Source organism: Scyliorhinus torazame, chromosome 5, assembly GCF_047496885.1.
Source record: "Scyliorhinus torazame isolate Kashiwa2021f chromosome 5, sScyTor2.1, whole genome shotgun sequence".
In the NCBI taxonomy this organism is placed as follows: domain Eukaryota; kingdom Metazoa; phylum Chordata; class Chondrichthyes; order Carcharhiniformes; family Scyliorhinidae; genus Scyliorhinus; species Scyliorhinus torazame.
Genome location: NC_092711.1, coordinates 175359675 through 175503853, shown reverse-complemented (window position 1 = coordinate 175503853; position 144179 = coordinate 175359675). Strand labels below are relative to the sequence as shown.

Genomic DNA, 144179 nt, shown 5'->3' with positions numbered 1-144179 from the left:
CTGTTCTCATAATGTCAGCCCTCGGCTACCAAAGGAAACTATCCCACCTGCCTTCCTAAGCACTGAAGAGAGTGAGAGGCAGCTGAGAGAGACAGAGAGGAAGCAGAGGGAGTGAGAGGCACCAGAGAGAGAGAGGAACACCAGAGACTGAGAGAGGCAGGAGAGAGAGAGGAGAGAAGAGAGAGACAGTCTAGTCAGTAACAAAAATAAGTAATGGAATTGAGATCAGATACGAATCTGCATGAACTGACGCCAGTTTATTGACAGATTGACAAGGTAGTCACTGTACTTGAATCAATGTTATTCACTTTTGAAATTGAATGAACAAAGGGTCAGATTAACTATATCACAATCACCCAGTATCAACTAGGTCTGTTTAATACAGAACAGGATTAAACCCAGTGTCCAATATTACAGGTGTCTGTGGCTGTTTGATGCCTGGTTTCATTGTACAGCTGACAAGCCCACAGCTTCAGTGAACTTGTCTATCCAGGGTCTCTTTCTAAACCCTCATCACAACATAATACCTGGTTAGCTATTTATATATGGTCAGTCTGGTTGGACAGCTAACACAAAGCTCAACCAGAAACTATGGTTCTTCTTTCGACTGATTCCAGCTCTGACAAGGGGTCACAGCAACTCCAGCCTTCAGCTCTGTTACTGGGCTGTCATTGACATGAGCAGGAGAGAGAGAGCATGTTGCCTGAGGCTTAAATGGGAAGTTGAAACTTGTGACTCAAAACCAACTGTGTAAGATCTCTGAAAAGATCAGGAATTTTAAAAGATAAATTCTAAACCCAGTGAACAAATTAATGAGTCATAAGACAAAAACTTCAGGTTTTATGACTTTACTGCAACAAACTAGAAGCAACAATGCCTAAACACTATTTTTATAGGGAACGTATCCCTTAAACTACAAATAGAGTGTAGCCCTTTTACTTTTAAGACAATCAAAAATCACACTCCATGGTTACGTCGCTGAAGTTATCACTCAATTCTCCTGGAACCAGCCCAATGTGATTCTTCGTTCCTGTGTTTACTTCCATTCTGTTCCTTTGCCTGACTGGCAATCCTTAACCCCAGAAGTGTCTTTTGCAGTGATGGTTCTCCTGATGATATTCAGGTCCCGATAAACCAAGTGACTCTTCCAAATCCTGAAGTGGCGTTAGGTTTTTTTCTGCAAATCTTCATCTAATATCCAGTAAAAGGAATGTACAAATGGAAATTGAGAACAGGCAATTCTAGTTTCCATCCAACACTCTGCTGTAATATTCATCCTCCTAATTCTCTAAAGGTGCTGATTCAGGCTGACTGACAGATCCCTGCTCCCCGTCTTGGAGAGGCCTGAAAATCTCCATGCAGACTGCCAGACAGAAATATGTCTATGTTACTGAACTCAAAACGTGTGGAACATACAGACTGGATTCACTTCCTTTCTCTTCAGCTGCTGCAAGTCACCACTGTCCCCTCAGAATGAGAAAAGAAATGGAAAGATAAAGTAGACTTGGAGCGGCTGCTACCTCTTGTGGGGCATTCCAGAACGAGAGGTAATAGTCTTACGATAAGCGGTAGCAAATTCAAAAGTTTAAATTAAAAAATATTTTTTTTAAGAGTACCCAATTTTTTTTTTCCAATTAAGGGGCAATTTAGTGTGACCAATCCACCTACTCTGCACATCTTTGGGTTGTGGGGGTGAAACCTACACAGACACGGGGAGAAAGTGCAAATTCCACACAGACAGTGACCCGGGGCCGGGATCGAACCCAGATCCTCAGCGCCGTAGGCAGCAGTGCTAACCATTGGGCCACAGTGCTGCCCTATTCAAAGCAGAGTTGAAGAGAAGCTGCTTCTCCCAAGGGCTGTGAATCTGTGGAATTCACGATCCCAGAGTGTGGAGGAGCTGGGACAGTGAGTAAATTTAGGGAGAAGTTAGACAGATTTTTAATTGGGTTGAAGGATTCTGAAGAACTCTCAGGACGGTGGAGATAAGGCCAGGATGAGATCAGCGATGATCAAATGGCGGAGCAGACTCGATGGGCCAAATGGCCTAACTGTTCTTATATCATATGAACTTCTGAAAGGGGGAGACATTGATTTGCTCCCAGATGTTTCCCAGAGGAGGACGTTTTAGTCTGAAACCAATTGTTCAACCTCCACATTGTGACATCACAAAGGTGCTCATCCTCTAAATCAGCCAATAGGAATCCACTCGCTCCGCGGTGACGTCACTGCATTAGTGCGCACACGCTGGCGCGCGGACACGCGAGCACCGCCCCCACCCTCTGTTCCGTCTCCCCCAACACATCCTCGAGACGGTTTCCAGCAACCGGCTGACAGTTCCGGCCTTCGGTGATCTCCCCCTTCCCTGATCCGGGACTGCGCACGTCTCAGGGAGAGGGACTGCTGCGCATGCGTAGGGGAGCTCACTTCCGCTGACCTTACCTCTCAGGTGTTGACCAATGGGAAGAGTTGGAGGACCGGAAAGACACTGCCCCTCCGCCAATCAAAGCTCCCCCATTGTCTCGATGCGAAAGCTGCACATGGTGGTTTCTGCCGAGCAAAGCTGTTGTTCTCCCAACCCTGAATAAGTTTGAGCTGCACACAGACTCCTGTCTCCAACATCTGTGAGTAAAACACTTTATTTCCTCCTCCTTTCCATTTCTTTTCTCATTCTGACCTTCAATTGGTGACTTGCAGCAACTGAAGGGAAAGGAAGTGAATCCAGGGAGGGTGCAGACTCTGCAAAGCTTGGCCCAGGTCTCTCTCTCTCTCTCTCTCAAAGACAGTGACATCCTTTGCTCCCTCAGCTTGACACATTTATTTGTCTGGCTAAAAGGACGATCTCTTTCCTAATGTTCACAATTAAAGGGCTGGTTTCCCCAGGAAATGGCTAACATTTAAGGGGTCAGTAAACAGGCTAAATCCAACTCAGCCAATTACTTCTCAGTAGGAATACTCTCCATCATCAGCAAAGTAATGGAAGGGGTCATCAAAGGTCCTATTAAGTGGCACTTATTCTGCAATAACCTGCTCCTGGACGCTCAGTTTGGGTTCCGCCAGGGCCACTCAGCTCCTGACCTCATTACAGCCTTGGTTCAAACTTGGACAAAAGAGCTGAATGCCAGAAATGAGGTGAGAGTGACTCCCCTTGACATCAAGGCAGCATTTGACTGAGTATGGCATCAAGGAGCCCCAGCTAAACTGGAGTCAATGGGAATCAGGGGATAACTCTCCACTGGTTGGATTTATACCTGGTACAAAGGAAGATGGTTGTGGTGATTGGAGGTCAGTCATCTCAGCTCCAGGACATCACTGCAGGAGTTCCTCAGGGCAGTATCCTCGGCCCAACCATCTTCAGCTGCTTCATCAATGATCACCCTTCCATCATAAGGTGAGAAATGGTGATGTTTCTGGATCCGCGGGAGAAAGCTCACACTGTCCACCCTATCTAACCCCCTGATCATTTTGTATGCCTCTATTAAGACTCCTCTTAACCTTCTTCGCTCTTAACGAAAACAACCTCAAGTCCATCAGCCTTTCCTCATAAGATTTTCCCTCCATACCAGGCAACATCCTGGTAAATCTCCTCTGCACCCGCTCCAAAGCTTCCACGTCCTTCCTATAATGAGGTGACCAGAACTGTACGCAATACTCCCCCCCCCCCCCCAGAGAGAGTTCGGAATCTTCTTGGGCTACAAACTCAACCTGGGCAAGAACAAAGATTTCCCGGTGAGGCAGAGAGGGGGAGGGGCAGAGCTGGAGGGCCTCCCAGTTAAAATAGCCCGAAACAAATTCCGCTACCTGGAGATCCAGATTTCCCACGAGTGGACACGGATCCACAAGTGGAAGCTGACCAGAACGACCCACAGAGATGGGATGGATTCCTGCTTTCCCTGGCGGGGAGGATGCAGATGGTCAAGATGAACGTACTGCCCAGGTTCCTCTTCCTGTTTCGATCCTGACCGATCTACATCCCCAAGGCCTTTTTCCATTCAATAGATAAGGTGATTATGGCGTTTGTGCGGAGGGGCAAGAATTCAAAAATCCCTAAAACAGTACTACAATGGAGAAGAAACATGGGAGGCCTGGCCCTCCCGAACTTGCAATACTATCACTGGGCAGCCACGGCCGAAAGAGTGAGGAGATGGGTAAAGGACCCTGACATGGAATGGTTGATGATGGACGAGTCCTCGCGTACAGGAATGATCCTCCGGGCCCTTGTCACGGCAACACTCCCATCCCCGCCAGCACCAGTCCAGTGGTGGCAGCTACCCCAAAAACCTGGAACCAGATGTGGCAGCATTTCAGTCTGACCGATGTGTCCATCATGGCCCCCATCTGCGGCAACCATAGGTTTGCACCAGCCATTCTCGACACCACCTTCAAGAGGTGGAGACAGGACGGGGGAACACTGATGGTTAGGGACTTTTACACGGGAAATAGACTAGCGACCTTAGAGGAGCTGATGGAGAGACTGGACCGACCAAACAGGGATGAGCTCCAGGTCAAAAACTTTCTCCGCAAGGAGACACCAGCATACCCAGGAACCCTGAGAAGCACAATGCAAGAGGAGCTACTGGACGCAGACAGACTGGGGAAGGGAAACTGTGGGGACCTGCACGGACAACTCTTCATCAGGATGCGCTCTTTACTTGACGAAACCCAGGAAAAATGGGCGGAAGAGCGAGGGACGTAAATAGGGTGAGGACTCTGGAGCGAAGCATTGGACCAACTCCACCTTCTCCTATGCAAGGCTAAGCTTCATGCAGCTGAATGTTGTGCACAGAACATACCTGACAAGAACCCGAATGAGCAGGTTCTTCTCGGAGATGGAGGACAAATGTGAATGGTGCCAGCGGGGCCCGGCAAACCATGCCCACATGTTCTGAGTATGCCCCAGACCTGTCGAATTCTGGACAGCCTATTTAGAGGCAATGTCCATGGTTATGAGGGTGGAGCCGTGCCCACAAATGGCAGTCTTCAGGGTATTGGACCAGCCAGAACTATTCATGGGGAAGAGGCTGGACGCCCTTGCCTTTGGTTCTCTAATCGGCCAATGGAGAATCCTGCTCGGCTGGCGATCAGCAGCACCACCCACAGCTCAGACTGGCTGGCAGACCTATCGGAATTTCTCCACCTGGAGAAGATCAAGTTCACCGTCCGAGGGTCAGAGGACGGTTCCCACAAAGTGTGGAGGCCGTTCACCAACTTGTTCCAGGACCTGTTTGAAGCCAGCGGCCAATGGAACACTGGGGAGGGAGGTGGGCGTATGAGGGCCAACGGGATCACAGGGAGCAGGCTGGAAAATGGGGTGGGGGGGCTACTGGGACAAGGAGGGAGAACCAGAAACCAACTGACACAGAGAGCCTAGAACAAAAACACAAGAAGAGGAACCCCCAAGGGAAGGTTTAAAACAGGACAGGGAGTGCGCGGGGTGGAAGGGGGGAGGCCCATCAATGGGGGGGGGGGGGGAGGGCACCGTCCACTTGTAAATAATAGATAACTCCCATTGTACAGTGAAGGGTCCAGGAAAAGACGAGTGAAGGGGGCGGAGGGGAGGGACGGGAAATAGGGGACTGGCACAAAGGAAATTGAACATGCACATTGTAATCGGCAGAGTTACCCTGACTGCTTGGATAGTATAATAAGCATTGCCACAAGTCTGTTACTGGATGAAAAAGAGGCGAAAAAAACTGCCCCATCCAATCCCACCTCAATTTAAAGTGTTCCTCATAATCCAGATGAGTTTCCTGTAATAAAGCTATGTCGACTTTCTCCTTTAGAAAGGAGAGGATATTTTTCCTTCTGATAGGGTGATGGATACCCCGTACATTCCCTGAGAAAATTTGCAGATTAACTGCCGCCATTAGTTAGGCGACAGAGAGAACAGGAACAGATTTTCACACCACAATCGGGCGTGCGTCATTACCCCCTCCTCCAACTCACTTTACCAAAGTTTCCCCAAACTGCTCCTTTCACAGATAAAAGCCCCGTCTGTACCAGAGTAGGATAAAGTCAACAACACATAAACCCTCCCATAATAACAAAAATACAAAAGAATCACCACCACAATAGATCCAAGGGGACATTCCTCAATAAGACTGAGGACCCGGAGGATTAACCCCACGGCCAGACTGTCGTTACCCTCAGGATACCTTCTCCAAAATGAGGGGAAGAAAAGTAACTTTTGTAAATTGTTTTTACAGGATATTAGAAGAGGAGGAATTACAGACAGAAATCTCAAATGTCACGTCTCGATCTGACGGAGTATCACCGGACTTTGAATCGAGAAGGAGACATTTTTTTCTTTTCAGTCAGCTTCAAAACATCATTCTGACTGGAAAAGCCCCGAGACACACACACCCGAGTGAGAGTGTTCCAGAGAACTGACTGTGGAAAGAGTTTGAAACAGTTACGCAGCCTGAAAAAACATCACACCATTCACAGCGGGAGAGACGTTACACGTGTTCTGTGTGTGGACGAGGCTTCAACTGATCGACAAACCTGGAGGGGCACGAGGAGACCCAAAATATGGAGAAACCGTGGAAATGTGGGGACTGTGGGAAGGGATTCAGGGCCCCATCTCAGCTGGAAGCTCATCGGCGCATTCACACTGGGGAGAGGCCGTTCATCTGCTCTGTGTGTGGCAAGGGATTCGTTGCTTCATCCATCCTGCGAATACATCAGCGAGTTCACACTGGGGAGAGGCCGTTCACCTGCTCTCAGTGTGAGAAGGGATTCACTACTTCATCGAGGCTGTGGAGACACCAGCTAGTTCACACTGGGGAGAGGCTGTTCACCTGCTCCCAGTGTGAAACGGGATTCACTGAGTTATCCAGCCTGCGGAGACATCAGCGAGTTCACACTGGGGAGAGGCCGTTCACCTGCTCTCAGTGTCAGAAAGGATTCACTCAGTTATCCGGCTTGCGGAGACACCAGCAGGTTCACACTGGGGAGAGGCCGTTCACCTGCTCTCAGTGTGAGAAGGGATTCACTGACTTATCCAGCCTGCGGAGACATCAGCGAGTTCACACTGGGGAGAGGCCGTTCACCTGCTCTCAGTGTGAGAAGGGATTCACTGAGTTATCCAGCCTGCGGAGACATCAGCGTGTTCACACTGGGGAGAGGCCGTTCACCTGCTCTCAGTGTGAAAAGAGATTCATCCTATCATCCGACCTGCGGAGACATCAGCGTGTTCACACTGGGGAGAGGCCGTTCACCTGCTCTCAGTGTGAAAAGAGATTCATCCTATCATCCGACCTGCGGAGACACCAGCGAGTTCACACTGGGGAGAGGCCGTTCACCTGCTCTCAGTGTGAGAAGGGATTCATCCTATCATCCGACCTGCGGAGACACCAGCGAGTTCACACTGGGGAGAGGCCGTTCACCTGCTCTCAGTGTGAGAAGGGATTCACTACTTCATCGAGCCTGCTGGCACACCAGCGGGTTCACACTGGGGAGAGGCCGTTCACCTGCTCTCAGTGTGAGAAGGGATTCACTCGGTTATCCAACCTGCGGAGCCACCAGCGAGTTCACACTGGGGAGAAGGCATTAACTTGCTCTTAGTGAGAGAAGGGATTCAGATATCTATACGCCCTGCAGGAACACTAGCGAGTTCACACCTGGAAGAAGCCATTCACCTGCTCTGAGCAGGGGAGACATTCAATGATCCATCCCAACTCCGGAGACACTCGCGAGTTAATTCTGGGGAGAGACCATTCATCTGCTCTCAATGTGGGGAGGGGGTTTGTGATTCATCACACCTGTTGTGACTCCAACAAGTTCACAATAAATTACAGATGTTGGCTCCGTTGTGATTGTTTCTGCTCTCACTGACATCCAGGACTGCATTTTGTTCATTCTGACATCTGGTGAATGGTGATGATTGGAGGGTTTCTTTCTGCCGGACTGGCCGGTCTAACATCTCTGCCTCCGGTGGGCTGACCATTTTTGAGGCTAGTTGCGATTACCTGGTTTCAAGTTTGACGAGGGGCTCAGAATGAAAAGGTGTTTGCACGTTGGAAGATATTTAGTTCCCAAAGCAGCTATGTTGCCATGAAGATGGGCTATGGTGGTTACAGGGTTCTTTTGTCTAGTTTATCTGGGTGTTTCTCGCAGAAGGAAACTGTCAGGGTATGAGGAGCAAGTTGTCTGTGGTAGATTGGGAAATTACAATAAGCATATCACTGAAAGTGGCAACGCAGGTGGATAAGGAGCTAAGAAGGCAGACGGCATGCTTGTCTTCATTGATCGGGGCATGGAGTATAAAAATTGGCAAGTCATGCTGCAGCTGTACAGAACCTTAGTTAGGCCACACGTGGAATATTGCCGACAATTCTGGTCACCACATTACCTAAAGGATGTGGAGGCTTTGGAGAGAGTACAGAGGAGGTTTACCAGGATGTTTCCTGGCCTGGAGGGTATTAGCTGTCAGGAGAGGTTGGATAAACTCGGATTGTTTTCACTAGAGCGACGGAGGTTGAGGGACGACCTGATAAAAGTTTACAAAATTATGAGTGGCACAGACAGAGTTGATAGTCAGAAGCTTTTTCCTAGGTTGGAAAAGTGAATTACCAGGCGACATAGGTTTAAGGTGCGAGGGGCAAAAATCAATTACTAGGTGACATATGGGCAAAGATTAGCCGTGATGTGCAAGGGACGTTTTTTACACAGAGAGTGGTGAGTGCCTGGAACTCGCTGCCGGAGGAGGTGGTGGAAGCAGGTACGATAGTGACGTTTAAGAGGCATCTTGATGAATACATGAATAGGATGGGAATAGACGGATACAGACCCTGGAAGCACTGAAGGTTTTAGTTTAGTCAGACATCATGATCCGAGCAGGCTTGGTGGGCCGAAGGGCCTGTTCCTGTGCTGTACTGTCCTTTGTTCTTTGTTGTTCTTTGTATGACGATAGACAATAGACAGGCAACCACTCACATTTTATTTACATAAAATATAGATTCCTTTTAGAAGCAAAAGCGAAGGTATCGTGGCGAACAAGAAAAGTTGAAGATTCAATTAGGTCAACAGAGGAGACTCATAACGTGGCCCAAATAGTCGTGAGCCTGAGGATTGGGAACTTGGTTCAGAATTCAGCAAAGGAGGAACAAGAAACTGATGCAGAGAAAATAGAATATGAGAGCAAACAGGGGAGAACTGGAAAAACTCCTATAGGAATGTGAAAAGGAAAAGATTAGCAAAGACCAATGTGGGTCCATTCCAGGCAGAGACAGGAGAGTTTATAATGGGGAATAAGGAAATGGCAGGGAAACTAAACAGTGTGTGTGTTTGTCTTCATGGAGAAAGATACAGAAATTGTCCTAAAACACGAGAGAACCAAGGGAGTAGTGAGCACGAGGAACTGCAAGAGATTAGTATTAGTGAAAAGGCAGTACTGGAGAAATTAATGGGATTGAAAGTTAATAAATCCTCAAAAGCTGCTGCTCTACATCCCAGAGTGTTGAAAGAGGCGGCTGTAGAGATAGTGGATACATTGGTGATCATCTTTCACAATTCTATAGATTCTGGAATGGTTCCTGCAGATTGGAAGGTGGTAAATGTAACCCCAATATTTAAGTACGAAGTCTTACAACACCAGGTTAAAGTCCAACAGGTTTGTTTCGATGTCATTAGCTTTCGGAGCGCTGCTCCTTCCTCAGATGAATGAAGAGGTCTGTTCCAGAAACATATATATAGACAAATTCAAAGATGCCAAACAGTGCTTGGAATGCGACCATCTGTAAAGATCTGTAAAGATTTAATCACCTGCTAATGCTCGCATTCCAAGCATTGTCTGGCATCTTTGAATTTGTCTATATATAAGTTTCTGGAACATACCTCTTCATTCACCTGAGGAAGGAGCAGCGCTCCGAAAGCTAGTGACATCGAAACAAACCTGTTGGACTTTAACCTGGTGATGTAAGACTTCGTACTGTGCTCACCCCAGTCCAACGCCGGCATCTCCACACCAATATTTAAGGAGAGAGAGAGAAAATGGGGAACCATAGACCCATTAACCTCACATCAGCAGGATGGAAAATGCTACAATCTATTATAAAGGATGTGATAACATACAAATTAGCAGCAGGAGTAGGCCACTCGGCCCCTCGAGCCTGCTCCTCCATTCAATAAGTTCATGGCTGATCTGATTGCAACCTCAACTCCACAGAGGCCCCTTAGAAAATAAATGTTGGGAGATGGTAATATTCTTTATTATAATAATAATCTTATTATTATTGCCACAAGTAGGCTTACAATAACACTGCAATGAAGTTACTTGGAAAATCCCCTTGTTGCCACATACTGGCACCTGTTCGGGTACACTGAGGGAGAATTCAAAATGTCCAATTCACCTAACAGCACATCTTTCGGGACTTGTGGGAGGAAACCGGAGCACCCGGAGGAAACCCACGCAGACACAGCGAGAATGTGCAGATTACTCACAGACAATGACCCAAGTCGTGAATCAAACGTCGGTTCCTCGTGATGTGAGCAACGGTGCTAACCATTGTGCTACTGTGCTGCTTGTAGTTTCTACACACTGCTGCCACTGGGTATTAATGGTGGAGATGGTGAATGGGGTGCTGATCATGTGCCTACTTTATCTTGTATAAAACAAACTCTCCGATTTGAATAAGACTGTCTGATAATTAAGCACTTTAAAGAATTGATTAAAACCACAAATTTAAATAATCCAGTCCATTTGAAAAAAAGATCTGCTCTTCAAAGATATGCTCCTTCTCCCGGCATACAAGCAGAAACTTAAGCGGGAGAATCCGGTTAAGAAGGTTGTGCAAATGCTGGTCCGAGGCAACTGAAGAGCTCCCACGTGACTGGTCCATATTTAAGAACTCAGCAGCCAACCTAAATGAGTATGCCAGCACCATCACAGAGTTCATCAGCAAGTGTGTAGAAGATTGTGTGTCAAAGAAGGTAGTACGTACGTTACCCAGCCAGAAACCATGGTTTAATCGGGAGATTCACTCCTGACTGAAGGCCACGTCTGAGGCGTTCAAGTCAGGCAACCCTGACCTATACAAAAAAATCTAGGTACGGCCTCATCAAAGCCAACAGGGATGCCAAGAGACAACAGAAGAGTTGTCCAGACTAAGCGAGAATCATGGACTCTCATCGATTGTGGCAAGGCTTAAACTACATAATGCGCTAAAAAGCAAAGCTGAGTAGAATCTTTAGCAACAGCGCACCCCTTCCTGACATACTCAATGCATTCTATGCTTATTTCGAGCAGGAAACCAACAAACCTTTGTCATCTGCCCCAGCAGCCTTGGGCACACCCATGCCCACCGTCACAGCGTCCAAAGTCAGATTGGCCTTCTTGAAAGTGAACCCTTGGAAAGCGACAGGTCCTGACGGGAGTCCCTGCCATGCACTCAGATCCTGCGCGGCCAACTGGCAGGTGTGTTCGCGGACATCCTCAACCTCTCCCTACTCTGTTCTGAGATTCCCACCTGCTTCAAGAAGACCACCATCATACCGGTGCCAAAGAAGAACCAGGCAATGTGCCTCAGTGAATACCATCCAGTGGCCTTGACATTGATCATTATGAAATGCTTAGACCACAGCTGGAGTAATGTGTGCAGTTTTACTCCCCTTACCTTAGGAAATGTATTTCCACAGAGGAACAGCAACAAAGTTTCACCAGACTTGTTCAGGGTTTGGCAGGACTGTCCCAGGAAGAGAGATTGGGGAAACTAGGCCTCTTTTCTCTAGAGTTTCAAGGAATGAGAGGGGATTTCATTGCAACTTACAAAATCCATAAAGGAATAGACAGGGTGGGTGCAAGTGAGAGGTTTCCCCTGATTGGAGAGTCTGGAACCAGGGGACACAATTTCAAACTAAGGGGGAAGTCACTTAGGACCGGTCTCAGAGGAGACATTTCTTTACTCAGGGGGTTGTGAATCTTTGGAATTCTCTACCCCAGAGGGCTGTGGAAGCTCAGTCACGGAGTGTGTTTAAAGCAGAAACTGACAGATTTCTGTTTCTTTGTTTAATAAATTAGTTTATTCTTATTAAGGGGCAGTGTGGCGAGGTCAATTCACCAATGCTGCACAACAAGTTCGGATCTGAGACCCACAAGGCACTAGGAGAATGTGCAAACTCCACATGGACAGTGACCCGGGGCCAGGATCGAACTCAGGTTCTTGGTGCCGTGAGGCAACAGTGCTAACCAGTGGGCAACCGTGCCACCCAACTGACAGATTTCTAAATATCAATAACACAAATGGATATGGAGATAGTGTGGGGAAAAAGACATTGAATCATAGAATCATAGAATTTACAGTGCAGAAGGAGGCCATTCGGCCCATTGAGTCTGCACCGGCCCTTGGAAACAGCACCCAACCTAAGTCCACAACCCCACCCTATCCCAGTAACCCCACCCAACCTTTTTGGACACTGAGGGCATTTTAGCATGGCCAATTCACCTAACCTGCACATCTTTGGACTGTGGGAGGAAACCGGAGCACCCGGAGGAAACCCACGCAGACACAGGGAGAAAGTGCAAACTCCGCACAGACAGTGACCCAAGCCGGGAATCGAACCTGGGACCCTGGAGCTGTGAAGCAACTGTGCTACCGTGAAGTGGATGATCAGCCATGATCGTATTGAATGGTGTTGCAGGCTCGATGGGCTGAATGGCCAACTCCTGCTCCGATGGTATAAAGATAGGTAGGAAAGTAAACTGTGAAGAGGACATAAGGAGACAACAATGGATAGAGATAGGTTACGTGAGTGGGAAAAGATCTGCCAAATGGAGAATAATGTGAGAAAATGTGAAATTGTCCATGTTGCCAGAAGAATAAAAAAGTTTCTGATCTGAATAGTGAGAGATTGTAGAGCTCTGAGACTCAGAGGGATCTGGGTGTCCAAGAGCATGACTCACAAAAAGGGAATTGAATACAAAAGTAGGGATGTTAGGCTTCAGTTATACAAGACATTGACGAGTCCACATCTGGAGCACTGTGTACAGTATTGTTGGAAGCAGTTCAGAGAATGTTTACTGGACTCCTACCTGGAATTGGAGGCTGGTCTTGTGAGGAATGATTGGACAGGCTGGGCTTGTGTCCGATGGAGTTTAGGTGACATGATTGAACCGTATCAGATCCTGAGGGGCCTTGACAGGGTGGATGTGGCAAGGATGTTTCCTCTTGTGGGAGAATCTAGAAATTGGGGTCACTTTAAAAGTAATACTTGCCCATTTATGGCAGAGGGGAACTTTTTTCTGTCAGAGTTGGGAGTCTTTGGAACTCTCTTCCTCAAAGGGCAGTGGAAGCAGAGTCTTTGAATATTTTGAAGATGGAGCTGAATAGATTCTTTATAAGCAAACTTATCGGGGGGTGGTGGGAGTTGCGGTTGCAATCAGATCAGCCGGGAACTTATTGAATGGTGGAGCAGGCTCGAGGGGCCGAGTGGCCTACTCCTGCTCCTAATTCGTATGTTATCACATCCTTTATAATAGATTGTAGCATTTTCCCTCCTACTGATGTCAGGCTAATGGGTCTGTGGTTCCCCGTTTTCTCTCTCCCTCCTTCAATATTGGGGTTACATTTACCACCTTCCAATCTGCAGGAACCATTCCAGAATCTATAGAATTGTGAAAGATGATCACCAATGTATCCACTATCTCTACAGCCGCCTCTTTCAACACTCTGGGATGGCGAGCAGCGGCTTTTGGGGATTTATTAACTTTCAACCACATTAATTTCTCCAATACTACTTTTTCACGAATACTAATCTCTTTCAGTTCCTCGTGCTCACTGGTCCCTTGGTTCTCTGTTTTTGGGACGATTTCTGTATCCTCCTCCATGAAGACAGACACTCATTGTTTAGTTTCTCTGTCATTTCCTTATTCTCCATTATAAACTCTCCTGTCTCTGCCTGCAATGAACCCACATTGGTCTTTGCGAATCTTTTCCTTTTCACATTTTGCAGGAACTTTTCCAGTCGTTTTTTTATGTTTCTCGCCAGTTTGCTCTCATATTCTATTTTCTCTTTATGAGTTTCTTGATCCTCCTTTGCTGAATTCTAGAACAAGTTTCCAATCCTCGGTGTTACACTTATTTTGGCAACTATATGAGTGATAAGATCTTTTATTTTATCATCAAAAATGAGCCCAAGATCTGGTTGATTGGAGGTGTCCAAAAATGCAACTTTATTGCTAATTATCCACCTTGATCCTCTTACATAAAAATAAATCAAAATTCAGATCAAATAATACATCAAAACATAATAAAGAGAGTTAAACAAAAACATAAGAAAATATTAGGAAATGAATAGATGGTTCAGAATTTCTTAAAGCATGAATACAGAATAAACTTTAGTCATGAAACTTTAGTCTTAAATAAATTCTTATCAATGGTCTAACCCCTTATTGGTTTCAAATTCTCAGCTGAGGCTTCCTGATTTATTCAAAAAACTCTTGTCACTTGGAGCATGATTTGTTATCCAGGCATTGGTCATTACTTAAAATTCATTAATGTCTATCAAATTAATTAAATGTCTACATGCTCCCGCTACGTGTACCAATCCTCTGAAGGTAAGGTGTTCTGCATTAACCTTGCTTGTTGCTGAGGTTTTGCTACATTTTGTAAATGTTTCTGTTGCTAAGGCTGCAATACTTTTTCACTACTACATGTATTTGTAGAACAATGGTTTATTCATTACGAGAGCTTTTATGCAACTTTTCTAGAAACCGTGTTAGATTCTGACACACAAAGTTGCTGTACAGCAATTCTCATATTTTTATCTGAAACAATGACTTTGCCTTGTGGATATTCCTTTTTCTGTCTGTATGTATACTGAATTTAAGAATTATACTGCATTGATTCTTCAAGGTACCAATAAATTAGTGAAGCAATAAATCTGTAATCGATTAATGAGCCTCTTCCTTTGACCTGATGGAATCTTTAATTTTTCTTGTTAGTCACGATTGCGTCACTTTTCCTGTTGGATTTTGTTTCTTAAAGGAATCTATATTTTATGTAAATATGTGATAATTCCTTAAATGCGACTGCCTGTGTATCATTACACATTTTATTGTAAGTTCCCAATCAACTTGGCCCTCATGGCTTGACCGTTTCCTTCTGAGACAGAACCATGTAACCACCATAGCCTATCTTCATCTAAACCTGCATTCTTTGGGGTTCCAAACAGAAACAGGAACTATCTGTCATCTACCTTCCAAACACCCTTTCAATCTGTGATCCTGGTGAAATTTGAAGCCAAGTATTTGCCACAAGGCTCAAGAGCATCAGCCCACTGGAGGCAAAGTCGTGAGACCGGCCAGTCCAGCAGAACGAAATCCCTCCGACCCTCCCCATTGACCAACTGACAGAATGAACACAATGCTGTTCTGGGTGTAATTGAGAGTAGCAACAATAACAGCAGAATCCAACCCCTGTAATCACTTGTGACCTTGTTGGCGTCTCAGCAGGTCTAAGGAAACACAGAATCCCTTCCCACATTGAGTGCAGGTGAATGTTCACTCCCCGGGGTGAACTGGCTGATGTCTCCGCAGGGTGGATAAATGTCTGAATCCCTTCCCACACTGAGAGCAGGTGAACGGCTTCTCCTCCGTGCGAACTCGCCGGTGGGACGTCAGGCTGGCTGATTGATTGAATCTCTTCCCACACTGAGAGCAGTTCAATGGCCTCTCCCCAGTGTGAATCCTCTGGTGTGTTTGCAGGGTGAATGACTGACTGAATCCTTTCTCACACTGAGAGCAGCTGAATGGCCTCTCCCAGTGTGAATGCGCCGATCAGCTTCCAGTGCAGATGGGGCTTTGAATCCCTTCCCACGGTTCCGGCATTTCCACTGTTTCTCCATGTTTTGGTCTCCTTGTGTCTCTCCAGGTTAGACAATTGAAGCCTTACTCGTACAGAGAACACGTGTACAGTCCCTCCCCGCTGTGAAGCTCTAACTGGTTAAAGCTCTTTTCACAGTCCGTGCTCTGGAACACTCTCACTCGGGTGTGTGTGACCCAAAGAATCAAGTGACTGTCAGATCAAGATGTGATGTTTGGGATTTCTGTCTGTAATTCCTCCTTTTCTAATATCCTGGAAAAACAATTTACAAAATACATCACTGTCAGTACAGGATAGAAACTCGGAACAGGCAGTTCTAGTTTCTATGGAACATTCTTCCCTCTCTCATTCCCCAAAAGCTGTAAATCTCCATCCCACACACTCTCCCTCCATTCACTCTATCTAATATTCACCCTCCCAATTCTCCTTAAGGTGCTGATTCAGGCTGATTGACAGATCCCTGCTCACTGCTTCGTGTCCTGGACACAGAGATCAAAACAAATAGGAGCTGCAGTCGGCCATTTGGCCCATTAAACTTGCTCAACCCTTTATTTGTCGTATGAGGAACGGTTGAGGACTCTGGGTCTGTACTCGCTGGAGTTTAGAAGGATCGGGGGGGGATCTTATTGAAACTTACAGGATACTGCGAGGCCTGGATAGAGTGGACATGGAGAGGGTGTTTCCACTTGTAGGAAAAATGAGAACCAGAGGAGACAATCTCAGACTAAAGGGACGATCCTTTAAAACAAATGTGAGGAGGAATTTCTTCAGCCAGAGGGTGGTGAATCTGTGGAATTCTTTGCCGCATTTGAGTTTTCCTCATTTGGGAAGGCCCATGTGCCTCGGACACCAACGACATGGCCGGTAGGGACAAGCCCCGCCATCAAGGTAGCGGATTTTGTTGGACATTATCGATCAAGGCCAAATCACGGAGTGTCTTTAAGACAGAGATAGATAGGTTGTTGATTATTAAGGGGATCAGGGATTATGGGGAGAAGGCAGGAGGATGGGGATGAGAAAATATCAGCCATGATTGAATGGCGGAGCAGACTCGATGGGCCGAGTGGCCTAATTCGGCTCTTATGTCTTATTAGTGTCACAAGTAGGCAGACATTAACGCTGCAATGAAGTTTCTGTGACAAGGCTGAACCTATCCAACCTTGGCTCCCTTACACAATTGAAATCCACACCACCCATTCCCATAATCAGCTGGTGAGAATCCAAATCCTAGATTTGACTATTTTGAAGGCAGTGCTGGATAGATTCTTGATAAGCAAGGGAGTGAAAGGTTATCGGGGGAGCCGGTGGGAATGTGGAGTTGAGGTTACAATCAGATCAGCTGTGAACTTATTGAGGGGAGCCTGCTCCACAGTTTGGTTGTGGGATGCAGAATGTATTTATCCCAAAACCCGACTCATTCCACTTCCCTTTCTTTTTCCTCTTTTTGGAGGTCATGTTTGGCTGATCCCACATGCTATTTACACGTATGAACCTTTTGGTGTTTGCTGCTACACAAAATCGGGCTGCCCTAAAATTCGGCCCCTTAAGTGAACGTCTGAGCACCCGGGACAAAACTGAATAGAACCGACCCCCCTAAAATTCGGCCGGTTAAGAAAGCCTCAATCACTGTATGGTTGTGTTAAAAGATGGCAGTGTTCGAAGACAGTTTCCGACCACTCCAAGCCTCAGTCATTATCAGGCTTTTTGTTTTCTTTGAAATAAGAACAAAAAGAAAGGGGGGTTTACACATAGTGACACTATAAAATGCAGAGATTAAGCATCAGATAATAACAGAAATGATGCTTGATCTCCCCAGGGCACCAACAGACGACGACACAGGATGAAACCTGGTATTCTCATCATTCTCATCATCTGACTCAAAACGCAGGACATTGTGAACCTTTTATACCCCAGCTATCTGTGGTTTTCTCCACCTGACGCAGGGGAATGTGAGGATGGTGGGCAATAGATACACCCGAATAAGAGTATTATGTTCGGGTGTTTAGCACATGGCTAAATCGCTGGCTTTTAAAGCAGGCCAGCTGCATGGTTCAATTCCCGTACCAGCCTCCCCGAACAGGCGCCGGAATGTGGCGACTAGGGGCTTTTCACAGTAACTTCATTGAAGCCTACTTGTGACAATAAGCGATTTTCATTTCAATAATCAGAGGCTTATTTACCAAAAGCCAAAGAGGACCTCGAATGAATGCTGTCTGAGTGTCACCACAAAAGGGGATTGGTGGGGATTTTCAAATAATGGGTGTCCTGAAGTTGGATGTCTTGCTTATAGCCTCGAAAAAGGATTAGAACTTGGACAAAAGTGCCCCGGGACACTCCTCGAGGGTCATTTCACTCTAGGTGAGATCAGGACAGGACTAAAGCCAGCACGAGACAATAAATTAAACCCCCGACCTGAGGAAGTGCACTAGATTCGGTTAAAATTGGCTTTTACACAAAAACTTCACTAAAGTGATCCGATTAACCCAGGAGGTAACAAGGCAGATTAAGACAAGTGGAGCCACCATGTGGTGGGATGAGGTTTTGGACTCGGATGTACAGTTACACTCGAGCATTCACCTCATTTTACCCCTGGCTGCAATCCTGATCCTGTTCACACTAATGTACCTCATCATCCTCACAGTCCAATTCCGTAGGTGGGAAGCCAAAATAGCCACACATCGGGACTTGGGACCCATGTTTGTGACACGGGCCCCCCAAATAGCACCAAATTAGAGGACCCTCTGGTACTCCTACTTGTTAGCACCAGTAACTGGAATTACTGTATTTACTTGAATATGTATTCGTGTACTTGTTTTTTCGTTTTCCCTCTGTTTGTATTTTGTACGGGCATTTTTCATGTTTCTATAACTTGTTTTGTATGTCATTTCATTATCATTTTACCTGCATATAGAACATACAGTGCAGAAGGAGACCATTCAGCCCATCGAGTGTGCACCGACCCACTTAAGCCCTCACTTCCACCCTATCCCCGTAACCCAGTAACCCCTCCTAACCTTTCTGGTCACTAAGGGCAATTTATCATGGCCAATCCACCCAACCTGTACGTCTTTGGACTGTGGGAGGAAACCAGAACACCCGGAGGAACACCACGCGCATGGGGAGAATGTGCAGACGACGCACATTCAGCGACCCAACAGGGAATCGAACCTGGGACAGTGCTCAACACAGTTTCAAAAACAAGTAGCAGGGTGGTCTGGACTGGGTACCAAATGTACCGGTTATAAAGTTTACAGGAGGGACAGAGAATATGGCAGAGGGGGTGGAGTAGCCTTACTGTTTAGAAATACGATCACCTCAATGGTGAGGATTGGATTTGTTTATTGTCACGTGTACCGAGATACAGTGAAAAGTATTGATCTGTGTACAGTTCAGACAGATCATTCCATACATGAGAATACACAGGGCAAACATCAATACACAATGAAAATACATAGACACAGGCATCGGGTGAAGCATACAGGAGTGTAGCACTACTCAGTGGAGGAGATGTGTGAAGAGATCAGGTCAGTCCATAAGAGGGTCGATTAGGAGTCTGGTAACAGCGGAGAAGAAGATGTTTTTGAATCTGTTAGAACATAGAACATACAGTGCAGAATGAGGCCATTCGCCCAAACGAGTCTGCACCAAACCACTTGAGCCCTCACTTCCACACCATCCCCGTAACCAATAACTCCTCCTAACCTTTTTGGTCACTTAAGAGCAATTTATCATGGCCAATCCACCTAACCTGCACGTCTTTGGACATGTTAGTGCGTGTTCTCAGACTTTTGTATCTCCTGCCCGATGGAAGAAGTTGGAAGTGTGAATAAGCCGGGTGGGAGGGGTCTTTGATTATGCTGTCGTTATCCCAAAGCAGTGGGAGGTGTAGACAGAGTCAATGGATGGGAGGTAGGTTCGTGTGATGGACTGGGCAGTGTTCACGACTCTCTAGTTTCTTACGGTCTTGGACCGAGCAGTTGCCAGGCCAGGCTGTGATGCAGCCAGATAGGATGCTTTCTATGGTGCATCTGTAAAAGTTGGTAAGAGTTAATATGGACATGCTGAATTTCCTTAGTTTCCTGAGAAAGTATAGGCACTGTTGTGCTTTCTTGGTCGTAGCGTCGACGTTGGTGGACCAGGACAGATTGTTGGTGACGAGCACACCTAGGAATTTGAAGCTGTAGTCTCTCTTTCCCACATTTTCCATGATGCCTCCGATGCTGCCCACCGAGTCTGAAATATATAACGGGTCGAAGGGGAATGGCAATGGAGAGCGCGTACACCCCTGCCTCGTCCCATCACCCCCGGTACACAGTCCTCAATTTGTGAGGCCAACATCTTCGGCAATACCTTGGCATCTACATTCAATAATGATATCGGGCGGTATGACCCGCACTGCTCCGGGTCCTTGTCCCTCTTTAAAATCAGAGAGCTGGAAACCTGCGAAAATGTCAGGGGAATTCCCCCATGCTTCATTATACACCATTACCAGGAACCCATCCAGCCCCGGGGACTTCCCTGCCTGCATCGCCCCCATACCATCCAATATCTCCCTCAGCCCTGCCTGCATCGCCTCCATACCATCCATCACCTCCCTCAGCCCTGCCTGCATCGCCCCCATACCATCCATCACCTCCCTCAGCCCTGCCTGCATCACCCCCATACCATTCATCACCTCCCTCAGCCCTTCCTGCATCACCCCCACACCATCCATCACCTCCCTCAGCCCTGCCTGCATCACCCACATACCATCCATCACCTCCCTCAGCCCTGCCTGCATCACCCACATACCATCCATCACCTCCCTCAGCCCTGCCTGCATCGCCCCCATACCATCCATCACCTCCCTCAGCCCTGCCTACATCGCCCCCATACCATCCATCACCTCTCTCAGCCCTGCCTGCATCGCCCCCATACCATCCATCACCTCCCTCAGCCCTGCCTGCATCACCACCATACCATCCATCACCTCCCTCAGCCCTGCCTGCATCACCCCCATACCATCCATCACCTCCCTCAGCCCTGCCTGCATCGCCCCCGTACCATCCATCACCTCCCTCAGCCCTGCCTGCATCGCCCCCATACCATCCATCACCTCCCTCAGCCCTGCCTGCATCACCCCCATACCATCCATCACCTCCCTCTGTCCAATTGGGGCCCCCACTCTGAACCAGCCCCTCCTCCACTTTGGGAAACTTGAACCCATCCAGGAACCGCCGCATCCCCTCCTCTCCGTTCGGGTGCTCCGACTCATAGAGCCTCCTCTCAAAAGTCTCAAACACCCCATTCACACCCTCCCGGGTCCATCACCACCTGATCCTTATCATCCCTCACTCTACCACTCTCCCTCGCTGCCTACCGCTTTCTCAGCTGATGGGCCAACATCCTGCTCTCCTTTTCCCTGTACTCATACACTGCCCCTCTGGCCCTCCGCAATGGTCCCATTGCCTTCCCCGTGGAAACTAGCGCAAACTCCATCTGCAGCATCTGCCTCTCCTTCAACAGACCTGCCTCCGGTGCCTCCGAATATCTCCTGTCCACCCGCAAAATCTCATCCAGCAGCCTTGTCCTCTCCTCCCGCTCCATTTTCTCCCTGTGCGCCTGAATTGATACAAACTCCCCCCTGATTACAGCCTTAAGTGCCCCCTACAGCATGGTGGCTGTGACCTTCCCCGTGTCTTTCAGCTCCACATAGCCCCAAATAGCAGCCCTCACCCCAGTCAATCCGGAGTATACCGAGTGCACATGGGAGAAGTATAAAATCTCCGTCGCTCTCGGCCTCCAAAACCTCCAGAGGTCCCCCCTCCCCTCCCTTCCTCCCCAGAAACCCCCTCAGCTCCTTGGCCACTGTCGACACCCTCGACGACTTGGGATTTAACAGGTCCAAGCTCTGATCTATGACCACAATTTAAATCACCCCCTTAATCAACCGACGGGAGTCCGGAACCTTCCCTGACATCTGCCTCATAAAATCCACGACATCCCAATTCGGGGCATAAACGTTACCAGAACCACTGGCATCCCTGCCAACTTCCCGCTAATCTTCACATATCCCCCCCCCCCCTCCCCCCTCCGGATCGTCTACAATACTCCCCACCTCGAACACAAACCTCTTATTAACCAATACTGCCACCCCTCTCGGCTTCATATCCAGACCCGAATGGAACATCTGCTCCACCCACTCCTTCCTCAGTCTTGTCTGGTCCCCAGTTTCAGGTGCGTCTCCTGCAAAAAAAGCCACGTCCGCCTTCAAACGCATGGACACACGCGACCGTTTCACCGGCCCATTCAACCCCCTCACGTTCCACATGACCAGGAAAATCGGGAGGCTCCCTGCCCCCTTCCCCTGCCGATCAGCCATATTCCTTTTTTGGGCCAGTCCCCAGCCCATATCACGCACCCCTCCAGGCCGTCGGATGTCACCGCCATTCCTTCCCAACTGCGGCAAACCAACCACACCCATGTCAGCAACGCTCCCCCCCCCCCCCAAAACAAAAAAAACAACCCCATCCCCCCCTCCCACGCCATCCCCCTACTTCACTCCTACTAACTGGTCCGCCCAGCTAGCATGGCGGCCCCCGCCCAAAGCCTCCAACCACCCTGCTGTAGAAGCCAAGTATTTCAAATACAACTAGTATAGGTAAAAGATAGCTGTTTAAGCATAAATGTTGAGCCCCAGTTTTAAGTACCCATTTATACAGCATAATTCACTTTTACTGAAGTCCGTTGTTCTGGCAAATGCATATTTTCAAGATAATGACACTGTCTTGTGCTAATTGTCAAGGTCAAGGGATTGAATACACAGCACCATTGTTCACAATGCAGATAACAGCTAGGTCAGAAAAGCTGATGTTGCACATTGAAGATGGACGGCTTGCCATCAAATCAAATGTGTTTGAGTCTAACCCAAACCAATTAGGATTATATTGGGGTGTAATTAGACGATTTAAGACAGATATGAAAGTGTATAACTAAAAAGTTTCTCCCGGCCATTTTAGGTTTTTTTGTCTTTGTAAGGTTAGGTTAGGTTGGGTTAGGTTAGGTTAGGTTAGGTTGGGTTTTGTTGTCTTTGTAAGTTTTTGTTTTGTTTTTAAGTTTTGTCTTTCTGTTAGTTTAGTCAGTTTTTGCCTTTGATTCTAGTCTCCATTTTAGAGATGTCTTTTGGGGGTTGTCAGTTTAACAGTCTGTGTCAGTGATGTTAGTCCACTTTTGACTTTGAGTTTGAGTTTAGCTGAAGATTAGCTTTCTCTCTCTCTTCATGTTTCATTGCCAGACTTTGACCTTTAAAAAGTTACTTTCGAGCTGTCTGCCTAAGCAAAGAAAGATAATGTCTGTAATTCTCTGAAAGCTTCGAATTGTCTACGAATTGCCTTTTAAATGACTTTCAAATTGTAATCAAGCGACTACAAATAAAACAATTCTTTTTGGCACCTGAGGAGTTTATACTACAAATTTCTGCTGAGTTCCAGTATTCGCAAAGTGCTACTGATAACCGAATAGCAGAGATGATATAAATTCCTTCAACTTTACACAGTCGAATAATACAAGGAATCGAACAACTAACTTAACACAGTCTAAAAATATTACAAATCTTATAACTTGTCGTATTGCGCCAGGACTTGATTCATCAACTAAGCTTCCCCAAACTTGGCGTGGTTCGACAGGTTAAGATCCCATAAATTATAGTTTCCTTCATTTTGGCGATTATAGGGATCTTAACCTGTCGAACTACGCCAAGTTTGGGGGAAACTTAGTTGATGAATGAATTCCTGGCGCAATACGACAAGTTGTAAGATTTGTAATATTTTTAGACTGAGTGTTAAGTTGTTTGATTCCTTGTATTATTCGACTGTGTATAGTTGAAGGAATTTATATCATCTCTGCTATTCGGTTATCAGTAGCACTTTGCGAATACTGGAACTCAGCAGAAATTTGCAGTATAAACTCCTCAGGTGCCAAAAAGAATTGTTTTATTTGTAGTCGCTTGATTACAATTTGAAAGTCATTTAAAAGGCAATTCGTAGACAATGCGAAGCTTTCAGAGAATTACAGACATTATCTTTCTTTGCTTAGGCAGACAGCTCGAAAGTAACTTTTTAAAGGTCAAAGTCTGGCAATGAAACATGAAGAGAGAGAGAAAGCTAATCTTCAGCTAAACTCAAACTCAAAGTCAAAAGTGGACTAACATCACTGACACAGACTGTTAAACTGACAACCCCCAAAAGACATCTCTAAAATGGAGACTAGAATCAAAGGCAAAAACTGACTAAACTAACAGAAAGACAAAAACTTAAAAAACTAAACCCCATACTCACAAAGACAACAAAACCCCAACCTAACCTAACCTAACCCAACCTAACCAGACATCTCTAAAATGGCCGGGAGAAACTTTTTAGTTATACACTTTCATATCTGTCTTAAGTCGTCTAATTACACCCCAATATAATCCTAATTGGTTTGGGTTAGACTCAAACACATTTGATTTGATGGCAAGCCGTCCATCTTCAATGTGCAACATCAGCTTTTCTGACCTAGCTGTTATCTGCATTGTGAACAATGGTGCTGTGTATTCAATCCCTTGACCTTGACAATTAGCACAAGACAGTGTCATTATCTTGAAAATATGCATTTGCCAGAACAACGGACTTCAGTAAAAGTGAATTATGCTGTATAAATGGGTATTTAAAACTGGGGCTCAACATTTATGCTTAAACAGCTATCTTTTACCTATACTAGTTGTATTTGAAATACTTGGCTTCTACACCTGCCTCCCTCCAATTCCCCTCCCCTCGACCATCTCACCTGTCAACCCCTAAAGAGTAACAAAAGGCACACTCACCATCACTGCCCTCCTGCCAAGACCTGCCCCAGAATACCCACCCCCAGACACTTCAAAAACACTCACAACTCCTCCAAAGTTCAATATCCTCGCACTCCCCTCAGTCCATAGCCTCTCATAAATTCTATCTCCTCCTCTGGCATGTCGAAATAAAGCTCTCGTTCTTGGAAAGTCACCCACAGGTGGGCCAGGTATAATACCCCAAACTTCACCCCCTTTTCAAAGACGGCAGCCTTAATCCGATTAAACCCGGCCTTCCTCTTCCCTAGCTCCGCACCCAGGTCCTGGTACACCTGCAGCTCAGTCCCTTCCCAGGTACATTTTCTGGTCTGCCTCACCCATTAAAGGATCTTCTCCTTCACCAGAAAGCGGTGCAACTGCACCAGCATTGCCCTCGGTGGCACGACTGCCTGCGGCCTCCTCCTTATGGCCTGTGCACTCGGTCCACCTCCAGAGGCCATTCGAAGGCCCTCTCCCCCATCCAGAATCCTTGTCACATACACCGCGACCTCTGCACCTTCAATGCCTTCAGGCATCCCTTAAATTTTGCCTGCTAGATTGATTCTTCAGATCCTCCACCTTCTCCCTCAGCCTCTTCAAACTCTCCAGCAACACTCCCATCTCCGGCACCAATGAGGCCAACTGCTCCTCGTGCTTCCCCCACCGCCTCCTCCACTTTCTGGTTCGCCTGGCCCTGGGACTTCAGCCTTTGCTTAACTCGCTCGATCCCAGATCTCAGCAGTTCCATCACCTTGGCCAGGTCTTTCCTCTGTTGTAGGAACTTATTGGTCAGAAACTCTACCAACTGCTCCGTCGACCGCTGGGCAGGCAACGCCCCCCACTTGTCCTCCGTCATCTTTTCCTGTGGCACACCACACAGACTCTCCTGCACCACTCCTTGTCCACAGATCCATCCACCAACCACACCAGAGGAGTATTACCTTCCTCCCGGGCACTCCTGTACCTGTTGCCTTCAAATAACAAGCCCTTCAAGCAGGAAAAGACAACAACAAAAAAATCTTGAGTGGGAGCCACCAAATGTGTGACCACTCACTCCATGGCCTCCACCGGATGCCCCTGGTTGGAGATTCTAAACCTAAGGGCCATATTCTAAAAATTAGGGCAAGACCGTTCAAGAGAGATGTTAAGAAGCACTTCTTCACTCAAAGAGTTGGAGAAGTTTGGAACTCGCTCCCATAAACTGCAGTTGAACATAGATCAGTTGTTAATTTTAAATGAGACAGATAGATTTTTGTAAATCAAAGATATTAAGGGATATGGGCCAAAGGCAAGTATATGGAGTTCAGTCAAAGATAAGCCATGATCTCATTGAATAGCGAGACAGGCTCCAGGGGCTGAATGACCTACTCCAGTTCCTATGTTCCTAAAAGTTGTAAATCTCCATCCCACACACTCTCCCTCCATTCTCACTCTGCTGTTTTTAATATTCACCCGTCCAATTTTCCTGAAGGTGCTGATTCAGGCTGTTTGACAAATCCATGCTCCCTGCTTTATAATAATAACCTTTATTGTCACAAGTAGGCTTACATTAACATTGCAATGAAGTTACCGTGAAAAGCCTCGAGTCGCCACATTCCAGCACCTGTTTGAGTACACGAGGGAGAGTTCAGAATGTCCAAATCACCTAAGAGCACGTCTTTCGGGACTTGTGGGAGGAAAAAGGAGCACCCGGAGGAAACCCACGCAGACACGGGGAGAGTGTACGGACTCCGCACAGACAGTGACCCAAGCCAGGAATCAAACCTGGGACCCTGGAGCTGTGAAGCAACGATGCTAACCACAATGCTATCATGCGCTTCAAGACAGAACAAATAGGAGCTGCATTTGGCTCATCAAGCCTGCTCAACCATTCAATGAGGTAATTGGCCCCTCCACCTCAGCACCATTTCCCCAGTGTTATAAGGCCAAAGGATCTGCAACCTCACATTCCCTCAGGCCTAACCCGAGTACAATCTACCTGGATGAGGGGGGGGGGCAGAGCTACCCCCTTAACCCAGGGGCCTTTGTGACATAATAACCTCGGCTCAAGTGTGGGTCGGGGACAGGATAACCTTAAGGTGACCGCCGGGGCAAGCACATTGGAACCACCCAGGGTCTCGGTCCAAAAGCCTGGTCCCACTGTCTGTGCGCCGTCTGCACGTTCTCCCCATGTCAAGCTGAGGGAGCAAAGGATGTCAATGTCTTTCAGAGAGAGAGAGAGAAAGACCTGGGCCAAGCTTTCCAGAGTCTGCACCCTCCCTGGATTCACTTCCTTTCCCTTCAGTTGCTGCAAGTGACCAATTGAAGGTCAGAATGAGAAAATGATGTGGAGACGCCGGTGTTGGACTGGGGTGAGCACAGTAAGAAGTCTTACAACACCAGGTTAAAGTCCAACAGGTTTGTTTCAAACACGAGCTTTCGGAGCACTGCTCGTTCCTCAGGTGAAGGAAGGAGCAGTGCTCCGAAAGCTAGTGTTTGAAGCAAACCTGTTGGATTTAACCTGGTGTTGTAAGACTTCTTAGAATGAGTAAAGAAATGGAAAGGGGGAGAAATGAAAGTGTTTTACTCACAGATGTTGGAGACAGGAGGAGGTTTCAGCCTGTGTGAAGCTCAATCTCGCATTTACACAAAGCCCGCGTACTGATTGGCTGGAGGCCCAGAGTCCTTCCGGTCCTCCAAGTCTTTCTATTGGTCAATATCCCATTTAGACGGTCAGGAAGGGGGGGGGGAGGCGCACAGCCGCACATGCGCAGTCCCGGGACGGGGGAAGGTCACTGACTGGGTTGTCTCCCCCGTCAGACCCGCAGCACCAAGTGGCGACACCGAGCAGTGAGTCCCGAGGCGCTCGGCAGCTTGACCAGGCTGCACGGAAAGAGCTGAAGCGGCTCCCTGTCGGAAGGGAAGCCGCGCACCTCCCGCCAAACACCCGCAAATGTAAATATTTTTATTACTTTTCTTTTCACCATTTTTCAAACAATGAAAGCAGCAGAAAAACTGGCGGGAAATGGGCCCAGAGAACAAGAGATATTGCCGCAGAAATACAACCAGACATTGAGAATTCATTCAGAACAGGATATCTGAGGGAGCACAGCCTCCAGATCAAATGTCAGCAATTCAACAACCAGTCAGCATGTTCACATAGTGAGTGGGGAAAGAGGGTTAGATTCTATAAAAACAGGAGGATAACAATGCAGGTCACACACCCCAAAGTATTGGGGAATTGACTAACAACATAGTCAACTTGAAATGGATAAATTGAATTCGCTCATGGGAAGCCCAGGAGGAGCAAGCCAATGAAATTGAAACATCTGAATTTGAGGTTGGGGTCTCATGTGTTACAGAATGGGGAGGGCAAATTTAAAAAAATAAGACAGGATCTGTACAAAAGCAACTTGGAACCGCCACTTGTCAAAAAATCTATATTAGAGCAGTGGGATTCATTCAAAAAAGAAATAGGGCGTGCACATGGCGGCACTGTAGCACAGTGGTTAGCGCTTTGGTTCACAGCTCCAGTGTCCCAGGTTCGATTCCCGACTTGGGTCACTGTCTGTGCGGAGTCTGCACGTTCTCCCCGTGTCTGCGTGGGTTTCCTCCCACAGTCCAAAGATGTGTTGGTTGGGTGGATTGGCAATGCTAAATTGCCCTTCGTGTCCAAAAAGGTTAGGTGGGGTGACGGGGATAGGGCAGAGGTGTGGGGTGACGGGGATAGGGCAGAGGTGTGGGCCTCAGTGGGGTTCTCTTTCCAAGGGCCGGTGTAGACTCGATGGGCCAAATGGCCTCCTCCTGTACTGTAAATTCTGTGATTCTATGTTCCCATGATAGTGAAGGATGGGAGCAATAAGTCCAGGGAACCCTGAATGTCAAGGGATATCCAGGGTTGGATAAGGAATTAAAGTGTCTTAACACAGATACCGAGGGCTCAAAGCGGAAGTTCTAGAGGAACATAGAAAGTGTAAAGGATTAATTAAGAAAGGAATTAGGAGAGAAAGAGGGAGCATGGAAAAGCACTGTCGGGTAAAATAAAGGAAAATCCAACAATGTTTTATAAGTATATTTGGAGCAGGAGGTTGACCAGGGTAAGACTACAGACCAATGTGGCAATGTGTGCATGGAACTGGAAGATACAGGTGAGGTTTTAAATGAGTACTTTGCATCTGTGTTCACTACGGAGAAGGGTGATGTAGGTATAGAAATCATGGAGGCACATTGTGATTTGCTTGAATAACAACATTGAGAGGGAGAAAGTATGAACAGTTTCACCAGGTCTGAAAGTGAATAAATCCCCAGGGCCAGATGAGATGTGTTCCATGCTGCTGTGGGAGGCAAGGAAGAAGATTGCAGAGGCTCTGACAATTTTCAAATCTTCTGTGGCCACAGGAGAGGTGCCTGAGGACTGGAAGACAGCTAATGTGGTGCCATTATTCAAGAAGGCAAGTAGGGACAAACCAGGAAATTACAAGCCAGTGAGTCTAACTTCACTGCCAGCGAAGCTACTGCAATACATTCTGAGGGACAGAATTAATCTCCACTTGGAGAGGCAAGGATTAAACAAGGGAGAGCATGTCTTGCAAATTTGATTGAATTTTTTGAGGAAGTGACTAGGTTGTAGATGTAGGTAGTGTGGTTGATGTAGTCGACATAGACTTTAGTAGGGCTTTTGACAAACTCCCACATGGGAGGCTGATGCAGAAGGTACGAGCCCAGGGGATTCAGGGCAATTTGGCAAACTGGATCCAAAACTGGCTTAGTGGTAGGAGGCAGAGGGTGATGTTTGAAGGTTGTTTTTGTGCCTGGAAGCCTGTGTCCAGCGGTGTTCTGCAGGGATCAGTGCTGGGTCACTTGTTTGTAGTACTCATTAATGATCTGGATGTGAATGTAGGAGGTATGATTAGGAAGTTCACAGATGACACAAAAATTGGTGGTGTAGTAAATGGTGAGGAACACGGCCTTAGATTACAGGACAATAAAGATGGGCTTGCTAGATGGGCAGAAGAGGGGACAGCAGGGTGGTCCAGAAACTATCCCGGACACATTGCAGAAATTCACTCCCTTTCTGACAGGTGCTTGTCTGCCTCTCCTAATCTGTGTGTCAGTTATAATCCCCCATTAATACTCATCTGCCTTTGCAACACACTTGCTTAATTTCTGACTTTATACAATCTAGCGCCTCAGAACTGCGACCGGGGGGGTCAATACACAACACCCATTACAGTTTTAGATTTCTTTTTCTTCCTCAGTTCCACTCCTATGGTCTCCACTGGATGTTTTCCCCTCATTGTTTCCTCCCTCACCATTGAGGTGATAGTATTTCTAATCAGTAAGGCTACTCCACCCCCTCTGCCATATTCTCTGTTCCTCCTGTAAACTTTATAACCGGTATATTTAGTTCCCAGTCCTGACCACCCTGCAGCTAAGTCTCTGTAATAGCGACAACATCATAATCTTCAACTTGCATTTGCGCCTGCAGCTCGTCTAGTTTATTCCTTACACTACGTGCATTTGTCTACAGAACTCTTAATCGGGCTGTTCCCCCTGCCCGCTCCCTCAGCACTGCTTCTTTGTTATTTGCTTCTTTGTTATTTGCTTGTTTGTTATTTGCTTGTTTGTTACTTTTCACTTTTGCTTTAACCAGTATAGAATCACAGAATTTACAGTGCAGAAGGAGGCCATTCGGCCCATCGAGTCAGCACCTGCCCTTGGAAAGGGCACCCTACCCAAGCCCATACCTCCACCCTACTTGTAGTTTTGCTATGAGCTGCAGTTTCTGATGTTAGGTTCCTGACTACCTCCCTATTTATCCTTTCCACGAGGACACTGGTCCCAGATCGGTTCAGGTGGAGACCGTCCCAATGGTACAGATCCCTCCTGTCCCAATACTGATGCCAGTGCCCCATGAAATGGAACCCCTCTTTCCTGCACCACTCCTTTAGCCACGTGTTTACCTCCCTAATTTTCTCATCCCGATGCCAATTTGCACGTGGCTCGGGGAATAATCCAGAGATTATAATCCTTGGGACCTGTTCTTTAATTTTGTTGCTAGTTCCTGATATTCCCCAAACAGGTCCTCTTTCCGAGTCTTGCTGATGTTGTTTGTCCCAACGTGGACCCCAACAACTGGATCCTCCCCTCCCTCTCCAATATCCTTTCAAGCCAGTTAGAGATGCCCCTCACCCTGGCACCGGGCAGGCAACATACCATGTGGGACTCTCGGTCCTGCTTCCAAAGGATGTTATCAGTTCCCCTAATTATAGAAACCCCGACAACTACCACTTCCTCCCCCCGCTTGAATGGCCTCCTGTACCAGGGTGCAGTGGTCAGCCAGCTCATCCTTCTACAGTCACTGCTCCGATACCCTGTCCCTCGGGGCCTGCTCCCTGGAGACTCGGCTGCGAATCCCCGAGATAAGGTTTCTGTACTCACAGCTCCGAAACTCCATCCCTCCGAGTCCACTCCCTGGAGACTAGGTATGGGGAATAGGTATTGGAGATGAGGTATTGGGGAATAAGAGGAAGGAATGTTCCATAGAAACTAGAATTCTCTGTTCTGAATTTCTATCCTGTACTGAGTGTTGACTTTTGTAAACTCCTTTTACAGATATTACAAGAGGAGGAATTACAGACAGAAATCTCAATTGTCACGTCTCGGTCTTACAGACTCACTCGATACCTTGGGATCTGAGTATCATCGGCCTTTGAATCCAGAAGGAGAAATGTTTGCCCAATCTGTCGGCTTCAAAAGATTTTAAACACCAGTGTGACTGGAAAAGCACCGAGTCACGCACATACCCGAGTGAGAGTGTTCCAGAGCACTGACTGTGGAAAGAGCTTTAACCAGTTACACAGCCTGAAAAAAACATCACACTATTCACAGCGGGGCTGTGTGTGGACGAGGTTTCAACTGATTGTCCAAACTGGAGACACACAAGGAGACCCAAAACATGGAGAAACCGTGGAAATGTGGGGATTGTGGGAAGGGATATAGATCTCCATCAGAGCTGGAAACTCATCGACGCAGTCACACTGGGGAGAGACCATTCACCTGCTCTCAGTGTGAGAAGGGATTCTCTGAGTTATCCAGCCTGAAGAGACACCAGCGAGTTCACACTGGGGAGAGGCCGTTCACCTGCTCTCAGTGTGGGAAGGGATTCACTACTTCATCGAGGCTGAAGAAACACCAGCGAGTTCACACTGGGGAGAGACCGTTCACCTGCTCTCAGTGTGAGAAGAGATTTACTACTTTAAAGAGCCTGCGGATACATCAACGAGTTCACACCAGGGAGAGGCCGTTCACCTGCACTGTGTGTGATAAGGGATTCACTCACTTATCCCCCCTAAAGATACACCAGAGCGCTCACACGGGGGAGAGGCCATTCATCTGCACTGTGTGTGATAAGGGATTCACTCAGTTATTCAACCTGCAGAGACACCAGCGAGTTCACACAGGGGAGAAGGCGCTAACCTGCTCTTAGTGAGAGAAGGGATTCAGATATCCATACACCCTGCAGGAACACGAGCGAGTTCACACCTGGAAGAGGCCATTCGCCTGCTCTGAGCAGGGGAGACATTCAATGATCCATCCCAACTATGGAGACACTAGCGAGTTAATTCTGGGGAGAGACCATTCATCTGCTCTCAATGTGGGGGGGCGGGGGGGGGTTGTGATTCATCGCACCTGTTGTGACTCCAACAAGTTCACAATAAATTGCAGATGTTGGCTCCGTTGTTATTGTTTCTGCTCTTACTGACATCCAGGACCGAATTTTGTTTATTCTGACATCTGGTGAATGGTGATGATTGGAGGGTTTCTTTCTGCTGGACTGGCCGGTCTAACACCGCTGCCTCCGGTGGGCTGACCATTTTTGAGGCTAGTTGCGATTACCTGGTTCCAAGTTTGACGACGAGCATAGAATGAAAAGGTGTTTGCACGTTGGAAGATATTTAGTTCCCAAAGCAGCCATGTTGCCATGAAGATGGGCTATGGTGGTTACAGGGTTCTTTTGCCTAATTTATCTGGGTGTTTCTCGCAGAAGGAAACTGTCATGGTATGAGGGGCAAGTTGTCTGTGGTAGGTTGGGAAATTACAATCAACATATCACTGAAAGTTGTAACGCAGGTGGATAAGGAGCTAAGAAGGCAGGCGACATGCTTGTCTTCATTGGTCGGGGTATTGAGTATAAACATTGGCAAGTCATGCAGCAGCTGTACAGAACCTTAGCTAGACCACATGTGGAATATTGCCTACAATTCTGGTCACCACATTACCAAAAGGATGTGGAGGCTTTGGAGAGAGTACAGAGGAGGTTTACCAGAATGTTTCCTGGCCTGGAAGGTATTAGCTATGAGGAGAGGTTGGATAAACTCGGATTGTTTTCAGTAGAGCGACGGAGTTGAGAGACGACCTAATAAAAGTTTACAAAATTGAGTGGCATGTACAGAGTGGATAGTCAGAAGCTTTTTCCCAGGTTGGAAAAGTCAATTAACAGGTGACCTAGGTTTAAGGTGCGAGGGGCAAAGTTTAGAGGAGATGTGTGAGGGAGGTCTTTTTACACAGAGGGTGTTGAGTGCCTGGAACTCGCTGCCGGAGGAGGTGGTGGAAGCAGGTATGATAGCGACGTTTAAGAGGCATCTTGATGAATACATGAATAGGATGGGAATAGACGGATACAGACCCTGGAAGCACAGAAGGTTTTAGTTTAGACCGACATCATGATCCAAGCAGGCTTGGTGGGCCGAAGGGCCTGTTCCTGTGCTGTACTGTTCTTTGTTGATCTATGTATGATGATAGACAATAGACAGGCAACCGCTCGCATTTTATTGACATAAAATATAGATTCCTTTAAGAAGCAAAAATTAAACAGCAAAATGAAGCTATCGTGGCGAACAAGAAAAGTTAAGGATTCCATTAGATCAATGGAGGAGACTCAAAGTCGCTAAAATATTTGTGAGCCTGAGGATTGGGAACTTGTTTTAGAATTCAGCAAAGGACCAAGAAACTGATAAAGAGAAAATAGAATATGAGAGCAAACTGGGGAAAAACATAAAAACCGACTGGAAAAGCTCCAATAGGAATGTGAAAAAGAAAAGATTAGCAAAGACCAATGTGGGTCCATTCCAGGCAGAGACAGGAGAGTTTATAATGGGGAATAAGGTAATGGCAGAGAAACTAAACAATGTGAATCTGTCTTCACGGAGGAAGATACAGAAATCGTCCTAAAAACACTAGAGAACCAAGGGAGTAGTGAGCACGAGGAACTGAAAGAGATTAGTATTAGTGAAAAAGTAGTACTGGAGGAAATAATGGGATTGAAAGTTAATAAATCCCCAAAAGCTGCTGCTCTCCATCCCAGAGTGTTGAAAGAGGCGGCTGTAGAGATAGTGGATACATTGGTGATCACCTTTCAAAATTCTATAGATTCTGGAATGGTTGCTGCAGATTGGAAGGTGGTAAATGTAACCCCACTATTTAAGAAGAGAGAGAAAACGGGGAACCACAGACCCATTAGCCTGACATCAGACGGAGGGAAAATGCTACAATCTATTATAAAGGATGTGACAACATACAAATTAGGAGCAGGAGTAGGCCACTCGGCCCCTCGTGCCTGCTCCACCATTCAATAAGTTCACGGCTGATCTGATTCACATCTCAACTCCACAGAGGCTCCTTACAAAATAAATCTTGAGAGAGCGTAATAATATTCTTTATTATAATCATCTTTATTAGTGTCACAAGAAGGCTTACATTAACACTGCAATGAAGTTACTGTGAAAATCCGCTAGTCGCCACACTCCGGCACCTGTTCGGGTACACAGAGGGGGAATTCAGAATGTCCAATTCACCAAACAAGCATGTCTTTTGGGACTTGTGGGAGGAAACCGGAGCACCCGGAGGAAACCCACGCAATTTTGGGGAGAATGTGCAGACTCTGCACAGACAGTGACCCAAGCCGGAAATTGAACCCAGGTCCCTGGAGCTGTGAAGCAACAGTGCTAACCACCATGTGCCTCCATGCCGCTGTGTCAGTTATGGGGAACAAGGAAATGGCAGAGGAGTTAAACAGATATTTTGAATATCCCATTAATACTAAAGAATACGGAGGAAGCAATTAAATACCATCACTGGAGAAGTTGTATTGGACAAACTAATGGGGATAAGATAAGTCCCCTGGATGGCTGCATCCTAGGATCCTAAAAGAAATGGCTACAGAGATAGTGGATGCATTGATTGTAATTTTCCAAAAATCCTTGGATTCTGGAGAAGTACCAGAGGATTGGAAAACTGTCAATGTGACAACCCCCAGATTCAGAATGGGAGGGAGGAAAAAATGAGACACTATAGGACGATTCGCCTAACATTTATTGTTGAAAAAATGTTGGAATCAATTGTTAGGAAGTAATAGCAGCACATTGAGAAAATCATAATCTAATCAAGCAGAGTCAGCATGGCTTTGTGAAAGGGAAACCGTGTCTGACTAATTTATCAGAGTGTTTCGAGGAAGTCTCAACCAGAGTGGATAGAGAGGGACCAGTAGATGTGTTGTATTTCACCTTCCAGAATGCCTTTGACAAGGTACCTCCCAAAACATTACGTCATGAGATAAGAACCCATGGAGTTGGCCTGGATAGAGAATTAGCTAATGAGCAGGAAACAGCGAGTGGGAATAAGGGGTTCTTTTTCAGATTGGTGGCCTGTAACCAGTGGGGTTCCACAGGGGCAGTGTTGGGACCGCAACTGTGTACAATTTATATTAATGACTTGGAGGAAGGAAGCGAACGTACTGTGCCCAAATTTGCAGACAACACAAAAATAGATGGAAAGGCAAGTTGCGAGGGGGATACAAACAGCTTGCAAAGAGATATTAAGAGGTTAAGCAAGTGGACAAAAAGTTGTCACATGGAGCATAATGTGGGAAAATGTGAAGTTCATTTTGGAAGGGAGAACAAAAGAACAGTATTATTTAAATGGTGAAAAACTGCAGAAAGCTGCAGCACAGAAAGCTAGCAGACAGGTGCAGCAGGTAATCAGGAAGGCTAATGGAATGTTGGCCCTGATTCCAAGGGTGTTGGAGTATAAGTCGGGAAGTCTTGCTGCAGCTGTACAAGGTACTGGTGAGACCACATCTGGAGAACTGAGAGCAGTTTTGATCCCCTTATGTCAGGAAATATATTATTTTATTGGAGGCTGTTTAGAGAAGGGTCACGAGGATGATCCCAGGTATGGAGGGTTTGTCTTGGGAGCAAAGGTTAAACAGGTTGGGACTCTACTCATTGGAATTTAGAAGAATGAGAGGTGATCTCATTGAAACATCCAGGTTTCTTAAGGAGCTTCACAGGGTAAATGCTGAGAGGATGTTTCCCTCATGGGAGAGTTGACCAGAGGGCATAGCCTCAGAATAAAGAGATGTCAATTTAAGACTGAGATGAGGAGGAATTTCTTCTGAGAGTCTTTGGAACTGAGAGAGTTGTGGGGACAGAGTCCTTGTGTATATTTAAGGCTGAGATAGATTCTTTTTTTTTTTGTTTTGTTTTTTTTAAATGGAAATTTAGAGTGCCGAATTCATTTTTTTCCAATTAAGGGGCAATTTAACTTGGCCAACCCATCTACCCTGCACATCTTTGGGTTGTGGGGGCGAAACCCACGCAAACACGGGGAGAATGTGCAAACTCCACACGGACCGTGACCCAGAGCCGGGATTGAACCTGACCTCGGCGCTGTGAGGCAGCAGTGCTAACCACTGCACCACCGTGTTGCCCAGCTGAGATAGATTATTGATCAGTGAGGGAACCGAGGATTCCGGGGAAAGGGCAGGAAAGTGAACGTGAGGAATGTTGGTTTCAGATATGATTCTATTGAAAGGTGGAGCAGGCTGGAAGGGCCGAATGGCCTACTCCTATTCCTTATGATCTTAGTATGGTCTTATTCCCACCTACCCCTGATAAACTTTCACCCCCTTGATTTTCAAGTATCTATCCAGTTCTGCCTTAAAAATATTCAAAGACTCTGCTTCCACTGCCCTTTGAGGAAGAGAGTTCCAAAGACTCCCAACCCTCTGAGAGAAAAAAGTTCTCCTCTGCCTTAAATGGGCAAGTTATTGCTTTTAAATTGACTCCAATTTCTAGATTCTCCCACAAGAGGAAACATCCTTTCCACGTCCACCCTGTCAAGGCCCCTCAGGATCTTATACGGTTCAATCAAGTCACCTAAACTCCATCGGACAGGAGCCCAACCTGTCCAATCATTCTTATAAGATCAGCCTCCAATTCCAGGTATGAGTCCAGTAAACCTTCGCTGAACTGCTTCCAACACATTTACATCATTCCTTAAATGAGAGCAATACTGTACATAGTGCTTCAGGTGTGGTCTCGCCAATATAGAACATAGAACATACAGTGCAGAAGGAGGACATTCGGCCCATCGAGTCTGCACCGGCCCACTTAAGCCCTATCCCCGTAACCCAATAAGCCCTCCTAACCTTTTTTGGTCACGAAGGGCAATTTATCATGGCAAATCCACCTGACCTGCACGTCTTTGGACTGTGCGAGGAAACCGGAGCACCTGGAGGAAACCCACGCAGACACGGGGAGAACATGCAGATTCCACACAGACAAGTGACCCAGTGGGGAATTGATCCTGGGACCCTGGAGCTGTGAAGCCACAGTGCGATCCACTTGTGCTACCATGCTGCCGTGTACACCTGAAGCATAACCACCCTACTTTTGTATTCAATTCCCCTCACAATAAACAATAACATTCTATTAGCTTTCCTAATTACTTGCTGTACCTGTATACTCGCCTTTTGTGATTCATGCTCTTGGACACCCAGATCCCTCTGAATCTCAGAGCTCTGCAATCTCTCACCATTTAGATAATAAGCTTTTTTATTCTTCTGGCCAACATGGACAATTACACATTTTCCCACGTTCTCCATTTGGCAGATCTTATTCCACTCATTTAACATATACCTTTTTAACCTCCTTATGTCCTCAGCACAATTTCTTTCCTCCTTATCTTTGTATCGTTCGAACATAGGAGCAGGGATTATCCATTCAGCCCATCGAGCCTGCTCCACCATTCAATAGGATCATGGCTGATCATCCACTTCAATGCATTTTTCCCCACACTATCCCATATCCCTTTGTGAAAGAACAAAGAAATGTACAGCACAGGAACAGGCCCTTCGGCCCTCCAAGCCCGTGCCGACCATGCTGCCCGACTAAACTACAATCTTCTACACTTCCTGGGTCCGTATCCCTCTATTCCCATCCTATTCATGTATTTGTCAAGATGCCCTTTAAATGTCACTATCGTCCCTGCTTCCACCACCTCCTCCAGGCACCCACTACCCTCTGCGTAAAAACCTTGCCTCGTACATCTACTCTAAACCTTGCCCCTCTCACCTTAAACCTATGCCCCCTAGTAATTGACCCCTCTACCCTGGGGAAAAGCCTCTGACTATCCACTCTGTCTATGCCCCTCATAATTTTGTATACCTCTATCAGGTCTCCCCTCAACCTCCTTCGTTCCAGTGAGAACAAACCGAGTTTATTCAACCGCTCCTCATAGCTAATGCCCTCCATACCAGGCAACATTCTGGTAAATCTCTTTTGCACCCTCTCTAAAGCCTCCACATCCTTCTGGTAGTGTGGCGACCAGAATTGAACACTATACTCCAAGTGTGGCCTAACTAAGGTTCTATACAGCTGCAACATGACTTGCCAATTCTTATACTCAATGCCCCGGCCAATGAAGGCAAGCATGCCGTATGCCTTCTTGACTACCTTCACCTGTGTTGCCCCTTTCAATGAACTGTGGACCTGTACTCCTAGATCTCTTTGACTTTCAATACTCTTGAGGGTTCTACCATTCACTGTATATTCCCTACCTGCATTAGACCTTCCAAAATGCATTACCTCACATTTGTCCGGATTAAACTCCATCTGCCATCTCTCTGCCCAAGTCTCCAAACAATCTAAATCCTGCTGTATCCTCCGACAGTCCTCATCGCTATCCGCAATTCCACCAACCTTTGTGTCGTCTGCAAACTCACTAATCAGACCAGTTACATTTTCCTCCAAATCATTTATATATACTACAAAGAGCAAAGGTCCCAGCACTGATCCCTGTGGAACACCACTGGTCACAGCCCTCCAATTAGAAAAGCATCCTTCCATTGCTACTCTCTGCCTTCTATGGCCTAGCCAGTTCTGTATCCACCTTGCCAGCTCACCCCTGATCCCGTGTGACTTCACCTTTTGTACTAGTCTACCATGAGGGACCTTGTCAAAGGCCTTACTGAAGTCCATATAGACAACATCCACTGCCCTACCTGCATCAATCATCTTAGTGACCTCCTCGAAAAACTCTATCAAGTTAGTGACACACGACCTTCCCTTCACAAAACCGTGCTGCCTCTCACTAATACGTCCATTTGCTTCCAAATGGGAGTAGATCCTGTCTCGAAGAATTCTCTCCAGTAATTTCCCTACCACTGAAGTAAGGCTCACCGGCCTGTAGTTCCCGGGATTATCCTTGCTACCCTTCTTAAACAGAGGAACAACATTGGCTATTCTCCAGTCCTCTGGGACATCCCCTGAAGACAGCGAGGATCCAAAGATTTCTGTCAAGGCCTCAGCAATTTCCTCTCCAGCCTCCTTCAGTATTCTGGGGTAGATCCCATCAGGCCCTGGGGACTTATCTACCTTAATATTTTTTAAGACACCCAACACCTCATCTTTTTGGATCTCAATGTGACCCAGGCTATCTACACACCCTTCTCCAGACTCAATATCTACCAATTTCTTCTCTTTGGTGAATACTGATGCAAAGTATTCATTTAGTACCTCACCCATTTCCTCTGGCTCCACACATAGATTCCCTTGCCTATCCTTCAGTGGGCCAACCCTTTCCCTGGCTACCCTCTTGCTTTTTATGTACGTGTAAAAAGCCTTGGGATTTTCCTTAACCCTATTTGCCAATGACTTTTCGTGACCCCTTCTAGCCCTCCTGACTCCTGAATAATGCCCTTCCTGTTATCGGAATTTAGAAATCTGTCAGTCTCTGCTTTAAACACACTCAATGACTGAGCTTCCACAGCCCTCTGGGGTAGAGAATTCCAAAGATTCACAATGTGAATAGATCTGTCGATCAAACCATTGCCCTGTTCTATCCCCGTATCCCTGTCAGTTTATTTCCCTTAAAAGCCCATCCAATTTCCCTTTGGTCACATTCCAACATCTCTGCTTCTACCTGCATCGTAGGAAGTGGCTTCCAGGTATTTCCAACTTTCTTCAAATGCAAACGAGTCTCAGTGAGCACAGAAAGAGGCCATCCTGCCCATCATTCCCATGCTAGCTCTTTGAGTGAACTATCTAATTAGTCCCATCGCCCGGCCAGTTTCTTTTCTGACAGAATCTGTCCAGTTTCCTTTTGAAAGTTACAGTTGAATTTCCTTCCTGCACCTTTGTCAGGCAGTGAATCCCAACAACTCGTTCTGTTTTAAATCTATTAATTTCACAATACGCTGTGTTTGGATTTTCACAGGGGATTTGAAATCGAGAGAAAGACATGGTTGTTGCACAAAATCAAGACCAGTCTTTATGAATGATCTTAGTGAGTGGGCAGAGTGTGAAATACCCAGATTTGTGATGCCAAGGTGCCAGTTTGGCAGTGCCAAGATGCACACGTTCCAGGGGCTGGACCAGGGGGGCCACCCTACCCTAACCCTCACCACTCATGGGCCTCCAATGGCCCGGGAACCCCTCAGGTACCGTGCCGCCTGACCCTTGTCTGTGAGGGCCAATACTAATCGGTGTTCATGTGACCAACTGGGGAGTCGCTTAAATCAAGGGAGGCCTTTAGATAGGGGGTCCTTCCAGTTAATGCGATGGAGATTGGCCTTAATTGTATCCAGATCTCGCCAATGGGAATAGACTGGTTAGGTTGGAAACCGATTGGCGCTTGGTGCAGTGCCCGATTTCCGACTTCTGCGATCTAACTGGCGCACTTGGATTTGCGCCTTGTGCATCGTGGCCATTAGATCGTGCCCTGATTTTCATTTGCTGTAAAAATGTAAAAGCTTAATTGCTGTGTATGTAAAGAATGTGCAATGAGGATAAATGTACTGGCAAGAAAAACCTTCAAACTGTGATTAGCCTCAATATTTGAAACTGAATAAAGGATTGTATAGAATCAGATAAAAGGATACTATAAAACAGTTCTATTGTATTCCTGTCTCCGATAATGAGAGAAGGCGGACGCAGTAATTGGGGATCCAATTAAATTAATCTAGTGGCCAAATTGACCAATTATCATGTTACAACAGGCACAACTCTGACGTGAGGTTATGGTCACTTTAGGGATAAAAGTAGAGGCTCTGAAGGTCTACCTTGCTGGCCAAGTACTGAAGACTCCCGAGGCCGAGTTCCAAGGAAATTACTGTCAAAGAAAGAGCCAGACTCCCGAGGCTGAATTCCACAAGAATTACTGTCAAAGAAGGAGCCAGAGAGGATTACGCTTCTGCAGACTGATCACACACAGAAAGTTCTAACGGTCAATATCTTCAAGTTGTTCAGTAAGCCTGTTTCATTTAATAAATTTATTTTTAAATTTACTATCCAGTGAATTCTGCCTTTGTCTTAATTGGTTAAAGTCTTGTCTGAACCAAAGTGAATTTATTAAGTGGTAAGTTGGGGGTGGCTGAAATAAATTAAGTTCCAGATAACAGAAATCTTCAATTAAAAAACTTGCATTCCTAGAGCACCTTTCATAACCACAGGACGTCCCAAAGTGCTTTACAGCTGATAAAATATTTCTGAAATGTAATCACTGTTTTAATGAAGGAAATTCAGCAGCCAATTTACCCACAGCAAGATCCCACACACAGCAATGTGACAATGAGCAAATGTTCTGTTTTTAATGATGTTGATTGAGGGATAAATGTTGACCAGGACACCGGGGATAACTCCCCTGCCCTTCTTCAAAATAGTGGCTGTGGGAACTTTTACATCCACCCGAGAGGGGCAGACAGGGCCTTGGTTTAGCATCTTAGGGGCTGGTTTAGCACAGGGCTAAATAGCTGGCTTTTAAAGCAGACCAAAGCAGGCCAGCAGCGCGGGTTCAATTCCCGTTGTCATGTAAGAGTACTCTTTAAGAAATGGGTGTTTAAGAAAAGGAAGCGGGTTTGGTGATAAACCTAGCCAAAAGTGAATTTGGAAAAGCCCAAATCACTTTCCTTGAGGGGTTTTCAATACCCTCGACACGAAGGGAAATTATGCGATTTCTTGGCATGAGTGGATTTGATCGAACATTTGTACAAAAGTTTTGTAGCGTGATTGCTCCACTGATGGACTTGCTTAAGAAACGTCAAAAATTTCAATGGACAGCGGAATTTCAAGAGGCATTTGACTGCCTGAAAGCTGTGATACCCAATGCTCCTGCGTTGGAGTATTGCAAGGGACTCTGTGATCAGATTGTATCTGACTTTAAAAAGAAATGCTGAGGTGTAGAGCAATGGATGGATCGTGCAGAGACCTTCTTGTTCAAAGAGACTGTCAATCGAGACGTATTTCAGTTGGAGAAAGAAGAATGAAAAACAACATGGGACTATATTATACCTGTTTGCGTGTGTTGTTTTTTGAAATGATAAAGTATATTTACTGTGTGCATTTCTTAAAGGATGGTGAAAAGGTGGAAAATGAAACCATCTTGAAGTTGATGGTTTATTTTTTTTTCTTGGGGGAGGGGGGAGGTGTCATGTGAGAATACCCTTTAAGAAATGGGTGTTTAAGAAATGTACCTTTAAGAAATGGAGCTGCTCATGTTACTGGAGTGATGTCAGAGTGTGGGGGGAGCTGAGCTATACTTCTGCTTTTTAGTTTCAGTTTGAGAAAGCTTGGGCGTGTCTGTGTTTTTCAGTGAGCTGAATCTGAAGTTAAAAATGAGCTGCACTGCTATGATCTCTGCCATCCAAAGACTATCTATGGATCATTTGGTGAACTCAGAATTGTAAAATGGTTTCAGTATTAAATGTAAACCTAATGTGTTCCTGTTTGAAAGTTTGTTAAGTCTTTTGGGTGTAGACAGCATACAGGTTACTTAGTGTTGTATTCTTTGGGGAGGGGTGTATTAGATTTACTGGTTGCTAAGATATTCACTGTTTGTTTTAAAAATGTTAACTTGAGTTCACAGAATAAACATTGTTTTGTTTTTAAAAAAACACTGGTCCATTTTCTGCTGTACCATACCTGTAGAGTGAGCTGTGTGCTCCCCATACCACAATCTATTAAATGTTGTGGGTCAGGTGAACTCCATGATACACTTTGGGATTCTCTAAACCATGGCCCGAAACACCGAAACAGCCTCCCCAAACAGGCGCCGGAATGTGGTGACGAGGGGCTTTTCACAGTAACTTCATTTGAAGTCTCACCCACTTTCTCTAAAATGCATCAATCTTAACTTGAAAAGGCCAAAAGTTCAAATATTTTTTACAGATAAATGTTTATCAATGAAACGGGACATGGTTAAAAAAACAGAAAATGACTTGAGATTCAAAGACAACCAGAGTAAAAGGATGTTCACAATGTTCTGGACCCAAGTGGTTTCTCTTTAATTCATCTGTAGCCTGTTCCCTGCCTTCTTTGTGGAACACCTCCGCTCAGTCCACAAGCATGACCCTGACCTTCCACTTGCTGCCATTAGAATTCACCAACTTAGGGCAGCACGGTAGCGCAGTGGTTAGCACTGCAGCCTCACAGCACAGAGGTCCCAGGGTTCATCGCGGCTCTGGGTTACTGACCGTGTGGAGTTTGCACATTCTCCCCGTGTTTGTGTGGGTTTCGCCCCCACAACCCAAAGATGCGCAGGGTAGGTGGATTGGCCACGCTAAATTGTCCCTAAATTGGAAAAAATGAATTGGGTACTCTAAATTAAAAAAAGAAACACCAGCTGGACGAACAGCCCCTCATCTTCCAATGAGGCACTTTACAGCCTTCTGGACTCAACATTGAGTTCAACAACTTCAGACCCTGAACGCTCTCCTCCATTTTGATTTGTTTTTTTGCCGAGTGCCAGTCTGCACCTTGTTTACCTGTTTTTTTACTTCCAGACAGAGCTGTCCTTTATTCTGCCATTAACACTTACTCAAAAAATGCTTTATTTCTTTGTTTTTACATTTTTTTCAGAATTCCCAATTATTTTTTTCCAATTAAGGGGCAATTTAGCGTGGCCAATCCACCTACACTGCACATCTTTGGCTTGTGGGGGTGAGACCCACGCAGACACGGGGAGAATGTGCCAACTCCAGACGGACAGTAACCCGGGGCCGGGATCGAACCTGGGACCTCACCGCCATGGGCAGCAGAGCTAACCACTGTGTCACCATGCTGCCGCAATGCTTTGTTTCTTTACTGCAACCAGTACCTCGCCCTTTGTCTTTTGTTCCAGGACACTTTTGTCTATTAATCTCACCCATCCTCTAATCAATCCCTGACTTTCTCTTTTGTTCTACCTGACCCTCCCCCTTTCTCATCAGCATCAAACCCATCACATTTCTCTCTCTCTTTAGTTCTGAAGTAGAGTTACATTGGACGTGAAACGTTATCTCTGTTTCTCTCTCCACAGATGCTGTCAGACCTGCTGCGTTTTTCCAGTTCTTTCTGAATTTATTTTCGATCTATGAGGACTGAGATTTGGAGAAAGTTCTTCAACCAGAGAGCGGTGAGTCTGTGGAATTTTCTACCACAGGAAGCAGTTATGGCCAAAGCATTGTATGTTTTCGAGAAGGAGTTAGATAGAGATCTTGGGGTTAAAGGATCAAAGGACACGGGGGGAGGGGGAACAGGTTACTGAGTTGGGTGATCAGCCATGATCAGAATGAATGGTAAAGAATGCTTGACGGGCCGAATGGCCTCCTCTTGCTCCTATTTTCCATGTTTCCATTTCAGTGGAAATTTTCACTACTGTTCCGATCCCAGTTGACGTTATAACGGAACAGGAAAATCCCACAATGGAACCCTGGCTCAAAAGACTTTAACTTTTTTAAATGAAACAGAATCACGGGGCTACTGATTAGTTTATCAATAAGAAAAAAATGAAACATAAAAATGGATTATAATACAATCCTCCTTTACACCTCCTTCCACTTCACCAATACACACAAGTTTTAAGACTAACATGGATGACAAAATACATTTGAAGCCCCAATTGGCACAAAGTTAGTATTTCCGGATTTCTCCTTAGAATCCCCACAGATGGTTGTCATTCGAAAGTTTCCAAACTTCACTCCCAAAATAATTTTTATAATATTCCCTTATAAGAATACCTTTACTTAGTGATCCACATTCCAAAATCCAATCCAACTTTTCCAAAGGGCCCTTTTGACTCCATTTTTAGCAGTACATCCGTGCCAGGATTTTGGATCAACCCATTTATGATTTCACTGCTTTCATTGACTTTCACTGTTACTCAAATTCTGATATCCAACCAATACTTTGCAATTTGTTCATAGACGGTATTAACACATTTTAACAGTGAGGATTATTTTTAGGAAACGTTTGTCTTGTATTTTCACTAACCAATTACTTCTCAGCGTTGTCTGATTCTTGAACAGAATCCTGTTCTCTTTCCAGGTTTTCAGACCCAGCTATCCCTGAGTTTCCTCGGAATCTTCTTTCCTGCACATTACTCCAATGTACAGCTTTGCTTTTCTTATAGCAAAGCTGAGAGGTTTTTTCAAAGGTTTCAAAGCTTTCAAAGGTTTATACCAACAAAAAGGAAGGACGGTAAAAAGAGGGAAAATCGACCGTGGATATCTAAGGAAATAAGGGAGAGTATCAAATTGAAGGAAAAAACATACAAAGTAGCAAAGATCAGTGGGAGACTAGAGGACTGGGAAATCTTTAGGGGGCAACAGAAAGCTACTAAAAAAGCTATAAAGAAGAGTAAGATAGATTATGAGAGTAAACTTGCTCAGAATATAAAAACAGATAGTAAAAGTTTCTACAAATACATAAAACAAAAAAGAGTGGCTAAGGTAAATATTGGTCCTTTAGTGGATGATAAGGGAGATTTAATAATGGGAGATGAGGAAGTGGCTGAGGAACTGAACAGGTTTTTTGGGTCGGTCTTCACAGTGGAAGACACAAATAACATGCCAGTGACTGATGGAAATGAGGCTATGACAGGTGAGGACCTTGAGAGGATTGATATCACCAAGGAGGTAGTGATGGGCAAGCTAATGGGGCTAAAGGTAGACAAGTCTCCTGGCCCTGATGGAATGCATCCCAGAGTGCTAAAATAGATGGCTAGGGAAATTGCAAATGCACTAGTGATAATTTACCAAAATTCACTAGACTCTGGGGTGGTCCCGGCGGATTGGAAATTAGCAAACGTGACACCACTGTTTAAAAAAGGAGGTAAGCAGAAAGCGGGTAATTATAGGCCAGTGAGCTTAACTTCGGTAGTAGGGAAGATGCTGGAATCTATCATCAAGGAAGAAATAGCGAGGCATCTGGATGGAAATTGTCCCATTGGACAGACGCAGCATGGGTTCATAAAGGGCAGGTCGTGCCTAACTAATTTAGTGGAATTTTTTGAGGACATTAACAGTGCGGTAGATAAAGGGGAGCCAATGGATGTGGTATATCTGGATTTCCAGAAAGCCTTTGACAAGGTGCCACACAAAAGGTTGTTGCATAAGATAAAGATGCATGGCATTAAGGGGAAAGTAGTGGCATGGATAGAGGATTGGTTAATTAATAGAAAGCAAAGAGTGGGGATTAATGGGTGTTTCTCTGGTTGGCAATCAGTAGCTAGTGGTGTCCCTCAGGGATCAGTGTTGGGCCCACAACTGTTCACAATTTACATAGATGATTTGGAGTTGGGGACCAAGGGCAATGTGTCCAAGTTTGCAGACGACACGAAGATAAGTGGTAAAGCAAAAAGTGCAGAGGATACTGGAAGTCTGCAGAGGGATTTGGATAGGCTAAGTGAATGGGCTAGGGTCTGGCAGATGGAATACAATGTTGACAAATGTGAGGTTATCCATTTTGGTAGGAATAACAGCAAAAGGGATTATTATTTAAATGATAAAATATTAAAACATGCTGCTGTGCAGAGACCTGGGTGTGCTAGTGCATGAGTCGCAAAAAGTTGGTTTTCAGGTGCAACAGGTGATTAAGAAGGCAAATGGAATTTTGTCCTTCATTGCTAGAGGGATGGAGTTTAAGACTAGGGAGGTTCTGCTGCAATTGTATAAGGTGTTAGTGAGGCCACACCTGGAGTATTGTGTTCAGTTTTGGTCTCCTTACTTGAGAAAGGACGTACTGGCACTGGAGGGTGTGCAGAGGAGATTCACTAGGTTAATCCCAGAGCTGAAGGGGTTGGATTACGAGGTTGAGTAGACTGGGACTGTACTCATTGGAATTTAGAAGGATGAGGGGGGATCTTATAGAAACATATAAGATTATGAAGGGAATAGATAGGATAGATGCGGGCAGGTTGTTTCCACTGGCGGGTGAAAGCAGAACTAGGGGGCATAGCCTCAAAATAAGGGGAAGTAGATTTAGGACTGAGTTTAGGAGGAACTTCTTCACCCAAAGGGTTGTGAATCTATGGAATTCCTTGCCCAGTGAAGCAGTAGAGGCTCCTTCATTAAATGTTTTTAAGATAAAGATAGATAGTTTTTTGAAGAATAAAGGGATTAAGGGTTATGGTGTTTGGGCCGGAAAGTGGAGCTGAGTCCACAAAAGGTCAGCCATGATCTCAATGAATGGTGGAGCAGGCTCAAAGGGGCCAGATGGCCTACTCCTGCTCCTAGTTCTTATGAGAGAGTTGGTTTCTCTCTCCAGCTTCTCTGAGCAGAGTTGGGAGCTGTTCACTGCTCTGTTACCTGATTCCAACTGCCTGCAACGACTGCTAGCTTTCATCTATAAACTAAAGAACAAAAGAATGCTGTTTGCTACTTTACAGGGCCTCTCTAGTTGTTAATCAATTATCTTTCCTTTATGCGGAGCTATCTAAACACAATAGTATCTCAGGATGAAGCTAACCCCCACGCAGACAGCCTTTAACATCGAACTACAGCTCCCTTCGAGGCACAAAACTATAACTTTTTTCTAATGTTTATCCATACAAAAATAAATCCCTTAAAACTACCTTTGGTTACCTAATACTCTCAGTCTCAAAGAGCATCAGCCCACTGGAAGCAAAGTTGTGAGACCGGCCAGTCCAGCAGAGAGAAACCCTCCGACCTTCCCACTTCACCAAATGTCAGAATGAACATGGTTCAGTCCTGGGTGTGATTAACAGCAGCAATAACAGTAGAGTCCAACTCCTGTCATCACTTGTGAATTCACTGGTGTGAAGAACTTTCTCCTAATCTCAGTCCTCAGTGGTTCACCCCGTATCCTCAAAATCCGCTGGTGTTTCAATAGATTGGATGACCGAGTGAATCCCTTCCCACAAACCCTTCCCACAGGGCTACTTCCTGGTGTGAGTGCACTGATGTTCCATCAGTACCAAAGAGCTTTCAAACCCATTCCCACAGTCAGAGCATTTAAAGGGTCTCTCATTGGTTTGGGTGACATTGTGTCTCAACGGGTTGGGTAAATGAGCGAATCCCTTCCCACACTCAGAGCAGGTTAATGGCCTCTCCCTGGTGTGAACTCGCTGGTGTCTCATCAATTGGATTGCAGTAGTGAATCCCTTCCCACACTCAGCAGGTAAATGGTCTCGCCCCAGTGTGAACTCGCTGGTGGATCAGCAGGTCGGGTGACTTAGTGAATGCTCTGTCTTACTTGCTCAATCCAGTTGCTCTTTTCCTTTTTATAAGTTTGTGGAAACTTTTGCTGTTGTTTTTTGATGCACGCTTTCTCTCGGACTCCAATTTCCAAGACATTTAATGATTTTGGAGAGGAAAGGGAGGTTGAAGATGGGGAGGCAGTTTGCACAGAGGGTGGGATCAAGGGCTGGTTCTTCATGGAGAGGGTGATGTTAGCAGTTTGCAGAGTGAGATAGGAAGTGAGGGAACAGTGAAAACAATCAGCTCACATGGGGAACATGTCTGCTCAGTAACTTAGTGAGGATACGGTCAAGGGAGCAGGAGGTGGGTCTCGTGGACAAGGTGAGCTCAGAGGGCAAGAGGAGAGATAGGAGAAAAACTAAAGAAAGGTGGGAGGTCAAGACTCAGGGAAGGATGAAGTTTCGAGACAGTTTGAGCCGGTGGGTTAGTGGGAGGGAGGCAGCTGATCGATTGTCTCAGTCTCAGTGACAAAGAAGCACCACGAGCTCCTCACACCTGGGGGTGAAGATGGAGGAGACAGGAGAGGGACAGCACTTCAAACTTATGTTGGAGACATTAAAAAGACATGTCACACTACGTTTAACATAAAGCTGATTTATTTATCCTTTATCCAGAATATTAACCCCTAATTGAGCAGGAGTATATTAGCATCAGCAGAAACAGACCCAATGAACACAATTGCATCCTGGATGTTATCCACTGCAGAATCCAATCACAGTAATTACATGTGAACTTGCTGATGTATTAACAGGCTGGACAAACAATCAATCCCTTCCCACACACTGAGGAGGTGAACAGCCTCGCTCCAGCATCAGCACACTGGTGTGTAGTGAGTTGAGGTGATCGCCTGAACCCAGTCCCGTATGAGAGCACCTGAACGGTCGCTTGTCAGTGTGAACACGTGGATGGGATATCAGTTCTCCTGAACCTCTACAGCACTCCCTGGAGGTGAGCGTTCAAACAGGTTATCAGTGTGACTGCGCTGGTGTTTCCGCAGTTTGGATAAATGAGTGAATCCTTCCCCACACTCGGAGCAGGTGAACGGCTTCTCCGCAGTGTGACTGCGTTGGTGTTTCCGCAGGTTGGATAAACGAGTGAATCTTTTTGCACACTCGGAGCAGGTGAACGGCTTCTCCCCAGTGTGAACCCGCTGGTGTGTCAGCAGGTTGGATGAATGAGTGAATCCCATCCCACAGTCAGAGCAGAGGAACGGCCTCTCCCCGCTGTGAACTCTCTGGTGGTTCAGCAGGTTGTATGAATGAGTGAATCGCTTTCCACACTCAGAGCAGATAAATGGCCTCTCCCCGGTGTGAATTCGCTGATGTGTCACCAGAGTGGATGACTGAGTGAATCCCTGCCCACACACGGGACAGTTGAACTGCCTCTCCCCAGTGTGATTGCGCTGATGAGCTTGCAGTTCAGATGGGTATCTGAATACCTTCCCACAATCCCCACATTTATATGGCCTCTCTCCAGTGTGAATGTGCTTGTGTTTCAACAGGCCAGAAAATCGCCTGTAGCCTTGTCCACACTCCGAGCACGTGTACGGTTTCTCCCCATTGTTAACGGTGCTTTTTCCTTCCATGTTCAAAATCTGATGATACTGACTTTACGATGAATTGGGCGACTCTGTCAGATCCTGATGGGAGGTTCAAGTTTCCCGACTGCAAATCCTCCCCTTCGAACACCCTGTCAAATTGATTTAAAACAGAAAAAAAGGGAGTGAGAGAGAACCCACAAAAACAGAAAGGCAGGTTGTGAAATTGAGCTGAATGAATCTGGTCATTTGTGGGGCCGGCACTAGGAAAAGTGACCACGAAAACTGGTGGATTGTTATAAAAACACAACTGGTTCACTAATGTCCTCAGGGAAGGGAAGCTGCCACCTGGTCTGGGCCGTGAGAAGACTCTGGGGAGGATAGAGGGAGGTGGAAGACATTTTTAAAATATAAATTTAGAGTACCCAATTCATTTTTTCCAATTAAGAGGCAATTTAGCATGGCCAATCCACCTACCCTGCACATTTTTGGGTGGTAGGGGCGAAACCCACGCAAACACGGGGAGAACGTGCAAACTCCACATGGACGGTGACCCAGAGCCGGAATTGAATCTGGAACCTCAGTGCCGTGAGGCAGCAATGCTAACCACTGCGCTGCCCCAGGGAGGGGGAAGACTTGAGGGAGTGGATTTTATATATCTTAAACTCGACCAGAGCTTTTATGTTACATCCAAAACCCTTCACCTAGAGGTTATGTGAATGCTATCATCTACAAGTGTCCCTCCAAGTCAGAAAACTTCCCGAATTGTCTGACTCAGTACAGGATAAGCAGAAATGCCCTCCATTTAAACATTGGGAAGAGGAAAGCAATCATCTTCAGTTTCTGTTACAAACCCCACTCCCTAGCTATTCTCTAGATTGCAACTCTGAGGCTGAACCAGTCTGTTCATAATCTGGTTGTCAAATTTCATCCCAAATTGAGTTTCTGACTACACAGCACGAACATTGTCTATTTCCACCTCAGTAACATTGTCCCGATTTGCTGCTGCCTCATCCCATCAGCTGCTGAAATTCATTCATTCCTTTGTCACCTCAAACCTTAACTACTCTAATGTTCCCCTTGCCAGCCTCTCAGATTCAACTCCACATAAGGTCACACCAAACTCTGCTGCTTGTGTGCGTATTCACACTAATACCTGTTTATCCAGCACCTGGAGTGACCAACTCCAACGGAGAAACATAGAAAATAGAAGCAGGGGGAGGCCATTCGGCCCTTCGAACCTGCTCCACCCTTCATTATGATCATGGCTGATCATCAAGTTCAATACCCTGATCCCACCTCCCCCACCTCCCCCCCCACCCCACCCATATCCCTTCAGCCCCAAGAGCTCTATCTCATTCTTTTTTCAACATTTCACAACGTTTTGGCCTCAACTATTTTCTGTTGTAGCGAATTCCACAGATTCACCACTGCCTGGGTGAAGACATTTCTCATCTCAGTCCTAAAAGGTTTACCCCTTATCCTCAAATTATGAACCCTACTTCGGTCTCCCCCACCATCCGGAACATTCTGAATCTATCCTGTCTAATCCTGTTAGAATTTTCTAAGTTTCTATGAGATCCCCTCTCACTCTTCTAAACTCCAATTAATATAATCCTAACTGACTTATTCTCTACTCATATGAAAATCCCGCCATCCCAGGAATCGGCCTGGTAAACCTCCGCTGCTCTCCCTCCATAGCAAGAACATCCTTCCTCAGATAAGGATACCAAAACTGCACACAATACTCCAGGTGTGGGCTCACCAGTGCCCTATACAACTGCAGTAAAACATCTCTATTCCTACACTCGAATCCTCTCGCTATGAAGACCAACATACCATTTGCCTTCTTTACTGCTTGAATGCCTGCCACTGCCTTGCGAGGTGGGGTAGATGGTGGGAGGTCTTAATGACGAAACCTTTGACAGGGGGAAATGGGAAAAATCTCTTGAGACTGGACTGTGGAAGGATTGTGGAAACTGGAGCCATGAGCGTTTTAGGGGTGCCAAGTGGATACCATTTACATGGTGGAGGAGGCCAAAGAGTTGTCCAAAAACAAAAATATACTCTTGTAACATTCCAGATATAAATATTTGACTTACACTCTGCCTATTCTACCTGCCACCAGTGTGCACACAGCTCCATCGGACCTCATGCCGTTCCCAGACACTCCATGCTGGTCCCCAACATATAAACACTAAACCTCTGTCCAGCTCCACTCCCCTGAACCCTACCTCCCTAACCCTAACTACCTTTGCACAGTCAGAAGTCCCTCTCATCAAACTTCCTCCCCACTCACTCAGAAGCCCTTCAAACCCCCTCCCCTTCTCACTCAGAGGTTCCTCTCTTCAGAAGTGCTCCCCCACTCACTCCAACTGCCCCTGCGCGCTCACAATCTACTTTCCCCAATCTTTGTACCCCATTCCCTGTGGCTATTATTTAGATCCAAAACATTAACTGTTTCTCTCCACAGATGATGCCAGCCCTGCTGAGTTTATCCAGCATTTTGTGTTTTTATTTCACATTAGGGCAGCACAGTAGCACAAGTGGATAGCACTGTGGCTTCACAGCACCAGGGTCCCAGGTTCGATTCCCTGCTGGGTCACTGTGCGGAGTCTGCACGTTCTCCCCGTGTCTGCATGGGTTTCCTCCGGTTTCCTCTGACAGTCCAAAGACATTCAGGTTAGGTGGATTGGCAATGATAAGTTGCCCTTAGTGACTAAAAAAGGTTAGGAGGGGTCATCGGGGTACGGGGACAGGGTGGAAGTGAGGGCTTAAGTGGGTCAGTGCAGACTCGATGGGCCGAATGGCCTCCTTCTGCACTGTATGTTCTATGTCCTATTACCAACATCTGCAGTATTTTGCTTTAATTTGAACCTTCTGGGCAACCAATCCGGGAAGCCAAAGGCCAACCAATAAAGGCAGTGAAAGGCCAATCTGGGCAGTGGAATGTTCTCCAGCTGGCTCTTTCCAGCTGTTTCGTTCTGAGGGTTGTCATCATCCAAGTTCGCTGGCCCCTGAAGCCCCGCCCACTCTTCCCGCAAATCCGCGCGTGCGCATTGCTGCCCACCGAAACAAGATGGCGTGCGCTAACTCGGGCCTGTTCCCGGGAACAAAGCCCTGGAGTAGAAAGTACGGGATCTGCAGGCTTCTTCCGGGTCTTGCAGCCTGAGCGAGTATTTTATAAAGCCTCTGCTCCCTCCCCACCCGGACTCGGTCTCCATTCCTCCCTCCGCCACACCGACTCTCACCTACCGAAAAATCTATCTACTTCATCCGCAGGGTTCCGAGCAAAGTGACACTGCGCATGCTGTCGATAAAGCCTCGCACTGCGCCTGCGCACAGGGCTCCAGTGGGCTGAATAGGGCACATTCACATACGCCGGGGATGCTGGGTAATAACAACACCATTGAAACCACGAATCGGGAGTAGAAAATGTTCCCTAATTGAAATAATTCTGCTATCTTCTATTTACCAATGTAATTTAAATGGCTGCTCTCCTAAGAGAGTACATTGAGCTTTTAAAGGTTTCCCTCGGCTCCCCTCCACCGCAAAGTAATGAGTCTCGCTGCATTCAATATCAGAATAACTGGTTCCTCTCCTTATTCCTTGATACTGAATATTTTTTCAAAGCACCTCCCAAAGTCACCACCTCCACTACCTAGAAGGACAAGATGTGGAGATGCCGGTGTTGGACTGGGGTGAGCACAGTAAGAAGTCTCACAACACCAGGTTAAACACGTTTGTTTCAAATCACTAGCTTTTGGAGCACTGCTCCTTCCTCAGGTAGAAGGACAAGGGCGGGAAACACATTGGACTTGCAATTTAACTCCAAGCCACACACCAAGTTCCTTCCCTGTCGCTGGGTCAAAATCCTGGCACTCCATCCTAACAGTCTGTGCTTGTACCTTCACCACATACACTGCAGTGGTTCGAGAAGGTAGCTTGACAACATCTTCTCAAGGGCAATTAGGGATTGACAATTTAAAAAACTGGCCTGGCCAGAGATTCCCACACCCTGTGACAAAATAAAAATAAAAATAATTCACTGCCTTATAGAATGAGGCAGCATAGATGGAAGTTACTTGGCTATCATGTCTGTGCCAGGTCTATGGAAGATCTATCCAATTAATTCCACAACCTAGCTGTCACTGTCAAAACAATATATCTCGTTGTAGCAATGAAAATTATGGAAACGTTTTTTCAATTGGATACTTCTCAGACACACTCACCCCTGTGTATTAAGCAGAAATCAAGGGTTCACTGCTTAGTTGTTTTTTTAAATTTAAGAGTACCCGATTATTTTTGTCCAATTAAGGGGCAATTTAGCATGGCCAATCCACCTAACCTTCACATCTTTGGGTTGTGGGGATGAAACCCACGCAGACACGGGGAGAATGTCCAAACTCCACACAGGCAGTGACCCGGGTCAGAATTGGTCCCGGGTCTTCAGCGCCGTGAGGCAGCAGTGCTAACCACTGTACCACCATGCCGCCTGTCTAGTTACTTAAGCATACAAAGTACTTGGTCGAGCTTAATTCAATAATTCTTCAAACCACACATACCATAGTGATATAATGAAGGGCCAAGTAAAGGGAGTGACAGAATAGATTAATTATGGAGTTACAAAGCACATACCATTCAAGTAGGGGCAGCATAAAGACAAGTGGTAGTTGTCGGGAATTCTATAATTACAGGATAGAAAGCATCCTTTGAAAGCAGGATTGAGAGCCCCACATGGTATGTTGCCTGACCGGTACTAGGGTGAGGGACATCAATAACCAGCTTGAAGACTTCCGGGTGCGGCGATGACCAGCTAAGTCGCACGTTTCGGCAGCTCCCGGTGGACCGGACGTTTGGGCTCTTAATAAGAGCCCCAACGGCAATTTTAACGGCTAAAAGTACTGTGCGGTAAACCAGAAGGGAATCCCCCCTGGATACGGATGGAAAAAGGAGAGGAAAGTGGCCGGATTGCGGTGGATCCTCGAGAGCAGCGGCAAGGAAGGCAAGCAAAAACCAAGATGGTGTCGGAAGGTGGCAGTTTAATATGGGGCCCTGAACAACACGAGTTTATGAAACGCTGCATGGAAGAGCTTAAAAAGGAGATGAAGAAGGAGCTGTTGTTGATTCCCAAATTTCTTTCTCTGTCAGTCTGGCCTCAATAAAAGTTGAGATGGATTTGCACGTAAAAAGAAGTTATTTATTTAGCTTGCAAGCTTGATTCATTTCATAGAAATATAAGAGACATCCAGTTTCCTATATCCCAGAAAGCGAATGAACAAAGAAACAAAGGGATCTCTGCAAATCAATTCAAATGGTATCAAGTTTCACATACTCGACGCCCATAGGTCAGCCTATATCCCTCCTGACCTGTTTGATCTATTCTGATTGGCTCACTTCCAATCCCTTTCTCTGGCCCCTATCAATGCAGCATCACTCTCATAGACACACCTCTTCCTGCTTTTTCCATGCGGCCTCAAATCCCTTTCTCCCTAACTGCCAGAATCAAAGTGGCTTATTTCTACATTACATTAACTAGTATCTCTAAAGTAACTATTTTATATCACATTCGTCATTCCCTCCTTTTATCATTCCATGATAACCAAACTATCCAATCCATAGCTACGGTTCCTCATCTAAAAGATCCGTCGCTGCATTTCCAATTCCTGTCTTAGCCCCCCTTCATCTGCCTCACCCTCATGGATTTTAACAGTTAAATATTTTTTCGGTGATTGGGGCGGTGATCTGATCCAGTGCACCCCGCATTCTACCCATCACACATTTAAGGATGGCCAGGCCCACAAAGATGCAGCCGATAGCTACCACTAGATACATGGCCATATTTATCAACCAGTCCTTCCATCTTCCAAATCCCCAGTTACCCCAAGAGCCAGGATCCTGCATCCCGTCCAAGTGATCCCGTATGCGATCCATAAATTTAGTAATGTTAGCGGTCAAGTCCTGAACACCCATGATACACTTGCCCTGTACTATGGCGCATACCCCACCCTCACGGGCCAGAAGATAGTCAAGAGCATACCGGTTCTGCATTGCAAACAACCGTAGCTGAGACAACTCCTTGGTTATTGCCCCGAGGGCTCCCAAGGTTTACTAACCGGGTTTTCCTCAGTTTGGCCTTTAACTAACTTAAGTGTATCTCCCGGTAACCTACGTTCTAGCTGTACTTCCCTTCTCATACGCCCCGTCCTCTCTCTAGTCCCTTTCTCTTTCTCATAGCCTCTTCCTACACTCTTCTGACAGCCTGATTTTACCTTTATTGTACCACTCTTAACACATCCAAAATCAAATTTACATGTATTCCAAAAACAAGGCAATGTCCATATAATGTTCCCTTCCTATCGCCGGGACCGGTGCAACTGCTTCATGACTTCTGCATTCTCCTTAACTTTGACGGCCTTCCATGAGTCGATACCATGTCCTCGTATATGGGGGCAGCGAAGAACATCACCTTTGCATAGGTGATGTATCCTTGTAGATTGGTTGGGGCTACACAGATACAGAATATTCCCCTTTTCCATGTCCATCGCCAATAACACGCCAAGCGAAGTGAGGCCAAATATCAGACAGACGATGCGTAGCCACTCCATCATGCTCCACACCTGTAAAATAGCACTGGAGAAGGGAGGCAGGTTAGTATCCGACCTTTTACAGTAGTGGAGATGGACTCCATTTACAGTGATGTAGGTGGACCCAAGCACTTCGCCCCTCCACTTTAACTGCTGTGGGGGTGGTAAGGAGAACTTGGAAGGGCCCGTCCCATCGCGGCTCCGACCCCTTCCTAGTCCAATTTTTGACCATGACATAACTACCGGGCTGGACTGAAAGTGAGCTCGGTACTGGGGCAATGGCTGGTGAGCCGCGCGGACTTGGCCATGGAGTTCCTTGAGCACTTGCGTAAGGGCTAGAACATAGGCGGTCATTTCTTCAGTCATCTAATGGAACTGAACCAGTCTGGGAACCTGCAGGCTCCAGGGAGTTCTAAGAGGCCTGCCATAAAGAATCTCGGCGGGAGAGAGCCGGGCCGGTCCCGCAGGTGTAAACCGCAGCTGGAAGAGGGCAACGGGGAGCAACTTAAGCCATGTCAGTCCCGTGTCTGCTCTTAATTTAGCCAATTTAGTTTTGAGGGTCTGATTGTGTCTCTCAACCACCCCGGCCGCCTGCGGTCTGTATGCACAGTGTAACTGCTGGCGTATGCCCAACTGGGAGCAAAACTCCTTGTTAATTTGTCCAATAAAATGAGGCCCATTATCAGAACTTAACTGAGCTGGTATACCGTACCGGGGAATGATTTCCCTCATCAAGACTTTAACCACAGTAGCAGCTTTATTATCGATAGTCGGATACGCCTCGACCCATCTGCTGAACACATCCACAATGACCAAAACATATTTGTAACATTGACACCTTTCCAACTCAATGTAATCCATTTGGAGCGTCTCAAAGGGACCACTGGGCAACGGGGTTTGCCCCTTCCCACAAGGGATACCTTTTCCGGTGTTATATTGCTGACAAATCAAACACCGATTACTGATACTTTGGGCCAACCCCTGCATTTTAGGGTGCCACCAAGTGTCCAGCAACAAATCACTAGTCCCTCGAGCCCCACAATGAGTTGCAAAGTGTACACATTCAATGACCCATAAAGCCAGCACATCAGACATACAAGTCTGATGTGCAGGCGTGGTCCATAAAGAGGAAACAGAATCATATGTACAACCTAACCGTTTCCACATTTGTTTATCACTCTCAGGAGCGTCTTCCTGTAACCTTATGACGTCTTGGATGGTTGGCATTGATTTGTCAGAAGCAGACATATTTATAGTAGATCGTTTAGTCTGACTTAACATCTTAGGCACCATCACTTGCTGAATTTGCGCGGCTGTCCGCGCTGCACAATCTGCTCGTTCATTACCAACGTCAACTGGGGTTGTACCATTCGTATGGGCAGCGCATTTAATAACGGAAATCTGCGCGGGCATAAGGAGGGCCTGCAGTAGGTCATTAACTAAACCCCGGTGGGATATTTGACCACACATAATCATGTCAGGTTGTTCTGACGAAATGTCACTCAAATCGCCCCTTATTGTGGTAGTTTCCTGAATCAAGGCTAAACAGTCGTGGCCAGGTGCGTCTTCATGGACAGGGGGACCACTAAGAAAACAGGCTGGATTGATAGTGGTACAGTATTTAAATGTCAGACGTGGATTGTTCAAAAGGTATATCTCATACCTATTCTGACGAGCTGCGGTAAGATGCTGAGTCTGCAGTTGCCTCAGTAGTGCGATGACCGAGTGGGAGCTATACACCGTAATATCCTGTTGGAGGGTGAGAGCATATAACGGCTATGCGATGGCATTGATTGAACGTAAATCCTGTACTAATCGGTACTGGTCTGGTTTGGCTGGTTTAGGCACAGCAAGTATGGGGGTGTTACATTCTGATTGGCAAGGGACCAAAATACCCTGTTTCAACAGCTCTTGAATTAATTTATCTATTGATGGAGCAGCTTGAGATTTCAGGGGGTATTGTCGAATGGAAGGTAGCTTTACATGATCCTTAATCATCACCTTAATAGGTGTAACATTTGTCTTTCCCACTTGTGATGGGTATTCCGCCCAGACCTGTGGATTGACATATTCCAACACATCATGTCCCCTGTGATGCTGCAGTCGAGTGTTAATCGTTTCAGGGACCTCAAAATATTTTATGGTAGTGCCGTCCGGCATGACTTGAAGTGCGTAGTCTGTTGGATCCGAATGATCCACTGCCCTCCTGACCATTCGCCCCATATCCCTGGCATGGTACTGGTCATGGACCTGACGTGTAATATGAGGGCTTACCGAAGCTGACTGTGGCCATAAATGTGGTGATATTGTAACAAAATCGGCTGTACCTTCTTTTCCCGTGACTGTGGCTGTAACCTTGACTGGCCATTCGGTCTCAAGTAATGGCCGGTATTTGTCCTCCAACTCCCTGTTTCGTCCAGTTCTGTCATAGGCCAGGGTAACGTGATGCAGTGACTGTTCAACGTCTAACGTCCACCACTGGGGGGTGATAGAAATATAGCACTGTTGTCTCATCCTCCTCTTCGCTGATCCACCCACCCAAAGTCACTATATTGGAGCTCCTGCTGGTAAACTACCATTTCTGCCGCTTGTTGGGGTCGCAGATCATCCTTTTTCATTACATACTCAGTCTTAACCTTTGTAACTGAGCCTCCTTCTTGGCCTACACCCTCCTTCCAGTAAAATCTGACTGCCCTTGCCATCTGGGAAGGGCCGTTCTCTGTCCAATTCATGTTATTACATTTCACAGCAGTAACCACAGAAGATGGTAGGCAATGCATTAACATAGCACAGTATTGAGGGGAATTCTGACCATTTTGATACAGCAAATCGCCTGACTGCCCCCGGTAGATTTCATTAAAACGCTCCAGAAATTCCTCTGGCTCTTCAATCTTCCTAGGTTTTAGGTCTAAGATAACAGAAAGATTTATGGGCCTTTGAAATGTGCTATTCAATGCATTCAAGACCTGTGTCCTTCTTTTCTCTATTTGCTCTCTTTTTTTTTTAAACTTAAAAATGTTTGAAAATTCAAATTGAATTACTGCAACTTGCAAGCTTAGCTCTGATCTCAACTCAGAACTAAATTTACAATTTGCTTAACACAAACTTGTATAACATTTACAACTTAATTATTTCTTTATCTTAACAATTTTTCTTTTAACAAGTTTTTTTTTTCTTTTACATACACATAAGTATTAGCAAAATCAACTATCATCTCCAGATTGACACTTTTTAAAATAGTGTCCATGATCTTCTTTAAGTTTCTATTAATCTCCAGATAAAATGAGATAAACCTTATTTCAAGTAAGTAAAACTTAAGATTCTGGCAATTTCAATCAATTGCTTTCGAAAATAATAACTTTTATCAAAGAGGTGGAGAAACCCACTGATTTCCTTTAATTAATTCAAAACATAACTTTGCTGGTGTTCACTGACTCAAAGGAAAGGTATCCGATTACACTACGGCTGCTGCTGTTATCTCAAAGCCTGAGTGAGAAGCACTGTCTGTTTTCAACGTCGCCTGCTGCTGTTAACCCTTTGAGAGACTTCTGCTTCAACCAATATGCAGCATTCCTCACAATCTCAACTAGACCTCGGAACTGCGTTTTTCCGCCAATACAGTCCAAGGAGACAATTTTAGCTTAATCAACTATATATTTAAAACACTCACACATAGAGTTGAACCATCTTCAGATTTAAAAACAGTTATACTGGACTGAACCTTCATTAATGAAGTCACATCAGCCCCTGAACCCATATAATAGACTGAACCTTCATTAATGAAGTCACATCAGCCTCTGAACCCATATAATAGACTGAACCTTCATTAATGAAGTCACATCAGCCTCTCAACCCTTATACTTGGAATTGAATCATCATTTGAGATGTCCCATCAACCCAAAACCCTAACCCAAGCCGAAACAACAATATGAAATCCCATCAATTAAATTGCTAATCCCCAGACTGACCTGTGATTTCGTCGAGGCGGTCTTTCTGTGCCAACCGCGAGTGACCAGACTAATCAGACGATAAGAAGAGGGGAACAATCAATGCGCGGTCGTTTTCCAGTTCTACATTGAGGGCCCTTTGTTCCCCATCCTCCTGTTCATAATCAGTCTAATTCTGATTTCGCAGTTGGATCAGGATCGCCCTGAGAAATCCCGGTTTTCGGCACCAAATGTTGATTCCCAAATTTCTTTCTCTGTCAGTCTGGCCTCAATAAAAGTTGAGATGGATTTGCACGTAAAAAGAAGTTATTTATTTAGCTTGCAAGCTTGATTCATTTCATAGAAATATAAGAGACATCCAGTTTCCTATATCCCAGAAAGCGAATGAACAAAGAAACAAAGGGATCTCTGCAAATCAATTCAAATGGTATCAAGTTTCACATACTCGACGCCCATAGGTCAGCCTATATCCCTCCTGACCTGTTTGATCTATTCTGATTGGTTCACTTCCAATCCCTTTCTCTGGCCCCTATCAATGCAGCATCACTCTCATAGACACACCTCTTCCTGCTTTTTCCATGCGGTCTCAAATCCCTTTCTCCCTAACTGCCAGAATCAAAGTGGCTTATTTCTACATTACATTAACTAGTATCTCTAAAGTAACTATTTTATATCACATTCGTCACTGTTGGCCCCGATATTACAGGCGATTGAAGGGCTAAAAGATGAGCAAAAGACCCAGGAGCGGGAGCTTCGGGTCGTGAAGGCAAAGGCTGCCGAGAACGAGGACGATATACAGGGCCTGGTGGTGAAGACGGAGATGCACGAGGCACACCATAAACGATGTGTGGAAAGGCTGGAGGTGCTGGAGAATAATGCGAGGAGGAAGAATTTAAGGATTCTTGGTCTTCCTGAAGGTGCAGAAGGGGCGGACGTCAGGGCATATGTGAGCACGATGCTGCACTCGTTAATGGGAGCGGAGGCCCCGACGGGTCCGTTGGAGGTGGAGGGAGCATACCGAGTGATGGTGCGAGGACCGAGAGCAGGAGAAATTCCCAGAGCCATAGTGGTGAGATTCCTCCGTTTCAAGGACAGAGAGATGGTCCTCAGATGGGCAAAGAAAACTCGGAGCAGTAGGTGGGAGAACACGTTGATCCGCGTATATCAAGACTGGAGTGCGGAGGTGGCGAGAAGGAGGGCGAGCTTTAATCGGGCCAAGGCGGTGCTTCATAAAAAGATTAAATTTGGAATGCTGCAGCCGGCAAGACTGTGGGTCACATATCAAGGGAAGCACCACTACTTTGAAACGGCGGGTGAGGCGTGGACATTTATTGTTGAAGAGAAATTGGAATAAACGGGTTATTAAAAAAGAACGTTTGAGACAAAGTGGTGGGGCAAATATGGGGGGCGTAGAGGGGGGAAAAAGGGGGGAGAGATGATTTTTATGTTGTTAATCCTGCGACCCGGTAACTTTTCTCTCTTCCACAGGTTGTGGGGGAGGGAGGAAGGGAGGTGGAGGAGCTGGGGCGTAGGCCATTGGGGGCGGGGCCAAAAGGGAAGCGCGGGCTTTGTTCCCGCGCTATGATAATTATGGCGGGAATAGGGAAGCAGGAAGGAGGGGGAATCGCACGGTGCGAGCCGAGGTCGGCCAGAGTTTGCTGACTTCTGGGAGCAACATGGGGGGTGTAACTACGCTAGTGGGGCATGTAGCGGGGGGGGGATTTACTGGGTTGCTGCTGCTGGGGAGAAGGGGGAGCTGATATGGGGTGGGGTGGGCGGGGCGGGAGGGCACCGCCTGGGGGGGGACACAGCTGCGTGGGAACCGGGTGAGGAGCTGGATAAAAGGGGATGGCTAATCGACAAGGGGGTGGGGGGTAAAGAGCCCCCCAACCCGGCTGATCACGTGGAATGTGAGAGGGCTGAACGGGCCGATAAAGAGGGCACGGGTACTCGCACACCTTAAGAAAATTAAGGCAGATGTGGTTATGTTACAGGAGACGCATTTGAAACTGATAGGCCAGGTTAGACTATGCAAAGGATGGGTGGGGCAGGTGTTTCATTCGGTGCTAGATGCGAAAAACAGGGGGGTGGCTATACTAGTGGGGAAGCGGGTAATGTTTGAGGCAAAGACCATAGTGGCGGATAGTGGGGGCAGATACGTGATGGTGAGTGGCAAATTACAGGGGGAGGCGGTGGTCTTGGTGAACGTATATGCCCCGAACTGGGATGATGCCAACTTTATGAGGCATATGTTAGGACGTATCCCGGACCTAGAGGTGGGGAAGTTGGTAATGGGTGGAGATTTTAACACGGTGCTGGAACCAGGGCTGGACAGATCGAGGTCCAGGACTGGAAGGAGGCCGGCAGCAGCCAAGGTGCTTAAAGACCTTATGGAGCAGATGGGAGGAGTAGACCCATGGAGATTTAGCAGACCTAGGAGCAAGGAGTTTTCATTTTTCTCCTATGTCCACAAAGTTTATTCGCGAATAGACTTTTTTGTTTTGGGAAGGGCGTTGATCCCGAAGGTGAGGCATAGGGATTAGAAAATTAGGGAAGTAAACACGTGGCTGAAGGAGTGGTTCGGGAAAGAGCGGTTTCATTTCATGGGGCACTGGCATCAGTATTGGGACAGGAGGTATCTGTACCATTGGGACGGTCTCCACCAGAACCGGTCTGGGACCAGTGTCCACGTGGAAAAGATAAATAGGGAGGTCACAAGGACTTTAAACTAGCTAGTGGGGCGGGTAGTGAAACGGGAAGTAAATGGTTAATGGAAAGCAAAGCAGCAGGTTAGCACATGGGAAGGTGGGTTCAACTACATCGAACGGTATGACAAAAGATAAAGGGAAGAACTCAGATGTTATTAATGGGAGGTGCCTCAAAAATACGGTATTACAACTAGCATTCAAAACAAGACAAATGTGTTGACGGCACAAACCATCGCAAATGAATATGATTTAGTGGCCATTACAGAGACACGGCTGCAAAATGCTCATGACTGGGAGTTAAATATCCAGGTGTATCAGACTATTCGGAAGGACAGACAGGAAGGTAAGGTGTAGCTCTGATATGTAAGGATGGAATCAGGGTGGCAGTGAGAGATGATATAGAGAAGGTTGAATCCATTTGGATAGAAATTAGAAAATAATAATCTTTATTATTGTCACAAGTAGGCTTACATTAACACCGCAACAAAGTTACTGTGAAAATTCCCTAGTCGCCGCACACTGGCGCCTGTTCGGGTACACAGAGGGAGAATTCAGAATGTCCAATTCACCCAACAGCACGTCTTTTGGAACTTGTGGGAGGAAACAGGAGCATCCGGAGGAAACTTATGCAGACCACAGAGAGAACGTGCAGACTCCGCACAGACAGTGACCCAAGCGGGAATTGAACCTGGGACGCTGGTGCTGTGAAGCAATAGTGCTAACCACTGTGCCACCATGCCGCCCATAGTAAGGAGTAAGGCGAATAGTAAGGAGAAACGTTCACTGATAGGCGTAGTCTATAGGCCACCAAATAATAACATCACAGTGGGATGGGCAATAAACAAAGAAATAACCAATGCATGTAAAAATGGGACGACAATTATCATGGGGGATTTTAATCTACATGTCGATTGGTCAAACCAGTCGGCCGGGGCAGCCTTGAGGAGGAGTTCACCGAATGTATCCGCGATAGTTTTCTCGAACAGTATGTAATGGAACCTACGAGAGAGCAAGGTATCCTAGATCTGGTCCTGTGTAATGAGACAGGATTGATTAATGATCTCATAGTTAGGGATCCTCTCGGAAGGAGCGATCATAGTATGGTTGAATTTAAAATACAGATGGAGTATGAGAAGGTAAAGTCAAAAAAACAAAGGAAACTACAATGTGATGAGGGAGGAGTTGGCTAAGGTAGACTGGGAGCAAAGACTTTGTGGTGGGACAATTGAGGAACAGTGGAGGACTTTCAAAGAGATTTTTCACAGTGCTCAGAAAAAATATATACCAGTGAAACGGAAGGGCTGTAGGAAAAAGGAAAATCAGCCATGGATATTTAAGGAAATAAAAGAGGGTATCAAATTGAAAGAAAAGGCATACAAAGTGGTAAAGATTAGTGGGAAACTAGCGGACTGGGAAATCTTTAACGGTCAACAGAAATCCATGAAAAAAGCTATAAAGAAAAGTAAGATAGATTAGGAGAGTAAACCAGCTCAGAATATAAAAACAGACAGCAACGTTTCTCCAAATATATAAAACAAAAAGAGTAGCTAAGGTAAGCATTGGTCTTTTAGAGGATGAGAAGGGGGATTTAACAATGGGAAATGATGAAATGGCTGAGGCATTGAACATGTATTTTGTGTCAGTTTCCAGGCATAATCTCATTGAATAGCAGAGCTGGCTCGAGGGGCCAGATGTCCTACTCCTGCTCCTAGTTCTTATAGGTGGGCCTTATATCCAGGCAGACATGCTGATTAGATATCATTTAGACTCCAAACTTCATTCTATCTTGAAATTAAATATACAATTAAAGTAAAGCCATTTTAAAATTCTTTTTTTTTTTTTAAACATAAATTTAGAGTACCCAATTTTTTTTTTCAAAGTAAGGGGCAATGTAGCATGTTCGATCCACCTACCCTGCACATCTTTGGGCTGTGGGGGTGAAACCCACGCAAACACGGGGAGAATGTGCAAACTCCACACGGACAGTGGCCCAGAGCCAGAATGGAACCTGGTACCTCGGCGCCGTGAGGCAGCAGGGCTAACCACTGCGCCACCGTGCTGCGCCTTACTCCGTACCATTTTCAAATTCTAATATTCTCAACACTTTCCTGGGATATTGGAAACCAAAAGTCGAACCACTTTCAGCAGAGCAGCCTTTCCGCTTGTCGACACAGTCTTCCCAGTCAAATAACCTGAGGCTCCCTTTAATCATGAACCAATCAGGCCACTTCAGGTTTGATAGCAGCAAAATTCAGAGAAGGTCACGTGACTCCCCCTTAATTCCTCCATTTTAATCAAAATGAAAAACAGTTGTACAATATAACAATCTTAGAACACATCACATTTGTCAGTCAAATACATATTATTTATACTGGGGTGTTTATTATGAGATTTAGGCACTGGAGGCAAAGGGTGGGGGTTTCAAAGAGTAACCTTCCCTTCCTAACTCTGTATGTCTATAGTGTCAGCCGTGGCTCAGTGGGTCGCTCTCTGACTTTGGTGTCAGAAGGTTGTGGGTTCAAATCCCAGTCCGGGGACCCGAGGAGAAAAATCAAAACCAATTGTCTGAGTGCCATCACCGAGGGAGTGCTGCACTGTCAGATGGTCTTATGAATGCGTTGTCAAGCAGAGAATCCATCTGCTCTCTCAAGGGGATGTTAAATAAATCACGGAGCCAACATTTTTGACTTGTCGCCAACTATCAGAATGAACAAGTTGCAGTCCTAGATGTGATTAACAGCAGCAGGAACAGCAGAATCCAACCCCTGTCATCACTTGTGAACTCGCTGGTGTGACAGCAGGTGGGATAACTGAGTGAAGCCCTTCCCACATTCAGAGCAGGTGAATGGTCTCTCCCCAGTGTGAACTCGCTGGTGCCTCAGCAAGTGGGATGAATCAAGGAATTGCTTCCCACATTCAAAGCAGCTAAAAGGCTTCTCCCCAGTGTGGATTCGCTGGTGTGTTCGCAGGTCAGATACCTGAGTGAAACTCTTCCCACACTCAGAGCAGGTGAATGGCCTTTCCCCAGTGTGAAATCGCTGGTGTGTGAGCAGGTTAGATGAATCAGTGAATCCCTTCCCACACTGAGAACAGATGAACGGTCTCTCTCCAGTGTGAAGTCGATGGTGTCTCAGCAGGCTGGATGACTGAGTGAATCCCTTCCCACACTCTGAACAGGCGAATGGCCTCTCCCCCGTGTGAACTCGCTGGTGTTTCCGGAGGGTGAATGAAACACTGAATCCTTGCCCACACTGAGAGCAGGTGAATGGCCTCTCCCCAGTGTGAACTCGCTGATGTGTCTGCAGATTGGAAGATGTACTGAATCCTTTCCCACAGGTGGAGCAGGTGAACGGCCTCTCCCCAGTATGAACACGTTGATGTGTTTCCAGGTTAGATAGGGATTTAAATCCCTTCCCACATCTGGAGCAGGCGAACGGCCTCTCATCAGTGTGACTGTGTCGATGTATTTCCAGCACAGATGGGGATCTGAATCCCTTCCCGCAATCCCCACATTTCCACTGTTTCGCCATGTTCGGGTGCCCTGATGTCTCGCCAGGTTAGACAATCAGTTGAAGTCTCAAACAAAACATGGGTACGGTCTCTCTCAACTGTGAATGGTGCGATGATTTTTCACGCTGTGTGACTGGTTAAAGCTCTTTCCACAGTCAGTGCACTGGAACACTCTCACTTGGGTTCCTGTGACTCAGTGCGTTTCCAAACACACAAATCTTTTGAGACAGGCAGAACTGACAAATATTCTTCCTTCTAGGTTCAAAGGCGATTATATTCCGTTCCCGATTGTGACACTGTCAGGAGGTGATATTTGTGTTTGGAAATTCTCGTCTAATATCCTGTAAAAGGAGTTTTCAAAATTAATTCACTGTCAGTACAGGATAGAAATTTAGAACAGACAATTCTAGTTTCTGCTGAAGATTCTTTCCTCTCTCATAAATCACCATCCCACACACACTCCCTCCATTCTCACTCTCCTGTATCTAATATTCACCCTTCCAGTTCTCTTGAAGGTGCTGATTCAGGCTGATTGACAGATCCCTGCTTCCTATCCTGGACACAGAGACCTGAAAATCTTTGCGCAGGCTAGCCAGACAGATATATGTCTATATTACTGGACTAAAATGATTAATGTATAGAATTGTTTCAGCTGGTTGAGATACAGGGATTGTCATTGATCACGACTTTGAAGTTGTTGCCTATGAGGATAGTCAAGCAAAGACGATCAATAATTTCCCAATTAAATTGGATGGTCGATACAAGGTTGCAGAATGGGGCCCACTCGAGACTGACAGAATTCCTTGACAGAGTTGGCATCGACTCGAGGTGTGCAATGGACTTCTTCAATTACTCTATAACTGGAAATATATAACGCAGCTACAGTACTATATTACAAGACAAAATAATAAATATATTTTATTACACAACCATAAATATCTCATTTGTACAATATAACACTGGACATATCTCCGTCCAATATTGATTTACTGTCCCCTAGGTAAGGTTCTGGGTTTAGGGAGATAGGGGGTGGGGGGGGGGGGGGGGGTAGGTTTAGGTAGGGTGCTCTTCATTGGGTCCGTGCACACTCGATGGGCCAAATGGCCTCCTTCTGCACTGTAGGAATTCAATGGTTCTGTTCTATTCTATCTCCTGGGGAAATCAGCCCTTTCATTGAACATTAGCAAAGAGATCATCCTTTTAGCCCAACAAATAAACGTGTCAAGCTGAGGGAGCAAAGGATGTCAAATTCTTTAAGAGAAAGAGAGAGACCTGGGCCAAGCTTTGCAGAGTCTGCACCCTCCCTGGATTCACTTCCTTTCCCTTCAGTTGCTGCAAGTCACCAATTAAAGGTCAGAATGAGAAAAGAAATGGAAAGGGGGAGAAAAGAAAGTGTTTTACTCACAGATGTTGGAGACAGGAGGATGTTTCAGTTTCTGTGACACATTCGCATTCACACAACGTCCACGCTGATTGGCTGGAGGACCAGAGTCCTTCTGGACCTCCAACTTTTCCCACTGGTCAAGACCTCAGCAGAAAGATCAGGGGTGGGCTAATACCTGCACATGCGCAGCTTCATCCCTCCCTTGGACATGCGCATCACTGCTTCTGGGCTGGGACACGAGTGCGCAAGCGCTGTTGTCGAATTGTTTGGATCATGCACATTGGGCCTGTTCGTCCCGGACAAATCGAAGGACAGCGGCGAGGTGGGTGGGAGACTTTGGAAACAGTTCCGCAAAAGCAATTTAATAATTGGCAACTTCCTGGTTCGCAGCTGCGGGGCTTCTCCCACCCGGTACTAGGCCCAGGTTAACAATCGCCATCTTTATTCAGCGAACGGAGGATGGCGGCTGGGAATAAACAATGTCGAAACGTCTCGCCCCTCATTCACTTTGATTGGCTGGAGGACCAGCCGCCTGATTTAGTCCTCCAGGCCCACCCCTCCGTCCTATTGGTCCAGATGGGGGAAGGGAACAAACAACCAGGTTTCAGCCTAAAACTTCCTCCTCTGTGCAACATCTTTTCTCCCCCTTTCCTTTTCTCTTAGTCTGGGAGGACATTGGTGACTTGCACAACTGAAGGGAAAGGAAGTGACTCCAGGGATGGTGCAGACTCTGGAAAGGTTGGCCCAGGTCTCTCTCTCTCTTAAAGACATTGACATCCTTTGCAGTGTTCCATAGTTACTAGAATAATCTGTTCTGAATTTCTATCTTGCAATGATAGAGATGGTTTTGGTAAACTCCTTTTACAGGATATTAGAGGGGGAGAATTTACAGACAAAATGTCAAGATGTGACAGAGTCACTTAATTGGTCACTGTGCAGAGTCTGCACGTTCTCCCTGTGGCTGCGCGGCTTTCCTTCGGATGCTCCGGTTTCATCCCACAAGTCCCGAAAAATGTGCTGTTAGGTGAATTGGACATTCTGAATTCTCCCTCTGTGTACCCAAACAGGTGCCGGAGTGAGGCGATTCGGGGATTTTCTCAGCAACTTCATTGCAGTGTTAATGTAAGCCTCCTTGTGACAATTATCAAGATTATTATTAGATTATTATTCTTGGGAGCTGAATATCATCGGCCTTGATGCACAAGGAAGAAAAGTTTGTCCTCTTCAAATGGCTTGAAACATGGTGTTAATGGAAAAACATGAGATAATGAAAAATGAAATGAAATGAAAATCACTTATTGTCACAAGTAGGCTTCAATGAAGTTCCTGTGAAAAGCCGCTAGTCGCCACATTCCAGCGCCTGTTCGGGGAGGCTGTTACGGGAATTGAACCGTGCTGCTGCCTTGTTCTGCATTACAAGCCAGCTGTTTAGCCCACTGTGCTAAACCAGCCCCTGTGCTAAACCAGAATATGCTCTGGGTGGGGTACTTCAATGTCCATCACCAAGAGTGGCTTGGTAATACCACCACAGACCGAGCTGGCTGGGCCCCAAGGGTCATAGCTGCTAGACTGGGACTGCAGCAGGTGGTGAGGGAACCAACAAGTGGGAAACACATACTTGACCTCATCCTCACCAATCTGCCTGCTGCAGATGCATCTGTCCATGACAGTCTCGGTAGAAGTGACCACCACACAGTCCTTGTGGAGACAAAGTCCCGTCTTCACATTGAGGATATACTCTCCATTGTGTTGTGTGGCACTACCACTGTGCTAAATGGAATGGACTTTAAACAGATCTAGCAACTCAAGACTGGGCATCCAGGAGGTGTTGTGGGCCATCGCCAGCAGCAGAATTACATTCAGCCACAATCTGCAACCTCATGGCCCGGCTTAGCCCCCACTCTACGGTGATGATCCTTGTGTAGTCCTCCTAGATGACTAAAAGTCATAGTGTTGACAAAGAACATCAGACTATGTATTTGAAACAAAACTAGTTTACTTTACACTACTTCAAATGGTTCCCACACTTTACTAAGTGTACACACTTTACAATAGCTAATAAAACAACAGTATTAAATCTATGCACAGAAATCTATATCTTTCTAATACAGCTAACACACTACCTCGACCTTTCACTAACCTTCTCCCAGAATTCCTGGCGATACCGCCTTTTATATGACTTCTCTGGTGCCATCTAGTGTTGAGATACAGGAACATCATCTTGTTAACCCTTTACACTCCTTGCATATCATTACAACATTAACCCAGGATTTTAACCCTTACTGCACCAAATACCTATATTACAATATATCTGAAATACACTCATCACTGGGCTCATTGTCCCAAGTGTCGAATTGATTTATAGAAATCCTGTGGTGTTCTCACTGGGACAGGCACCTATTAATATGTTTTGAAAAATAAACTACTTGTTTATGTTTTCGCAGTGGCTTCAAAAGCTTGCAACACAGTTAATGAAATGGGCACAAACTGTAACATAGCCTTAAACTAATACAGAAATTACAGTCATTTCAGATTAAAATTTATCATCCGTGTGTATAAATTCAGTGCATAAAGATGATCAGGGTGTAAATGTTGAGAGAGCAAATTACAGCATGACACATTCAATGAATACATGTTTGTAAGTAATAGGAGTTAAAATAACTAAAGAACTATGAAAACTGACTGGAGAACTTAAACTCTTTTAAGTTCAGTGAATACAGTGAATGGTAGAACCCTCAAGAGTATTGAAAGTCAAAGAGATCTAGGAGTACAGGTCCACAGGTCATTGAAAGGGGCAACACAGGTGGAGAAGGTAGTCAAGAAGGCATACGGCATGCTTGCCTTCATTGTCCGGGGCATTGAGTATAAGAATTGGCAAGTCATGTTGCAGCTGTATAGAACCTTAATTAGGCCACACTTGGAGTATAGTGTTCAATTCTGGTCGCCACACTACCAGAAGGATGTGGAGGCTTTAGAGAGGGTGCAGAAGAGATTTACCAGAATGTTGCCTGGTATGGAGGGCATTAGCTATGAGGAGCGGTTGAATAAACTCGGTTTGTTCTCACTGGAACGAAGGGGGTTGAGGGGCGACCTGATAGAGGTCTACAAAATTAGGAGGGGCATAGACAGAGTGGATAGTCAGAGGCTTTTCCCCAGGGTAGAGGGGTCAATTACTGGGGGGCATAGGTTTAAGGTGTGAGGGGCAAGGTTTAGAGGAGATGTACGAGGCAAGTTTTTTACGCAGAGGGTAGTGGGTGCCTGGAACTCGCTACCGGAGGCGGTGGTGGAAGCAGGGACGATAGTGACATTTAAGGGGCATCTTGACAAATACATGAATAGGATGGGCATAGAGGGATACGGACCCAGGAAGTGTAGAAGATTGTAGTTTAGTCGGGCAGCATGGTCGGCACAGGCTTGGAGGGCCGAAGGGCCTGTTCCTGTGCTGTACATTTCTTTGTTCTTTGTTCACAAACCAAAGGTGGTTATATACTGTGACAGAAAGTGACTGCTTCTTTCCAGAAACTACAAGTTAAAAGTTAAACTAATTTAAGTCACACGGCTGAAGGTTTGAAACCTCACAGTTGTTTTCTTCATACAACAGGGCCTCGAACTGAAGTGTAACTTAATTTTCAATGGCTCGGGAGCTAACGGTTCCAGACCTTAGCTCATCCAACCTTTATGGGATTTGCAGCAGTTGCTCTGTAATTAGACCGTTAAAGTGTAACTTTGTCCTGGTCTCAATCCATGTGATGTATTTCACTTGTCCACTTTGGCAAGAAGAATAGAAAATCAATATTCTTGTGATCTTATGAGACGAAGTCCCACCTTCATACGGAGGATACCCTCCATTGTCCTGTGTGACACTATCACTGTGCTAAATGGGGTAGATTCAGAACACATCTCGATAAAAACAGGGTACCCATGAGGTGCTGTGGGCCATCAGCAGCTTAATATTCAATCACAACCTAACCCTATAGGCCGGCATATCCCTCACTCTACATTGGGAGCACACAAAGCAAGTGTGGAATACAAGGGAAGTAGAAAGAAACTTAAGCAAGGAGTCTGGAGGGCTAAAAGGGGTCATGAAAAGTCATTGGCCAGCAGGATTAAGGAAAATCTCAAGGCTTTTTAATTTTAATAATCGTCATTGTCACAAATAGGCTTACATTAACACTGCAATGAAGTTACTGTGAAAAGCCCCCAGTCACTCCCAGTGTACCCCTGTTCGGGTACACAGAGAGAGAATTCAGAATGTCCAAATTACCTAACAGCACATCTTTAGGGACTTGTGGGAGGAAACCGGAGCACCCGGAGGAAACCCACGCAGTTTCAGGGAGAGCATGCAGACTCCGCACAGACGGTCATCCAAGGCGGGAATCGAATCTGGGACCCTGGCGCTGTGAAGCCATAGTGCTAACTACTATGCTACCATGCTCCCCATATATTATACATATATAAAGAGCAAAGGGGTAGCCAGGGAGAAGGTTGACCCACTTAAGGACAGGGGAGGAAATCTATGCGTGGAGTACTTTGCTTCAGTATTCACCAAAGTGAAGGACTTGGTGGGTGATGAGTCTGGGGAATGGTGTGTAAATAGTTTGGGTCATATTAAGTTCAAAAAGGAGGTACTGGGGTCTTGAAAAACATGATGGTAGACAAGTCCCTAGGATCTGATGGGATCTAACCCAGAATACTGTGAGAGGAAGGGAGGAAATTGCTGGGGCCTTGAGATAAATCTTTGTATCCTCACTGGCTAGAGGGGAGATACTAATGGATTGCAGAATAGCCAATGTTGTTCCTTTGTTTAAGAAGGGTAGCAAGGATAATCCAAGTAATTACAGGCCGGTTTGCAATACGTCAGTGATAGGGAAATTATTGGAGAGGATTCATTGGGATACAATTTATTCCCACTTGGAAATAAGTGGACGTATTGGTGGGAGGCATCATGGTTTTGTGAAGAGGAGGTCATGTCTCACGAACTTGATCGAGTTTTTCGAGGAAGACAAAGATGATTGCTGAGGGTAGGGCAGTGGATGTTGTCTACATGGGCTTCAGTAAGGCCTTTGACAAGGAACCTCATGGCAGATTGGGACAGAAGGTGAAGTCGCACGGGACCAGAGGTGAGCTGACAAGATGGATACAGAAATGGCTCCATCATAGAAGGCAGAGGGCAATAGTGGAAGGGTGCATTTCTGAATGGAAGGCTGTGACTAGTGGCGTTCCTCAGGGATCAGTGCTGGGACCTTTGGTGTTTGTAATTGTATAAATGATTTGGAGGAAAACGTAACTGGTTTGATTCGTAAGTTTGCGGATGACAAAAGGTTGGTGGAATTGCGGATAGCGATGAGGACCGTCAGAGGATACAGCAGGATATAGATCAGTTGTAGACTTGGGCGGAGAGATGGCAGATGGAGTTTATTCCGTACAAATGTGAGGGAATGCATTTTGGAAGGTCTAATACAGGTGGGAAATATACAGAAAATGGCAGAACTCTTAAGACTATTGATAGGCAGAGGGATCTGGGTGTACACGTACACAGGTCACTGAAAGTGGCAATGCAGGTGGAGAAGGTAGTCAAGAAAGCATACAGCATGCTTGCCTTCATCGATCGGGGCACTGAGTTTAAAAATTGTGAAGTCATGTTGCAGCTTTATAGAACCTTAGTTAAGCCGCACTTGGAATATAATGATCAATTCTACCAGAAGGACGTGGAAGCTTTGGAGAGGGTACAGAAAAGATTTACCAGGATGTTGTCTGGTATGGAGGGCATTAGCTATGAGAGGTTGGAGAAACTTAGTTTTTTCTCACTGGAACGACGGAGGTTAAGGGGCGACCTGATAGAAGTCTACACGATTATAAGGGGCATGGACAGAGCGGATGTAAGTTTTTTCCTAGGGTGCAAGGGTCAATTACGCGGTGGCATAGGTTCAAGGTGCGGGGTGCAAGGTTTAAAGGAGAGGGACGAAGCAAGCATTTTGAACAGAGTGTGGTGGGAGCCTGGAACTCGCTGCTGGGGGAGGTAGTGGAAGCAGATACGATAGTGACATCTTAAAAAATACATGAATAGGATGGGAAGAGGGATATGGTCCCCGGAAGCACAAGGGTTTTAATTCAGATGGACAGCATGGTCAGTGCAGGCTTGGAGGGCCGAAGAACCTGTTCCTGTGCTGTAATTTACTTTGTTTTTATAAGACTGGAGGAGCCGGGGATGTTCCTCATGTTTAAATCTCTCAGCAAAAGGCAGTGAAGCCCACACATGAACTGAGGAGTCCACAGTTTTGAGGTCTTAAAGGAAAGTTTTTTTTCAAAAATATTTTAATTACAACAAGCTGCAGCCCCTCTCCCCACCTCACTCCGTTCACGAGCTGAAACTTTACAGCTAGCAAAGGTAACCCCCACCCACGGTGTATGCTCAAAGAACAAAAACAAACTACGCCTTCCAACCCATACAGGCTACGGATGAGCAACCAAAACCCAACACCCTGACAACACTTAAACTCCCCCAGGGGATCATATATTCCCCATTCCGTTGCCCTGCTCCCCGCACCCCCCCCCCCCCACCCCACCCCGACAACCATAGCCACCTCAATCCCAAACATACAACAGATACAAACTGCAGCCCCTCTCAAACCAACCCCTCCTAACCATCCCCAATAAAGTCCCAATCAAATCAATTTAATCAAGTCCCAGTCCAGGGACCTGAGGACAGAAATCACATCCAATACTCCTCGGGTCAGCACTGAGGGAGTGCTGCACTGTCAGAGCTTCTTTCAAATAAGATGTTCAACTGAAGCCCTGTCTGCCCCTCTCAGGTTCTGTAAATTTCCCACAGCCACTATTGTGAAGAAGAGTTGGGGAGCTATCCCCGGTGTCCTGACAAATATTTATCCGTCAATCAACATCACCAAAATCAGATCATCTGCTCATTGTCACATTGCGGTGTGTGGGACCTTGCTTTGTGGAAATTTGCTGCTGCGTTTCCTAAAACAGTGACGACACTTCAGAAACACTTTGGCACATGCTGTGGTTGTGAAAGGCGCGACAGAAGTGAAAGTTTTAAATTGAAGATTGATGTTATCTGATCCTTAATAGATTTCAGCCATCCCCAATTGACCATTTAATAAATTTGCTTTGGTTCGGACAAGAATTATAACCAATTAAAGAAAAGGCAGAATTCTCTGGAAATTAAATTTAAAAAGTTTATTAAAAGAAAAAGTTTTACTGAACAACTTGAAGACACGTTTACAACTTCATGCAGGTGATCAGTCTGCAGAAGCGTAACCCTCCCTGGCTCCTTCTTTGACAGTAATTTCCTTGGAACTCGGCCGCGAGAGTTTTCAGTACTTGGCCAGCAAGGAAGACCATCGGAACGTCGACTTTTATCCCCAAAGTGACCATTACATCATGTCAGCGTTGGGCCTGTTGTAACATGACCATTGGCCAATTGGGCACTAGTTTCATTTAATTGGATCTTTAATTACTGACACCATCTTCTCTCATTACCTTAGACAGGAATACAATAGGACTGTTTCATACAGTTACTTTAATTCCTTATTCATACAGTTTCAAATGTTGAGGCTAATCAGAGTTGGAAGGTCTCTCTTGCTGCTACATTTATCCTCATTGCACATTCTTTATATACACAGCAATTTTACATTTTTACAACAAATAAAACTCAGGCTGGGGACTTCTGGTTGCGGCGAGGATGAGCTAGCCGCACGTTTCGGCGGCTCCAGCTCCGACGGATCTTCGGGCTCTTTTAAGAGCCCCAACGGGGACTTTGCCGGCCGAAAAACCTGGTGTGAGGTGCGTGGGAAGGGAGTCCCCCCCCCGAGCGACGGAGGGAAAAACCGGCGGCGGCGGCTGCAGCCCGAAGATTCTTCAACCACAAGGTCAGAGGGAGTGGAGAACAAAATGGCGGCGGAGAAATCGCAGGTGACATGGGGGCCTGAGCAGGATGAAGTCGTGAGACGGTGCGTGGATCTGCTGAAGAAGGAGGTACTGACCCCGATGTTGCAGGCAATGGAGGGGCTTAAGGAGACTTTAAAGACCCAGGAGACTGAGCTTCGCGTGGTGGAGCAGAAGGTGTCAGGTATTGAGGACGAGGTCCTGGGCCTGGCGGTTAAGACTCAGACGCACGAGGCACTTCATAAAAAGTGTGCTGACAGGATTGAGGTCCTTGAAAATGGAGCGCGAAGGAAGAACCTTAGGATACTAGGTCTCCCTGAGGGTGTGGAAGGAGTGGACTGTGGAGCGTACGCAAGTAAGATGCTGAGCTCACTGATGGGTGCTGAGGCCCCTGCGGGCCCCATGGAGGTGGAGTGGGCAAATCGGATCCCGGCGAGAAGACCAAAAGCGGGAGAACCACCGAGGGCGATAATCGTGCGATTCTACCGCCTTAAGGACAGAGAAGAGGTCCTGAGATGGGCTAAAAAGGTGCGGAGTAGCAGATGGGAGAATGCTGTGGTAAGGATATACCAGGATTGGAGTGCGGAGGTGGCGAGAAGGAGGGCGAGCTTTAACCGAGCCAAACAGGTTTTGCACAAAAGGAAGGTGAAGTTTGGGATGCTGCAGCCGGCAAGACTATAGGTCACGTATCAGGAGAGACACTATTATTTTGAGACGGCGGAGGAAGCATGGTCCTTCATCAATGAAGAGAAACTGGACCGGAACTGAGGGACTGATGCTGCAGGGAATTGTTATTGTTATTGTTTTTGTTAATGTTATGGTGAAAGTTAATCGAGAAGTAAACAGGGAAGGGGGGGGGAACACTGGGGAAATGTGGGCGCCGGTGAGGGGGGAAAGGCGGGACATAGTCAAAGAATAGGGAAGGGGAGGGGGAGGGGAAAGGAAGCTGCGCCATAAGAGGCGGGTCAGGTCAAGGGATGTTCCCGCGCCAGAAAGAATAAGGCGGGAAAACAGGCGCAAGGCAGATGGGAGTTCCCTCACACCGGGGGGTCGAGGAGTGAGCAGGAGTAGCCGGGGTCAGTTGAAGTCAGCTGACTTACGGAAGTGATATGGGGGGAGCAATCAAGCTAGATAGGGATCTAGCGGGGGGGGGGGGGGGGGGGGGGGGGAGAGAGAGGGAGGGGGAAGGGGACAACTGGGTTGCTGCTGCGGAAATCCAAAAGGAAATGGCTAAAGAGTGGGTGGTCGGGGGCGGAGTGCGACGCTGGGGGAGCGAGCGGGAGCGCGGAGGTGGGATATGGGACTGGCCTAGAGAAGGTAATGGCTAGTCGACACGGGAGGGGGGCATGTAACCCCCCAGTGAGGCTGATCACGTGGAACGTGAGAGGCCTGAATGGACCGATAAAAAGGGCCCGAGCGCTCGCGCATTTGAAAGGACTAAGGGCAGACGTGGTTATGCTCCAAGAGACGCACCTAAAGGTGGCGGTCCAAGTTAGGCTAAGGAAAGGATGGGTGGGACAGGTGTTCCACTCAGGACTGGACGCAAAGAACAGAGGGGTGGCCATTTTGGTGGGGAAACGGGTAGCATTTGAAGCAAAGAACATCGTAGCAGATAGTGGAGGTAGGTATGTAATGGTGAGTGGTGGGCTGGAGGGAATGGAGGTCGTGTTGGTTAATGTGTATGCCCCAAATTGGGACAATGCGGGGTTCATGAGACGGATACTGGGGCGTATTCTGGACCTGGAGGCAGGAAATTTGATTTTAGGAGGGGACTTCAATACGGTGCTGGACCCGGGGCTAGATAGATCCAGCTCAAGGACCGGAAGAAGGCCGGCAGCGGCCAAGGTACTTAAGGGGTTTATGGACCAAATGGGGGGAGTGGATCCATGGCGATTTCTTAGACCCAGGGCTAGGGAGTATTCCTTCTTCTCCCACGTCCATAAAGTGTACTCCCGGATAGATTTTTTTGTTTTAGGAAGGTCGTTGATCTCTAGGGTGGAAGAAGCTGAATACTCAGCCATAGCGGTTTCGGACCATGCCCCACATTGGGTGGACCTGGAAGTAGGAGAGGACAGGGAGCAGAGAACACTCTGGCGATTAGATGTGGGACTGATGGCGGATGAGGGAGTGTGTGCCAGAGTGAGGGGGTGTATTGAGAGATACCTGGAGGTCAATGACGACGGCGAGGTCCCTGTGGGAGTGGTCTGGGAAGCACTAAAAGCGGTGGTCAGAGGAGAGCTGATTTCTATTGGGGCCTACAAAAGGAAAACGGAGGCCAAGGAAAGGGATAGATTACTGGGGGAGATTTTAAGGGTGGACAGGGAATTTGCAGAGACCCCGGAGGAGGAGCTGTACAGGGAGAGGAGACGACTCCAGACCGAGTTTGACCTTCTGACCACCAGAAAGGCGGAGGTACTGTGGAGGAAGGCACAGGGGAGGAGGTATGAATATGGGGAAAAGGCTAGTCGCCTGTTGGCGCACCAACTGCGAAAGAGGGCAGCAGCAAGGGAGATAGGAGGAATTAGGGATGAAAGGGGAGACACTGCGAAGGGCAGGAAAGATAAACGAGGTGTTTAAGACCTTTTATGAGGAACTGTATTGGTCTCAGCCCCCAGAGGGAGAGGAGGGGATGCGGCAGTTCCTGGACCAATTGAGGTTCCCGAAAGTGGAGGAGCAGGGGGTGGCAGGCCTGGGGTCGCCGATTGAGGTGGACGAGGTTATTAAGGGACTGGGAAGCATGCAAGCAGGGAAGGCCCCGGGGCCGGACGGGTTCCCGGTGGAATACTACAGAAAATATGTGGACTTGTTGGCCCCGTTGTTGGCGAGGACGTTCAATGAGGCCAGGGAAGGGGGGACTCTACCCCCGACGATGTCGGAGGCGACGATATCGCTAATTTTGAAGAGGGACAAAGATCCGTTGCAGTGCGGGTCCTCTAGACCTATTTCACTATTGAACGTGGACGCCAAATTGCTGGCAAAGGTGCTGGCATCGAGGATAGAGGACTGTGTCCCGGGGGTGGTGCACGAAGACCAGACAGGGTTCGTAAAAGGGAGACAACTGAATGTTGACGTGCGACGACTATTAGGGGTGATAATGATACCCTCAGTTGGGAGGGAGGCAGAGATAGTGGCGGCAATGGACGCAGAGAAGGCATTTGATAGGGTGGAGTGGGAGTATTTATGGGAAGTGTTAAGGAGGTTTGGGTTTGGGAACGGGTTTATTCGCTGGGTTAGACTACTTTATGGGGCACCAACGGCAAGCGTAGTTACAGGTCGACATAGATCGGAGTATTGCCGATTATATAGGGGAACAAGACAGGGATGCCCGCTGTCTCCATTGTTGTTTGCATTGGCAATTGAACCTCTGGCCATGGCGTTGAGAGACTCCAGGAAATGGAGAGGGGTGACTAGAGGGGGAGAAGAACACCGAGTCTCGCTATACGCGGATGACCTATTGTTATACATGTCGGACCCAGCGGGGGGGATGATAGAGGTTATGCGAATTTTGAGGAGGTTCGGGGAATTTTCGGGGTATAGGTTAAACATGGGGAAGAGTGAATTATTTGTGATACATCCAGGGGACCAGAGTAGAGAGATAGAAGGCAAACCGCTAAGGAAAGTGGAAAGAAACTTCCGATACCTGGGGATTCAGATCGCGAGGAGCTGGGGAACCTTGCACAGACTTAATCTGACACGGCTGGTAGAACAAATGGAGAAGGACTTTAAGAGGTGGGACATGCAGCCTTTATCGCTGGCGGGCAGGGTGCAAGCAATTAAGATGATGGTCCTCCCGAGGTTCTTATTTGTATTCCAATGTCTCCCTATTTTAATCACCAGGACCTTTTTTAATAAAATAGATAGGAGCATTACGAGCTTTGTGTGGGCAGGGAAAGTTCCGAGAGTAAGGAGGGGGTTCCTTCAGCGCAGTAGGGACAGAGGAGGACTGGCACTACCGAACTTGGGAGATTATTATTGGGCCGCCAATGTGGCAATGATACGTAGATGGATGATGGAGGGTGAGGGAGCGGCGTGGAAAAGGCTGGAGAGAAGGTCCTGTAAAGGAACGAGTCTAGAGGCGCTGGTGACGGCACCGCTACCGCTCTCACCTAAAAAGTACACCACGAACCCGGTGGTGGCGGCAACACTGAACATATGGGGACAGTGGAGGCGACAGAGAGGGGTGCGGGGAGCCCTGGTGGGGTCCCCTATCAGGAACAACCATAGGTTCGCCCCAGGAAGAATGGATGGAGGATTTCAGAGCTGGTACCCGTTGGGAATTAGGAAGGTGGGAGATTTATTCATAGATGGGACTTTTGCGAGCTTGGGAGCACTGGAGGAAAAGTATAAGTTACCCCGGGGAAATTTCTTGAGATATATGCAGGTGAGGGAGTTTTCTAGACAACAGGTGAGGGAATTTCCGCGGCTCCCGACACAGGGGATACAGGACACGGTGCTTTCAGGGGTGTGGGTCGGAGAGGGCAAGATGTCAGAGATTTACAGAGAGATGAGGGAAGAGGGGGAGGAGTCGGTGGGCGAACTAAAAGGAAAGTGGGAAGAACTAGGGGAGGAGATAGAGGAGGGTATGTGGGCTGATGCCCTAAGCAGGGAAAACTCCTCTTCCTCATGCGCCAGGCTTAGCCTGATTCAATTTAAGGTGCTACATAGAGCACACATAACGGGGGCAAGATTGAGCAGGTTTTTTGGAGTGGAGAACAGATGTGGGAGGTGTGGCGGGAGCCCGGCAAACCACGCACATATGTTTTGGGCGTGCCCGGCACTGGAAGGATATTGGAAGGGAGTGATGGGAGTGATCTCGCAGATGGTGAATGCCCGGGTCAAACCAAGCTGGGGGTTAGCTCTATTTGGAGTTGCGTAAGAGCCGGGAGTGCAGGAGGCGAAAGAGGCCGATGTCGTGGCCTTTGCGTCCCTCGTAGCCCGGCGCAGGATCCTACTCATGTGGAAGGAGGCGAAACCCCCCGGACTGGAGGCCTGGGTAAACGATATGGCGGGGTTCATTAAACTGGAGCAGATAAAGTTTGCCCTGAGAGGATCGGCTCAAGGGTTCACCAGGCGGTGGCAGCCATTTCTCGACTACCTAGGGGAACGTTAGAGGGAAGACAGATGACCAGCAGCAGCAACCCAGGGGGAGGGGGGGGGAAGGGGGGGGGAGGAGGTTTAGTTGAGTTTAGGACAATAGAGAATGAGGTTTTGTTACTTGGGTATTATTATTATTATTATTGTTAAAAAGTTAAAAATTTCTGTTTTGTTATTGTTATCGTTTCGTTTGTTTTGTAAGCGGGAAAAATGTTGTTCAGGAAAAAATTTTCAATAAAATATATTTTTTTAAAAAAAGAACAACAAAGAACAAAGGACAGTACAGCACAGGAACAGGCCCTTCGGCCCACCAAACCTGCTCGGATCATGATGTATCCGACAAGTCCGTCAAGGCTTTTGATAATCCGACTACTGCATCGGCCTTCATTAAATCTATGAAGGGCAAGGATTTGTAGGGATGGTTTGCAGCTCGGACTAACTAATCCGGACTCTTTCCCTATCATGGTGTTGTTGTCTGAATTTGTTATCTTTTATCCTGTTGAAGGGAGTTGTTATTCTGTGAGGGCCGATTGAATGTCTTCTTCTCCTCGAGTGTTACAGGGACTCGGATTATCTTATCTCAGTTATGGTAGATGTGCCGTGTGCTTATTATCCGTCGTCTTTCTTCTATTATCCGAACGTTAATCATGGCAGAACCGAGTGGCGCCATTGCCAACGGGTGGGTGGTGGTGGATGCAGGTCTTCACGGGTGGGTCTAAAATGTGGGAAGGACATTCGATCCCCATTCCCTTGTTGGCCCTTCTTTTCTTCTCCTCAGTTTGGAGAAGGTATCCCGAGGGTAACAACAGTCTGGCCGTGGGGTTAATCCTCCGAGTCCTCAGTCATATTGAGGATTGTCCCCTTGAATCTGTTGTGGTCGTGATTCTTTTGTATTTTTGTTATTATGGGAGGGTTTATGTGTTGTTGACTTTATCCTACTCTGGTACAGATGGGGCTTTTATCTGTGAAAGGAGCAGTTTGGGGAGACTTTGGTGCCTCTGGTGTAAAGAGAGTTGGAGGAGGGGGTAATGGCGCACGCCCGATTGTGGCGTGAAAATCTGTTCCTGTCTCTCTGTCGCCTAACTAATGGCAGCAGTTAATCTGCAAATTTTCTCAGGGAATGTACGGGGCATCCATCACCCTATCAGAAGGAAAAAAATCCTCTCCTTTCTTAAGGTGAAAGTCGACATAGCTTTATTGCAGGAATCTCATCAAGCTTAAACTCATTTGGTGCGGCAAGGTGGCACAGTGGTTAGCACAGCTGCCTCACAGCACCAGGGACACAAGTTAAATTCGGGCCTCGAGTGACTGCCTGGGTGGAGTTTGCACCTTCTCCTCATGTCTGCGTGGGTTTTCTCTGGCTTCTCCGGTTCCCTCCCACAGGGCAAAGATGTGCAAGTTAGGTGGATTGGCCCCTTAGTGTTCAAATAGGTTAGGTAGGGTTACTGGGTGACAGTGACACGGTGGAGTCATGGGCCTAGGTAGGGTCCTCTTTCAAAGGCAGGTGCGGAATCAATGGGCTGAATGGCATCCTTCTGCACTGTCGGGATTCTATGATGAGGAACACTTTAAATTGAGGCTGGATCGGTTGGGAAGGATTTTCTTTGCCTCTTTGTCATCAAGTAGCATGGGTGTGTCAATCCTTATTAATAAAAATATCCCTTTTAAGGTTGAAACCTGTACCAAGGACAAAGGAGATGGATATGTGATCATTAGAGGTTTGGTGCATGAAGATGTTGTTTCAATAATGAATGTCTTTGGATGCCCGAACGACTCCCCGGAGTTCATTGCGAAAGCTTTTGTGGATTTTGCTGTTAGCTTCGACTAACTCTTCCGTGGTTGGTCACTTCAACGGCCACATATATCCTCTGGTGGATAAGCTCCCGGTTACCTGGTTACCCCCCCCCCCAGCTACAAGCTCGGGCGTTAGTCTCGGCTTGTGAGGAGGTGGGTTATAGAACATACAGTGCAGAAGGAGGCCATTCAGCCCATCGAGTCTGCACCGACCCACTTAAGCCCTCACTTCCACCCTATCCCCGTAACCCAATAGCCCCTCCTAACCTTTTTGGTCACTAAAGGGCAATTTAGCATGGCCAATCTACCTAACCTGCACGTCTTTGGACTGTGGGAGGAAACCGGAGCACCCGGAGGAAACCCACGCAGACACGGGGAGGACGTGCAGACTCCGCACAGACAGTGACCCAAGCCGGGAATCGAACCTGGGACCCTGGCGCTGTGAAGCCACAGTGCTATCCACTTGTGCTACCGTGCTGCCCATGTGGATATTTGGGTAACTTTGCACCCGAGGGGCGGAGATTTTACCTTCTTTCCAGTCCCACAGCAATGTCAGACTAGAATCGCCGACTTCTTCGTGCCGTGAACGACCTGGTGTCCACTTGCACCACAGGGAACATCATAAATACTGCCCATCCCCCCCCCCCCCCCGGTTTTCTGGAGGTTCTGCTCGAGGGCTCACCCACAGGACGAGAAGGTGGAGGTTTGATGCCTCCCTGATCAGAGGTACTTCATTCACTGCACATTTTCAGGAAGAGTTTGAGTTCTTCCGTTAATTCGGCCCCTGGTATTCCCCCGCCAGAGGTGTAAAGCTCAGGCCGGGGGCGGGGGTGATCATTCCTGTCACTGTTGATGAAAGGTGCAGAATGCTGGAGAACCAGCGGCGTCTGGAGGTTTGTTTGCTGAAGGCCCAGGAGGAAGTTTCCGCCGGAGTGAAGCTCAGTCACACAAACCCCGCGCTCTGATTGGCTGGAGGACCAGAGTCCTTCCGGTCGTGCAACTCTTCCCAATGGTCAATGCCTCAGCAGGAAGGTCAGGAGGTGAACTCCCCTGCACATGCGCAGCATCCATTCTCCTTTAGACATGCGCAGTCTCAGGCAGGGGGGAGATCACCGAGCGGCTTCCAGCTCTGGTCGGAGCCGTCAGCCGGTTGTCTGGAAACTTGTCTCGAGGAGGTGTGGAGGGAGGGGGTTGAACGGGCGGGGCTCCCGCGTCCGCGCACTGGAACCCAGTGACGACACCGCGGAATAGAGTAATTCCTATTGGCTGATTCAGGGAGGGCTCCATTGTGATGTCACAGCGGAAGTGAAGGTAAAACCTCCTCCTGTCTCCAACATCTGTGAGTGAAACAATTTCTTTTCTCATTCTGACCTTCAATTGGTCACTTGCAGCAACTGAAGGGAAAGGAAGTGAATCCAGGGAGGGTGCAGACTCTGCAAAGCTTGGCCCAGGTCTCTCTCTCTCTCTCTTAAAGACATTGTGTGGAGATGCCGGCGTTGGACTGGGGTGAGCACACCTTGCAACACCAGGTTAAAGTCCAACAGGTTTGTTCTCACTAGCGCTCCGAAAGCTAGTGATATCGAAAGAAACCTGTTGGACTTGAACCTGGAGTTGTAAGACTTCTTACTGTCTTAAAGACATTGACATCCTTTGCTCCCTCAGCTTGACACATTTATTCGTCTGGCTAAAAGAATGGTCTATTTCCTGAAGTTCAGAATTTAAGGGCTGCTTTCCCCAGGATTTGGCTGATATTTAAGGGGACAGTAAATTAATATCGGACAGAGATATGACCAGTGTTGTTAAATGGTACAGATTAGATATATTATTTATGGTTCTATAATGAAGTATATTTATTATTATTTCAATAGTGTAATATTGTGCTGTAGCTACGTTATATATTTACAGTCATCTCTTCCCTCAGAGGGTTGTGATTCTCTGGATTTCTCTTCCAAAAGGGACCAGTGGAGTCTGGGAGTCACTGAATGCCGGTGGGGAGGGGTTGAGGGGTAAGGCCCCTCATCTTGCTAACTTCCACTTCAGATGGTCCCCCTTGGGATTTAAATATTTGGGAATGTCAATGACCCCCACTCTTTCAGACAGCTGTGTGGGGCCAACTTTCCACAGCTGATGGTGACTATTAGGTGGGACCTTGCCCAGTGGTCGTATCTTTGGATTTCATGGCGAGGGAGGATCACCTTCATTAAAATGAATGAGTTGCCCGTCAACTGCTTGGGGGGAGGGAGTGAGGTGGGGAGGGAGTGAGGTGGGGCGGTTGGTTCGGGAGTTGGGGGTTGGGTGGGTTTGGGGGTTGTGTGTTGATTTTATTTTGTAATGTTATCTGCTGTAAACGTTAAAATGCTAAAACCTGAATAAAAATACTTTTAAAAAAATCTATCCACTACTCCAATAATGGCCGGACTGAAACACTGGAGGTCGACACAAACAGCAGCCCGTCATCTGCACACAGAGTGATCTTGTGCTGCCTCACCCCACCCTCCAGTCCTGATATCCAATGATCTGATCTAATATCCTCCGGCAAGGGCTCAATGGCCAACGCAAACAGCAAGGGGGGCAGAGGCAGCCCTGTCTAGTCCCACTCTCAAGCTCAAAATTCAACACCCTTAAACCATTTGTGAGCACCGAATGATCGATGAAAGGTTTCCACCTCCGGGTGAGCCCCTCTGCCGACCCCCACAAAGCGAACGTGACCTTCTCCAGCTGCAGGAATTCTGCCAGGTCGCTCACCCACATTCCCGCTTCCGGCTGCTCCGAGTCCCGCCAGCACAACAAAATCCATCTCCGGGCTATCAGGGAGGCGGAGGCCAAAACATCGGCCTCTCCCCACCTGGACTCCCGCATCCTCCGACACACCGAATATCGCCACCTCCGGACCCGGGGCCACCCCCACACCCATAACATCCGAGAACCCCTTCAGCAACGCCCTGCCCCCTCCCATCCCGTCTCCAGGAACACCTGCTTCACCCATGGGGTCTCCCCGCCCCATACACATACACACAGACCTCCCCCAGCCGCTGCACCCTCTTCCCCCCTCCACCTTAGGGAACTCCAACCCATCCAGGGACTGTCTCGACCCCTCCTCCCTGGTTGGGGGCTCCGTCTCATACAGCCCCCTATAGAAGGCCTCAAATGCCCCATTCATCCCCTCCAGATCCGTTACCACCTTGCCCCTCTCGTTCCTCACTGTACCAATCTCCCTCGCCGCTGCCTGCTTCCTCAGCTGATGGGCCAGCAGCCTGCTCGCCTTTTCCCCACTCATACACTGCCCCTCTGGCCCTCCGCAACTGCCCCGTGGACACCAACCCAAACTCCATCTGGAGCCTCTGCCTCTTCTTTAACAACCTCTCCTCCGGGGCCACCGAGTCCCTCTGATCCACCCTCAGAGTATCCCCTACCAGCCTCGCCCTCTTCCCTTACCAGTCTCTCCAAACAGGCGCCGGAATATGGCGACTAGGGGCTTTTCAAAGTAACTTCATTTGAAGCCTACTTGTGACAATAAGCGATTTTCATTTTTCATTTCATTTCACGCTCCACCCTCTCCCTATGCACATCGATCGAAATAAACTCCCCCTAACTACCGCCTTAAGTGCCTCCCACAGCATGGTGGCTGTGACCTCCCGCGTGTCGTTCAACTGCACATAGCCCAGTGTGGCAGCTCTCACTTGCTCACACACTCCTCCATTCGCCAACAGCCCCACATCTAACCTCCACTGCGGCCATTGCCCCCCCCCCCCCCCCTTCCCCTGCACCTCCCGCAAATCCACCCAGTGCGGCGCGTGGCCGGAAACCACAATCTCCGAGTCGGCCACCCCGGCCCACAGCACCTTGTCCATAACAAACTGTCGATCCGGGAATACACCCGGTGCGTACGAGAGAAATACGAAAACTCCTTCGCCCTCGGCTTCCCAAACCTCTGTGGTTCCGCCCCTGATGTACTTCATGACCCTCCTCCACCCGACTTAAAACTCAACCGATCCAAACTCAGATCCAGGATCGTATCGACATCACCCTCCATAGTCATCCGGTGCATTGTCCAGGTCCGGGATCTTCCCTAACACCCGCCTCATAAAAATCGACCTCGTCCCAATTCCGGACATAAATCAGGAATACCGGCATCCCCTCCAACTACCCACTGACTGTCACATACCGGATCGGCCACAATGCTCCCCCACCCCAAAAAACAATCTCTTAATAACCAACAGCGCCACCCCCTCGTCTTCATGTCGAACCCCGAGTGGAGCCCCTGCCCCACCATCCCCTTCCTCAGCCTCGTCTGATCCCCCAACTTCAGGATCGTCTCCTGCAAGAACACCACGTCCGCCTTCAGGCTCCTCCAATGCGCAAAAACATGTGACCGTTTAACCGGCCCATTCAACCCGGCCTTGGGGGGGGGGGAAGAAGAGAGAGAGGGAGAGAGAGAGAGAGAGAGGGAGCTCCCCTGCCAATCAGCCAGATTCCATTTTAAGCCAGCCCCCAGCCCGGGTCACCAGGCCTGCCTTCCGATATCTTCCGCCATAACCCAATCACCACCCCCCCTTCCTCCTGGCAACCGCCCACTTCACTCCCGACAACTAGCCCGCCCAGCTAGCATGGTGGCCCCCGGCCAAGGCCGCTGACTTCCCTCCGCCCTTAAAGTCCACCCCTCCCCCATCCTCTCAGGCACAAACAAAGAGAAACAAAAGGCACGCTCACCATCACTGCTTCCCCATCGAATCCTACGAGGGAGTCGAGGGTTATGGGGAAAAGGCAGGAAAATGGAGAGAAAGCTGAGATGAGGAGGGATTTCTTCACTTGAGGATGTGGTGAAACTTTGGAATTCTCTCCCCCAGAGACCGTGGAGCCTCAGTCATCAAGTATTTTCAAGATAGACACTGATAGGTTTCTCGATATTGAAGAGATCGAGGGAACTGGGGAATAGTTTGGGAAAATGGTGCTGAGGTAGATCAGCCAATTATCTCATTGAATGGTCGAGTAGGCTCGATGGACTGAATGGCCGACTGTAGCTCCTATTTGTTATGATCTCTGTGTCCTGGACAGGAAGCAGTGAGCATGGGTCTGTCAATCAGCCTGAATCAGCACCTTCAGGAGAATTGGGAGGGTGAATATTAGATACAGCAGAGTGAGAATGGAGGGAGAGTGTCTGGGATGGAGATTTACAGCTTTTGGGGAACAAGAGAGGAAAGAATGTTCCAGAGAAATTAAAATAATCTGTTCTGAATTTCTATCCTGTACGGATTGTGATGTCTTTTGTAAACTCCTTTTACAGGATGTTAAAAGGACAGAATTTACAGACAGAAATCTCAAACATCACGTCTAGATCTGACAGACTCACTCGGTTCATCGGCCATTAAATCCAGAAGGAGAAATGTTTGCCCTGATGGCTTCAAAAGATTTTAACCATCAGTGTGACTGGAAAAGCACCGAGACACACACACACCCGAGTGAGAGTGTTCCAGAGCACTGACTGTGGAAAAAGCCTTAACTAGTTACACAGCCTGAAAAAACATTGCACCATTCGCAGCGGGGAGAGACCGTACACGTGTTCTGTGTGTCGACGAGGCCTCAACAGATAGTCCAACCTGGAGAGACAGGAGGAGACCCAAAACATGGAGAAACGGTGGAAATGTGGGGACTGTGGGAAGGGATACAGATCCCCATCAGAGCTGGAAGTTCACCGACGCAGTCACACTGGGGAGAGGCCGTACACCTGCTCTCAGTGTGAGAAGGGATTCACTCAGTTATCCAGCCTGAAAAAACACCAGCGAGTTCACACCGGGGAGAGGCCATTCATCTGCTTTCAGTGTGGGAAGGGATTCAGTGAGTTATCCGACCTGAGGAGACACCAGCGAGTTCACACTGGGGTGAGGCTATTCACCTGCTCTCAGTGTGGAAAGGGATTCACTTGGTTAGAGAACCTGCAGTCACACCAACGAATTCACACTGGGGAGAAGCCATTTACATGCTCACATTGTGGGAAAGGATTCACTCAGTCAAATTGCCTGCAGACACACCAGCGAATTCACACTGGGGAGAGGCCGTTCACCTGCTCTCAGTGTGGGAAGGGATTCTGTCTTTCCTCGTCCCTGCTGAGACATCAACAAGTTCACAATTGTTTACAGTGATGGATTCTGCTGTTATTGTTTCTGCTTCAATTACATCCAGGACTGCATTTCGTTCTCTCTTCTCTTTCTCTCTCAGGGAATCTGAGACAGGAAAAGTGATGCAACCGTGGCGAACAAGAAAAGTTAAAGATTCCATTAGATCAAAGGAAGAGGCTCATAAAGTGGCCAAAATAGTAGTGAGCCTGAGGATTGGGAACTTGTTTTAGAATTCAGCAAAGGAGGACCAAGAAACTGATAAAGAGAAAATAGAATATGAGAGCAAACTGGGGAAAAACATGAAAACCGACTGGAAAAGTTCCGATAGGAATGTGAAAAGGAAAAGATTAGCAAAGACCAATGTGGGTCCATTCTAGGCAGAGACAAGAGAGTTTATAATGGGGAATAAGGAAATGGCAGAGAAACTAAACAATGTGTGAATGTCTTCACGGAGGAAGATACAGAAATTGTCACAAAAACACTAGAGAACCAAGGGACCAGTGAGCACTAGGAACTGAAAGAGATTAGTCTTAATGAAAAAGTAGTACTGGAGAAATTAGCGTGGTTGAAAGTTAATAAATCCCCAAAAGCTGCTGCTCTACATCCCAGAGTGTTGAAAGAGGTGACTAGAGATAGTGGATACATTGGTGATCATCTTTCAAAATTCTATAGATTCTGGAATGGTTCCTGCAGATTGGAAGGTGGTAAATGTAACCCCAATATTTAAGGAGGGAGAGAGAAAACGGGGAACCACAGACCCATCAGCCTGACATCAGTCGTTGGGAAAATGCTACAATCTATTATAAATGATGTGATAACATACGAATTAGGAGCAGGAGTAGGCCACTTGGCCCCTTGAGCCTGCTCCACCATTCAATAAGTTCACGGCTGATCTGATTCAAACCTCAACTCCACAGAGCCCCTTAGAAAATAAATGTTGGGAGATGGTAATAATATTCTTTATTCTAATAATCTTATTATTATTGTCACAAGTAGGCTTACAATAACACTGCAATGAAGTTACTGTGAAAATCCCCTTGTTGCCACACACCGGCGCCTGTTCAGTTACACTGGGAGAATTCAGAATGTCCAATTCACCTAACAGCACATCTTTCAGGACTTGTGGGAGGAAACCGGAGGAAACCCACGCAGACACAACGAGAATGTGCAGGCTACTCACAGACAATGACCCAAGCCCTGAATCAAAGTCGGTTCCTGGTGATGTGAGCAAAGGTGCTAACCACTGTGCTACTGTGCCACTTGTAGATGCTACACACTGCTGCCACTGGGTATCAATGGTGGAGATGGTCCAGGGTGATCTCTGGTGTATGGGCCGGGGAGGGCAAGGTTTCGGCAATACACCAAGAGATGAAAGAAGAGGGGGAAGCGCTACCAGAAGAGTTGAAGGGTAAATGGGGGGAGGAGCTGGGGGAGGAGATCGAGGAAGGTTTGTGGGCTGATGCCCTGGGTAGGGTTAATTCCTCCTCCTCCTCCTCATGTGCCAGGCTCAGCCTGATACAATTTAAGGTGGTTCACAGAGCGCACTTGACGGGGGCGAGGTTGAGTAGGTTCTTTGGGGTAGAGGACAGATGTGGACGGTGTTCAGGGAGTCCGGCGAACCATGTCCATATGTTTTGGTCATGCCCGGCGCTGGAGGGGTTCTGGAGAGGAGTGGCGGGAGCAATATCTCAGGTGGTGAAAGTCCGGGTCATGCCAAGCTGGGGGCTAGCAATATTTGGAGTAGTGGACAAGCCGGGAGTGCAGGAGGCGAAAGAGGCCGGCATTCTGGCCTTTGCGTCCCTAGTAGCCCAGCGAAGGATCTTGCTAATGTGGAAGGAGGCGAAGCCCCCTAGCGTGGAGGCCTGGATAAACGACATGGCTGGGTTCATAAAGCTGGAGAGGATCAAGTTTGCCTTGAGAGGGTCTGCGCAGGGGTTCTACAGGCGGTGGCAACCGTTCCTAGACTATCTCGCGGAGCGTTAGAGGAAGGTCGGTCAGCAGCAGCAGCAACCGGGGGGGGGGGGGGGGGGAATGGGGGATTGCTTGGGGGGATGGATGAGCAGGAGATAACATGAAGGGTGGGGGAAACTGGCACGTGCGGGAGAGAGCCACTGTATAAAGCTATGTAAATATACCATTTTGCCATGTATATTTCTTGCTCAGTGCGATTTCGTGTTATTTTGTTACCGGGGGAGGGGTTGTTGTTTGTAAGGGGAAAAAATTGTGCTGGTAAAAAAGTTTTTTATATATATATATATATATATATATATATATATATATATATATATTTTAAATGGTGGAGATGGTGAATGGGGTGCTGATCATGTGCCTACTTTGTCTTGTATAAAACAAACTCTCCGATTTGAATAAGACTGTCTGATAATCAATCACTTTAAAGAATTGATTAAAACCTAATAAATTTAAATAATCCAGTCCATTTGAAAAAAAGATTGTCTCTTCAAAGATATATTGGTACAAATTACATGAGATCTTTGTAGTTGCATTGAATACCTTGACTCCTTACACGGACACCTGGCTGACAAGAGGCATTAATTGGACAAGAGCTGAAATGTTTTTCTGGGAATGAAACTGTTTCTCTTTCACCCGGAATCGACTATGTGAGAGTTAAAGGCAATACCAGGCTAAATTACATTGAATATACAACATAGAAACAGCCCAACCAATCCATGCCAGTGTTTAGACTTCACCTGAGCCTCCTCTCATGCTTTCCCATCTGACTCGATCAGTGTATCCGTCTGTTCATTTCTCCTTCATGTGTTCATTCAGCTTCCCCAAAAAATATCGATGTTATTCACCTCCACCAATCCCTGTGGTAGCGAGTTCCACATTCCCACCACTCTCTGGGGAAGAAATTTCTCTTGAATTCCTGATTAGATTATCACATTGATAGCCTCTAGTTTTGCTCTTACCCTTACAAGTGAAAACATTCTCCCTGTGTATCAAAATCTTTCATAATTTACAGCCCTCCATTAGCCCCAAAGCTTTGTATTGTGAAGAGAGCAGTGACCCGGCCTATTCATCGTCTCCTAATAGGTTTAACCTCTCACGCTAAAAATCTGAAGACATAAATGCTTTGTTCACACTTGAGCTCAGCGCAGTGAGAGCAGGGATGGAGTTACAAGGAGCCTGAGAAAAGCAGATTCACTGAGAATGGGTGGGCTGGTCTGATCTGTGTGAATAAGCTGGTTAATCAGACTGTCCATGATCGGTGACTTTGTGGTCTGGGTAGTGGAGGAGCTCAAGTGTCAATCTTCAATAACCAGATTAATTTGCATTTATACAGCACATTTAATGTAATTAAATTTCCCAAGGTGATTCACAGGGACATTGTAAATCCAGGTTTCACAGATGATTTGTTAAAATTGTCCAAGCTCATGATCATGTGACAGAAAATACTGCTTCTCTCTGTCTCTGCCTCCACACACTCCCTCCCTATTGATTGTAACACTAATTCATCCCACTATTCTCCTCCTGCTTTCCCCCCAATTCTACTCCCCTGAAGGTGCTGACTCTCGGGTTCAACTTCACTCTCACCTATTGCCCTCCCCAATATGTCACCCAGATGTCTGAAGTTAACAAACTGTTTTCTAAGGGGGACGTCAGATTCAAACCCAATCGAACCCAGTTACATGTACTTTGTGTCTGGAATGGGGTCCCTGCCCTCCACTCCCACTTTCATCCCAGTCCCAGGGGTTTGGAGATTGGGCTCCGGATGGGTACTGGCGACTGAATCTCCCATAGTCCCCCGCGCCGGGGAAACTGCTCTATCCACCGGGGGGTGGGGGGGGGGGAAGAGGACAGCCAGGAGCTGCGCATGTCCAAAGGAGAGGCGATGCTGCGCATGCGTAGTGACGGTTATTCCAATTGAGGTCAAAAGGGCATCAATGATCACGTGTCATCCGTTGCTTATGTTTTCAGTTGGCCAGAAACCAATGGGAAGTGTTGGAGGACCGGAAGGACTCTGGTCCTCCAACCAATCAGAGTGCGGGCGTTGTGTTAATGACGTTCCAGCTTCATTCAGACTGAAAAGTCCTGCTGTGCGCAACATCTGTGAGTAAAACACTTTCTCCCCCCCTCCCTCCCCCTTTCCATTTATTTTCTCATTCTCACCTTCAATTGGTCACTTGCAGCAACTGAAGGGAAAGGAAGTGAATCCAGGGAGGGTGCAAACTCTGGAAAGCTTGGCCCAGGTCTCTCTCTCTCTCTTAAAGACATTGACATCCTTTGCTCCCTCAGCTTGACACATTTATTTGTCTGGCTAAAAGGATTCATAGAATTTCCAGTGCAGAAGGAGGCCAATTGTCCCATTGAGTCTGCACCGACCCTTGGAAAGACCATCCCACTTTAGCCCACCCCATCCCTGAAACCCAGTAACCTCACCTAAACTTTCTGCACACTAAGGGCCAATCCACCTAACTTGCACATCTTTGCACTGTAGGAGGAAACCAGAACACCCGGAGGAAACCCACGCAGACACGGGGAGAACGTGCTGACTCTGCACAGACAGGAATCGAACCTGGTACCCTGGAGCTGTGAAGCAACTGGCCTAACCACTGTGCTACCTTGCTGCCCCTGATGGTCTCTTTCCTAGTGTTCACAATTAATGGACTGGTTTCCCCAGGAGATGGCTGACATTTAAGGGGACAGTAAATTAATATTGGATTGAAATATGTGTAGTGTTGTTATATCGTACAGATTAGATATATTATTGGTTCTGTAATAAAGCACATTTATTATTATTTCTAGTTGTGTAATATAGTACTGTACCTACGTTATATATTTCCAGAAGAGAAAATGCTGGAAAATCTCAGCCAGTCTGGCAGCATCTGTAAGGAGAGAAAAGAGCGAATATTTTCCAGTCCAGGTAACCCTTTGTCAAAGGTAAAAAGGATAGAAAGTGGGAGATATTTATACTGTCGGGCGAGGGAAAGACAGATGAGTCCGGACCACAGAAAAAATGGAAAAAGAGTGCTAAAGGGTAGCACAGTGGTTAGCACTGTGGTTTCCCAGCGCCAGGGTCCCAGGTTCAATTCCCGGCTTGGCTCACTGTGCGGAGTCTGCACGTTCTCCCCGTGTCTGTGTGGGTTTTCTCCGGGTGCTCCGGTTCCTTCCCAAAATTCCCAAAAGATGTGCTGTTAGGTAATTTGGACATTCTGAATTCTCCCTCTGTGTACCCGAACACATGCCGGAATGTGGCGACTAGGGGCTTTTCACAGTAACTTAATTGCAGTGTTAATGTAATTCTATTTGTGACAATAAAAATTATTAATAAAATAAATATTATAATGGCAGCCCCAGAGAGAATAAAAGTGTGAAAGATCAAACAGCAGAGAAACTAAAATCAGAGGGTAAGCTGTGACAGATGCAGATGTGGGGGGAGGGGGGCATGGTTGGGAGAGAGGTAAAATGAGAAGAAGGGGTGAAGGGGGAAGCAAAGAGGACAAAAGGTAAAGAAAGGGGGAATAAGATAGGGGGAAAGAGTGAGGGGCAAATATATATATGAAGAAAGACAAGAAAGAAATAACAGGTAATAGACAGTTCAAATGAAATGGAAAGAAAACAAATGGGTTGAGGTGGGGGTGAAGTTGTTGAATTTGATGTTGAGATCGAAAGGCTGTAGCGTTCCTAACCGGAAGATGATATGCTGTTCCTCCAGTTTGTGTTGAGCGTCACTGGAACATTGCAACAAGCCAAGGGCAGGCATGGGAGCAGGGTCTTGTGTTAAAATGGCGAGCAGGGACAGCACGATGGCACAGTGGTTAATCACTGCTGCCTCACGGCACCGAGATCCCAGGTTCGATCCCAGCTCTGGGTCACTGTCCACGTGGAGTATGCACATTTTCTCCGTGTCTGCTTGGCGTTTGCCCCTACAACCCAAAGATGTGCAGCGTAGGAGGATTGGCACCGTAAAATTGTCCCTTAATTGGAAAAAATGAATTGGGTACTCCAAATTTATATAAATAAATAAAATGGCAAGCAACGGGAAGGTCAGGGTCCTGAATGTGCACAGACCTAAGGTGCTCAGCAAAGCGACCACTATTATCTAGAAGGACAAGAGCAGCAGATACCTGGGCACCCCACAACCTAGAGGTTCCCTTCCAAGTCACTCACCAGACCGACTTGGGAATATATCGCCGTTCCTTCACTGTCGCTGGGGCAACATTCTGGAACTTCCTCCCTAACAGCACAGTGGGTGTGCAAGGAGGCAACTCACCACCACTTTCTGAAGGGCAACTAGGGATGGGCAACAAATACTGGCCTAACCAGTGACGCCCAAATCCCATAAATTCATTTATTTTAAAAAAAAATTAAGAGTACCCAGTTCTTTTTTTCCCAAATAAGTGGCAATTCAGCATAGCCAATTCACCGACCCTGCACATCGTTTTACATTGTGGGGGTGAGACCCATGTAGACACGGGGAGAATGTGCAGACTCCACACGGACAGTGACCCGGGGCCGGGATTGTCAATGAATTTAAAGACAATGTAATGAAGCTTTGGAATTCTCTAACCCAGAGGACTGTGGAGCCTCAGTCGAGAAGTATTTTCAAGACCGAGATTGACATGTTTCTCAATATTGAACATATTGAGGGATATGGGGGATAGTGTTGGAAAATGGTGCTGAGGTAGATCGGCCAATGATCCATTGAATGGTTGAGCAGGTTCGAATGGCCAAATGGCTGACTGCAGCTCCTGTTTGTTATGATCTCTGTGTCCTGGACAGGAAGCAGTGAGCATGGGTCTGTCAATCAGCCTGAATCAGCACCTTCAGGAGAATTGGGAGGGTGAATATTAGGCACAGCAGAGTGAGAATGGAGGGAGTGTGTGTGGGACGGAGATTTACAGCTTTTGGGGAATGAGAGAGGAAAGAATGTTCCAGAGAAACTACAATTGTCTGTTCTGAATTTCTACCCAGTACTGACAGTGATGTCTTTTGTAAACTCCTTTCACAGGATGTTAAAAGGATAGGATTTACAGACTGAAATCTCAAACATTACGTCTAGATCTGACAGTCACTCGATTCATTGGCCATTATCTAGAAGGAGTAATGTTTGCCCAACCTGTTGGCTTCAAAAAAATTTAAACATCATTGTGACTGGAAAAGCACCGAGTCACACGCACTGACTGTGGAAAGAGCTTTAACAAGTCATACAGCCTGAAAAAAACATCACACCATTCACAGCGGGGAGAGACCGTACACGTGTTCTGTGTGTGGTCAAAGCTTCAACTGATAGTCCAACCTGGAGAGACTCGAGGAGACCCAAAATATGGAGAAACGGTGGAAATGTGGGGACTGTGGGAAGGGATACAGAGCCCCATCAGAGCTGGAGATTCATCGACGCATTCACACTGGGGAGAGGCCATTCACCTGCTCTCAGTGTGAGAAGGGATTCACTCAGTTATCTCGCCTGAATTTACATCAGCGAGTTCACACTGGGGAGAGGCCGTTCACCTGCTCTCAGTGTGGGAAGGGATTCACTCAATTAATCAACCTGCGGATACATCAGCGAGTTCACACTGGGGAGAGGCCGTTCACCTGCTCTCAGTGTGGGAAGGGATTCAGTCAGTTAATCAACCTGCGGATACATCAGCGAGTTCACACTGGGGAGAGGCCATTCACCTGCTCTCAGTGTGGGAAGGGATTCACTCACTTATCCAACCTGCAGAGACACAAGTTTGTTCATGCTGGAGAGAAGCCGTTCACCTGCTCTGTATGTGGGAAGGGATTCACTCAGTTATCCAACCTGCAGACACACCAGAGAGTTCACACTGGGGAGAAGTTGTTCACTTGCTCTCAGTGTGAGAAGGGATTCACTGACTTATCCAACCTGCGGCGACACCAGTTTGTTCACACTGGGGAGAGGCCGTTCACCTGCTCTCAGTGTGGGAAGGGATTCTGTGTTTCCTCGTCCCTGCTGAGACACCAACAAGTTCACAATTGATTACAGTGATGGATTCTGCTGTTATTGTTTCTGCTTCAATTACATCCAGGACTGCATTTCGTTCTCTCTTCTCTTTCTCTCGGAATCTGAGACAGGAAAATTCATGCAACTGTGGTGAACAGGAAATATTCAAAATCCATTAAATCAAAGGAAGAGGCTCATAAAGTGGACAAAATAAGTGTAAGCTTAAGGATTGGGAACTTGTTTTAGAATTCAGCAAAGGAGGATCAATCAACTGATCGAGAGAAAATAGAATATGAGGGTAAACTGGCGAGAAACATAAAAACCGACTGGAAAAGCTCCTATATGAATGTGAAAAGGAAAAGATTAGCAAAGACCAATGTGGGTCCATTCCAGGCAGAGACAGGAGAGTTTATAATGGGGAATAAGGAAATGGCAGAGAAACTAAACGATGTTTGTTTGTCTTCATGGAGGAAGATACAGAAATTGTTCTAAAAACGCAAGGGAACAAAGGGACTAGTGAGCACGAGGAACTGAAAGAGATTAGTATTAGTGAAAAAGCAGTACTGGAGAAAATAATGTGGTTGAAAGTTAATAAATCCCCAAAAGCTGCTGCTCTCCATCCCAGAGTGTTGAAAGAGGTGGCTGTAGAGATAGTGGATACATTGGTGGTCATCTTTCAAAATTCTATAGATTATGGAATGGTTCCTGCAGATTGGAAGGTGGTAAATATAACCCCAATATTTAAGGAGGGGAGAGAGAAAACGGGGAACCACAGACCCATTAGCCTGACATCAGTTGGAGGGAAAATGCTACAATCTATTATAAAGGATGTGATAACATACAAATTAGGAGCAGGAGTAGGCCACTCGGCCCCTCGAGCCTGCTCCACCATTCAATAAGTTCCTGGCTGATCTGATTGAAACCTCAAAACCACATTCCCGCTGACCCACTGATAACCTTTCACCTTCTTGGCAAGAATCTATCCAGCTCCACCTTGAAAATATTCACAGACTCTGTTTCCATTGCCCTTTGAGGAAGAGAGTTCCAAAGACTCGCGACCCTCGGAGAGAAAAGGTTCTCCTCTGCCTTAAGTGGGCAAGTTATTACTTTTAAAGTGACTTCAATTTCTACATTCTCTCACCAGAGGAAACATCCTTTCCACATCCACCCTGTCAAGGCCCTTCAGGATCTTATACGGTCCAATCAAGTCACCTGAACTTCATCAGTCACAAGCCAATCATTCCTCGTAAGCCCAGCCTCCAGTTCCAGGTATGAGTCCAGTAAACCTTCTCTGAACTGCTTCCAACACATTGACATCATTCCTTAAATGAGAGCAATACTGTACACAGTGCTCCAGATGTGGTCTCACTGATGTCCTGTATAACTGAAGCATAACCTCCCTACTTTTGTATTCAATTCCCCTCACAATAAACAATAACATTTTATTACCTTTCCTAATTACTTGCTGTACCTGTATACTCACCTTTTGTGATTCATGCTCTTGGACACCCAGATCCCTCTGAATCTCAGAGCTCTGCAATCTATCACCATTTAGATAATAAGCTTTTTTATTCTTCCTGCCAAAAATGGACAATGTCACATTCTCCCACAAAATACTAGATTTTACAGATCTTTTCCCACTCACGTAACCTATCTATATCCTTTTGTAACCTCCTGATGTCCTCTTCACAATATCTTTGTATCATTGGAACATCGGAGCCGGAGTTGGCCATTCAGCCCGTCGAGCCTGCTCCACCATTCAATACGATCATGGCTGATCATCCACTTCAATGCCTTTTTCCCCACATTGTCCCCATATCCCTTTGTGTTATTGGGATTTAGAAATCTGTCAGTCTCTGCTTGAAACACACTCAATGACTGAGCTCCCACAGCCCTCTGGGGTAGAGAATTCCAAAGATTCACAACTTTGTTCTATTCCCGTATCCCTATCGGTTTATTTCCCTCAAAATCCCATACAATTTCCTTCTGGAAACATTCCATCATCTCCGCTTCTACCCCCCTCGTAGGAAGTGGATTTCAGATATTTCCCAAATACTGCCAAACTCTGGTTCAAGTCTAAGATTTTCTTCAAATGTAAACGAGAATCAAAGGGCAAAGAAGGAGGCCATTAAGCCCACCATTCCCATGCTAGTTCTTTGAATGAACAGTCTGATTGATCCCATCACCCTGCAAGTTTATTTTCCTGCAGAATCTGTCCAGTTCCCTTTTGAAAGTTACAGTAGAATTTACTTCCTGCACCATTGTCAGGCAGTGAATCCCAAATCACAACACGTCATTCTGTTTGAAATCAAATACTTTCATGAGATACTGTGTTTGGATTTTCACAGGGTATTTGAAATGAAGTGAAAGACATGGTTGTTACATAAAATCAAGCCTCAGTCTTTATGAGTGATCTTCGTGAGTGGACTGAGTGTGATATATCCAAGTTTGGGGACTAGTTCTAAAAATCAATTACATTTATTTGAGCGTCACAATGGCATAGTAGTTAGCATTGTTGCCTCACAGCACCAGGGACCCATGTTCAATTCTGGCCAAGGTCACTGTGTGTGTGGGGTTTGTACGTTCTCCCATGTCTGTGGGTTTCCACTGAGTGCTCTGGTTTCTTCCCACAGTCCTGATGTATGGGTTAGGGAGATTGGCCCTGATAAATTGCCCCTCACTGTCCAGGGATGTGCACGTTAGGTTATGGGGTTACGGGTGAGTGGATAAAAGCTAATTACTGTGGATACTGGGATCTGAAACGAAAGAGAAAATGCTGGACAATCTCAGCAGGTCTGGCAGCATCTGTAGGGAGAGAAAAGAGCTAATGTTTCGAGTCCAATGACTCTTTGTCAAAGCTAACAGTCAGAGAATGTGAGGAGTATTACCCCATTTCCCTGGGTTTCTGTGGCTATGACTCATCTTTCATTCTCCACAGTATAAATATTCCCCACATTCTCTGATTGTTAACTTTGACAAAGAATCATTGGACTCGAAACGTTAGCTCTTTTCTCTCCCGACAGATGCTGCCAGACTTGCTGAGATTTTCCAGCATTTTCTCTTTTGTTACGGGTGAGTGGATATGGGTAGATTGCTCTTTGGAAGAGTCGGTGCCGACTCGATGGGCTGAATGGCCTCCTTCTGCACTCAAGGTGTTCTATATCTATTTCTATAACACCTTTCATGACCACACAATCCCCTAAAGCTTTTTACAGCCTTTGAAGTACTTTTGAAGTTTAGTCACTGTTGTAACGTCGGAAATTCTGGGTATGCCTCATTAATAATATTTTGTTTTAAAAATCAATCACTCGTCCAACTTCACTGTTGTAAGTAACAAAGTTAAGGAAGCCAAGTTAAACTCGGAAACGTGACTGGACCTTTATTTTAAAAATTCATTCTGTATAAACCAAACTGTTTCTCGAAACTGCTGAATGAGGCGAAATTATTTAAAGTAACAAATTGTTCCAGAATTTTGTAAAGCTACAGGGTATCATATCCTGCCAAAGTCTGGCTCAAGTCTAAGACTCATTGTTCAATCCAATCAAAGTTAGTAAGAAAGAAAGTGATTGTCTTCCATAAAACAGTCTTTTTCAACAGAGCTGGTTTAGCACAGGGCTAAATCGCTGGCTTTGAAAGCAGACCAAGGCAGGCCAGCAGCACGGTTCAATTCCCATACCAGCCTCCCTGAGCAGGTGCTGGAATGTGGCGACTAGGGGCTTTTCACAGTAATTTGAAGCCTACTTGTAACAATAAGTGATTTTCATTTCAACCAGTGGATATTGTATTAACCAAATGTATTAATTAAAGATTACTGTATTAATTAGCTACCAGTAACCGATGACTGATTAAGTAATGAGCATTAATTGAGTGACAATTAAATAATCAATAATGAATCAGTAAGTTATAGTAAGAGAGTTTTATTTCCTGTAAAAAATGTAAAAGCTTAATTGCTGTGTATGTAAAATATGTGCAATGAGGATAAATATACTGGCAAGAGAGACCTTCAAGCTCTGATTAGCCTCAACATTTGAAACTGTATGAATAAGGGATTGTATAGAATCAGATAAAGGGATAGTATGAAACAGTTCTATTGTATTCTTGTCTAAGATAATGAGAGAAGGTGTTAGTAATTGGGGATCCAATTAAATTAATCCAGTGACCAAATTGACCAATGGTCATGTTACAACAGGCCCAACCCTGACGGGAAGTAATGGTCACTTTGGGGATAAAAGTAGAGGTTCTGAAGGTCTTCCTTGCTGGCCAAGTACTGAAGACTCCCAAGGCCGGGTTCCAAGGAAATTACTGTCAAAGAAGGAGCCAGACTCCCGAGGCTGAATTCCACAAGAATTACTGTCAAAGAAGGAGCCAGAGAGGGTTATGCTTCTACAGACTGATCACCCACATGAAGTTGTAAAAGTCAATGTCTTAAAGTTTCTTTGAATAAACTTTTTAAATTTAATATAAAGCGAATTCTGTCTTTGCCTTAATTGCCTTGTCAGAACCAAAGTGAATTTATTAAATGGTAGGTTGGGGGTGGCTGAAATCAATAAAGTTCCAGATAACAAGATCAGAAAGCATAAACCTTCAATTAAAAAAACTTGCATTTCTATAGCACCTTTCACAACCACAGGACGTCCCAAAGTGCTGTACAGTCAATGAAGTACTTTTGAAGTGTAGTCACTGTTGTAATGTAGGAAACACAGCAGCCAATTTACACACAGCAAGATCCTACACACACCAATGTGATAATGAGCAGATGATCTGTTTTTAGTGATGTTGATTGAGGGATAAATATTGACCGGGACACTGGGGATAACTCCCCTGCTCTTCTTCAAAATAGTGGCTGTGGGAACTATTACACCCACCTGAGAGGGGCAGACAGGGCCTCAGTTTAACATCTTATTTGAAAGAAGGCTGTTCTTTCAGCCTCCCTCTGTGCTGGGACGAGGAATGTTGGATGTGATTTTTGTCCTCTGGTCCCTGGACTGGGATTTGAACCCACAATCTTCTGACTCAGAGGTGAGAGAGCTGCCCACTGAGCCACGGCTGACACTATAGATAATACAAAGTTAGAAAGGGAAAGTTATCTTTTTAAACTCCCACCCTTTGTCTCCCCTCTCACCCACTTTCCCTAAAGTACATCAATGTGACATGAAAAGGGGTGGCACGGTAATAATAGAAACCCCAGTATAAATAACATGGATTTGATTGGCAAATGTTGAAGTCTGGGTTTAGAGCCACAAGTATTGACTTCCCATTTGAGCCACGGGCACCTTTCTGTGTCTATTGCTCTTGTCAATGACAGCCAGGAGACGGAGCTGAGGCTGAATTTAGCTGAGAATAACAGGGCTTGCGCACCAGTTGGGAAACTGCCATGGGCGTCGCACTAATAGAGAGACAGGAAGGTGCTGGAGGACTGACTTGGAAATGGGCCTCCAACCAATTATATCGGTCACTCGGAGCTAAAGAGAAACCCGTCTCTTTAAATACATAAACAGGAAAGAGGCTGCAATGAAATCTGTCCCTTTTAACCTGCACAAAAACAGGAGGCTCAGATTCACAGGCTGCAGGAGGAGACCATTCAGCCCATCGTGCCCCTGCTATCTCTTTGAAAGGACTCTCCCATTCATCCAACTGCTCTGCCCTTTCCCCACAGCCCTGCAAATTCTTCCCATTCAAGATTTTACTCTTTGGAAAGATACAATTGAATCTGCTTTCAGGCAGATCAGAACAACTCGCATTGTCAAAAAATAAAATAAAATCTCATCTCCCCTCTGGCTCCTTTGCCAATTACCTCAGAGGGACTCACTTTCCGTTAAAGAGCCTATCAACCTCTCACCCACTTTCCCTAAAGTACATCAACCTAATGCAAAGTCTAGAAAAATCAAATATTTTTACTGATGATCGTTTATTAATGAAACAGAACATGGTTAAAAAACAGAAAATGACTTGAGGATCAAAGACAACCAGAGTAAAAGGATGTTCACAATGTTATGAAGCCAAACGGTTTGTCTTTAATTCATCTGTAGCCTGTTCCCTGCCCTCTTTGTGGAACACCTCCGCTCAGTCCACAAGCATGATCCTGACCTTCTGCTTGCTGCCATTAGAATTCACCACCTTGCTCTCATACATAGAAGATGGGAGCAGGAGGAGACCTTTTGGCCCTTCGAGCCTGCTCCACCATTCATTACGATCATGGCTGATCATCCAACTCAAGAGCCTAATTCAGCTTTGTCCCCATAACCTTCAAACCCATACGCCCCAAGTGCTATATCTAGCTGCTCTTGAATATATTCAATGTTTTAGCATCAACTACTTCCTGTGGTAATGAATTCCACAGGCTCACCACTCTTTGGGTGAAGAAATGCCTCCTCATCTCTGTCAGAAATGGATCCTCAGACTGTGACCACTGGTTCTGGCCACACACACCATCGGGAACATCCTCCCTGCATCTACCCTAGTCCTGTTAGAATTTTATACGTCTCTATGAGATCCCCCCCCTCATTCTTCTGAACTCCAGCGAGAACAATCCCAACCTCGTCAATCTTTCCTCTTATGACAATCCCGCCATCCCTGGAATCAGTCTGGGAAACCTTCGCTGCTCTCCCTCGAGAGCAAGAACATCCTTCCTCAGAAAAAGAGACCAAAACTGCATACAATATTCTCGGTGTGGCCTCATCAAGGCCCTGTATAAATACAGCAACATGTCCCAGCTTCTGTACTCGGAACCATGCTCACATTTCAGTCCTCGGCCTGTTGCAATGTTCCGGAGAAGCCCAACACAAGCTGGACCAACAGCCCCTCATCTTCCCAAGAGGCACTTTACAGCCTTCTGGACTCAACATTGAGTTCAACAACTTCACACCCTGAACTCGCTCCTCCATTTTGATTTGTTTTTTTGCCGAGTGCCAGTCTGCATCTTGTTTTCATGTTTTTTTGCTTCCAGACAGAGCTGTCCTTTATTCTGCCATTCCTCTGGACCAATGCTTTGTTTCTTTACCACAACCATTACCTCTCCCTTTGCCTTTTGTTCCAGGACATTTTTGACATTTAATCTCACCCACCCTCTAACCAATCCCTGACTTTCCCTTTTGTTCTACCTGACCCTCCCCCTTTCTCACCAGCATCGACTGGGAACCCATCTGGCCCAGCTGCCTTCCCTGCCTGCATTCTCCCAATCGTCACCTTCACCTCCTCCACCCCCCTCCTCATACCCAGCCCTCTCCACCTCCCCAACCTCGGGCACTCTAACCCACCCATAAACTCCCTCATCTCCCGCTCCTCCTCTGGTGGCTCCGACTTATACAAGTCCCAATAGAACTCCTCAAACACCTTATTAATCTGTTCTGGAGCCATCACCAGCTCCCCCATCCTGTCCCGCACCCAAACTCTCTCCCTTGCTGCGACATCCCTACGGAGCTGACCTGCCAATATACACCCTGCCTTCTCCCCATACTCATAGACCGTCCCCCTCGCTCTTCTCAACTGATGCACATCTTTGCCTGTGGACAATAGGTCCAACCTCGCCTGCAACTCTGTCCGCTTTACCAGGAACCCTGGGTCTATGTCCCCCGCTTTTCACCCATCCATCCCAAAATCTCTTCTAGCAGTTGTTGCCATTCCTCCCTCTCCTCCCGACCACCTTGACCTTAAACGGGATCACCTCCTGTTCTTCCCAGAATCACCCCATCCACTTCCTCTTGCAAACACCTCACCCAGTATCGAGCCCCTCCCCCCACCATTCACACCTCCCAGGTCCATTGAGACCTGTTTGACTAGGCTCCAATGACCGCGGCCCCTCCCCCACCACACTCCCGTTCACTAATCAACCTACGTCTCCTCGTGTGGTGACCCCTGCCAGAGTCCCCCCTCCCCCACCTCCTCAGTAACTGAGCCCCACCTCCCTGAAACCAAGAAACAATACAGAACCGCACCAGAAGGCAAAAAACACAACACACGTAGATAAACTCCCCCACAGGAGCTTGTTAATTAGTTAATTGGACTAGGCCAGTTTTCAGAGGCTGGATTCACAGTATAAAGGTGTTATACCCTCAATAACAACACGAGTGTGGAATGGTAAAATGAAGGCTTTAATAAGCAGAGAACTAGCCAGGTACAGAGACGAGTGCTCACTGAGTGCCGCCGACAGGGCGTCACCTTATATATGGCTCCCTGGTGGGCGGAGCCGGAGGCAGAGTTCCCCAGGGTTCCAAACCTGGTCTTAAAGGGGCATTACCTACATGGTATTAAAGGTACAGTAACCATTCTTCACATTCACCCCGTTTTTAAAAAAAACACAGAGTCTGTCGAGGGTGAAGTGGAATTACATGTCTATTCTATTTGGCGGCCTGATCGTCCTCGTCGACCTTCTCAGCTCAGGCGGTGGTGCGGCGGACACAGACTTCTTTGGTGAGGGGACATCCGGGAGCACGGTGGTCGGAGCTTTCGTCCGGATCGGGGTAGGGGGTTGGAGGGGAGGGGGAACAGCTGGGGGTAGCGGTGCCGGCGGGGAGTGTGGAAGGGAGGGTGCTGGGAGGGGGGGGGCATGGTCAGTGTCTACAGGCGGTGTTGGGGTCCGGGGGGGGGGCATCAGTGGGGGAAACCAGCGAGTGCCAGGTCCCGGAGGGAAACGTGTCCTGCCTTCCGCCAGGGTACGCGCCGTAGGCGTATCGGGGTTCGCATGTAACAGCTGGACCCTCTCGACCAGGGGGTCCGTCATATGGCTCCTCGCGTGCCTCCGGAGAAGAACAGGTCCCGAAGTCCTCAACCAAGGTGGAAGCAAGACCCCAGAGGTGGACTTCCTGGGGAAGACAAACAAGCGATTGTGAGGGGTCTCATTCGTGGCCATGCAGAGGAGCGACCTAATGGGATGGAGGGCATCAGGTAGGACCACCTGCCAGCAGGTGGTTGGGAGACTTCTCGACCGTAGGGCCAGAAGGACAGCCTTCCAAACTGTCGCGTTCTCCCTCTCCACCTGCCCGTTTCCCCGCGGGTTATAACTGGTCGTTCTGCTCGAGGCGATGCCCTTGCTGAGCAGATACTGATGCAGCTCATCGCTCATGAACGATGTACCCTGGTTGCTGTGGAAAAAAGTGGGGAAACCAAACAGGGTGAAGATGCTGTGCAGTGCCTTTACCACGGTGGCCGAGGTCATGTCGGGACAGGGAACGGAAAAAGGGAAGCGGGAGAACCCGTCGATGACGGTTAGGAAGTAGAAGTGGACGGGAGGGGACCTTTGAAGTCCACGCTTAGTCGCTCAAAGGGCCCCGAAACCTTTACAAGGTGAGCCTTGGCTGGCCGGTAGAAGTGTGGTTTGCACTCCACGCAGATCTGGCAAGCCCTGTTCATGGCCTTGACCTCCTTGGTGGAGTAAGGTAGGTTGCGGGACTTGATAAAGTGGGTGAGCCGGGTTACCCCCGGGTGACAGAGGTCGTTGTGGACGGCCCGCAGGCGATCCTCCTGCGCGTTGGCACACGTGCCGCGGAACAGGGCATCTGGGGGCTCTTTGAGCTCCCCTGGACGATACTTGATATCGTACGCGTAGATGGAGAGTTCAATCCTCCACCTCAAGATTTTATCATTTTTAATTTCGGCCCATTGTGCGTTGTTAGGGGTGAAAATATTCACACGAAGGCCTGAGTACAAGTTTAAAAAAGCAGTTTATTATGTCAGAATTCTGGGAGACAAGATCTGGAGATTCCGCAACCCCTGACAGCACTTTATAACACTTGAGCTAAAGCTCACACGGGTTAATGTACAGATTCAAGGGCGGAATTAGTTCTTTTCTCATTTACATACAATCAATCAACTATATTCGCGTCACACTTATTAGATGCAGTCAATCAATTTTCCTGCCATACACAATTATCACATATATGGTTAAAGAATTGCGCCACGCCGCCCCGACGCCCACACGCGATTCTCCCACGCCCCCCAAAACCAGCGCCGTGCGATTCACGCTGGGCCGCTCGGAGAATCGCTGTGAGCGGCGATTCTCCGGCCTGGATGGGCCGAGCGGCCGCTCCGCCACGAAAGGGTCCCACCGGCGCCATCCACCCCTGGTCGCTGCCGGCAGGAACTCTGCGGGAAGGCTTGGGGGGGGGCTCCTTCACCGGGGGGGTGGGGCTCTGAAGGGGTCTGGCCCGCGATCTTGGGCCACCGATTAGCGGGCCGGCCTCTCCACCCCATATTTTGAGTGTAGTTACAAAATTTTTATTTTCAAAGGTTATCATTGACATTTCCAGGCTAATTTTGATACACAAGGAATTTTAATCAGGGTACAAAATCACATATGTAAGAATAAGAAAATATTAGTTTTATGGTGTTCAGTGGAAGTTAGGATAGTTGAAATACACAGGACAGTTGCAATACATACGACCAAGCCAGTGTTTCATTAGTTCAGGGTTAAAACTTCCCTGACACAAATACTTTGTAATCATCAGTAGGGTAAAATTAACCTGTCTCACGATGCAGATGTTTTAATTCTGAGATTGCAGAATTAAGTGTAAAGGACAGATGGGTAAATAAATTATGTCCATGATCATGTTTCTTATTTAAACAAAAGAAGGGTGGTGACAAAATGACGTCTGGTAGAGAACCACGATACAGCGCAAAATTGGTTCAGTCAGATATCAATAACTGATTGTGTTTGATATTTCCAAATAAATGTTTAAAATTAGCTTGGAAATTAAAACTGCAGACAATGTGTGAAGCTGTTTTTTTTTTTAAAGGAAAAACACACAACTCTGATTGAAAGCAAATCTATATTGAAAAAACACATCGTTCTCAGTCACTTGATAACAGGAACCTGGCGGCAATCCAACACTCCCGTGCTGGGTTTGCCTGTCCACACTCTGAGCTCGGGCTTTGTCATTCTGATAAAGTAATAACAAGACAAAACAGCTGAAGTTGTATTTTTAATTGGAACTTACAAATCTTAAGTTTTGAATTTTCTGATATATTCAGATTCGTTAACCCACTCTGTCCCATGCAGAATGGATCTTTGGTGTTAGAACATAGAACATACAGTGCAGAACTTTACAAGTAACTATAAGTGCCACGGTATTTGCAGTAGCTTCAGGAATTTGAGACAGTTGAGTTATTGTAAACTGGCTGATTAACCAGGCAAATCCCCGTCAAGGTCGGGTTCAAACGCAACAGAGTTAGGAAAATAGATATGAAAGGGTCGGTACTGTAAATAAAAATCAGCAGAAAGATTTTCAACAAGCAGATGAATGCTTGATTTGTCTACAAAGAAGAATAGTGTAAATTCCACAATATCAACTGGATCTATCCCCTGCATAACACACGTGTTCGGCCCATACGGACAACATCTAACACCTGGTGACGACCAGGACACTTTTCCACTTTTCCTTTAAATTTTGAGGTTAAACATTCAAGAAAGGCTGGCACGACAGCAGCAGCTGTGGGGACTCGTGAGGGCTCTTGAGACCTCAGAACAACTACAAGCACTTCAAGGCGCTTGAACATCATTGACTTCACAACGTACACAGGATGCACGTAGATATATGAACTATAATGCTTTATATAGTTTTATTGACTGGCTGTGCATCCCAGCAGCTGGAGACTGGACCAATGATATAGCTTATTTTAATGCTTGGCTACAGCGACATTCGGGGAAAGACATCGGATGCGTATATAACTCGTGTCTGTACTTCTCGCGCGTTCCGGTATTGTTTATAATATGAAATAAATATGTACAGTGTTTGAAGTAAGGTTGTTCTGAAGCAGGCTGCCAATGACACAGGCTAGATTTTAAGGGCATGACAACCTACACAGGGTTAGAAGAGGCATAATCAATGATGCAGTGACTTGACTTAACACAGAAACTTCTATGGTAAAGCCACTAGATATACGAAGGCTGAATGCAAAGATAGAACAACTTATAGGAATAAGGAAGAGAATATTAGGGAAAGGAGAGAAAGGTCTAGCCATCTTGGGGAAGAGGGTCTGGATATACAATTCAATAGGACAACAGTGTTAGGGACACACACTAAGACATTCAACATCAATTATCAAACTCATCGACCAAGAAAGGGGGACAGCCGGAAGGCTCTGACAGGGGCAGCTAAGACACAACCTTGATCTGATCTAAAGGGGGGAGGTGCCTGATTGAATATACAGCCCGCAACTGGCTAAGCTAGACAAATGACAAGGGACGCTGGACAACCGTACTCTGAAGGGAGTAACCAGAGTATACTCAGCGATCCCCGACTGTAAAATGGACGAGATGACGGGGGTAGAGATGGTCCTGATGATCCCTATCATCACACTGGACTCAGGGCCATACCCTCACAACCCACTGGAAGACATGGGAATCGTACAGGCTAACACCTCCCTCAGGTACTATCTCATCGAGAACTCCGCTGTACACAGGGATAATATATGGGATCTCCCTCACGTTGCCCCCACCCAGTGGGACAGGGAGAGTTGGACGAATGTGGGTTAATCAGAACTTACGGTTGTGTCTTAGAGATTACACCTGCCCTCATGCATTTTAAGTTTACGGAAGAAAAGGAAAATACTGTAACTTCTTATCGCTATAACATTTGTACCCCTTAGGCCCACCACTATAGGCCTAGCAAGGATCATTTGAGTTAGGAATATAAATAGCCAGAGATGGTCCCAAATCCTGCAGAAACTCTGAGGGAACGAAGACTCAAGATCAGTCAATCAGTTAAGCTTTACCACTAGTTAACGAAAAAAATCCACACTTTGAAAAATAAACACACAGAGGATCTACTTCAGAGTGACAGTTAGTGGTAGCGGGTATGGGACTGTGAGATGAGCTTACTTGAGAACTGCTATGAGTAACATAATTTAATGACAGACAGTGGAGTTAGTCAGGGAGGCAGGAATGATTGATATCAAGACATTAAATGTGACATTTATGTGTTTGTTTCAGGGGTGATCATTGAATCATATGCACGGTGTACGTACGGATCATCTGGGAGGTTACATGCCCCAAAGGCCGTATATCTTTGCTACACACCCTGCAGCCCTCATATCATTTCATTGTGGTCAGTTGGAGTTCTGTAAACATCTTCCATGACCAAAAGGGGGAAGTGTTGGAGGGCATTTTGTGATACTGGACTATGATATAAATTATAGGTGGCCCTGTAACTACATTTGTGCTCCTATATTACTTTTGAATAGTTCTGATGAGACAAAAGGTACTCATTGGCTTAGATGCCTGTTTAGTGGAGGCAATTTGTAGAAATAGATAGTGTATACACAATGCTGTTAACATCAGAAAAGACACAAAATGGCTGTTAGCTATTTTGTGATATAAAATGGCTGAACAAGCCACATTCCCTGTAAACTGTCTCATGAGACCCAAGCGTGGGTATGTATAGAGAGTGTCCCAACAGCCGCTGATAACAGCTTCACAGAACAAGACTTGCAATGTATCCTTGATAAGCTCAAGGTCTAAGGTTGTAGACAGGACACATCATTGTTAGTTTTGAATGACTTCTGTATGAAGTTAGGAGCGGTTAAGACAACATCCACTTTAACCATATATGTGATAAGTGGGATGCTAGGAAAAATTGATTGACTGCATGTAATAAGTGTGATGCGAATATAGTTGATTGATTGTATGTAAATGAGAAAACAACTAATTCCGCCCTTGAATCTGTACATTAACCCATGTGAGCTTTAGCTCAAGTGGGATAAGGTGCTGTCAGGGGCTGCAGAGTCCCCAGATCTTGTCTCCCAGAATTCAGATATAATAAACTGCTTTTTTACTTATACTCAGGCCTTTGTGTGAATATTTTCACCCCAACAGTCTCCGTGGTTGGGACGGATCATTGAATGTCTCCCCTGCTCAGAGCAGGTGAATGGCTTCTTCCAGGTGTAAACTCGCTAGTGTTCCAGCAGGGTGTCTGGATATCTGAATCCCTTCTCTCACTAAGAGCAGGTTAACGCCTTCTCCCCAGTGTGAACTCGCTGGTGTCTCTGCAGGTTGGATAACTGAGTGAATCCCTTATCACACACAGTGCAGATGAATGGCCTCTCCCCAGTGTGAGCGCTCTGGTGTCTCTTCAGGCTCGATGAAGTAGTGAATCCCTTCCCACACTGAGAGCAGGTGAACGGCCTCTCCCCAGTGTGAACTCACTGGTGTGTCCGCAGGCTCGCTGAAGTAGTGAATTCCTTCTCACACTGAGAGCAGGTGAATGGCCTCTCCCCAGTGTGAACTCGCTTGTGTGACTGCTGGCTCAATGAAGTACTGAATCCCTTCTCACACTGAGAGCAGGTGAACGGCCTCTCCCCAGTGTGAACTCGCTGGTGTGTCAGCAGGTTTGATGAAGTAGTGAATCCCTTCCCACACTGACAGCAGGTGAACGGCCTCTCCCCATTGTGACTGCGTCGATGAGTTTCCAACTCTGATGGAGATCTGCATCCCTTCCCACAATCCCCACATTTCCACGGTTTCTCCATGTTTTGGGTCTCCTCGTGTGTCTCCAGTTTGGACAATCAGTTGAAGCATCGTCCACACACAGAACACGTGGGCATCTGGATTGGATTGGATTGGATTTGTTTATTGTCACGTGTACCGAGGTACAGCGAAAAGTATTTTTCTGCGAGCAGCTCAACAGGTCATTAAGTACATGAGAAGAAAAGGGAATAAAAGAAAATACATAATAGGGCAACACAACATATACAATGTAACTACATGAAAATGAAATGAAAAATGAAAATGAAAATCGCTTGTCACGAGTAGGGTTCAACGAAGTTACTGTGAAAAGCCCCTAGACGCCACATTCCGGCGTCTGTTCGGGGAGGCTGGTACGGGAATTGAACTGTGCTGCTGGCCTGCCTTGGTCTGCTTTAAAAGCCAGCGATTTAGCCCAGTGAGCTAAACCATAAGCGCTGGCATCGGATGAAGCATACAGGGTGTAGTCCAACAGGCTTGAAAGCATATTGGAGAGGGAGGGGAGGATCCAGTTGTTGTGGTCCACGTTGGGACAAACAACATCAGCAAGACTAGGAAAGAGGACCTGTTTGGGAATATCAGGAACTAGGAACAGAATTAAAGAACAAGTCCCAAGGATTATAATCACTGGATTATTCCCTGAGCCACGTGCAAATTGGCATAGGGATGAGAAAATTAGAGAAGTAAACACGTGGCTAAAGGAGTGGTGCAGGAAAGAGGGGTTCCATTTCATGGGGCACAGGCATCAGTATTGGGACAGGAGGGATCTGTACCGTTGGGACGGTCTCCACCTGAACCGATCTGGGACCAGTGTCCTCGTGGAAAGGATAAATAGGGAGGTCAGAAGGACTTTAAACTAATAAATGGTGGGGGAGAGGAAGGCCTCAGGGGGAACTCAATACAGTTCCAAAAACAAGTAGCAAGATGGGCTGGCCTGGGTACCAAATATACCGGTTATAAAGTTTACAGGAGGGACAGAGAATATGGCAGAGGGGGTGGAGTAGCCTCACTGATTAGAAATACTATCACCTCAATGGTGAGGATTGGATTTGTCTATTGTCACGTGTACAGAGATACAGTGAAAAGTACTGATCTGCGTACAGTTCAGACAGATCATTCCATACATGAGAATACACAGGGCAAACATCAATACACAATGTAAATACATAGACACAGGTATCGGGTGAAGCATACAGGAGTGTAGCACTACTCAGTGGAGGAGATGTGTGAAGAGATCAGGTCAGTCCATAAGAGGATCGTTTAGGAGTCTGGTAACAGCGGAGAAGATGTTTTTGAATCTGTTAGAACATAGAACATACAGTGCAGAAGCAGGCCATTCGGCCCATCGAGTCTGCGCCGACCCACTTAAGCCCTCACTTCGACCCTATCCCCATAACCCAATAACACCTCCGAACCTTTTTGGTCACCAAGGGCAATTTATCATGGCCAATCCACCTAACCTGCCCGTCTTTGGACGTGTTCTCAGACTTTTGTACCTCCTGCCCGATGGAAGAAGTTGGAAGTGTGAACAAGCCGGGTGGGAGGGGGCTTTGATTATGCTGCCCTCTATCCCAAAGCAGCGGGAGGTGTCGACAGAGTCAATGGATGGGAGGCGGGTTCGTGTGATGGACTGGGCGTGTTCACGACTCTCTGTAGTTTCTTACAGTCTTGGACCGAGCAGTTGCCAGGCCAGTCTGTGATGCTGCCAGGTCGGATGCTTTCTATGGTGCATCTGTAAAAGTTAGGAAGAGTCAATTTGGACGTGTTGAATTTCCTTAGTTTCTTGAAAAAGTATAGGCGCTGTTGTGCTTTCTTGGTCGTAGTGCTGACGTGGGTAGACCAGGACAGATTGTTGGTGATGTGCACACCTCGGAATTTGAAGCTGTAGTCAATGAATAGGAGTCTGATGTCGGAGTCCTTGTTGTCGAGGTGCTCCAGGGATGAGTGTAGGGCATGGGAGATGGTGTCTGCTGTGGAGGATATAATGAGGGGAAGGATCCAGCGGAGACCATGGGCTGGATTCTCCGTCGGCGGGATCCTCCGCTTTCCGGCAGCGCACTCATGCCCGCGGACTTCCCGACAGCATGGGGGTGCCCACAATGGGAAACCCCATTGGCCGACGGGATGGAGAATCCCGTCCCACATAGGTGGAACTGAGGAACAAAAAAAAAATCTCAAACTGTAATGGGTGTTGTGTATCGACCGTCTGGTTAGCTCTGAGGCAGAAATTAGGCGAGTGTGTCGCAAAGGCAGAGTAGTATTAATGGGGGATTATAACTGACACACAGATTGGGAGAGGCAGACAAGCACCTGTCAGAAAGGGAGTGAATTTCTGGAATGTGTCCGGGATAGTTTCCTGCAGCAATATGTTCCAGATGTAACAAGGGGACAGGCAATATTAGATTTAGTTATGAGTAATGAACCCAATTTAATTAGTAGCCTAACTGTGATCACATGTTTGAAAGTGAAAAGCGCGTTACATACAGTAGAATTTTAGACTTGGGTAATGCTGACTTTAACAGGATGATGTGGAGATGCCGGCTTTGGACTGGGGTGAGCACAGTAAGAAGTCTTACAACACCAGGTTAAAGTCCAACAGGTTTGTTTCAATGTCACTAGCTTTCGGAGCGCTGCTCCTTCCTCAGGTGAATGAAGAGGTATGTTCCAGAAACATATATATAGACAAATTCAAAGATACCAAACAATGCTAGGAATGCGAGCATTAGCAGGTGATTAAATCTTTACAGATCCAGAGATGGGGTAACCCCAGGTTAAAGAGGTGTGAATTGTCTCAAGCCAGGACAGTTGGTAGGATTTTGCAGGCCAGATGGTGGGGGATGAATGTAATGCGACATGAATCCCAGGTATAACAGGATGAGACAGAGACTGTCCACGGTAAACTGGGGAGATCTGTTAATGGGTCAAACAACTGAAGATCAGTGGAGAATATTTAAGGAAACATTTAACAAGATACAGAGCAAGTATATACCCCTGAGAGGAAAAGGCTCCACTTCACAAAAGAAAACAGCCATGGACAAATAAAGAGGTTAGGGACAGCTTAAAACTAAAAGAAAGGGCGCACAAAAATACAAGACACAGGACAGATCCCGATGAATGGGACAGGAACAAGGACCAGCAAAGGGTCACAAAGCAGCTTGTAAGAGTGACTGAAAAGGATTATGAAAGGAAACTTGCAAGGGACATCAATATCAATGAGAAGAAATGTTTAGTCATATAAAGGGAAAGCGGGTGTGAAGAGCAATGTAGGCCCAGTAAAAGCTGGAAATTGAGATATTGTCAGTGATAATGGGGGAATGGCAGTCACGCTGAACAATTACTCTGCCTCAGTATTTACAGTTGAAAAGGAGGATAACTTGCCATAAGTCCTGAAAAAATTAATAGTCGATAAGAGGACAGGGACTTAATACAATTACCATAACTATACTATACAAGGAAATTAATGGAACTGAAGAGTGACAAATCCCCAGGACTTGACGGTTTCCATCCGAGGGTGTTAAAGGAAGTCGGGGAGCACATTATAGAAGCCCCAACGATAATCATCCAGAGTTCCCTAGATTCAGTAGTCCCTCTGGATTGGAAAACTGCACTTTTTGAAGTGCGGATACACCAGCGAGTTCACACTGGGGAGAGGCCATTCACCTGCTCTTAGTGTGGGAAGGGACTCATTATTTAAGAAGGGTGAAAGGCAAAAAAAAGGGAATTACAGACCAGTTAGCTGAACACAGCATGGTAGCACAATGGTTAGCACTGTTGCTACACAGCGCCAGCAACCCAAGTTCGATTCCCGCCTTGGGTCACTAAGTGTGGAGTCTGCACGTTCTCCGCTGTGTCTGCGTGGGTTTTATCCTGGTGCTCCCACAAGTCCCAAAAGACGTGCTGTTCGGTGAATCGGACAGTCTGAATTCAGTCCCTCAGTGTTAATGTAAGCCTACTTGTGACACTAATAAAGATTATTATTATGAACGTCTATGGTGGGGAAACTGCTGGAATGTATAATTAGGGGTGGGGTAACTGAACACTTTGAAAAACTTTGTTCGATCAGGGACAGCCAGCCTGACATATTTACTGAATTTTTTGAGGAGGTGACTAAGGTAGAGGACAGGGGAATGTCTAGGGATGTCATTTATATGGACTCCCAGAACGCATGCAGGTAGTCACTGGATTTGATTGACCCCCCCCCCCCCCTCACCCACCAAAACATTGAAGTCACCAAGGACTATGAGGGTAGTGTGGGTAAATGGTGCTGAGGTCGATTGGCCATTGAGCTCATTAAAGGATGGGGCAAGTGGGCCAAATGGCTGACTGCAGCTCCTATTTGTCTCTGTGTCCAGGATAGGAAGCAGTGAGCAGGGATCTGTCAATCAGCCTGAATCAGCACCTTCAGGAGAATTGGGAGGGAGAATGGAGTGTGTGGGATGGATATTTACAGCTTTTGGGGAATGAGAGAGGGAAGAATGTTCCATAGGAACCAGAATTGTCTGTTTTGAATGTCTATCCTGTACTGACAGTGCTGACTTTTGTAAATTGTTTTTCCAAGATATTAGGAAGTGGAGGAATTTCAGAGAGAAATCTCAAACGTCACATCTAGATCTGACAGAGTTATTCGATTCCTTGGGACCTGAATATCTTCGGCATTTGAATCTAGAAGGAGAAATATTTGCTTGAGCTGTCGGCATCAACAGATTTTCAACACCATTGTGACTGGAAAAGCACCGAGACACACACATCCGAGTGAGAGTGTTCCAGAGCACAGACTTTGGAAAGAGATTTAACCAGTTACGCACCCTGAAAAAACATTGCAGCATTCGCAGCGGGGAGAGACCGTACATGTGTTCTCTGTGTGGGTAAGGCTTCAATTGTCCAACTTCGAGAGACACATGGAGACCCAAAACATGGAGAAACCATGGAAATGTGTGGACTGTGGGAAAGGATTCAAGGGCCCCATCTGCACTGGAAGCTCATCGACACATTCACACTGGGGGAAGGCCATTCACCTGCTCTCTCTATGGGAAGGGATTCACTCAGATATCCAGCCTGCAGGCACATCAGGGACTTCATACTGGGGAGAAGCCGTTCACCTGCTGTCAATGTGGGAGGGAATTCCGTGATTCCTCCGCCCTGCAGAGACATCAGCGAGTTCACACCAGAGATAAACCATTCACCTGCTCTCAGTGTGGGAAGGGATTCACTCAGTTATCCAGCCTGAAGTTACACCAGCGAGTTCACATTGGCGAGAGGCCGTTCATCTGCTCTGTGTGGGAAAGGATTAAATTACTCATCCACACTGTGGAGACATCGACGAGTTCACACTGGGAAGAGGCTGTTCACTTGCTCTCAATGTGGGAAAGGATTCAGTGATTCATCACACCTGCTGAGACACCAACAAGTTCACAAGTGATTACAAGGGTTGGAATTTGCTGTTATTGTTTCTGCTTCAATTACATCCAGGACTGCATTTTGTTCATTCTGACAATTGGTCAATGGGGAGGGTTGGAGGGTTACTTTCTGCTGGACTGGCCGATCTCCCGACTTTGTCTGCAGTGGGCTGTTGCTCTTTGAGCCTTGTTGCGAATACATGGCTTCAAATTTCACAAGGATCTGTTGTACCAAAACCATAGTGTGTCTTTAACCCTTATACGATGGACAAATTACCATTAGTTGTATCAGACAATAATATACTTTATTTACGATCACACAATTGTTACTGTTAATTAATCACACACACATGCAAGTTGAACTCTAAGCTAATGCACACAAGACCTTAACTTAACTTTCAAGTGACTGGCAAGTACGGGGCAGATATGGCCTTATCTGGAGTCCGCAGTCTGGCAGTGTTGAAAGTCTGTTGCTGGTCGTTGTTATCCTCGGCTCTGGTCCTTCCATCGATGGCGTGGATGGTCTTCCTCTTCGGCCGGTGAAAGGTCACTGTTGTTGGTTACTGTTGAGAGCTGCTGTCGAGAGAGCGAATGGTGGGCTGCGCAGCACCTTTTATCCCCAGGAGTTTGAGCCCCTTTGGGCGGTCCCAGGTGAAGGCCCAATCAATCGATCAGGGCTTGATCACCTTGATCGATAATGTTCAATTAAATCCACTACCTTGTCCGCGGGGCTTGTCCTGACCGGCCATGTCCGTTGGTGTCCGAGGCACGTATGCCTTCCCAAATGAGGAAAACTGACGCCACCAAGTCTGTCACTTTGTCAATTTCCATTTAAGCCCATTGTCCCGGGATGGCCTTTTTCCTCGGCTGTTAGACAAACCAGCTTTTTGTCTATTTGGAAGCTGCAGCCTGTCTGTCCCTGAACTTGGCCACTTTTCCCAGCATCCTTTGCCGGACGCCACTTTAGGCGGCCACATATCCCTCCTCTTGATCCTGAATGCGTAGCGTGGTAGATCACAGACTTAGAACCAATACCTGCCCAGCATCCCCAGTCACCTGTCTATTAAGTAAGGCCCTAACACTAAATTCAGTTACATATTACAGATACTACTCAAATTCAACCTTACAATTACACACTTAACTATATGGGCAGCTGCTGCTCTACATCCCAGAGTGTTGAAAGAGGTGGCGGGAGAGATACATTGGTGATCATCTTTCAAAATTCAATAGATTCTGGAATGGTTCCTGCAGATTGGAAGGTGGTAAATGTAACCCCAATATTTAAGGAGGGAGAGAGAAAATGGGGAACCACAGACCCATTAGTCTGACATCAGTCCGAGTGAAAATGCCAAAATCTATTACAAAGAATGTGATAACATACAAATTAGGAGGAGTAGGCCACTCGGCCCCTCGAGCCTGCTCCACCATTCAATACGTTCCCGGCTGATCTGATTGTAACCTCAACTCCACATTCCCACTGACCCCCCCGATAACCTTTCACCCCCTTGCTTATCAAGAATCTATTCAACTCCGTCTTCAAAATATTCAAAGACTCTGCTTCCACTGCCCTTTGAGGAAGAGAGTTCCAAAGACTCATAACCCTGAGAGAAAAAAGTTCTCCTCTGCCTTAAATGGGCAAGTTATTACTTTTAAAGTGACTCCAATTTCTAGATTCTCCCACAAGAGGAAACATCCTTTCCACATCCACCCTGTCAAGTCCCTCAGGATTTTATACGGATCAATCAAGTCACCTAAACTCCATCAGAGTCCAATCATTCCTCATAAGACCAGCCTCCAATTCCAGGTGTGAGTCCAGTAAACCTTCTCTGAACTGTTTCCAAAACATTTACATCATTCCTTAAATGAGACTAATACTGTACACAGTGCTCCAGATGTGGTCTCACCAATGTCCTGTATAACTGAAGCATAACCTAGCTACTTTTGTATTCAATTCTCTTTTTGTGATTCATGCTCTTGGACACCCAGATCCCTCGGAGTCTCAGAGCTCTACAATCTCTCACTATTCAGATCAGAAACTTTTTTATTCTTCTGGCAACATGGACAATTTCACATTTTCTCACATTATTCTCCATTTGGCAGATCTTTTCCCACTCACGTAACCTATCTCTATCCATTGTTGTCTCCTTATGTCCTCTTCACAAATTACTTTCCTACCTATCTTTATACCATCAGAAGGTCAGAGCAGGAGTTAGCCATTCAGCCCATCGAGCCTGCGCCACCATTCAATACGATCATGGCTCATCATCCACTTCACGGTAGCAGTGGTTAGCACAGTTGCTTCACAGCTCCAGGGTCTCAGGTTCGATTCCGGCTTGGGTCACTGTCTGTGCGGAGTTTGCACTTTCTCCCTGTGTCTGCGTGGGTTTCCTCCGGGTGCTCTGGTTTCCTCCCACAGTCCAAAGATGTGCAGGTTAGGTGAATTGGCCATGCTAAAATGCCCTCAGTGTCCAAAAAGGTTGGGTGGGGTTACTGGGTTACGGGGATAGGGTGGGGTTGTGGACTTAGGTAGGGTGCTCATTCCAAGGGCCGGTGCACACTCAATGGGCCGAATGGCCTCCTTCTGCATTGTAAATTCTATGATTCTATGATTCAATGTCTTTTTCCCCACACTATCTCCATATCCATTTGTGTTATTGATATTTAGAAATCTGTCAGTTGGGTGGCCTGTGGCCCACTGGTTAGCACTGTTGCCTCACGGCACCAAGAACCTGCGTTCGATCCTGGCCCTGGGTCACTGTCCACGTGGAGTTTGCACATTCTCCTAGTGCCTTGTGGGTCTCAGATCCACAACCGAACTTGTTGTGCAGCATTGGTGAATTGACCTCGCCACACTGCCCCTTAATTAGAAAAACATAATTTATTAAACAAAAAAAACAGAAATCTGTCGGTCTCTGCTTTAAACACACTCAGTGACTGAGCTCCCACAGCCCTCTGGGGTAGAGAATTCCAAAGATTCACAACCCGAGGAGTAAAGAAATGTCTCCTCCGAGACCGGTCCTAAGTGACTTCTCCCTTAGTTTGAAATCGTGTCCCCTGGTTCCAGACGCTCCAACCAGGGGAAACATCTCACCTGCACCCACCCTGTCTATTCCTTTATGGATTTTGTAAGTTTCAATGAAATACCCTCTCATTCCTTGGAATTCTAGATAAAAGAGGCCTCGTTTCCCCAATCTCTCTTCCTAGGACAGTCCTGTCAAACCTGGAACAAGTCTGGTGAAACTTTGTTGCTGTTCCTCTGTGGCAATACCTTTCCTAAGGTAAGGGGAGTAAAACTGCACACATTACTCCAGCTGTGGTCTAAGCATTTCATAATGATCAATGTCAAGGCCACTGGATGGTATTCACTGAGGCACATTGCCTGGTTCTTCTTTGGCCCCGGTATGATGGTGGTCTTCTTGAAGCAGGTGGGAATCTCAGAACGGAGTAGGGAGAGGTTGAGGATGTCCGCGAACACACCCGCCAGTTGGCCCGCGCAGGATCTAGGTGCATGGCAGGGACTCAGTCAAGACCCGCCGCTTTCCAAGGGTTCACTTTCAAGGCGGCCAAACTGACTTTGGAGGCTGTGACGGTGGGCATGGGGGTGCCCAAGGCTGCTGGGGCAGATGACAAAGGTTTGTTGGTTTCCTGCTCGAAATAAGCATAGAATGCATTGCGTTTGTTGGGAAGGGGTGCGCTGTTGCTAAAGATTCTACTCGGCTTTGCTTTTTAGCGCATTATGTTGTTTAAGCCTTGCCACAGAGGGTGAGAGTCCATGATTCTAGCTTAGTCCGGACAACTCTTCTGTTGTCGCTTGGCATCCCTGTTGGCTTTGCAGAGGTTGTACCTAGATTTTTTTTGTATAGGTCAGGGTTGCCTCAGACGTGCCCTTCAGTCGGGAGTGAATCTCCCGATTAAACCATGGTTTCTGGTTGGGTAACATACATACTACCTTCTTTGACACACAATCTTCTACAGACTTGCTGCTGAAGTCTGTGATGGTGCTGGGATACTTATTTAGGTTGACTGCTGAGTTCTTGAATATTGACCAGTCGAAAAGGAGCTCTTCTGTTGCCTCGGACCAGCATTTGCACAACCTTTCTAGCCAGATTCTCCAGCTTAAGTTTCTGCTTGTATGCCGGGAGAAGGAGCACCGTCTTGTGGTCCGATTTTCCGAAGTGCAGTCAGGGGATGGATCATCAGGCGCCCTTGATGTTTGTGTAGCAGTGGTCAAGGATGTTGGGGTCCCTGTTGGGACAGGACATGTGTTGGTGGAACTTTGGCAGTACACTCTTGAGGTTGGCCTGGTTAAAGTCCCCGGCCACGATGATCAAGGCCTCCGGGTATTCTGCTTCATTGTTATTTATAGCGGTTACAATTCATCAAGGGCCTTCTTCACTTCCACCTGGGGTGGATGTAGACCGCCGTCACGATGGCAGAAGTGAACTCCGTGGAAGGTAGTATGGACGGGACTTCAGTCGGGTATTCCAGGTCCGGGCAGCAGTAGCTCCCCAGGGTCGCCACGTCCGAGCACCAGGAGTTGACAAGGAGGCAAACCCCTCCACCCACTCCAGGTTCAGCCCTGGATGTGATTAACAGCAGGAATAACAGCAGGATCCAACCCAACACCACTTGTGAACCCTTTGGTATCCCAGCATGTTGGACGACTGAGTGAATCCCTTCCCACAGTGAGAGCAGGTGAATGGCTTCTTTCCAGTGTGAACTCGCTGGTGTTTGAAACCTCTTTGTGCAGTGAGAGCAGCTGAACAGTTTCCCCTCGGTGTGAATGCGCTGGTATTCCATCAGTATCGGAGAGCTTTTAAACCCACTCCCACAGTCGGAGCATTTAAAGGGTCTCTCGTTGCTATGAGTGACATTGTGGCTCAGCAAGTGATGACCGAGTGACGCTTTTCCCAGTCGGAGAGGTGAACGGGCTCTCCCCTGTGTGACCTCGCTCGTGTTTCATCAGGTTGGATGAGGTTCTAAAGCTCTTTGTGCAATGAGAGCAGCTGAACGTTCTCTCCTCAGAGTGAACGCGCTGGTGGGACATCAGTAGCTGAGAGCTTTCGAAACCCCTCCTGCAGTCAGAGCATTTAAAGAGCCTGCTCTTGGTGTGAGTGTCATTGTGTTTCAGCAGGTTGGATAAATGAGCAAATCCCTTATCACACACAGAGCAGATGAATGGCTTCGCCCCGGTGTGAACTCTCTGGTGACTCTGCAGGTTGGGTAACTGAATGAATCCCTGATCACACACAGTGCAGATGAATGGCCGCTCACCGGTGTGAACTCGCTGGTGTCTCAGCAGGTTGCCAATGTCGGTGAATCCCTTTTCACACTGAGAGCAGGTGAATGGCCTCTCCCCAGTGTGAACTCGTTCGTGTTTCCGCAGGCTACTAATGTTAATGAATCCCTTTTCACACTGAGAGCAGGTGAAAGGCCTCTCCCCAGTGTGAACTCGTTCGTGTCTCCGCAGGATGCCAAAGGCAGTGAATCCCTTTTCACACTGAGGGCAGGTGAAAGGCCTCTCCCCAGTGTGAACTCGTTCGTGTTTCCGCAGGCTACTAATGTTAATGAATCCCTTTTCACACTGACAGCAGGTGAAAGGCCTCTCCCCAGTGTGAACTCGTTCGTGTTTCCGCAGGCTACTAATGTTAATGAATCCCTTTTCACACTGAGAGCAGGTGAACGGCCTCTCTCCAGTGTGAATTCGTTCGTGTTTCCGCAGGCTAATGTTAATGAATCCCTTTTCACACTGAGAGCAGGTGAAAGGCCTCTCCCCAGTGTGAACTCGTTCGTGTTTCCGCAGGCTACTAATGTTAATGAATCCCTTTTCACACTGAGAGCAGGTGAAAGGCCTCTCCCCAGTGTGAACTCGTTCGTGTTTCCGCAGGCTACTAATGTTAATGAATCCCTTTTCACACTGAGAGCAGGTGAACGGCCTCTCTCCAGTGTGAACACTCTGGTGGCTCTGCAGGTTACATAACTGAGTGAATCCCTTCCCACAGTCAGAGCAGGTGAACGGCCTCTCCCCAGTGTGAACTCGTTCGTATCTCCGCAGGTTGCCAATGTCAGTGAATCCCTTTGCACACTGAGAGCAGGTGAACGGCCTCTCTCCAGTGTGACTCCGTTGATGCCTTTCCAGCCCGTACGGGCCTTTGAATCCCTTCCCACAATCCTCACATTTCCATGGTTTCTCCATGATCCGGGTGATCTTGCGTCTCACCGCGTTGGACGATCAGTTGAAGCCCCGTCCACACACAGAACACCTGTACAGTCTCTCCCTGCTGTGAATGGTGTAGTATTTTTTTCTGGTTGTGTCACTGGTTAAAGCTCTTTCCACAGTCAGTGCTCTGTAACAGTCTCACACGGGTGTGTGTGTGTGTCTCAGTGCTTTTCCAGACACACTGATGTTTAAAATCTCTTGAAGCAGACAGAATAGACACACATTTCTCCTTCTAGATTCAAAGGCCGATGATCTCCGGTTTCCAAGAATTGAGTGACTCAGTCAGTTCTTGACGTGATATTTCGTTTGAGATATCCGCCTCAAACTCCTCTCGTTCGAACTTCCTGCAATCAGATTTTACAAATCACTGTCAGTACAGGATAGAAACTCAGAACAGACAATTCTAGTTTCTATCGAACATTCTTTCCTCTCTCTTTCCCTGAAATGCTCTGAATCTCCATCCCACACACACACCCTCCATTCTCACTCTGCTGTATCTAATATTCACCCTCCCAATTCTCCTGAAGGTGCTGATTCAGGCTGATTGACAGATCCAAGCTCACTGCTTCCTGTCCTGGACACAGAGACCTGACAATCTTCATGCAGGCTGCCAGACAGATATATGTCTCTTTTACTGGATGAAAAATGTGTGTAATATACAGACTGTATTCACTTACTTTTCCTCCCAATTTTCTTGAAGGTGCTGATCAACAAATCTAAACTCACTAAAACCTGTACAAGAGTAGAGAATCTCCATATAAGTACATTTACTGATTAGAGATAGGGAAATTCTGAGGAAGAATTTTATTTAGTCATGGAGTAGTCATGACAGGGAACTCACTGCCCACAAGGGTTGTGGAAGTCCAGATGATCAATAATTTAAAATAAAATAGGATGGTCACTTGAAGAAAATAAACTTGCAGGTGAACAGGGATATCGAGGGGGAATGGGACTGACTGGATTGCTGTAGAGAGTCAGCATTGACTTGAGTTCCCAAATGGATTCTGTCAGTGCTGCAACGACTGTATGACTGGAAATATATAATGTAGATACAGTACTATATTACAAAACTAGAAATAATAATCCATGTATTTTATCAATAATATATATAATACATACCACATAACAACACTAGACATATTTCTGTCCGATAGTAAATTTTTAAAAATTAATTTACGGGATGTGGACAATGCTGGTTAGGCCAGCTTTTATTGCCCATCCCCAGTTGCCCTTCCGAAGTAGTGGTGAGCTGCCTTCTTGAACTGCTGCAGTCCTTGAGGTGTGGGTACATCCCCTGTGCTGTTTTTTTTTTTTTTTAATTTGTTTTTTTATAAATTTAAAATACCCAATTCATTTTTTCCAATTGAGGGGCAATTTAGTGAGGTCAATCCACCTACCCTGCACATCTTTGGGTTGTGGAGGTGAAACCCACGCAAACACGGGGACAGTGTGCAAACTACAGATGGACAGTGACCCAGAGCCGGGATCGAACCTGGGACCTCGGCGCCGTGAGGCAGCAGCGCTAACCACTGCTCCACCATGCTGCCCTACATCCCCTGTGCTGTTAGGGAGGGAATTCCAAGATGTTGCCCCAGGGACAGTGAAGGAACGGCAATATATTTCCAAGTCAGGGTGGTGTGTAACTTGTAAACGAACCTCCAGGTGGTGAGGTTCCCAGGTATCTGCTGCTCTTGTCCTTCTAGATGGTAGTGGTTGTAGGTTTGGAAGGTGCTGTCTGAGGAACCTTTATGAGTTACTGCAGTGTATCTTGTAGATGGTACACACAGCTGCTACTGTTTGTCGGTGGTGGAAGGTTTGAATGTTTGTGGAAGGGGGTGCAATCAATCAGGCTGCTTTGTCCTGGATCGAGTCGAGCTTCTTCAGTGTTGTTGGAGCTGCACTCATCCAACAAAGTGCAGTGTATTCCATTACACTCCTGACTTGTGCTTGTTGATGTCTGGTGGACAGGCTTTGGGGCATCAGGTGTGTTACTCGCCGTAGGATTCCCAGCCCCTGCTCTGCCCTGGTAGCTACAGTATTAATATGGCTAGACCAGTTCAGTTTCTGATCAATGGTAATCCCCAGGATGTTGGTTGTGGGGGTTCACCGATGGGAATGCCACTGAATGTCAAGGGGTGGTGGTTAGATCCTCTCTTGTCGGAGATGGTCATTGCCTTGCACTTGTGTAGCGCGAATGTAACTTGCCACTTATCAGCCCAAGTCTGGATATTGTCCAGGTCTTACTGAATTTGGACATGGTCTGCTTCATTATCTGAGGAGTGGAGAATGGTGCTAAACATTGTGCAGTCATCCACAAACACCACCACTTCTCACCTTATGATGGAAGGGAGATCATTAATGAAGCAGCTGAAGATGGTTGGGCCTAGGATACTGCCCTGAGAAACTCCTGCAATGAAGTCCTGGAGCTGAGATGATTGACCCCCAATCACCACAACCATCTTCCTTTGTGCCAGGTATGACTCCAACCAGTGGAGAGTTATCCCCCGATTCCCATTGACTCCACTTTAGCTGGGGCTCCTTGATGCTATATTCAGTCAAATGCTGCCTTGATGACAAGGGGAGTCACTCTCACCTCACTTCTGGCATTCAGCTCTTTCGTCCAAGTTTGAACCAAGGCTGTAATGAGGTCAGGAGCTGAGTGACCCTGGCGGAACCCAAACTGAGCGTCCAGGAGCAGGTTATTGCAGAATAAGTGCCACTTAATAGGACCTTTGATAACTCCTTCCATCACTTTGCTGATGATGGAGAGTATTCTGACAGGGAAATAATTGGTTGGGTTGCATTTGGCCTGTTTACTGCCCCCTTTAATGTCAGTCATCTCCTGGAGAAACCAGCCCTTTATTTGTGAACATTAGGAAAGAGATCGTCCTTTTAGCCAGACAAATAAATGTGTCAAGCTGAGGGAGCAAAGGATGTCAATGTCTTTGAGAGAGAGAGAGACCTGGGCCAAGCTTTGCAGAGTCTGCACCCTCCCTGGATTCACTTCCTTTCCCTTCAGTTGCTGCAAGTGACCAATTGAAGGTGAGAATGAGAAAAGAAATGGAAAGGGGGAGAAAAGTAAGTGTTTTACTCACAGATGTTGGAGACATGAAGAAGTTTTCAGTCTGTGCGAGACCCCAGGTTTCCTCATTGTCCAGCTTCCACGTTCAACCAACGGGGGAGCTGATTGGATGGTGGAAGAGAGTCCTTCCGGTTTACCAACTCTTCCCATTGGTCAACAACCTTCCTCCGCCCCATTCATTGTTTCCCCCGCCTGGAGACAAGGTTTCCAGGCAACCGGCTGACGGCTCCGGCCAGAACAAGCCTCTCGGTGATTTCCCCTCCCCGGCCCGGGACTGAGTATGTCCGAGGGAGAGGAGAGATTGCGCATGTGCGAGGAAAAGCTCACCCCTGATCTTCCTGCTGAGGCGTTGACCAATGGGAAGGGTTGGATGACTGGAAGGACTGTGGTCCTCCAGCCAATCAGCGCGGGCTTTGTGTGACTGGAGATTGAACATCACACAGACTGAACTTTCCTCATGGTTCCAACATCTGTGAGTAAAACACTTTATTTTCTCCCCCTTTCCATTTTTTTTCTCATTCTCTGCTTCAATTGGTCACTTGCAGCAACTGAAGGGAAAGGAAGTGAATCCAGGGAGGGTGCAGACTCTGGACAGCTTGGCCCAGGTCTCTCTCTCTCTCTCTCTCAAAGATATTGACTTCCTTTGCTCCCTCAGCTTCACACATTTATTTGTCACGACTGTCTCTGAAGCTCAAATAAGACAACTGTAAACCATCCGTGAGCCCTGTTTACCAGCCTTGTTTCTGGAACATACCTCTTCATTCACCTGAGGAAGGAGCAGCGCTCCGAAAGCTAGTGACATCGAAACAAACCTGTTGGACGTTAACCTGGTGTTGTAAGACTTCTTACTGTCCTTACCAGCCTGTAATATAACAGGGGCCGGTTTAGCTCAGTTGTTTGGACAGCTGGTTCGTGATGCAGAGCAAGGCTTAAATTCTCGGCTGAGGTTATTCATGAAGGCACCAGCTTCTCAACCTTGTCTCTTGCCTGAGGTGTGTTGATCCTCAGGTTAAATCACTACCAGTCAGCTCTACCCCTCAAAGGGGAAAGCAGCCTATGGTCATCTGGGACCTTGGCGACTTAACCTTTAATCTAACAATTGAATCCACTCGACATAATCCTCACCCATTCCGAAGCCTCGCACCGTATGCACCAGATAATTCGACTCGAGCAAAAGCTTTCTCTGCATCGAAAGAGATCACCAGCCCATCCACTGTGTATTACTGAAAAGCCTGAATCACATTCAGCAACCTTCCAACATTGTTACTGGAAAGTCTCCCCCCTTATAAACCCAGTCTGGTGCAGCCACGTAAAATGGCTGCGTTCCAATAAATCTGGCCAAAACCCAGTTTAAAATGGCTAACCCGAAAGACTGCTGGGAAAAGCAGCTAAGAAGACACAAGCAGGCAGCTGCAGACAGTATCGCATATTCGGCTCTGGGGAAGTTAGCCCAGATCGATACTCAGGGCTATCAACAGCCCATCAACCCAGGTATTTGCAGTTACATTCAGGACTGTTTGCAACCCATCTATCCAGACATCTGCAGTTAAATCGGCTATCCCCGGGAACAATTGCAACATATTAGCAATTGAATACCGGGCCAGACCTGTCGGCGCCTGCAGTAGCCGAAACAAAGACAGGTGAGCGACCACCCCCCGATCGAGGAATCGCCTCACCATTGGATACATCGACCCCAGGGATTGGGGACAAATCCAATCACTTGGGACTCAGGGTCAAGGGCCGCCCCGGGAGGCGGGAAGCCCCTGGGCCCTATAAAAGTGAAGGGCCAACTTCAGATCTCTCGCTCTCCTCTTCACCTGCTCGAGACCTTCGCAAGAACAGCAACCGGCACCAATAAGTTTGAATCCAGCGATCGCTATCCGGTAGAGACACCTAGCCACCGACCTGTAGCAGCCTTTTGAATCCCGCGGGCCAGATCTGATTGGACAAGCCATTCGTTTCCCTAACCTGGTGGGCTCTTCCTAAGTTAAGTATTGGCCAGTAGCGATAGGTTTATTTTCTAAATAGTAGTATAAGGGTATTAATATTGCTTGTTGTATATAATAAATGACCGTTGTTTTAATCCTTACTAAGCGGTGTGCTGTATTATTAATCATAACCTGAACTTGAACCACGTGGCGGTATCATAAAGATACCTGGCGACTCATGAGCAAAGGTGACGTAAACAGAGCAAATAGACTAAGGTTAAAAAGAGCAACATAATTGGCGACTCCGCCGGGACCCGACTTAGAAGTGGAAAACCACTCCGGGAGAACCCCAACATTTTGAATTAGAATCCAATTGGAAACAAAAAAAAAACCACAAGTGTTCAAGCGGTTCTGGTTAATAATTCACAATTCGGAAGTGTGTATATGCATGCGTAACTAACAGGGTTATAAGGCGAAACTGATAGATTTTTTGTTGCGTCAAAACTATCGGCAGTCGGTATTTCGGAAATTAGCGCAAGCCGTACCCGTATCTACCACACCACCTTAGCCCCCTGTTCCAAATTCGAACGTAACGAGCAGATAAGAGAGAGCCATGCAGGCAATGCAAGCGATGCAGTGCCTCATGAACCCCGAAGATTTTGCTGTCGCACCAGTCAGCAGCGTAGGAGCGGGACAGTGTCCCGTTTGGGAAGTGGAAATCCGCAAATTTCTGCAGGGCAAAGGATGGCCCATGTGAAAGGATTTCTGCAATAACGACGACTCAGGTCCTGGAAGTATAGGGCATACTTGGTGGGAGAACCTGAGTGAGATCCACAAAAAGAGTTGAGCAAAAGCGCGCAAGCCGATGGCAATTGTGTCCTGTCTGGCACAATTGCGAGGCACAGAGGAGGTCGTCAGGACGCTCCGCAAGGAAATAGAAGGCATACATCGGATGAGTAAAATCGATGTATGCGAAATTGAGAAAGAGAACCTGGAGTTAAAAGAGAAATTAGCAGCAAAGGACGAAGAGGTGGCTGACGCCAAACGGGGTCACCAATCTTGTCTGGCGCACTTGAGTAGTTTCCAGTCACAGTATGAAAAGGCTTATCAGGACCTGCAGCGTGCAGTCCTGGTAAAGAAAGAAACAGAAAACCAGTTAGAGACGCTCCAGAAACAATGCAGTGATCTCAAGGCAGCCTTGAGAGCGCTCCACGCCACAACCACTGAACAAAGGCAGAGTACCTTGGACCATGCAAAGTGCCGAAAGCAGATTGCAGACTTGAAAGCACTGTTTTCTGTCCAAAAGGGATTTCAAGAAACCTTTGGGGGAAGTTTAGACCAGGAAGACGGCCCTGATTGGGAAGAATTGCAAGAGACAGCGCAGAGATATGTTCAGGGAGCATGTGCGCAGGGAAAACCCCAAAGGAGGAAAGCACCCCCACCCCCCACACAACAGATAATACAGGCTCCCATGAACCCTGTAACAACCCACTGCACCGCCACAGCAGACGAGGCGGAAGTCTTATATTCCACCCCCCTCACAGTGACCCAATTATGGGACGCGTGTGCCAAAATCACACCGTTCCTCCCCGCTTCAGACCCACACCATTTCTTTGCCACCGTCAAACACCAGGCGACCATGTACGGCCTGGATGAGAAAGAGCAGGTAAAGCTCACGGTCCTCAGCTTAGACCCATCGGTCGCAGCAGCCCTTCCCGACCCACAGAATGTAGGAGGAGGCACCCTTGCAGAAATGCATGCCGCCATCCTGGATGCAATCGGGTACAACCGGGGCGACCCCATAGACGGTCTGAATAAATGCAGACAGAAAAAGTCTGAACACCCCACAGCGTTCGCAGGACGCTTGTGGATTCATTTTGAAGCCGTTTTCGGCAACGTAGATCATGCCCATTTGTCCCCAGACAATATGGCCAAGTGGACCCGCACCCTTATCTCCCATGCCACGGAAGCAGGACAGAATGCCTGTAGCAATTATGACTCCTCGGAGGAGGCTCATAATGAGAAGTGGGTGGTCAAAAGATTGTCCCGCGTTTGGGAACAAGCGGCTCATGGTAAATCCGCTGCTAGAACCCCTGAGGGAAACCAAGCCACCGCAGACGTGCAGGCAGTAAGAACCACTCTTCACAACCCCGCCTGGGTAAACGAGGGAAAGAACAGCCCCCCAGCCAAACCGCAAGAGTGCTACAATTGCGGACAGTTGGACATTTTGCTAAAGAATGCAATGGCCCTATAAAACCACAAGAGTGCCCAACCGACAGGCGCACTCAATAAGAAAAAGGCAGAGCCCATAGCGACCGAGAACTGAGGTGTCCACATGATGATTTAAAGGAGACACTTGGTGAAAAGTGTTGTCCTTTCTGATGGAACCTGCAGAATGTTTTACGTTGTCTGTCTGTTTGTTAAATGTTGTTCGTCCTACAGGAGAATGCTCTCACCGCCCCACACCCATTCTCCTGAACTTTTTAGCTCTTTTCCAATTGGACAAGCCAGGCGCTTGTTCAGCGGTACCAACTTGTCCACAGATACGTGGTCACCAGGCCAGACGCCCGATCATAGCTACTCTTCTGATTTGATGGTAGAATCAGAACAGTAACCCCACCATGATGACTACATTTTTGTCCGTTCTTTGGTTGCTCAGGCAGTGGAGAAACGGCGTGAGACCCGCCCTGCCTGGGGACCCCCCGTTGGTCAAAAACGCTCGGGTAGGGAAGATACAGTATTGGTAGCCGTCCTACCCAGGGACTCCACCCAAATCTTACCCGTCGCGGCCCACACGCATCTCATTCAAACTTTTCTTTCAAAAACAGTTTTATTTTATTTAGGCAACCTTTGGGTTGCTGCCACATGCTATTTACATCCTAGAACATTTGGAGGATAAACTTAGTACTGGTCCACCATTGGGAAGTGTGCCGTGTCCAAACATTTGTTTTGAAAAATAAATGGGGGGAGAGTCACATATTGTGACCAATTATAAGGGTTTAATTGGCCCCAAGAAGGACAGACACACTAACACACCAGATATTAAACCAAAGTATTTACACACACTACGCTTGTCTTACAGAACTCCAGAAGCTCCAAGTCCGGAGAAAACCAGCAAAAACAGGAAAAGGGAAGAAAGAAGACAGCCATGAGGACTCCTTTCTTCGTGCTCAACATGTTTGTTATGAACTTTTGGTTGCGCGGGAAAGCGGACCCCATCACTCCAAACCCCTTTACTGTTAACACTTCACTGCCCAGTAGTACCGAGGGCCCAGTTACCAACCACGCTGCATTATCCTGGTGTGCCAAGTTCATAACTTGGTACTCCTTATCGTACATCATTGAGGCACTGTTGGCATTGGCTATATTCAGTTGTGCAGTACAGACCATGCGCCTCCGCAAGTGGAATAGGAGAGCGTACCGCGCACGAACCCCGGTCTATCGGATCCGATCCCTGATATTCGACTATGACCAGACCCCAGCGACATATGAATAATAAAACATGCACTGGCGGTTTTTCCTGTAAATAAAAAGAGAATGTATGGAAATGTATGATCCTGAGCTTGACTGCCAAGCCAGGAAAGAATATATTAAATGTTGTGATTGTTATTGTATGTTTAGAGAGATAAGATTGTATAATACTTGAAGAATTGTTTAGGTAAAATTAGAGGTTCCCAGTTTATTTTTTTTTTTAGACACATGCCCCTGCCTGACATAGCGCCCTCATGAATTGTTTAGGTAAATTTTTGTGCATAGCTAGGGTCAGAGGAGTGGCCATGTAGGAGGTGCCCCCCCCCCCCCCCCCCCCCGGTCAGGGAACGAAGAGGACAAAATTTATGTGATCCTTCACGCTTCGCGTTAGGATCACAAGGCGGGTATGTAGCCACGTAAAATGGCTGCGTTCCGATTAATCTGGCCAAAACCCAGTTTAAAATGGCTAACCCGAAAGACTGCTGGGAAAAGCAGCTAAGAAGACACAAGCAGGCAGCTGCAGACAGTATTGCATATTCGGCTCTGGGGAAGTTAGCCCAGATCGATACTCAGGTCTATCAACAGCCCATCAACACAGGTATTTGCAGTTACATTCAGGACTGTTTGCAACCCATCTATCCAGACATCTGCAGTTAAATCGGCTATCCCCGGGAACAATTGCAACATATTAGCAATTGAATACCGGGCCAGACCTGTCGGCGCCTGCAATGGCCGAAACAAAGACAGGTGAGCGACCACCCCCCGATCGAGGAATCGCCTCACTATTGGACACATTGTCCCCAGGGATTGGGGACAAATCCAATCACTTGGGACTCAGGGTCAAGGGCCGCCCCGGGAGGCGGGAAGCCCCTGGGCCCTATAAAAGTGAAGGGCCAACTTCAGATCTCTCTCTCTCTCCTCTTCGCCTGCTCGAGACCTTCGCAAGAACAGCAACCGGCACCAGTAAGTTTGAATCCAGCGATCGCTATCCGGTAGAGACACCTAGCCACCGACCTGTAGCAGCCTTTTGAATCCCGCGGGCCAGATCTGATTGGACAAGCCATTCATTTCCCTAACCTGGTGGGCTCTTCCTAAGTTAAGTATTGGCCAGTAGCGATAGGTTTATTATATAAATAGTAGTATTAGGGTATTAATATTGCTTGTTGTATATAATAAATGACCGTTGTTTTAATCCTTACTAAGCGGTGTGCTGTATTATTAATCATAACCTGAACTTGAACCACGTGGCGGTATCATAAAGATACCTGGCGACTCATGAGCAAAGGTGACGTAAACAGAGCAAATAGACTAAGGTTAAAAAGAGCAACACTGGTTCCCCCCCCCCCCCCCCCCCCCACACACACAATTGTTGGAAGGATGTCCTCCAACCTTCTCGCCAAAACTTTAGATCGTAATTTGAAGTCCAGATTCAAAAGAGATAATGGCCAATAAGAGGCACACTTTCTGGGTCCTTCAGAGTCAAAGAGATAGTAGCCTCCCGAAGAGTCGATGGCAACATCCCTGAGTCAAAAGAGTGACAAAGGGTCCAACAACAAATCCTCAAGCCCCCGATAAAACTCACACGCACACCCATTCTGGTCCCGGTGCTTTATCCGGCTGCAGCTCCTTCATGGCCTTTGAGACCTCTTCCCTAGAAAGGGGAGCATGTCTCCCATAAAATGGAGGGGGAATACCAGGGGTCGAGTTAATCCAAAGGAGAACTCAAACTCTTTCTTAAAATGCATAGTAAATGAAATATCTCTCATCAGAGAGGCAGCAACCCTCCACATTCTCGACCTGGGGGTGAACCCTCGGGTAGAATTCCAGAGAAATGGGGATGGTCCACAATCGATGTTCACTACGGTGCAAGAGGACACCAGGTGTAGGATCGTCCTTGACATAAAAATGTCATTGATTCTAGTATGACATTGATTAGGGCTGGAAAGAAGGTAAAATCTCCTCCCCTCAGGTTTAACGTTCTCCAAACATCCACATAACCCACCTCCTCAAAAGTAAAGGCCAACGCTCTAGCGGGAGAGGGCGGGGTTTCCTGGTAACCGGGAGCTTATCTACCAGAGGATTTAAGGGACAGTTGAAGTCACCAACCACAAGCTAACTCTGCAAAATGCACAAAGGCCTTAGTAATGAACCCCGGGGAGTAATTTGGGAATCCATAAACATTCATTATTGAAACAATATCGCCATGCACCAAACCTCTAATGATCACATATCTACCTCCTTTGTCCTTGGTGCAGGTTTCAACCTTAAAAGGGATATTTTTATTAATAAGGATTGCACCACCCCTGCTACTTGATGAAAAGGAGATGAAAAAATCTGCCCCACCCAATCCCGCCTCAATTTAGTGTTCCTCATCATCCAGATGAGTTTCCTGTAATAAAGCTATGTCGACTTTCTCCTTAAAAAAGGCGAGGATAACCATAGATTTGAGCCAGGGAAGTGGGATTGGAAATTTTCGGAGATGGGATTGGAAAGGAATTAGGACGTTAAAAGATTTATTTCTTGGGGGTCGTTATGCGGGATTGAAGGAGCTGGGAGTGAATTATGGGCTGGAGCAAGGGAAAATATTTAGATATATGCAGGTTCGAGACTTTGCCAAAAAGGAGATACAGAGCTTCCCAGTAGAGCCAGCTTCCACATTGCTGGAGGAGGTGCTGACGACAGGGGAACTGGGGAAGGGGTAGTATTGGTGGTTTACGGGGCTATTTTGGAGGAGGAGAAGGGGCCTTGTATATTTATGTTTGCCCTATGTATTGTTCTCATGTATGGAATGATCTGTCTGAACTGTACGCAGAACAATACTTGTATCGATACACGTGACAATTAACAAATCCAATCCTCACCATTGAGGTGATAGTATTTCTAATCAGTAAGGCTACTCCACCCACTCTGCCGTATTCTCTGTCCCTCCTGTAAACTTTATAACCGGTATATTTAGTACCCAGTCCAGACCATCCTGCTACTTGATTTTGGAACTGTATTGAGTTCCCCTGAGGCCTTCCCCTCCCCCTCCATTTATTAGTTTAAAGTCCTTCTGACCTCCTTATTTATCCTTTCCACGAGGACACTGGTCCCAGATCGGTTCAGGTGGAGACCGTCCCAACGGTACAGATCCCTCCTGTCCCAATACTGATGGCAGTGCCCAGTGAAATGGAACCCCTCTTTCCTGCACCTCTTCTTTAGCCACGTGTTTACTTCCCTAATTTTCTCATCCCTATGCCAATTTGCACGTGGCTCTGGGAATAATCCAGAGATTATAACCCTTGGGAACCCGTTCTTTAATTTTGTTCCTAGTTCTTGATATTCCCAAACAGATCCTCTTTCCGAGTCTTGCTGATGTTGTTTGTCCCAACGTGGACCACAACAACTGGATCCTCCCCCTCCCTCTCCAATATCCTTTCAAGCCGGTTAGAGATGCCCCTCACCCTGGCACCAGGCAGGCAACACACCATGTGGGACTCTCGGTCCTGCTTCCAAAGGATGTTATCAGTTCCCATAATTATAGAATCCCCGACAACTACCACTTCCTCCCCCCGCTTGCATGGCCTCCTGTACCAGGGTGCAGCGGTCAGCGAGCTCATCCTTCCTACAGTCACTGCTCCGATACCCTTCCCTTCCGAGTCCGCTCCCTGGAGACTCGGCTGTGAATCCCCGAGATAAGGTTTTTGTACTCGCAGCTCCGAAACTCCATCCCTCCGAGTCCGCTCCCTGGAGACTAGGTATGGGAATAGGTATTGAAGACGAGGTATTGGGGAATGAGAGGAAGGAATGTTCCACAGAAACTAGAATTCTCTGTTCTGAATTTCTATCCTGTACTGAGTGTTGACTTTTGTAAACTCTTTTTACAGATATTACAAGAGGAGGAATTACAGACAGAAATCTCAATTGTCACGTCTCGGTCTTACAGAGTCACTCGATACCTTGGGATCTGAGTATCATCGGCCTTTGAATGTAGAAGGAGAAATGTTTGCCCGATCTGTTGGCTTCAAAAGATTTTAACCATCAGTGTGACTGGAAAAGCACCGAGACACACACACCCGAGTGAGAATGTTCCAGAGCGCTGACTGTGGAAAGAGCTTTAACCTATTACACAGCCTGCAAAAGACATCACACCGGGGAGAGTCCATACACGTGTTAATAATAATCTTTTATTGTCACAAGTATGAAGTTACTGTGAACAGCCCCTCGTCGCCACATTCCGGCGCCTGTTCGGGTAAGCTGGTACGGGAATTGAACCCGCGCTGCTGGCCTTGTTCTGCATCACAAACCAGCTGTCTAGCCACTGAGCTAAACCAGCCCTTCACCAGTTTGTGTGTGGTCAAGGCTTCAACTGATTGTCTGTCTGACCTGGGGAGACACGAGGAGACCCAAAACATGGAGAAACCGTGGAAATGTGGGGATTGTGGGAAGGGATTCAGTGTCCCATCTCAGCTGGAGATTCATCGACGCAGTCACACTGGGGAGAGGCCGTTCACCTGCTCTCAGTGTGGGAAGGGATTCCCTCAGTTCTCCAGCCTGAAGAAACATCAGTGAGTTCACACTGGGGAGAGGCCATTTACCTGCTCTCAATGTGGGAAGGGATTCACTCAGTTTTCCAGTCTGACGTCACACCAGCGAGTTCACACTGGGGAGAGGCCGTTCACCTGCTCTCGGTGTGGACAGAGATTCATTCAGTTATCTAACCTGCAGTCACATCAGCGAGTTCACACCAGGGAGAGGCCATTCCCCTGCTCCCAGTGTGGGAAGGGATTCACTCAGTTATCCAGCCTGAATAAACATCAGCGAGTTCACACTGGGGAGAGGCCGTTCACCTGCTCTCAATGTGGGAAGGGATTCACTCAGTTATCCAGCCCGCGGAGACACCAGCGAGTCCACACTGGAGGGAGGGCATTCATATGCATGATGTGTGAGAAGGGATTCAGTGATTCATCTACCCTGCGGACACATCAGCGAGTGCACACCAGGGAGAAACCATTCACCTGCTCCCAGTGTGGGAAGGGATTCAGAGATTCATCCCACCTGCGGAGACACCAGCGAGTTCACACTGGGGAGAAGCCTTTCACCTGCACTCAGTGTCGGAAGGCATTCACTCAGTTATCCAGTCTGAAGTCACACCAACGAATTCACACTGGGGAGAGGCCATTCACCTGCTCCCAGTGTGGGAAGGGATTCACGGACTTATCCAGCCTGAAGAAACACCAGCGAGTTCACACTGGGGAGAGGCCATTAATCCCTCAATGTGGGAAGGGAACCCATGATTCATCGCACCTGCTGCAACACCAACAAGTTCACAAGTGATTACAGGGGTTGGATTCTGCTGTTATTGTATCTGCTTCAATTACATCCAGGACTGAATTTTGTTCATTTTGAAAGTTGGTCAATGGGGATGGCCGTAGGGTTTCTTTCTGCTGGACTTGGCAGTCTCATGGCTTTGCCTCCGGTGGGCGGACTCTCTTTGAGCCTTGTTGCAAATTACTTGTTTCAAATTTCACAAGGATCAGAGTGAAGGGGTGTTTGGAAGTGAGCCGATATTTAGTTTGCATTTCTGTTTGGATCCTCCCAAATTATACCACATTGCCATGAAGATGGGCCCTGGTGGTTACATGTTTTTGTTTAATTTATCTGAGTTTTCTTCTGTGAGAAACACCATCAGGGTGTGAAGGGCAAGTTGTCTGAGAGGGTCTGGGAAACCACATTAAATGGTATGATGGGAGACAGGCAATAGCTAATATTTCAGGAATTATTATATATCTGCTGGGGGTGGGGGGGGGGGGCGGTCAGTTAGCTCAGTTGGCTGGATGGCTGGTTCATGATGTGGAGTGACTCCAATAGCAGGGGTTCAACTGTCGTACTGACTGAGGTTATCCATGAAGGGTCCACCTTCTCAACATTGCCCCTCGCACGAGGCCCTCTCTCCCTATCTCTCCCCCTCTCTCCCTCTATTTCACTTTCCCCCTCCCCCTTGCCGGAACTTTGGCGCCCCTCATTTCACACATATACACCAAATATAGATTCCTTTTGGGAACAGAAATCCAACAGGAAAAGTGATACAAGCGTTACTAACAAGGAAAGTTAAATAGTAGTAAGCCTGAGGATTGGGAACTTGTTTGAGAATTCAGCAAAGGAGGATCAAGAAATTGATGAAGAGAAAATAGAATATGAGAGCAAACTGGTGAGAAACATAAAAACTGACAGGAAAAGCTGCTATAGGAATGTTGAAGAGGAAAAGAGAGGGTGCAGAGGAGATTTACAAGAATGGTACCAGGGATGAGGGACTTCAGTGAGTTGGAGAGACTGGAGCATCTGAATTTTCTCTTTTTAGATCAAACAGGAATTAGGGTTGGGAATGGGCCCATTGAGTCCATGCTGGCTCTCTGTAGATCTAACCATCGCCTTGTTCTATCCCTGTCATTTTATTTCCCTCAGGTCCCCATCCAATTTCCTTTTGGAAACATTCCATCCTCTCTGCTTCTACCCCCATCGTAGGGAATGGGCTTCAGATGTTTACCAATTTATTTAAATGCAAATTTGTTTCAGAGATCACAGAAGAAGGCCATTCTGCCCATCGTTCTCATTCTGTCTCTTTGAATGAACTATCTAATTAATCCCAGTACCCTGAAAGTTTATACTTCTTTCCAGAGTCTGTCCAGTTCCATTTTGAAAGCTATAGTTGAATTTACTTCCTGCACAATTGTCAGACTGTGAATCTTAAATCACAATAACTCGTTCTGTTTTAAATTAAATAATTTCACAATATCTTGTGTTTGGTTTTTCACAAGGTATTTGAAATGGAGTGAAAGGCATGGTTGTTACACAAAACTATGACTCAATCTTTATTAATGATCATTGTGAGTGGGCCGAGTATGATATGTCCAAGTCTGGGGACTATTTCTAAAATGAAATTACATTTCTATAGCACCTTTCATTCAAAAAAAAAAAATATATTTATTAAAGTTTTTTAACAAAATTTTTCTCCCTTACAAACAATAACCCCCCCCCCCCCCCCCCCCCCCCATAACAAAAAAATGAGAAATCGCGCAGAGCAAGATATATACATGGCAAAATGATATATTTACGCAGCTTTGTATACTGGCCCTCACCCGTACGTGCCAGTTTCCCCAACCCTTCATGTTATCTCTTGCTCATCCACCCTCCCAGGCAGTCCCCCCCTTCTCCCCCTCCCAGGACGTCCCCTCCACCCCCCCCCCCCCACCCCCCAGGTTGCTGCTGCTGCTGACCGACCTTCCTCTGACGCTCAGCGAGATAGTCTAGGAACGGTTGCCACCGCTTGTACAACCCCTGCGCAGACCCTCTCAAGGCGAACTTAATCCTCTCCAACTTTATGAACCCAGCCATATCATTTATCCAGGCCTCCAGGCTGGGGGGCTTCGCCTCCTTCCACATTAGCAAGATCCTTCGCCGGGCTACTAGGGACGCAAAGGCCAGAATGCCGGCCTCTTTCGCCTCCTGCACTCCCTGTTCGTCCACTACTCCAAATATTGCTAGCCCCCAGCTTGGCTTGACCCGGACTTTCACCACCTGAGATATTGCTCCCGCCACTCCTCTCCAGAACCCCTCCAGTGCCGGGCATGACCAAAACATATGGACATGGTTCGCCGGGCTCCCTGAGCACCTTCCACATCTGTCCTCTACTCCAAAGAACCTACTCAACCTCGCCCCCGTCAAGTGCGCTCTGTGGACCACCTTAAATTGTATCAGACTGAGCCTGGCACACGAGGAGGAGGAATTAACCCTACCTAGGGCATCAGCCCACATACCTTCCTCGATCTCCTCCCCCAGCTCCTCCTCCCATTTACCTTTCAACTCTTCTACCAGCGCTTCCCCCTCTTATTTCAACTCCTGGTGTATTTCCGACACCTTGCCCTCCCTGACCCATACACCCGAGACCACCCTATCTTGAACTTCTTGTGCCGGGAGCAACGGCAATTCCCTCACCTGTCGCCTCACAAAAGCCCTCACCTGCATATATCTAAAGGCATTTCCCGGGGGTAACTCAAACTTCTCCTCCAGTGCCCCTAGGCTCGCAAACGTCCCGTCGATGAACAGGTCCCCCATTCTTCCAATCCCCGCCCGATGCCAGCTCTGGAAGCCCCCGTCCATCTTCCCCGGGACAAACCGGTGGTTACCCCCTGATCGGGGACCACACCGATGCTCCCATTGCACCCCGGTGCCATCTCCACTGGCTCCAGATCCTTAGCGTTGCCGCCACCACCGGGCTCGTGGTATACTTTGTTGGGGAGAGCGGCAGCGGTGCCGTCACCAACGCCCCCAGGTTCATTCCTTTACAGGACGCCATCTCCATCCTCTTCCATGCCGCCCCCTCTCCCTCCCTCTCCACTTGCGGATCATCGCCTCATTTGCGGCCCAGTAGTAGCTCCCCAGGTTTGGCAGCGCCAACCCTCCTCGGTCCCTACTGCGTTCCAGGAACCCTCTCCTTACTCTCGGGGTCTTATTCGCCCACACAAACCCCATAATACTCCTGCCTACTCTCTTAAAAAAGGCCTTAGTGATCACGATGGGAAGGCACTGAAACACAAACAGAAACCTCGGAAGGACCACCATTTTGACCGACTGCACTCTACCCGCCAGCAAGAGCGGTAACATGTCCCATCTTTTGAAATCCTCCTCCATTTGCTCCACCAACCTCGTCAGATTCAGTTTATGTAGGGTCCCCCAACTCCTGGCTATCTGGATCCCCAGATACCGAAAGCTCCCCTCCGCCCTCCTCAGCGGTAGGTCCCCTATCCCTCTTTCTTGGTCCCCCGCCTGTAATACAAAGAGCTCACTCTTCCCTACATTGAGCTTATAGCCTGAAAACTCCCCAAACTCCCTCAGAGTCTGCATAATCTCCACCATCCCCTCCATTGGATCCGCCACGTACAGCAACAGGTCATCCGCATATAGCAACACCCGATGCTCTTCTCCCCCTCGGACCACCCCCTTCCATTTATTAGACTCCCTCAATGACATGGCCAATGGTTCGATCGCCAATGCGAACAACAGGAGGGACAGGGGGTACCCCTGCCTCGTCCCTTGGTACAGTCGAAAGTACTCCGACCTCCGCCGGTTCGTCACTACACTCGCCATCGGGGCTCTGTAAAGGAGCTTAACCCAATTGATAAACCCTACCCAGAACCCAAACCTACGCAGCACCTCCCAGAGGTACTCCCACTCTACTCGGTCAAAGGCCTTCTCCGCGTCCATAGCTGCCACTATCTCCGCCTCTCCCTCCTCCGATGGCATCATTATCACATTTAAGAGCAGCCGCACATTGGTGTTTAGTTGCCTGCCTTTACAAATCCCGCCTGGTCCTCGTGGATTACCCCCGGGACATAGTCCTCGATCCTCGTGGCCAGCACTTTTGCCAGCAACTTTGCATCCACATTGAGGAGCGAGATCGGCCTGTACGATCCAGATTGCAGTGGGTCCTTGTCCCATTTTAGGATCAAAGAAATTGTCACTTCCGACATTGTCGGGGGCAGGGTCCCCTCCTCGCTTGCCTCATTAAAGGTCCTCATCAGTAGCGGGGCCAACAGGTCTGCGTACTTCCTGTAGAACTCCATCGGGAATCCGTCCGGTCCCGGGGCCTTCCCCGCCTGCATGCTCCCCAAACCCTTGCTCAGCTCCTCCAACCCAATTGGTGCCCCCAAACCAGCCACCTCTTGCTCCTCCACCCTCGGGAATCTCAGCTGATCTAGGAATCGTCTCATCCCCTCTTCCCCCGCTGGGGGCTGGGATCTGTACAGCTCTTCTTAAAAGACCTTGAATACCTTGTTTATTTTCGTCGCACTCCGAACCGTGGCTCCCCTTCCATCTTTGACTCCCCCTATTTCCCTCGCTGCCATCCTCTTACGGAGCTGGTGTGCCAGCATCCGACTAGCCTTTTCCCCATACTCATAGGTCGCCCCCTGCGCTTTCCTTCACTGTGCCTCTGCCTTCCCTGTGGTCAACAGGTCAAACTCTGTCTGGAGCCGTCGTCTTTCCCCAAGTAATCTTTCCTCCGGGGCCTCTGCGTATCTCCTGTCCACTCTCAAAATCTCCCCCATTAACCTCTCCCTTTCCGTACCCTCTGTCTTCTCCCTATGAGCCCTAATGGAAATTAGCTCTCCCCTGATTACCGCCTTCAACGCCTCCCATACCACCCCCACCCGCACCTCCCCATTGTCGTTGGCCTCCAAGTACCTTTTGATACACCCCCTCACCTTCCCACACACCACCTCGTCCGCCAGCAGTCCCACATCCAGCCGCCACAACGGGCGTTGGTCCCTCTCCTCTCCCAGCTCCAGTTCCACCCAGTGCGGGGCATGGTCCGAAACGGCTATAGCCGAATACTCCGTCCCCTCCACCCTTGGGATGAGCGCCCTACCCAGAACAAAGAAATCTATCCGGGAGTAGGCTTTGTGTACATGGGAGAAGAAAGAAAGTTCCCTGGCCTGCGGCCTTGCAAACCGCCATGGGTCCACTCCCCCCATCTGATCCATAAACCCCCCAAGTACCTTGGCTGCCGCCGGCCTCTTTCCAGTCCTTGATTTGGAGCGGTCCAGTGCTGGATCCAACACTGTATTGAAGTCCCCTCCCATTATCAGGCCTCCTATCTCCAGGTCCGGAATGCGCCCCAACTTGCGCTTCATGAATCCTGCATCATCCCAGTTTGGGGCGTATACGTTTACCAACACCACCCATGTCCCTTGCAGCCGACCGCTCACCATTACATATCGCCCTCCATTGTCCGCTACAATAGTCTTGGCCTCAAATGACACCCGCTTTCCCACCAATATTGCCACCCCTCTATTCTTCGCGTCCAGTCTCGAGTGGAATACCTGTCCTACCCATCCCTTTCTTAAGCTGACCTGGTCCGCCACCTTCAGATGTGTCTCTTGGAGCATGGCCTCGTCCGCCTTCAGTCCCTTTACGTGCGCGAACGCTCGAGCCCTCTTCACCGGCCCATTCAGGCCCCTCACATTCCACGTTATCAGCCGGATTGGAGGGGCTCTCACCTCCCCCCCACGCCCCGCCGACGAGCCATCTCCTTTTCTGGGCCAGTCCCGTGTCCACGCCTCCCTCACCCTCCAGTCCCCCAGAGAGGGGACCCCCGTCCCGACCACCTCTTCTGTGTCCCATTCCCTTTCGGCCAGTGCAGCAGCAACCCTTCCCCCCCCCCCCCACTTCCCTACCCCCCGCTAGACCCGTCTAGCTTTTTTGCTCCCCCCATGTCACTCCCGTAAGTCAGCTGACGCCTGCTGACCCCGGCTTTCCTCGCCGTCCCATTGACCTCCCCGCGTGGGAGTCTCCCAATCCAAATGCATTCCTTCATTCCTTTTCCCACCTTTCTTCCCGCGCGCGGGAAAACACCCCGCACTTTCCAAAGCCCGCTCCGCCTGCTCTGGCGCAGCTCCTGTCGCGGCCCTCTCTCTCCCCCAGCCCATGTAACATTTCCTGCGCGTGATTGACCCCCTATATAGAACAACCATCACACATCAAACCCCAAAACATCCCCCCCCACCCTCACAAACCCTCAGTTAGAGTCCAACTTTTCGGCTTGTACAAAGGTCCACGCCTCTTCAGGCGTTTCAAAGTAATAGTGTTGGCCCATGTATGTGACCCACAGTCGCGCTGGCTGCAGCATTCCGAATTTCACTTCTTTCCGGTACAACGCCACTTTGGCCCGGTTGAAACCCGCTCCAGTCCGGGTATATTCGGATCTCTGCATTGTCTCACTTACTGCTCCGCTCCTTCTTGGCCCATCTCAGGACCCACTCTCTGTCCGTGAACCGGTGGAACCTCACCACCATCGCCCTTGGCGGCTCATTTGCCTGGGGCTTCTTCGCCATCACCCGATGTGCCCCGTCCAACTCCAGCAGCCTCGAAGGGGCCTTCGTGCCCATCATCGCCTCGAGCATCGTGCTCGCGTGTGCCCCGGCATCAGCCCCCTCCACTCCCTCAGGGAGACCCAGGATTTGCAGATTCTTTCTCCTCGACCTGTTGTCCAGGTCTTCGAGTCTTCCCGCCCACCTCTTGTGTAGCACCTCGTTCTGTTCCACTCTCACCGCCAGGCCCACGAGCTCGTCCTCGTTCTGACTGACTCTTTTCTGTACCTCCTGGATCTTAGCTTCGTGGGCCTTCTGCGTGATCCCGAGTCCTTGAATTGCCGAAAGCATAGGCGCCAACATCTCCTTGCGCATCTCCTCGAAGCAGCGCTTGATGAACTCCTGCAGCTCCCCTTTGTCCCTGGCCGCCGCCATTTTGTTTTCTTTCCCTCGCTTCTCCCGTTGCTCCACTGCCGCTTATTTGGCCGTTACACTTCTGGTCTGTTTCATAGAAGTTGGCAGTGTTTGCTTCACCAGTCTGCCCCAAAAAGTCCATGGAAACTCCTGAAAAAGGTCTGAGAGTCGGTTCCAGACGGGAGCTGCCGAATGCGCGACCTACTCCTCCATGGCCGCCACCGGAAGCCTCGTCCCTGCTTCTTCAATGGCCTTGGTAGATCTTTTCACAGTTGTTCCCTCTGCTGCTAGAATTCACCTTTGATAGAGTCAAGTCAGATTGCAGCTTTAAGCTTGCCCTTCCCCCGCCTGCATGCTGGAAGAGGCTTTTGTATAAACCTGCAGCCAAAGCCAAATCTTTT

The 144179-nt window shown here is 47.2% G+C and overlaps 2 protein-coding genes and 2 long non-coding RNA genes across 6 annotated transcripts; 3 read left to right on the top strand and 1 right to left on the bottom strand.

Annotated features, from left to right (window-relative positions):
• The first annotated feature begins 1916 nt into the window (after positions 1-1916).
• Positions 1917-7805, top strand: LOC140420740 (uncharacterized). Its single transcript, XM_072504723.1, has 2 exons — positions 1917-2624; positions 6207-7805. The coding sequence occupies exon 2, from the start codon at positions 6532-6534 to the stop codon at positions 7564-7566; it is 1035 nt and encodes a 344-aa protein (XP_072360824.1). The 5' UTR covers positions 1917-2624; positions 6207-6531; the 3' UTR covers positions 7567-7805.
• A 31613-nt stretch (positions 7806-39418) lies between these two features.
• LOC140420739 (uncharacterized) lies at positions 39419-45885 on the top strand. The gene is made up of 3 exons (XR_011946541.1): positions 39419-41227; positions 44275-44370; positions 45282-45885. It is a non-coding gene; the product is annotated as an uncharacterized lncRNA (long non-coding RNA).
• Positions 45886-65546: 19661 nt separating this feature from the next.
• Positions 65547-126316, bottom strand: LOC140422392 (uncharacterized). 2 transcript variants are annotated; one of them, XM_072507418.1, is made up of 5 exons: positions 126133-126316; positions 121985-123381; positions 112918-112920; positions 111233-111315; positions 65547-66653 (listed from the first exon to the last, which is right to left on the bottom strand). In XM_072507418.1, the coding sequence occupies exons 2-5, from the start codon at positions 123011-123013 to the stop codon at positions 66005-66007; spliced, it is 1764 nt and encodes a 587-aa protein (XP_072363519.1). In that variant the 5' UTR covers positions 123014-123381; positions 126133-126316; the 3' UTR covers positions 65547-66004. The 2 variants fall into 2 exon arrangements, with proteins under 2 accessions (XP_072363519.1, XP_072363518.1); XM_072507417.1 differs by lacking the exons at positions 111233-111315; positions 112918-112920; positions 121985-123381; positions 126133-126316 and adding an exon at positions 68303-68536 and having other exon boundaries at positions 65547-67084.
• Positions 92993-97022, top strand: LOC140422407 (uncharacterized). 2 transcript variants are annotated; one of them, XR_011947435.1, is made up of 3 exons: positions 92993-93110; positions 93847-94199; positions 96013-97022. It is a non-coding gene; the product is annotated as an uncharacterized lncRNA (long non-coding RNA). The 2 variants fall into 2 exon arrangements; XR_011947434.1 differs by lacking the exon at positions 92993-93110 and having other exon boundaries at positions 93246-94199.
• Positions 126317-144179: the final 17863 nt, after the last annotated feature.

Bases quoted from the DNA above. Each gene is read 5' to 3' on its own strand.
- LOC140420740 (XM_072504723.1), top strand. From the start codon at position 6,532: ATGGAGAAACCGTGGAAATGTGGGGACTGTGGGAAGGGATTCAGGGCC.
- LOC140422392 (XM_072507418.1), bottom strand. From the start codon at position 123,013: ATGGAGAAACCATGGAAATGTGAGGATTGTGGGAAGGGATTCAAAGGC. The intron at 66,654-111,232 runs GTGTGAGAAGGG...CGCCTGCTCCAG, and splicing joins AGGCCGTTCACCTGCTCTCA to ATGTGGGAAGGGATTTAAAT.